This window comes from Elgaria multicarinata, chromosome 2 (genome assembly GCF_023053635.1).
Source record: "Elgaria multicarinata webbii isolate HBS135686 ecotype San Diego chromosome 2, rElgMul1.1.pri, whole genome shotgun sequence".
NCBI lineage: Eukaryota > Metazoa > Chordata > Lepidosauria > Squamata > Anguidae > Elgaria > Elgaria multicarinata.
In genome coordinates, this window is record NC_086172.1 from 6,495,636 (window position 1) to 6,639,814 (window position 144,179).

The following is a 144,179-nucleotide window of genomic DNA, read 5'->3' on the forward strand; positions in this document are numbered from 1 at the left end:
AGACTTCAAAATGAAGGGTACAAGAAGATCAATGACTCTGGAGCTGGACTAAGGATGGGGTAGAACAAAGGGATTAATAGTTGGCCTTTGTGGAATGAAAGGAGTTTCCTCAAGGAGTTTCCTGGCTACTTGACTGGGTTAAAACTACCAGAGCATTGCCAAAGCCATGCAATTGGGAGACAGGAAAAAGTATAAAGAACAAAAGGGATCATGAGGGATGCCCAGGTAGTGCATTAACTACCTGATGTATCTTCGAGTGGGGATGCTTCACAATTGGTCCTTGGTTCCCAAGGCGCTGAGTTGGGCAATTTAGAGCTACCCTTGTGGGTAGACTGGCTGGGGTAGTGATACGGTAATAAAGGAGGCATTTGCATGTATCTGGAGTTAAGGCACCTCCTTATAGTTTAATCAGACCAATGACAAATATTGGTCATTGGGTGCTCTCTCCCCTGCTACCATCCTTTCTCTCATTCCTGGTAGACTTCAAAGTTCTTGGTCTTGCTGCTTTTCTCAGAGCAAAAACAATTCTTTAGCCAAGGTGCCAGGGTGCTGCCTACCAAAACTACAGAGCACAACTACATGTATGCATAAAGCCATTCAGGCTCAGCTTCTTTGTAACACGTATCTATGACAGGGTTCTTATGGTGTCTCAGTGGCACCACACCTTCATATATCAGTGGGGTACCATGAGACTATGTAGGAGGAGACTGTGTTGTGTCTCTTCCCCATGCCAGCATTAACCAATTCTTTCAAGGGTTATTGCTGGCATGAGAAGGAATTACAGCATAGGCTTTCCCCACACGGTCTGAGGCTCTCACCTTACTTGGGGAATCAGGGCGGAACAGTGCTGCTTGTGGGTCCCATGGTAGCCATCAAAGGTCCCATTCAAAAGTAAGGTCTATAGCTAAAACAAGAATGGACATGTCATCAAAACAAAGTGAAGTAGAATCACCTCTGGAACATTACCAGCAGGCTACTCAGGCTTATTGGTAGACTTAGGCCGTTGCTAGATGGGGCTGTAATGCGCGTTACATACCGTCGTTGTCTTTACAGATACACATGACGTTCACTGGGATCCGTGTTCATCCTGTGGTAAAACCTCTGTTGTGGCGTGTTTTATGAAACGTCTTTAAGCGCGGCTTTTTCTGTTGGCGCGTGCTAATTTGGATATGGGAGGCGGAGGTGTGGGACGAAATGAGGTCAGCGCAGTTTCCGGCGAGGTCAGCACTGGTCAGGAAAAGGCGTGCTAAGGGGAGTGGTCAGCGGCTTTGGCCAAACCTCCTCCTCCATTTGCGCCCCGTCTGCAGCTGTGGCCGCAGCGCGCGGCTGCTGCTTTTTTTTTTTTAACCAAACGGGTCCACTTTGCGCACGAACGGAGGACCGGAAAAGTGGCTGGCGAGCTGTTGGGTGTGTGTGTGGTGGATGTGTGGGATATGTGCAGCTCGGTACCTCTGTGTGGGTCACTTTTCGGGAAGGCGGGCATCCAGCTGTAATGGGAAGTTGGTGACCTGGCGCAGGGGGCAGCCACAGGTACCGTCCTCATGCCGGTGGTTTAGGCTGCGCGGATGATGTAAAGGCGAGTGGGGAATGATGGGCACGGTAGAGGCACGCAGGGCTGTGTGCCTATTGCTGTGGGTACGCGGCAGCTGGCTGTAAGGGGGCAACAAGCGAGGGTGGGCGGCCATTTTCCAGCGGCCATGTGGCGGCAGGTGGAAGGCCAGGGAAGCATCAGCTCAGGGGTGGGCACATGCCCTGGGGCCCCTTTGCACTGTGTCAGTACACTCCCCTATCCTACCGACTGCATTTGCTTGGGCGGGGGGAGTGACGGCGGCAGGCTGCTGACACCGGTTTCGCACCTCCGCTAGTGCGGAAACTGACGAACCCCCCCCCTTCTTTCTGCTAACGATGCCAATGAGCAGGGTTTGCCCTTCGGGGTAGACTCAGGAAGACTAGACGTCGTGCAGTTTGAATGCATTTTATTGAACACATTTGGTGCAAAGGACGTTGGGATGGCGGGGGAAGGGCACAGGGCCGGTCATCGCCGGCAAAATTCAGAGGTGTGATGGGAGATGTAGGCGCAGAGTGCCCATGCAGACGGCTGTCCTCGGATCACAGTACGCCTGTCATCATCTCCGAAAGGAAATGGCAGCATCCCAGCCTTGTTAGTGTTGCTGCTCAACAATGCCACTCGTTCCCATCCTCCTGCCACCGCTGGCCACACCCCCTGTGGGTCATCCCCCAATCCCAACTGGCTCCCCTGTGCCCAGCCTGAGGGGGGGGGCGGCATGGAACAACAGCAGCAGCGCCACTTCAGCCGCTGCCGCCAATCTACACGAATTGCGCTCTTTCGCACTTGCACAAATCATGCAGCGGGTGAAAAACACACACCTGGAAATCAGGCCGGTGTGGCTGCGCAACTCGTGCTCGACCCGACAGCACCACAACCGGAGCAAACTCCCGCAACCACCCCCCTCCAACACCGGGATAATCCTCACAAGGTGTGGACCATGAGGCGTCACACCTAAACAGGAAAATCCGGTTTCACCCCTCCTCAAGCACGGAACACCCGGTAGGTCTAGCAAGGCCCTAAGGCTGGTTTCAGCAAATACAGAATCCATACTGGGAAAGCCATGACATCCACGCCACATCCAGAGGAGCAAATATATAAATGTGGATGAAGCTATGAGTGTGGTTGAGTGGGGTTTTCCAAGAATAAGCCATAAAGGGCATCATAAGACAAGTGTTTTATTGCATGCTTGTTGCTAGCTACTCACGGATATTTGCGGGTCCCTCACACAATGATGTCTGCGTCCCACACACCTCCTGACAACGCCACCCCCCACCCCCCGGTAAGTCTGACTTATTTTTAAAGACGGAACTTGTCGCTGTCTCCTGCTGTGTGCAGGAGAAGCAGCGCAATCAAAATGGCCCACTAAATGGCCCACATGCACGTTGTCTACTTCCTCTTTCAAAAGAGGAAGTAATGAGGAACACAAGCGCGGGTGGAGAAGCGACATTAAGGAAACACAATTCCCCCCCCCCCCATGTGATGATGCTCTAAGCAAGACTGGGTGAACCATGTTAGCTGCCCTTCTGAATATTCCTGATTGTAAGATGTAAAACTTTAATTATTGCTCAGGACATATTTCTGATTTCAGGGTGGAACAAAGTCATCCCAGATTATCTCAGCCACACTTTCCTTATAATTCTCCATAGAGAAGATTCCACAATCTCCCTAGGAACCTTGATGAAAAATTGGATGTTCGGTTAATGCATTTTAATGCATTTGTGAAAATGCATCAGTTATGGTCCAATTACTCTGCTTTAACTGGGTTTGGGTTGCAGTTTTATTTGGGAAGGAACTATAGCTCAGGGACAAAACACATGCCTTGCATACTTAAGTTCCCATGTTTAAACTAAGATAGTGAAGGCTTAGAAACCCCCTTCCAGAGAGTATTGTCGACACTGACAATACTGGGCAGGATGGACCATGGTCTAACTCAGCAGAAGGAAGCTTCATATTGTTCATATTAGTCTTCATTTTTGAAGTTTGTGTGTGTGTGTCTGTGTGTCTGTGTCTGTGATCTCTGCATATATATAATGCATCAAACATGTTTCTGATAGAATACATTTCTCCTTGTAGAAAGACTTTGTCAAACTTCCGAAGTCTGTATGTTCCTCTGACTGAATTTTAAGCAAAATATGCTGCTTTTTAAAAAATGTGCATTAACCATTGACCCCAGGCATCTACTGACGCTTTTAAGTCTACCAAATTATTCTTATTTTAGAGACAAGCCCTCATGGGCACTGGTGCTGACTTGTCCTGGGATGCTAGAATCACATTTTCCCTTTAGTGTGCCCTGTTTCTCTTCCAAAGAAGGTGCCAAAAGTTCACAATTCAAATTAACCTTGGGGGTACTTGCTGATTCAAAATGTCCTCCTTTAGTTGGCGGGCTCCACCATCTAAGTCAATGTACTGTAAAGCATGTGCATGGAACAAACAGTTTTCCTTAGCATTTAGAACCAACTGTAGGGAAAGGGGGAGAAGATAAACTCCCCCAAATGCATGGCCATAATAATTTAAGAAGCAATTATTCACAAGAAATATATTACCAGGAGAGAAAAGAAACTTGCTTGGCAGTCCAGTGGATTAGCCCTCTCCTGCCATTTAAAGAAAGGAAACTACTTTGTAATAGGAAAATTATTTTTTATATCTCTGATCTCACTTGCTGCTTCATCCCCTTCTGTTCTGCTGATAATTTCAGCATCTTTTTTATGAAGAGCAATTCCAGACTCTATTATTGTTCCATGCTCAGACATTCTCATTGGAAATGAAAAGCTGCACTAACCTTCCTTCCTGCTCAAACAATCCTATGAGAAGTTGATAAGACCAGAGAGTCTTCTAACTTAGGGTATCTTTTCTTTTCTTTTCTTTTCTTTTCCCACCACATTTCAAATCCAGATTCAGATATTTCTCTTGGAACATTTTGCCTGGTAAATACAGAGATTCCACCAATCAATGAATTGTTATGTAGAATAATGGACTATTATCAGACATGACAGTCATGAAAATGGCTAGGATTGCAGGGGTTGTAAACATTTAAATATGCCCCAAATACTAGAATGTGTCCTCTAGGCAGAGTCGGCACTACCATAGAGGCGACTCAGGCAGCCACCGGTAAGGGGGGAGCCAAACGCCGCACCCAGAAGCCGCTCTCCCACAGTGGCTCTGAGAGGGTGGCTTCCAGGTGCGCCGTTCCAAAGCCACCCACCTGCCCCAGCATCCTGGCTTCATTTCGGCTGGGCAGGCGAGATGGCGCCCCGTGCCCAGATACGCTGGGGTGGGTGTGGGTGGGTGAAAGCAGCTCACCTGCCTAGGGTGCAAAATAGTCTGGCTCTAGAGCAGTCCCATCAGAAATGACCATTGCTTATTTAAGTCTGTGGTTTTCAAACAGTGTTCTGGTAAAGCCTGAAGTACCATTGAACCTTATCTGGAGTTCCTCAATGAGGACATCAGTAATATTGGATAAACTTGCTGAAAGTTTGTCTGTTCAGACAATCGAACAGCCCACCATGGCTTATTTTAGCCTCATGCTATTTTAGCCACATGTGGCACATGCTATTTTGACTATTTAATAGGGGTGTGCACGGACCCCCCGCTCCGCTTCACTTCCAGATCCGCGATTTGTGGATCGGGCCGCTTCGCCCCGCCCCCACTCCGCCTATGTCCGCTCCGCTCCGCTCGGAGCTCCGGATCCGGATTGGAGCTCCGTTTTTCCCCCCATAGGGTTGCATTGAAAGCTAAAAAGGTAAACAACTTTTTTTCTGTGAAAGTTAGAAACCTCACGTTTGGCACCATGACACCTCATGGATGTATACACATGCATGCCAAGTTTCAAGGCAATCCCATCATCCCCTGATTTTTGGGGAATTTATGAAAATCGGGCACCCCATTCACACCCCTTTCCATAGCTCCGTCAATTTGCATATTAGAAACCTCAAACTCGGCACCATGAAAGCTAATCCATATGTCCACATGGACGCCCAGACTCAAGGCAATCCCATCATCCCCTGATTTTTGGCGCGGCTCTAACCTCTAACGCACCACCCATAACCCTAATTCACACCCCTTTCGATAACTCTGTCAATTTGCACGTTAGAAACCTCAAGTTTGGCACCATGATAGCTTATCCACGTGTCCACATGGACGCCAAGTTTCAAGGCAATCCCATCATCCCCTGATTTTTGGGGAATTATTGAAAATCGGGCACCCCATTCAGACCCCTTGGGATAGCTCCGTCAATTTGCACGTTAGAAACCTCAAACTCACCACCATGACAGCTTATACATGTGTCCACATGGACACCCAGACTCAAGGCAGTCCCATCATCCCCTGATTTTTGGCGTGGGTTAACTCACCCCAAATTGTCCCATTCTACAACTACGTCAATTTGCATGTTAGAAACCTCAAACTTGGCACCATGATAGCTTATCCACGTGTCCACATGGATGCCAAGTTTCAAGGCAATCCCATCATCCCCTGATTTTTGGGGAATTTTTGAAAATCGGGCACCCCATTCAGACCCCTTGGGATAGCTCCGTCAATTTGCACGTTAGAAACCTCAAACTCACCACCATGACAGCTTATCCATGTGTCCACATGGACGCCCAGACTCAAGGCAGTCCCATCATCCCCTGATTTTTGGCGCGGCTTAACTCACCTCAAATTGTCCCATTCTACAACTACGTCAATTTGCACGTCAGAAACCTATCCTTTGGTCCCATGACAGCTTACCCATGTGTCCCCATGGACACCAAGTTTCAAGCCAATCCCATCATCCTCTGATGTTAGGGGAAGTTTTGAAAATCGGACACTCCAGTATGTCAGGGATTTTAAAATTGCAATGCAGACAGCTCAATGGGGCCAGTTGAAAGGAAATCCCAACATGCCATGAGATAACCCTAAATCTTCTGGCACACTTGAAAAATGGATTTTTGAACTTGATAAAGTCTAAGTGAGCACAGGAAGGACTTCTCCCCTGAGTCAAAGCAAGACACATACACCATCCCTGCGAGGCGGGAAGGGGAGAAGGGAGGGAAGGCAGGCAGGCAGCATGCATTGTAGTGCCGCAAGGATGGCTTGAGCACTAACGCATAGCAAACCAACCCGTAAGCGGGCACAAGGTGCAAGTGAGGCAAAGATGGCTGGTTGTTTCTTTCTAAGCCAGCAGTTATGCATTGAGGGGCACAGAGGGGGACGACTGGGAGCAAGCGTGCCGGAGGGTGCTGGGCACGAACCGCAAAGCCCATCTCCCAGGCACCAGGCGGGCAGAGAGGCAGGCAGAGCAGGCAAGGAGTCAGTCCTGGCAGATGCCCCACCACAGCAGCACCCCGGGGGAGGCGGGCAGACAGGCAGGCAGGCAGGCAGGCAGGCAGGCTGCGGGCATTTCTGGGGGCAAAAGGAAGTGAGGCAAGGATGGCTAGTTTCTAAGCCAGCACTGCAGTTAGTCACACATTGCAAACGCAAACCATCCCAGCGAGTCGGTCACCGAGGAGGACAGGCTAGCAGAGGGGCGGGCAGAGTGACATGTCATAGATCTAGTATTGGGGAGGAGTCAGTCCCGGCAGATGCCCCACCACAGTAGCACCCTGGGTGGGCGTTGGAAAACGCCATCTTGTGGGTCCATACTTCCCCCACCCCATGTTAGCAGAACCACCTCCATTTTTAACAGGAAACTGTAAAATCTCCATTGCACTCCAAGCAAAATGTCAAAATGCCCTGTATGAGAATGTCTCCTTGTGTGCGTCCTTGCATCCTTGATTACTAATATAAACAAGAGTCCTGGCTCCAGCTGTCTGTGTTGAAGTTAACTCTCTGTAACTTACTGTCAGGCCAAAGGTATTGTTTACAGGACTGTTTAGCATAATTAACTATGCCTCAGTGTTATGTTCTGATTGGTTAATGCTGCTACTGGGCCCTGCCCCTTGAAAGCTTTAATACTGTACCATATTCCCTATGTCTTTTGTCTGATTGCTCCCTTTGAAGAGACCAGGCCTTGATTACTAATCAATAAAGCGCTTTTGAACCCTCTGTCGCTGGAATGGTGGAGTCGTGCTTAAGGGCTGTTTGGATCTCGTCCTTGGGTGAAAAGAACATTGATCTAACAAATGGCGCCTGACTCGGATCTACCCCAAGACGGATTCATGCCTGCCAGTGGAGCCTAGATTGAGAAGCGATCGCCAAGAGAGATTTCTCTTGCCTCAAGTAGGTTAACATGCACTGTGCAGACATGGAGACCGAATTGACGGGACCATTCGAGCCAAGGTTACAAAATCGACTCCACCCGACAGATGGAAGGGAACAGGCAACAACAATTTGCAATCAGACGTGATTAGAAAGGGCGAAGACGGGAGACGGCTATTTGGTGAGTGAAACCTTTAATCCCATGGACCCTGACGGGAAATGGAGGGAGTGGGTGTTCACAATTGACCTCAGAAATGGGAAGCTTATAGTCAGTATTGGAAAAGAGTCCCCGAGCCCATTGGGGTTGTTGTCTTTGGGAAAGCTTTCATTGAAATTGAGATTTTGAAACTGTAACAGTGTAACAATGAGTTAAAAATGTTTGTGACTGTGAATGAATGTCTTTTTTATGTTAGATTGTGGATTTTTTTGAACTTGATCCAAAGTTAATTTCAGCTGTGTCATTGGAATCAATTTGCAAACATAGAAATGTAATTGAGTAAATGTACCTCTCAAAGGATCGCCCTTTAGTGTTGGAATGTGAATTACATAAAAGTTGGTGTTGTGTTAAAGTGAAAGAAAAAATTGTCAGTTTGTGTTTTCCACCCGGCCCAAGTGAAAGAAATTTGAAGTTTTTGTTTTCCTTCTGTGGCTAGATTGGTGTTACATCCCTCCTATGCTTAGCAGCTAGAGATAAGCAGTTTTGTTCAGTGAAAGTTTTTGTTTTAGATTTTGAAGACTTTGTGTATTTTCTCTTTCACAAACCTCAGATAATTAGAACCCCATTTTCACGGAAGAAATGTCTTCCATAGCTTTGAAGATTCACTGCCTGAGTTGAAAAGCTCAAGTCCTTGTTGCCAACCGTTTTGCCAAGATGAGAGAAAGAAAAAGTATGTTGTTAAAAGTGGATAAGAGAAATGTCTGAAAAAGAGAGAGAGAGAGAGAGAGAGAGAGAAGGCTGTGCAGAAGAGATAGTTTGAAAGACTTTTAAAAAGGTTGTTTTGGTTGTTTTGCAAAGATGTTGATTTGAAGTGAAGTTGATTTGAAGAAGAGTAAAGTATGTGAATAGCAGAGGTGAAGAAGATGAGAAGTTGAAACGTAGTGAAAAAGGAAAGTGTTTGAAGGTTAGTGTACGTGGCATGGTTTTTGACCAGAAAGAAAAGGGGGGTGAAGAAGCCCTGCCTTGAAAAAGTTAGTGAATGGACAATCTTGCATCCTCTGCTGATGAAGATTGGAAATACTGAATTGCTATATTTTTGTGTGTGTTTTGAACGTTGTGTTCTGAAAATTGCCCAGTGGTTCTTTTTTTGGGGGGCAGAGATATTCTAACTTTGGCCTAATAGAACTTTTGAAATGCTTTGAGCCCTAAGCCTGAGCCCTAAATGCAACTACAATTGAAGCCTAAAAGCACCCCTGTGTTCTTGCATCAGTATCCTTTGAAATTAGAAGCCAGAAGAAAAATACAACTATTGCTTTTTAAAAATGGACTTGTGAAATGATTAAAGCAATTAAAAACTCCAGCTTGCATCACTGTGTTTGCCCTACCAGCCTCAAGTGTGCTGTGCCAAAAACGTGGCACAGACCAGTGGAGTACAGTGGCAGAAGCTAACACCTGAACCCTGCCTGCCAGTCCAGATATGAGATCAACCTCCTCGTGGACCCAAGGCTTGCCTCATTGAATCCTGCCACGTTGATACCTGAACTACAAAGAAAAGAAGTTCCAGAGCATGAATGCCTTGAAGTCTTGCAACTTGGCACCAAACTTCGCCCAGACCTATATGATGACCTCGAGTTGTTTACTGATGGATCCAGCTACAATTGTACAACAAGCAGCTGAACTCGTAGTATGCACAGAAGCCCTGATGCTTGTTTCAGGCAAAGGACTATATTTACTGATTCAAAATATCACATGGACAGATTTGGAAAGAAAGAAGATTTGTGACTGCCCATGGAGCAGTGACCCATGGAGAATTAACAGTTGATCTGTTAAAAGCCCTGATGTTGCCAAAAGAATTGGCTAATTTGTCTACAAGCGAGCTGCCATAATTGGAGCTAGCCCATTTCTCAGTATTTGAATCCACCTTATGAAAAAGAAGACTTGGAATTAGCACAATAACTCTAAGTTTTCGAGAACCCAGAAAGATGGGATTTGTTACCCCTGATGTGCCAAGAATCATCATGACCTCCCTGTCATGACCTCCCTGAATCAGCCAAAGAATATAAATGCACAGTGAATTGTTTTTACTGGCTTCATTTGTAAATGCATCAAAAGAGAGGCCTCTGCAGACATGGACTTGTTATCTTTTTTTTAAGAATCCAATTGACTTTGTTGAAATGTAAAAGTTTTTTGAACACCTACTTGTTTTTGTTCAGGTTTTTTTCTGAACACCTACTGTTTTGTTCAGGCCTGAAACCATAGAATCAGATCTAGAAAGCTATTTTACTTCTTAGGTAGTGTAGAACATGGCACTTTTGTCCTAAAAATAGGCTGGCATCTCATGAAGATTCCAGTCTGGTAGGCAGATAGAGTTAATAGGACCCTGAAAAGAGACCCTAGCAAAAATTAAATTAGAAATTTCCTTGAAATGGGTGGATGTATTTCCAATTGAATTGTTAAAGTCAGAAAAAGTCTTAAATTGTTTCATTTTGAGCTAATGTTTGGCTTTTCCTCTCAGTTTTTAGTGGGGGAACAAGAAAGAATTAAATAGGAATTGGGAAATGTTTTATTCCAAGAATATGTAATTGCCCTGCAGTTTTCTCTTTTCCAGCTCCATCGTTACCTGCACCTTTCCAGAGATTGTCGTTAGAAGAACCCTGGCTATTCCAGCCTACCTGCTTAAAGTAGGACCCCAGGATTGAGAAAGCCCTTGCTGCTTTGTACTTGTAAGTTGTAAGTGAAATTATTATAGACAGATAAATGGACACATTGTTCTAAAATAAAGCCTCCCCTGTGCCAGAAGGACACAGGCAAAGCAAAGTTCATCTGCCTTCTGGTGCACCGGAAGCCACCAGCAACATAGGCGAAGAAACCAGCACGGAGCAACCTAGGTACTCAACCCAACATTTAAAAGACACTAAAGTTATCTTACATGTGTGTGAAGATTGTGTAGTTGTAATTTTGATAATTCTTACTTTAGTAGGTTCCAAGTGTTTCTTTAATTGTCATAGCAAATGTTTTTAAGAAAGGATTTGTGCCTTTTACCACTCATAAGTGACTTGGCTTCGTTCCACAACTGCCAAATGTTCTTTGCAAAAGCTTATCTTCCTGCCCTGCAAAAGCTTGTGATCACCACACAAGCCAAAATATCAGAATTGTGTACACATATTATGATTCTACCCAAGGACTTTTAGAGCCCTACGGTAGTTGTAAATGAAAGTTAACAAAGAATAGCAGAGTTGGAAGGGGCCTACAAGACCATCGAGTCCAACCCCCTGCTCAATGCGGGAATCCACCCTAAAGCATCCCCGACAGATGCTTGTCCAGCTGCCTCTTGAAGGCCTCTAGTGTGGGAGAGCCCACAACCTCCCTAGGTAACTGATTCCACTGTTGCACTGCTCTAACAGTTAGGAAGTTTTTCCTGATGTCCAGCCGGAATCTGGCTTCTTTTAACTTGAGCCCGTTATTCCGTGTCTTGCATTCTGAGAAGAGATCCTGGCCCTCCTCTGTGTGACAACCTTTTAAGTATTTGAAGAGTGCTATCATGTCTCCCCTCAATCTTCTGTTCTCCAGGCTAAACATGCCCAGTTCTTTCAGTCTCTTTTTATAAGGCTTTGTTTCTAGACCTCTGATCATCCTGGTTGCCCTTTTCTGAACACGCTCCAGCTTGTTTGTGTCCTTCTTGAATTGTGGAGCCCAGAACTGGACGCAGTACTCTAGGTGAGGCCTAACCAGGACTGAATAGAGAAGAACCAGTACCTCACGTGATTTGGAAGCTATACTTCTCTTAATGCAGCCCAAAATAGCATTTGCCTTTCTTGCAGCCATATTGTGCTATTGGCTCATATTCAGCTTGTGATCTACAACAATTCTCGTTTGTAGTATTGCTGAGCCAAGTGTCCCCCATCTTGTAACTGTGCATTTAGTTTCTATTCCCTAAATGTAGAACTTGGCATTTATTCCTATTAAGTTTCATTCTGTTGTTTTCAGCCCAGCACTCCAGTCTATCAAGATCACTTTGAAGTTTGTTTCTGTCTTCCAGAGTATTAGCTATCCTACCCAATTTTGTGTCATCTGCAAATTTGATCAGCGTTCCCTACACCTCCTGACAAATCCATTTCGGCTTCTAGTAATCACTGCATTGATTTCAAGGTGTTTACAGATTGACTTCTTTACAATCTGTTCCAGAATTTTCTCAGAGATGACTGGTCTGTAGTTCCCAGGTTCCCAGGTTCCTTTTTGTTTTTTTGAAGATAAGGACAACGTTAGCCCTCCTCCAGTCGTCCGGCACCTCACCCATCTTCCATGATTTTACAAAGATAATAGACAAGAGTTCTGAGAGTTCTTCTGCTAGCTCCTTCATTACTCTTAGATACAGTTCATCGGGCCCTGGAGATTTAAACTCATTCAGGGAAATTAGGTGTTCTTTGACCATTTCTTTATCAATCTCAAACTGCAATCCTGCCTCCTCAAACTTCTGCTTCACTTTTTCCAGGGGAGTCATAGACCCGCTTTTAGGAGAAGACCGAGGCAAAATAGGAATTAAGCACTTCAGCCTTTTCTTTGTTGTCTGTTATCAATTTGCCTTCCTCATTAAGCAGTTGAACCACCCACTGATGATCTATTTAGATGGCTCACTAGTTATCCAATATGGAGTAGTTAAAAGAGGGATTTCTTGCATTGTATTTTGTTCCATTGTAATGATTTTTGTTTATCCTTGCTTTTTGCCTTCCCTGTATTTTGTCTTTTGTGAAAAGTCTTGCAAAGTCTGTAATCCACCAGCAAATGTATTTGTATTGTGAAGCCTTAGCCACAGATGATCTAAAAGAAGCTAGCAAGCTTAAGTTTTGAATTGCTTTAAAAGGGGGGAAATTGTTAGCAGAACCACCTCCATTTTTAACAGGAAACTGTAAAATCTCCATTGCACTCCAAGCAAAATGTCAAAATGCCCTGTATGAGAATGTCTCCTTGTGTGCGTCCTTGCATCCTTGATTACTAATATAAACAAGAGTCCTGGCTCCAGCTGTCTGTGTTGAAGTTAACTCTCTGTAACTTACTGTCAGGCCAAAGGTATTGTTTACAGGACTGTTTAGCATAATTAACTATGCCTCAGTGTTATGTTCTGATTGGTTAATGCTGCTACTGGGCCCTGCCCCTTGAAAGCTTTAATACTGTACCATATTCCCTATGTCTTTTGTCTGATTGCTCCCTTTGAAGAGACCAGGCCTTGATTACTAATCAATAAAGCGCTTTTGAACCCTCTGTCGCTGGAATGGTGGAGTCGTGCTTAAGGGCTGTTTGGATCTCGTCCTTGGGTGAAAAGAACATTGATCTAACACCCATGTCCTGCAGGGTTGCCTGCCTAACCCTTGTGGGGATGGGAGATGGAGAGCTTAGAGTGACAGTGCCAGCAGCAGCAGCAGCAGCAGCAGCCTTCGGCTTTCCCCTGGAACCAGTCGCCTTGCCCGCCTCTTTCCCCAGCAAGATCGCCTGGTGCTGCCTCTGAAGATGCATCTTCATGCTGCTGGTTCCATAATGCCCTGTAGATGAACCCCTGCTTAGGGTGAGTTTGCAGTGGCGACAGACAGCAAAGCGGGGATCCGCTCCCAACTCAAAGTGGTCCCACACTATACTTGTCTTTCGCTTCCGTGGTGACACCACCAATTGCCCGCCTGAGCTCTCTGGTGTTGCCACAGAAACAGGGGTTGCAGCGGAAGAGGTGTGGGATGAGACTGGGGAGAGAGCCTCGGCCTGCTGCTGCTCCTCCTCAGCCCCCACATCCTGGAGGACCACCGCCTCTTCCTGCTCGTCTAGGAGGTCTGGAGACAGGTCCAGCAGCGGGCTCATGGGCTCAAACATTAATGAAGGAGTTGGGGATACTCCTCCTCCGCCGCCTACTGTAATGGCACTGCAGCCACGTGCCTCTTGCAAAGGGGCACTTTTCCCATTCCCACCCTCAAAAAGAGAACGCCAGGCACAAGTAGCAGAAGAGACTGCCTCTGCCTGCTGCTTGTCCTGCTTCTGTTGCAGAGCAGCCAGCCAAGGACTTGCCCGTTTGATTTTCACAGCAGGAGAGGCAGCCTGCTTACTGGTGCCAGCCTGAGCCTTGCCTTGAACACTGCTTTCACCACGCCCCTTCACAGACATGCGCCTGCTCCCTCTTCTCATTTTGATTATACTAATACTAATAATAATATGTATAAGAATATACTAATAGTAATAATAATATGTATAAGAATATAATATTAATATTAATAATAATATGTATAAGAATATACTATATGTAGGGAAATGGGACAAGAAGTGTGTGTATGCTTTGCCCAAACAGGATTTGATTAAATGCTCTATCTGTGGCTGTTGCACAGCAGACTCACAGTCCAAGTAACACAGAGCAATAGAGAAAAAAAATTTTTTGGTATTTTTTGGGTTTTTTTGTATATAGATAGAAGGAACAAGGAAGATCAAACATAATCAGGCTTTAAGAGAGGGGAGGGGGGGAGAACCAACCAAACAAACAAACACACACTCCAAAATTTAAAAATAAAGTTTATATTAAATCAAAGTAAGGGAAAAACACAGAGCAAACTAAGCAAAAAGTCAGAAAGAAGCAAACACACGCCAAGCTAAATCCTATCTCCAAAGTCCAAACACAGCAGCAGCTAAAACTACCTCCTATCCCCACGAACGCCAAAACCCACAAGATGCTGAGAGCTCTGACTGTGAGGGTGACTCTGGCTTAGTCCCCCCCTCAAACGCTGGGATTGGAGGATGCTTCATGAGGTGATCAGTTCTCATCAGGATTGGGAGTTGAATGTGCCTGTCATCGCTTCAAATAAACCCCGCCGTGCTGCAGCCGGTTTACCCTACCGTTTGTATTGTAAATGTACCCGATTTTTTTTAAAAATATTGCACATGAACCACAGGATGCAGAAAGTTGAGAGTAGGCTCAAAATGACCCCCATCCACGACTCTCTGAGCACAAGAATTTTCAGAACGATAGCTTCAAAAACAACCCAGTTATCCGCGATTCTTTTCCGCAATGCAATCCTATGGGCGAAATGTTTTCAAGATGGCGATCAGAGCGGTCCACCTGAAAGAGGAGCTCTGAAAAATGGGCGCTTCTCTTCGCTTTGCTTCTAGGGGTCCGCGGTCCGCTTCTACTACGCCTCTGGACAAGGCGAAGCAGGCCAATCCGCTCCTGCTTCTGCGCTTCTAATCAGAGCGGAGCACATGCCTACTATTTAAGCCTCAACTATTGCTTGTTGTGTCATCCAAGCCCAGAGGGGGTGGGTTATGTGAGAGTTAGACAGCCCTCACATAACCCAAAAACAGGCCATAGGTTCTGGGAGGCTCGTTTAACCTTCACACAACCCATTCAGATGACACAACAAGCTGTGGTTGCAGCTTGAATTTTCATGAGGAGCCTATGGTCACCACAGCTTATCATGGTCATTGGCATGTGCGCACGTTTCATTAGGGTGTGCACTCAGGGAATTTTATTATTACTTTTTAAAAGGGAACATTTATTGAATACTCAGTCATAAAGGACATTATTTTCATTCTTTCATTTATTTATTAAACACTGTAGACATTGATGCCTACTCCCTATTCAGCTCACCTGACCGTGGGAGGGCCATGGCAGGTGGGGGCGGGGAATGAGGTGTTGCTCCTCAAGCCCCCACATGGGTGGGGCTTCATGGTGACACTGGCTGGAGGAGGGGCTTAAGAGGTGATATTAGCCTTCAGGGCCCTCCTCCTGGCCTCTTTATTTATTTTATTTACAATATTTATATACCGCTCCCCATTCAGAATTTCAGAGCGGTGGACAAAATAGAATAAAAACAGATTAAAAACATAGGAGATTAACTTCCATAGGAGGGGGGCCACCACACTGAAAGCCCTTCCCCTGGTGGACTCCAATCAGACAATAGGTCTATATGGAACCACCAGGAGCAGACCCTCGGATGACCTCAGTAGGGAGAAGGTGCTCTCTCAGGTATCCTGGTCCCAAGTTGTTTAGGGCTTTGTAAACTAGTAAAAGAACCTTAAACCTTGCCCAGTAGAGGATAGGCAGCCAGTGCAGTTCCAGTGCATATTAAAATGATAAACTGGATATGCTACTTGTGGTCAATTGTTCTAGTTTTGGAGTCCTGTGTCATTGTGCATCACCTGCATATCAGTCCTTTACTAACCTTCTGCACTAAAATCAAGACAGACACAATTCTTCTAGCTTCTCATCTGCAGTTGAAGAGGACAGGAAATGGATTCTCCTGAGAGCTCAAAAAAGTGGGAAATTCAAATTGTGATTAAGGCAAACTTCCAGGGAAGCCTAAAACAGCCTAATTTTGCTTGAAAGCAAGTGAGATTTGAATACTCAAGGCTTCCTTAGTGGATGTTTTTGTTGCTACTGTGAGTTTCAGCAGCTTGGAGGAGGCAGTGTGGGGTGGGGGAGGTGGTAGGGGCTGCGTGTGGCCCTCTCCTGGGAAAGAGTTCAAGAGTTTATTGTTCTCATTTTATCTAGCCCAACACCAGGTCCAGGCACTTGATTCAGATGCTAAGGAGAAATAGAGCTGGAACATCAGTACATCTCATCCAGTCCCTGTGTGTCCTCCCTTCATAACTTCATCAAAACATAAAAGGCATCGATAGCAAGAGAGAACCTTGAGGGACCCTATAGCACAAGTGCCAAATCGTTGAGCAGAAATCACCCAACATTGTGCCATGAAAAGCTCCAGGGAGTCCCAAGCACCCATCCACACAAGCTGCTACCTGCCATATCTCTGCACGATTCATGTCCTTGGGTTGCCTCACTGCTCTGCTCTTTCCACCTTGCCATCAGCCTCTGCTAGAGGTGGGTAATCCTGTTGCATTGAGGATGGTTGAATGAATCAATCACCCCCAACAGAGATATGTGATGAAGTTACCCATTGGGCCTGGGTAACAACACGCTAAGCCATGGTTTGGCAGCTAACCCCTTTTGCAGCAAATGGTTAGTGAGCATGTTTAAACCATGGTTATGTAGCCAACATGGTTAGAAATGGTTCACATGGCAAGCTAAGCCATAATATTTAGTTCAAAGTGCTTAACCACTATGGCTTAGTGTGTCGTCTGAACTGGGCCATTGTGTCTATGCAATGCATTTGCCTCCATCCATTCAGGAGGCACTCTCAGAACAGTGAATGGCATGGGGTGAATGGCATCCTCTGACTGCATGCAAATTTGTATGCTTACGCAGCAGAAGTAAACACATAAGAAACGCCATGTTGGATCAGACCAAGGACCCATCAATTCCGGCAACCTGTTTCCAACATTGTCTAGCCAGGTGCCTATGGAAGGACCAGAAGCAGGGTAAGATGTTGGTTGGCCACTGTGTGAACAGAGTGCTGGACTAGATGGACCCTTGGTCTGATCCAGCATCAGGGCTCTTCTAATGTTCTTACGCCTTTCCGAGTGTAGACGCGAAGGGCACCTTCTGTTTTAATTCAGAAAAAAGTGTGTCTCAGTAGTCTGTGTCTCAGAAGTCTGTGAAACATTGTACAACCAAAACAGTAACGGGAATTTGTTGCATGACTGTTCTGCAGGCTAGCAGGAAGCAAGTCACTCTTTGATGGGGCATGGCACTAAATGAATTTACAGACTAATCTTATTCCCACTGAAATAATGTAAGTTTCCCTATAGATAATAACAGCAGTAGGATCAGATGCTGTAACAGCTTGGATTATTTTAACAGCTAACACTGTGCTTCTGGTAACAAGGGTATTTAAAGGTTTATTATTTTAACAACATCCTTTCTCTTTCATTTATGTTTCAAATAAACAGATGCAGTCAGGTTGACACTTCAAGAAGAAAGAAACTAATGTCAGCGTGGCAGTTATTAGTGTACAGCCAGAATTAGGATTCACTTCTGGCACAATATTTGCTAAGGGTGAAATTGGCTTCAGCCATTTTTGTTTCAAATTATTTTCACCATAAAACAGACCACACATGCTTTGGTCTTCAGGAATTCTTAATCAGCATTTTTTAATGTGTATGTGGTTTCTACTGCTTAAAATGCCCTGGGATGAACAAGGGATATCCAATAAGTTGTGTGAGGCTCAGAAGGGGGAATTATAAGGTCATTCTGCTCTAGAAAAGGATGTGGACAGCAAGTCAAGGGGCAGACTACAGCAGTTGGCTGGTTGATCCCTCTGGTGTGCTGTGTGAGGTGTGTGACAGATAGTTGTCACAGCTGAGGAGCCCTGGTTCATATTAGAAATGGGGAGCAACAGGCAGTTTTGATTACTCAAGTTCATCTCAATTTGTAGCATGTTCAGAGGCAGATGGAGCTCCCTGAGACCACTGCTGTTGGATGGCCGTACACCATGGCTCCGTTCTGACAGTTCACACTGCAGTCATGATATCTACCCTGATATCTTTGGATGAAGGGTGGTTTAAAAAACCATACTACTATTACTGCTACTATGTCTGTATTAGTATTACTTCTGTAACGGAACTCAAGGTCCACCTGACATCCCTGCAAGGTAGGCTCCTGGACCAAACATCCTAAACTCCCAGGCAACCCGCCTCCCTAGCCCTGTCCACAACCTGGATGGGTCAGATGTTCCCAGAATAAAGCACAAACACACATTAGGGACCAAAGCAAGTTTATTAACACCACTAAGACTAACGTGTAAGGCCTTGGTCAGTAAAAGCTAAGCAAAAGGGAAGAGGGAAGGTTGGGGAAAGGAGTGGGGGGGAAAGGAGTAAGAAACGAAGCTGAGGGAAGGAAGCTAGCAATTACCCCAATAAAACCATCAGTCGTTCCACCACCCAGCCACAGCGGCGGATGACCTTGTCCACAATACCCCAACACTTAAAACATAAGAAAAGCCTAACTAACTCCAAGCAGTCCCCCCTGACTGCCCGGACCTGATCTTCCCTTGACATGCCTGTCATCCAGCAAAGAAGATGGAGACTCTTCCACACTACGCCCTTTATCCCTTTTTGGCCACCTGGCCCCATAATCCATCCCAACCAACTACTGCCCTTCCTGGGCCTCTGGCAACCCCTCCCAACAGCAGTGAGACCCACATTCTTTCCCACAGCTGAAAGGAGTTGACTTCTAAGGACTTCTGATAATCCCCAGGTGCTCCAGGAGGAGTTGGAAATGCCAGGCAAAGATGACTTTGGCAGGCGCGCCCAGCTCCTTCCCTCCCACGCGAGCCTGGGACAGCAAAGTTCAAACCACATTAATGTACACATTTTGGCAGACACAAAAAGCAACATTGAATTAAAGCAAAACCCAGGTCAGACCCCTTGTCCTTCACAACTTCTACTATTACTACTACTACTACTACTACTACTACTACTACTACTACTACTAAAAGGTTTCCATAGGAAGAATCACCAGGTGGGACTTGCTCGTTCTCTCCTTGACCACCATATTTTGGATAAATAACTTATTCTCCTTCCCTTAAGGCATACTAGTGAAACTGCTATTATTACTATTATTACTACTACTACAATTATGATTAATGTTGTTGTTAAGATGTATCTTATTTTCTACCACCACCTGTTAGGATTGCACCCGAGGAAGCCTCCTCAGATGAAGAGGAGGCAAACTTACAAGTAGTAGAGGGTGTCTCCTCCCCCACAGCCAGACCAGAGACCGGTGCACAGTTGGAAGGGAGTCGTACAATGGAGGAGGATGCAGGCCCCGTGGAGGAGCCACGGGTCAGTCAGTCACTCCCTCTGCCTGCCTCTCCTGAGGCTGAGTCAGAGACGGAGGGGGTTCGACCACCCAGCCCCCGCGAAAGGAGACGTAGGAAAAGGGCAGAACAAAGGCAGGGGATCAGGCGAAGTACGCGCCTGCAGAACAGGCACGGAGAAAACGCTGAGCTGTAGTAAGGGGAATGAGGCACAGCTGGGAGCTGGGTGGGGTCATGCTGGCAGGGCTTGAAAAGGGGAAATCTGACCGCTGGTCCACTGTAGCAAACACCTTTCGTTCCTCCGGTTGCTACTGTGCCCCACGCCTTACCGTTTGTCTGTGACTTTGGTTTCCTGACCTGGACTGGCTTGATTGACTCTGCTTGAACGTTTATCCCTGGCATTTTGGACGACTGACTTGGCTCTTGATATCGGACTGGACTTGACCTTCGCTTGCTCTTGGCTCCTTGACCCCAGCACCCTCTGTTTGGTTCTTCGACCCGGATCGGTAGGCTTGCACTTCAGAACTTGTCTCTGGCTAGAACTATTGGACTTTACTTAAAGGACTGTGTTTTTCTTAAACTGCAGCAGTTCCCTCCTGCATTCTTGGCCAGAGATTTATGGCTGGGTAATTGGCAATAAAACACTAAAGCAATAAAGCATTCAGCAGAACGCCTTGACTCGTGGCTGGTCACTGAAAGAGTGTTTGCTACACAGAAAAAAAATGGAGGAGGCAGTTGCAGATGAAAACCAAGTCTTAAGGCAGCAAATTAACCAGCTGGCTGCAGTGGTGACGGCTTTGCAAACACAGCTATCGCAGATACAGCAACAACCCCCTGCACCTCCTCCAGCTTTGGCACCTTCCCGTAAGTGTCCTATCGCCCCACCGGAGAAGTTTGACGGCTCACCAGACAAATTTGCAGCCTTTCTGGCACAATGTGAGTTGTACATGCAGCTGCGGCCCCAGGACTTTCCTACAGCTCAAGTTCAGGTGGGGTTCGTGATAAGCCTGCTGACGGACGCTGCAGCTAAATGGGCAACTCCTCTGCTATTGCAAAAGAGCCCACTACTCCAAGACTATAGGGAGTTTGTTAAAGAATTTCGGGCTGCATATGAGGACCCGCAAAAGGCAGAAACTGCCAATAGGAGAATCCGGCGCCTCCACCAGGGCCAGGATACTGTTGCCACCTATGCCAGTGCATTCAGGTTACTAGCCCAGGATCTCACCTGGAACGAAGCAGCCTTGATGGACCAGTTTCAGGAAGGGTTGCACGAGGAAGTCCTGGATGAACTGGCAAGAGTGGATCGGCCTGGGACTTTGAAGGCACTTATCCAGTTGTGTCTGCGCATTGATGGGCGCCTAGAAAGCCGTAGGGTGGCAAAACGATCCCACCCACCCCGAGCAGCCACCCCTGCAGGTTATAGGCAACCAGCAGTCACCCCTGCACCTAGTTCCCAGTTTGGGGAAGAGGAGCCTATGCAGCTGGGTGGAGCCCGACCCCGCCTCACGATGCAAGAAAAGGAGAGGCGGCGACGGGGAGGCCTGTGCCTCTACTGTGGCCAAGAGGGGCATTTTGCACGAACCTGCCCTGCCAAAGGGCCACGCCCCATGGTGTCGGGAAACCGGCAACCCCAGCCCTAAAGGGAGTCCTAGGACTGGGGCAGGGATGCGGCCCATCATCGGAGACTCCACCTCGCCACTCCTGTCAGCCACTGGCTCTGCCAGTGACTGTGTGTCAGCTAGACCAATGCCCAGTTCAGACCATGGCCATGGTGGATTCAGGGGCCTCCAGCACATTCATGGACATGGGGTTTGTGCAGCAGCAGGGGTTTCAAGTGTACCCACTTGCCATGCCCCTCAATATTGAGACAATTGATGGGAGGCCTTTGGCGTCAGGTTTGGTGACGCATGAGACCGAGCCCTTGTGGGTGGAGATCCAGGGACACCAGGAGCAGATTCGGTTTCTGGTGGCAGCCATAGCTCATTTTCCGGTGGTCCTTGGAATGACATGGTTGACGTTACATGACCCCCGCATTTCTTGGCCCCGGGGGGAAGTCGTCTTTGCATCAGACTACTGCAGTTGTCATTGTTGGCCGGGGACAGTGAGTGCCATTCTCGAAGGACCTCGGGGGGACCCGCTTGAGGGGCTGCCGGCCAAGTACCGGGACTTTGCAGACGTGTTCGATAAAAAGGAGGCAGATCACCTGCCACCCCATCGGCCATACGATTGCACCATTGACTTGCTTCCTGGGACCCGGATACCGGCGGGCCGGATTTACGCCCTGTCTGAACCGGAGTTGGCCGCCCTTCGAGACTTCTTGGAGAAGAACCTGAAACGGGGGTTCATTCGGCCGTCTACCGCCCCAGCAGCTGCACCTGTCCTCTTCGTGAAGAAGAAGTGTGGTGAACTGAGGCTCTGCAATGACTTTAGAGCTCTTAACCAGATTACCTGCCGGAACCGCTACCCGCTGCCGCTCATCCCAGAACTCCTGGAACGGCTGCGTCACGCCACCATCTACACCAAACTAGATCTACGGGGAGCTTATAATTTGGTGCGTGTACGAGCGGGGGATGAGTGGAAGACCTCGTTTCAGACCAGGTACGGCCAATTTGAATATACTGTCATGCCCTTCGGGTTGTGTAATGCGCCCGCAATATTTCAGCACTTTATGAACGATATATTCCGAGATTATCTAGACCGTTTTGTCATTGTCTACCTTGATGACATTTTGATCTATTCAGTTAGTCCCCAGGCTCACGAATCTCATGTGCGAGCAGTGCTGCAACGATTGCGGGAACACCATCTATACGCCAAATTGGAAAAATGTGCTTTTGATTTGGATACGGTGGACTTTCTGGGGCACCGGATATCGCCGAAAGGTGTAGAGATGGACTCTGCAAAGGTGTTGGCCATCGAGTCCTGGCAACCTCCTCGGAATGTAAAGGAGGTCCAGCGTTTTTTGGGGTTTGCCAACTATTACCGCCGTTTCATTCCTGAGTTTGCCCAGGTGGCGGCCCCAATCACGGACTTGCTACGCGGAAAAAGAAAGTTCCAGTGGGGTCCAGAAGCTCAGCAAGCATTTCAATGCCTGAAGGGCCGGTTCACCGCGAAACCCATCTTACAGCACCCGAATCAGCAGACCCCATTTGTGGTAGAGGCAGATGCATCGGATGTGGCTGTTGGGGCAGTTCTGTTGCAGACGGTGGGGAAGGGGGAGACCCTTTTACCTTGTGCGTTTCATTCCCGCAAACTGACCCCGGCGGAGCAGAAATACACGATTTGGGAAAAGGAATTGCTTGCCATCAAGGACGCGTTTGAAACCTGGCGTCATCTACTGGAGGGGGCCCGGTACCCTGTAGAAGTGCGGACAGACCACCGGAATCTGGAGCATTTACAAACATCACGGAAACTGAATCAGCGTCAGATCCGGTGGGCTCTTTTTTTCTCACGGTTCCACTTCAAGGTGACATATATCCCCAGCACTCAGAATAGGCAGGCGGATGCCCTCTCTAGGAAACCGGAGCATGCCGGTTCCCGGCAGGAGGATCCCGCTTCAACTGTGTTACGACCTGAAAACTTCCTGGCGGCCCTATTGCCACCTACACTGCTTCCTCAACTGCAACAACAACAGGGACAAGATCAGTTTGCTCAAGCGCGGCTACGGGAAGTGGTCGGTGCAGGGGCAAAGCACTCATTGCCTTTTTCAGTGCGGGATGGCATCCTGATACACCGGAACCAGATGTATATACCCCCAGGACCGCTGCGGGCACAGATCCTGCACCAATGCCATGATAGTAAGCCAGCGGGGCACTTTGGGCTGTACAAAACCCTTCACCTCCTAACCCGGGAGTTTTGGTGGCCGAGGGTGTATGCAGATGTGGAGCGGTATGTACAGTCCTGTGCAACGTGCCGCAGGGCAAAGCATCAGACAGGGAGGCCCGCGGGACTGTTGCACCCCTTACCCACACCATCGGGACCCTGGAAGGTCGTGTCCCTTGATTTTATTACAGACTTGCCCTCGTCAGAGGGGCATACCACCATTCTGGTGGTGGTGGACCTGTTCTCCAAAATGGCCCATTTTATCCCATGCACGGGCACCCCGACAGCCAAGGCCGCGGCAGAATTGTTCATTCGGCGCATATTCTGTTTGCATGGTTTGCCGGAAGGAATAGTGTCGGATAGAGGGTCTCAATTCACGTCCCGTTTCTGGCAGAGCCTGTTTTGTCTACTGGAGGTGAAGTTACACCTCTCCTCGGCTTTCCACCCACAGTCAGATGGGCAAACGGAGCGCACTAATGCCACCTTGGAGCAATATCTGCGCTGTTATGTGAATTTTCAGCAGGACGATTGGGCGGGGCTTCTACCACTTGCGGAGTTTGCATACAATAATTCCCCCCACGCATCCACACTGCAGACGCCATTTTTTGCAAATTATGGGTTTCACCCCTCATTCTTTCCCTCATCAGTGGCCGCCTCCACAGTACCAGCAGCTGATAACTTCATACAGGAGCTGCAAGCTGTCCATGCCGTGTTGCGGGAACAGTTGGATCGGGCGAAGCAGGCTTATAAGCAAGGGGCGGACAGTAGGCGGCAGGAAGGGCCGGTATTGAAAGTAGGGGATCAAGCATGGCTCTCCACCCGGCACCTCCCAGTATCGCAACCCAGCCGGAAGTTGGCACCCCGGTTTATTGGTCCATACCGGATCATTGCCCAGATCAATCCAGTGGCATTTCGCCTGCAACTTCCACCCTCAATGCACATCCATCCTGTGTTTCATCGTGCATTGTTGGCACCGGTGGTACCAGGACACCCACTTCGAATCCAAAAGAGGCCACCACCTCCAGTGATGGTGGAAGGGGAAGAGGAATATGAGGTGGCAGGGATCCTGGATTCTAGACGTCACAGGGGACATCTGCAGTACCTGGTGGACTGGAAAGGGTATGGGCCAGAGGAGCGGTCTTGGGAAAATGCTACTCAGGTTCATGCCCCAGACTTAGTCTGCCAGTTTCACCGCCGGTACCCAAGGAAACCACAGCCCCATGGGTTTTTGGGGGGGGACCTTGAGGGGGGGAATAGTGTTAGGATTGCACCCGAGGAAGCCTCCTCAGATGAAGAGGAGGCAAACTTACAAGTAGTAGAGGGTGTCTCCTCCCCCACAGCCAGACCAGAGACCGGTGCACAGTTGGAAGGGAGTCGTACAATGGAGGAGGATGCAGGCCCCGTGGAGGAGCCACGGGTCAGTCAGTCACTCCCTCTGCCTGCCTCTCCTGAGGCTGAGTCAGAGACGGAGGGGGTTCGACCACCCAGCCCCCGCGAAAGGAGACGTAGGAAAAGGGCAGAACAAAGGCAGGGGATCAGGCGAAGTACGCGCCTGCAGAACAGGCACGGAGAAAACGCTGAGCTGTAGTAAGGGGAATGAGGCACAGCTGGGAGCTGGGTGGGGTCATGCTGGCAGGGCTTGAAAAGGGGAAATCTGACCGCTGGTCCACTGTAGCAAACACCTTTCGTTCCTCCGGTTGCTACTGTGCCCCACGCCTTACCGTTTGTCTGTGACTTTGGTTTCCTGACCTGGACTGGCTTGATTGACTCTGCTTGAACGTTTATCCCTGGCATTTTGGACGACTGACTTGGCTCTTGATATCGGACTGGACTTGACCTTCGCTTGCTCTTGGCTCCTTGACCCCAGCACCCTCTGTTTGGTTCTTCGACCCGGATCGGTAGGCTTGCACTTCAGAACTTGTCTCTGGCTAGAACTATTGGACTTTACTTAAAGGACTGTGTTTTTCTTAAACTGCAGCAGTTCCCTCCTGCATTCTTGGCCAGAGATTTATGGCTGGGTAATTGGCAATAAAACACTAAAGCAATAAAGCATTCAGCAGAACGCCTTGACTCGTGGCTGGTCACTGAAACCACCCCACTTTGGACTTTTCATTGTAGTGTAGACATTGGCTTGTTTCCTTGAGGCCTGACCTATACAAACAGCTCATCACATGGTGAAAACATTTCTGCAGCAGCATTTCAGACTCCAGATGGAAGTAGCATTTCAGACTTCAGACTCTAGACTCATGTTTCACTGCTCATGATCATACACAGGGACACACATGCACACACACACGACTTAGAAAGCTAGAATGTCAGAGAGAGAATGAGAGAGGGGGGGGAGTTTTGTGTGTCTGAGACATGCAAAATTCCCCACTGCATCTGAAGTGGTATGGTCCAGGAAAGTGCAATCTGTTTAGACCAAGCTTCAGGTTGGCACAGGATGAAATCAATGGAACATACCTCTGAGTAAATGCATTTAGCACCAAGGCAGTAGGCTTCCATCAAATAGCTGCTTACAAAGGGTGCTGGGCCTGCTGCACCAGCAGAATGTCACAAACTATGATGTTAGCCCATCGTAGCAAAGATAGTCTGAGGGCACTGCAAGCAAATGTCAGCATAAATATCTAAGATTGTGGTGCCAGATGGCATCCCGAAATTGCATACACTGAAGAATAATCCAGTTAGTAAGCGGACATCACAATTGTACTTGTAGGTGCCTGTTAGAACAAATCGAGTGGGTGGGTAGTGTCACATAGGTATGCGTGTCACCTCTGACATCTGGACATAGCCAGTATTCTTAAAAGTTGTGCAGTTAAGTTGTGTCAAGGCCTACAGTAAGTCCATGGTGTAGAACTTACACAGTTTGGGGCCAGGTTACTTGAAGGAACGCCTCCTCCCATATGTACCTGCCCAGACCTTAAGATCATCTACAGGGACCCTTCTCCGTGAGCCCCTGCCAAAGGAAGTGAGGCAGGTGGCTACTAGGAGGAGGGTTTTCTCCTCTGTGGCACCCCGGTTGTGGAATGAGCTCCCCAGAGAGGTCCGCCTGGCGCCTACACTGTACTGCTTTCATCGCCAGCTGAAGACCTTTTTATTCTCTCAGTATTTTAACACTTAATTTTAACTTAAATTTAAATTTCACTGTTTTAACTCTGCATTTTAATCTTATATCAATTTTGCTGCGTGGTTTTATCCTGGTTGTGCTTTTTATACTGTATTTTGTATTTGTGCTTTTAACCTGTTGGTTGTTTTATTATGGTTTTAATTTTTGTGAACTGCCCAGAGAGCTTCAGCTATTGGGCGGTATAAAAACGTAATAAATAAATAAATAAATAAATAAATAAATAAAATAAACTTTAGATCAAGCTTCACATCATGCAGACATCTACTATAGCAGAAAGTCCCAGATAATATGTGTGTCCTTGCCATAAACAAGACTATAGATGCACTCTGTCACTTCCTCATTTAGCGAGGTTCATTCAGCTGGGTCACAACAAGCAACCTCATGTGTAGAGAGACAGTTCTAACCTCCCTAGATGAAAAAACTTCAGATATGTTGCTGCACGTGAACCAGCTGAGTGCAGCTGGATGGAGAACGGACTTTTCAGTAATAGCCCTGAAGCTTTGAAATTAATTTCCTGAAATCAAGAGGTCTGGCAAAATTCTTCACTGCTATGTTTGAGAAATAACCATAAGGCCTATCCATTCTTGCAAGTGCTTGGGAGTTTAAATTGTTGGATTCTGTTATTGTTGTCAACGAACTGTGATTATTTACATTTATTTTTAATTGGTTGGGTGTCTATTGTTATACAGTTTTTAGCTATTGATGTTTTAAAGTTGTTTTGCAAGTTGCCTCAAGCATTAGGAAGGGGGTATAAATATTTAAAACAAATAATTTGGTTCCCAAAAATGCACCATCTCTATCACACACGCACACATACGAAAATGATTTTTTAAAAATCCAGCTCTTTCTCCTGAAGTAAAAGAGAATTAAAATAAGAGAAAATTTGTATCTTTTTTAACTTTACCACTAAGAAAGAATGAAAAGGCACCTGGGGCTTTTTTAAAAGCCTTTAAATAAACATTTGGAACCAACCAGCTGGCAAAACTGAGGGATATCCTTTTCACTTTATGGAAAGCCCTTCATGGTCAGGAAATATAAACCTCTCATCACATCGGCCACAACTAGGATTACGGCTTCATATGGCAATATTTTTTTTTTCCAAATGTACTTTGTGCAGACCTCAAGCAAACACACACTCAAGCCTGCCACAAACCTAAACCACAGTTTACTAGACTGACGGCCTGATCCTGTGCATATACTTACTTGGATGTAAGTCCACTGAGCTGAATGTTATTCACTCCCAAGTAAAGTATCCCTAGCATTGGAGTCTAATTCAGTTAATGATGCTGATCTGGAACCAAAGGCTGAAATGCTTGGTCAACTTGTTTCTCTTATATTTTCCAGATACAAGCCGATCTCCTTTCTGCATACTCTCGAAACGTCTAGGGTCTGAAAGGATGCCTGTAGCCTCCTGCCCCCATTTGGGTAACAGGCAATCCGTGCCCCCTGAAAAGCCACCCACAAAGGCTTTCCAGAGGAGGAGTCTGGGAGACACAAAGGGCAGTGGCATAGGATCAAACAACATGTTCTGCCATGGTCCTATTACTGATTCGGAACAGGAACACGGAACTCTGGAAGAGATATTATACCATCCCCCAACCAACCAACCACCTATTTCCCCTGAAATTCCATTCATACAGCCACCCCCCTGCCCAGAGGGGTGGGAGGGGAGGATAAAAAATATAGAGAGAGAAGTCTCTGTTAGAGCCAATGAAGGCTTCAACAAATAATAATAATAATAATAATAATAATAATAATAATAATAATAATAATAATAATAATAATAATAATACTCCCCTGGTATGTGTGGGGGGGATTTCAGGGGGGGAATGGGTAGGGGGGAGGTTCAGCTCTAGGGTGACCATATGGAAAAGAGGACAGGGCTCCTGCAGCTTTAACTGATGTGATAAAGAGGGAATTTCACCAGGTGCTGCATGCATACAAATGCCACCTGCTGAAATTCACTTTTCTGTACAACTGTTAAAGATACAGGAGCCCTGTCCTCCTTTTCATATGGTCACGCTGTGTAACAGTAGCTACTCTTGGGTTAATTAATGTGTGTGTGAACACATGCTATGGCCATTTTCAATATTCAGCCTCTAATGGGCCAGTTGGGGGTTACTACGTAATATCGAAACCCAGACACTATTGGTTAATCTTGGGTTAAACGACCCATAGTTAACCTATAATTAGTAGCTAGGTGAACTGTGAGTTGTTAACCCACAATTATTATATTGTGTTCATGTTCGTATGTCATGTAGCAACCCCTGATTGGCCCAGTTGGGGACTGAATATTCAGAAAGGCTGTGAAAAGCACCCTGCATGCACCGTAGCAAATCATTGGTTAATTAATCCACAACTTGCCATTGTTAGATACAAACAGCTCAAATATTGTGGAAAACTCAGATAGAGAAAGCCAGTGTGGTGTAGTGGCTAAAGTGTCAGACTGCTGGTCAGGAGATTCAGGTTCTAGTCCCCATTCAGCCATGGAAACCCACTGGGTGACTTTGGGACTCTCAGCCCAACCCACATGACAGGGTTGTTGTGAGAATAAATTGGCGAGAAGGAGGATTATGTATGCTGCCTTGGGTTCCTCGGAGGAAAAATGGTGGGATATGAATGCAATAATAAATAAAATAAATATAAACGACAGTAATTTCAAGTGAGCACTGTTGGCTTTGTTTGCATGTGGTTCTTATTGTTAGAAGGAAGGCTTTGGTAACACTCCCTTCTATGCCTTTAACACACAAACACACACATGAAGTTTAGACTGTAAATCTATGGCCATGGACTTGTCCTTTTTTCACCTCTGTGCAGAGCCTGGTAATTTTAGGTGTTTCACAAAGAAAATGTGATGAAAGATTCTAATGATGAATGGTAATGATGATAATAATCTGCCAGCTTCAATTTAACCTGGAAATAAAACTGGTTAAAACTGGGTGAGGCAGGGCTTCCCTCCAAATTTGGTAGAAAAAGGAGGGAAGTATAGAACTGTGTAGCCTTAGCATGGAATTTCTATTCTGCTTTTCAGAAAGGAGGAGGAGGAGGAGGAGGAGGAGGAGGAGAAGGAGAAGGAGAAGGAGAAGGAGAAGAAGAAGAAGAAGAAGAAGAAGAAGAAGAAGAAGAAGATTCCATGGTTGTTTATGTAAAATAGGGTGAAATAGAGTTTGATCTGCAATAAAAGCTTGAGCTGGTTAAATCACACTAACTGATTGGTTTAGTGGAGGCATGGATGGACCATTCTTCATTCTCAGTAAACTACACTAATATTTTTATCATGTTACAGAAGTGCAGGTATTGCACACAGGATCAGCTACAGAAAGAGTAATTTCCAGATGCTCTGTCACAACTATACATTATCATTATTCCATCACAACCCCATTGGGAGGCGTACATAAGTCAGCCACATTCCCAATATTGCATTCACATTCAGTTACCATCACCCCCTCCCTCTTGCCACCACTAACATATAATCACTTGGACAATTTCACATTCAGTTATATACACTTTCCCACAGCACTCACATCTGGTTATACTCACAGTGCTACACCCACCTTTAATTACAATTGCTCTGTCACACTCCTGTTGGTGCTGCACTAGCCATGCTACACCCACACGCCATTACAATCACTCTCCCATATTCACATTCAATTGAAAACAGTAGTGCTACACCTACAGAACTGCCTGTCCCTCATCTTCCGCATCCACACAAAAGCAGCATGTATTGGGGTGCTTGTCAGATTCACAGACAGACAGACAGTAAAGTTTTGACTGCTGATGTTATTTTCATGGTGACAACTGGAAATCATCCCATGTTTTCTTCATACAATATGGCAAAAAAGAAATCATGGTCACCAGGAAAAATCAAAAGATACAGATTGCACATGTTTATCCTTTCCATGTAAGTTGCTAATAGTGTTGGGCAAACCCCATCAGTTGAATGTTAGCCTTATGATGATCCTTATGATTTCAATGCTTGCTTGTTGGTCCAGTTTGTTATTCCAGAGCAGATCGCCTTGACCCCAGCTGTGATCATCACAATTCCACAGCCATGGGCTTGGGTTTCTTGGGTGCTCTTGTCCAGTAATCGTTCTGCATTGTAGCTGGTTGTTTGTGTCTTGCACGTGCCCATCTCAGTATGGCATTGTGTTATTTTGAGATCATTGTGTGATCTCAACCCTACTCTCTCAACAGTCCTAGTCCAACAGCCTAACCACTACACCATATTCATCCTCAAGCCTCCCTTTTTGTGAAACTGAAAATGCAATAGTGGCATACTTCGCAAAGGTATTGTAAAAATTACTGAGATGATGCATACAAAGCAGTTAAGGAAAAATGATGTAGTGATATTTTTTACTAATATAATTCCTCTGGGTAGGGAGGGCCGGTGTCCCTTTATGTAAGCTTTCCCCAACACGGTGCCCTCCAGATATTTTGGACCAGAATTCCCATCTGAAGTATTACAGCACAGGCCTGTGGAGTTACGTTGACAGAAGACTGCCCGGGCAAAGCAGGGCTTTGCTGTTATCTTCCTCCCTGTTAATTGACCATTGTTCAAATGCTAGACATGTCCTGCTGCCTTCCAGTAACTAACATAGAATCAACAACCAAGGCAGACTAGCTCAGCAAACAGAAGGGATTAAAGATGTGGATTCAGGATACAAGCAATGTGATCCAAGGGGTTTCGGCGGAAAGGGAGGGGGGAAGAAGGAGGAGATTTTTTCCCTACTTAAACTCTGTGTATGCTCAATAAAGGGACTTGAGTGGCCTCGGTCGCTTCAAGTCACTTCAACCATCAACCCTCAGATGTGTGCGTGAGTATTTACTACACCCATCAGCCCCAACAAGCATTTCCAAATGTTCTGGATGATGGGAGTTGTGGTGTGAACCATTTGGAGGGCATCACATTGGGGAGAGCTGCTCTACGTTACATACAACACTTTTACTGTTGATGCGAAATAATGGTAGCAGAGTGGTGGGTCATTGCTGCAGCGTAGCTGGATCCACAACTAGGATGTTGTAGTAATAATAGCAGGATGATCGTTCTTCCAGTCATCTAGAGACTCATTATATAGTAGAAATCAGGGGAAGCGCATGTGATATTAGCTGTTGCGTGAAGTTGGTGCCAGTGTAATAGGAGGAAATAGTCGTTGTTGGGATGATCCAATTAGATGATTTCTGAAGATGGGCATTAAGGTGACTGTCATCCATATTAAAATCCGTGTTGCTCTTTTGGGTGTTTTGACTCTGGCCCTTGTGGCGGCCCTCAGCACCCTGCACGCGCCCACAGCCGGATCACAAGATGGGAAGCCTGGGCCACCTCGCCTTTAATTTCCTAAGTGCTGTTTTGTAAGGCTGTGTCATGCTTCTCAGTTCAAACACGCTTTGGCTCTTTATTATTCATGGGCCTTTTTCTCAGTCGGTGGTGTTGAATAATAAAACAGCCCAGGATCAAATGGGCCAATTCTCCACGCCTGACACCAACTGCTACTGTTCGCTGGGCTCTGCCAAGCGTTGCCTCTGATAATGAGTGGGATTTGGTTAAACAGTAAATTAATGAATAATGAAATATCCAGGTTGATCAGTTAGAGAGCACGCTTGCTTTGCCCCGGGCGGAACGCTGGGGGCAAAAATTACTCTCAAACGGCGCTTGCCTGTCTGCTGGGCTGGATAACTATTTTACAGCCTATTGCCTGGCAGAATGGACCGGAGGGGGGAGGGGGGAGGCTGAGCAACCCAAAGAAAGCTGACGCGGAAGGGGCAGCCGGCAGGACGAGCTAGTTAGTTATCGCCTTGTGGAAGGCTAAATCCAAAGAGGGAAGTTGAAAACCCCAAACCCTTGGAGGGTTGGGAAAAACACAGATGAAAGCTGCCGGGTGGGGGAAGGATCGGTGAAAAAAGCCAGCTGGGAAGTCTCATTCATTTCAATGGATCTCCTCTAAGTAGGATAAACACTGAATGTAACCCGAAGCTCTTGATGAATGCCCCCCCCTCCAAGCCCCTAATTTTGGAAGTCTAAATTTGTTTCAAAAACAGAGGGGGGGGCAATCCAGTTAAAAGAAACGTTTCAAACATTTATTCCCACGGAATAAAAAGCACGTGTTTGACTTTCGTTTTAAAAAGTCCCTGAGATGGGCTGGATCGCGTCTAAAGTTAATACCAAACTTGCAGCAGGCAATGTATTTCGCTGCGCTTTGGACTCGAGAGCCGTTTTTTGTTTTGTTTTTTACTTGTAATCCGGCTTGGGTTCCGTGGCTGTTGGATGCATGAGTAAGTAGACTCAGAGTGGAGCTGGTCTTTGGGGTTTGATCCTGGCTCCCTTGAAGGTAAAGGGGAAAGAATCGATCACGCACGACTCTTGGGCGTGGGGTGTTATTGATCTGCACACACACTTCTGGGCCCCACTCTGTAGATTAGGAAAAACGAAGAGACCACAGAGCGCCATCTCTGAAGAGGCGCGCACAAAATGTGTTTCCTCCCCACTCCCCACTTCTCTCTCTCTCTCTCTCTCTCTCTCTCTCTCTCTCTCTCTCTCACACACACACACACACACACACACACACACACACACACGATTGGTTTAATGAAAACCCCTGAGCACGGCTACTTGTCGGGGATGGACTTTCAAGCCCGCATTGCCATCCGGGTTGCCATCGCTAGATGTCTATGAGCGGGCAGGCAGTGGCCACTCCTGCACAGCGCCTGCGGTCAGAGGGAGATGCGCCGGATGTACACTACTACTTTAAAGCGCTTTATAACAGTTTTGACAACTGTATCTGGAGCGTGTCCTGGGCCCCAACAGTTGTCAAAACTAATGAAGTGCTTTAAAGCAGTAGTGTAGATCCTGAAGGCTGGGCCTGGGACCCTGCTCAGGTCTTTGGTGCCTTGTGGAGTCAGACAGCGCCTGGCCGAGCCAGGAAGGAGGCTGAAGCGCCAAGTTCTCACGTTTGGGCTAGACCTAAGGTTTATCCCTGGATCATCCAGGGGTCAAACCTGTTCATCTAGGTGACACACAGGGGATCCAGTGCTCAGGCCGGGGTGAACCCTGGATGATCCCGGGATAAACCTTCGGTCTAGCTGTGGCCTTAGAGGAGGAAAAAAGAAAACGCGAAAGTCCCGAGGACGCCATGAAAAGGAATGGGCTGGGAATACAAAAGCCCTGCCCGCAAAGAGAGGCCCCTCTGGGGTTCGTTGGGTTGTTTGGCACTCAGCCGCTTCCCCACGGGTGAGTCAGGGCGACCTGCGGCTACGGCAAAAGCCGTCCTTGGCACCCTCGCGCAAACCGAGGGAGGCCGGAGGCCCGGGGACAAAGGCTCCCTCCAAATTCAGGAAGGCACGAAGAATGGAGGCGATCTGCCCAGCGCCTTGACGCATAGCGAGTCTTAGGGCAAATTACAAACGGAGGTGGGCGGAATAGCGCCCGTCCTGTGGCCACCTGGTGCGATTCGACCCGGGGATTGCCGCTCTCGCCTCCTAGGCCACAGCTAGACCTAAGGTTCATCCTGGGATCATCTAGGGTTCGCCCCTGCCTGAGCACTGGATCCCCTGTGTGTCGCCTAATCTCAGCCCACTACACTGCCCGGAGTATACTTTTCTTGTTGCATCATTTCACCAGAGGCAAGATCTAAAGCTGATTATCCTATTACCACCATCTACTAATTATTATTATTATTATTATTATTATTATTATTATTATTATTATTATTATTATTGGTGGTGGTGGTGGTGGTAGTAATAAAATCCTCCCTTGTACTTTCAGCGCTATTTCAGATGGAGATATGATAACCAAATTCCTTTTAGAATATCAGTCATCCTATAGAGATTTCCTAGTTATGTTGCCATTGTTATACATCAGGTTCATCGTCATATTCTGCTGTATATTTTCCACTGTGTGGGAAACCACAGTTCTACCTCATGCTCGAAGAAATGAACTCTATGGGAGTTTAGGGTGGGTGTTGGCCTGGCCATATCCCATGTTCAGAGTCAAGAGGACAGCAGGACTCCCTTCTATCTGAGCTGCCTTTTGGTTGACTGGGATAAAATGTGTGAATGCCGCTGTCAGCCGCTGCTGTTGACACTTAAAAGTTTAGCTCCGAAGCTCAGTTCATTCGAAATTATTGGTGCTTAATTCCACACTTAATGCCATTCGGGCCAGCCCAGGATGTCGGTTCCATCTGTAAACTGCCCAGAGAGCTTCAGCTGTGGGGCGGAATCTGAATGCAATAAAATAAATAAATAAATAAATCTACAATTTATTTGAAATCTCCCTTGATCCTCCCCCTATGCTCAAACTCCTGCACCGTGACTACAACCAATATACACTTCATCGTCCTCCATGGCCCTCTAGTTGAAAGAAACAAATCCCACGGAGACAACTCCCACATTCTCAGGTGTTTAGGATGGAGAGTTTTAGAGACTGGATTTCCGTTCCTGGAGTTTTAGTCCTGGATCCTAAACGTGAAAGTAAAGCCGGCTGCTGTTGATCGTGAACCCTGGTGCTTCCAGTGCCATCGAATGAGATCTGGGTTTTAAAATCCAAGGAGTGGCTTAAATTGTCTTGTGGGTCCTGTTGTTGTTGTTAGTGCCTGTATCTAAATTTTATTTATTTGTTACATTTATATCCCGCCTTTCTTCCAAGGAGCCCAAGGTGCATACATAACCCTACTCCTCTCCATTTTATTCTCACATCAACCCTGTGAGATAGGTTAGACTCGGCCTCAGTGCCTGGCTGGAGGCATCCCATGAGCTTCATGGCCCAGCCGGGGCTAGAACCCGGGTCCCGACCAGTACTCTAACCACTACACCACACTGTAGCCTGGGTTTTGAAAGGAGAAACTACCAAGCAGTCGAGCCACAATCCCAGTAAGGCTTTCTTATAAATGTAAGAAATAAATCGTTTCCAAACGATTGAAAGAGAGTGCGCGAGGCGCGCGCGCCTAACCTAATGCAAAAGACAAGGCACCCGACGCGCGTTTTAGGCAACGCACCAAGGCGTTAAACGCCGGTATCATTTAATTGGTTCCAGTTAGAAGCTTGTTCCGTGGTGGTTAACCAATCGTACGGGAGGCCTAGATAAAGACCTAGGCTGATAGAGCTAGAGCAGCCTTCCCCGATTTGGCAGCCTCCTGATGTGGCTGGTTGGGGGATGCTGGGAATTGTAGTCCAACACATGGAGGGCACCAGGTTGGGGAAGGCTGCTCCAGAAAGTAGCAGGTGATCCTTTCCATGGCAATCAATCACGAGCGTTTCCAAACGACTAGGGTGAGGCATGCCTACCCAAGAACTATTCAGAGGCAGCGCCGAGGCACTTTCCAGACTCGCCTTCCAGGCCCGAAAAGGATGGGGGGGGGGATGTCCCAGGGGTTCAGGAGGGCGGAAACCGGGACGGGGGTTTCTTTCTGGTGGCATCGCCGCGTTGAAGACGAGCGCCCGTGCCAGTCACGCCAAGGTGTTTGGCCCCGGTCAGTTCTAGCCATTCTCCACGCGGGAGATCTCAGCGGGTTTCCATTAGGGATGTGCTCCGCTCCGATTAGGAGCGTAGAAGCAGTAGCGGATTGGCCTGCTCCGCCTTACCCAGAGGCGGAGTAGGAGCGGACCGCGGACCCCCTAGAAGCAAGGCGAAGAGAAGCGACCATTTTTCGGAGCTCCGAGTTCAGTCGGAGCGCTCCGGTCGCCATCTTGAAAACATTTCGCCATAGGATTGCATTGCGGCAAATAATCGCGCATAACTACGTTGTTTTTGAAGCTATCGTTCTGGAAATTCTTGTGCACAGAGAGTCGTGGATGGGGGTCATTTTGAGACCACTCTCACCTCTCTGCGTGCTGTGGTTCACGTGCAATATTTTTTTAAAAATCGGGTCAACCGCGGGGCTCAAACTGCGTTTCGGCTTTTCGCCCATAGGATTGCATTGAGGGAAAGAATCGGGGATAACTGGGGGGGGGTTTAAGCTATCGTTCTGAAAATTCTTGTGCACAGAGAGTCGTGGATGGGGGTCATTTTGAGACCACTCTCAACTTTCTGCGTGCTGTGGTTCACGTGCAATATTTTTTTAAAAATCGGGTCAACCGCAGGGCTCAAACGGCGTTTCGGCTTTTCGCCCATAGGATTGCATTGAGGGAAAGAATCGGGGATAACTGGGGGGGGGTTTAAGCTATCGTTCTGAAAATTCTTGTGCACAGAGAGTCGTGGATGGGGGTCATTTTGAGACCACTCTCAACTTTCTGCGTGCTGTGGTTCACGTGCAATATTTTTTTAAAAATCGGGGTTTGGGTTTTTTTTTTTTATTATTATTATTATTTTGGAAGCGATGACAGGCACATTCAACTCCCAATCCTGATGAGAATTCATCTCCTCAGAAAGCATCCTCCTCCAATCCCAGCGTTGGAGGGGGGACTAAGGCAGACCCACCCTGAGAACTTTCTGTTTTGTGTCTCTTTGTGGGTTGGCGTTCGTGGAGGGAACACTTACTTAGCTAGTGCTCCTGCTTTGGAGATAGATTAATTTAATATAGGTTTAGTTTGGCGCGTGTGTGTGTTTGTTTGCTTCTTTCTGACTTGTAGCTTAGTTTGCCCTGTGTTTTCCCCTTACTTTGATTTAATATAAACTTTATTTTTGAATTTTGGAGTGTGTGGTTGGGTTGGTTGCCCCCCCCTTCCCTGTATTAAAGCCTGACTGTTCTGCTTTTGTGAAAGCTTTCTTTTGAAAGCATACACACACTTTTTGTCCCATTTCCCTACATTTATATTCTTAAACATATTTTATTATATTCTTTCACATAGTCCATTAGTATATATTCTCATACATATTATATTAGTATTCATATTTTGTTCTTCTTATAGTAGTGGTTGGTTCTTTTTCCCCCTCCCCTCTCTTAAATCCTGATTGTGTTTCCTTCTATCTTCTATATACCAAATATACCAAAAAAATTGGATTCTCTTTTTCTTCTCTGTGTAACTTCGACGGAGTGGGCTGCTTTTGTCAAGTTCAACAGGCAGCCACAGATTGAGCATTTTGGGGAAAGCATACGCACACCATTTCCCTATTCTTAAACATATTATTATTATATTCTTTGACATAGTCTTAGTAGTCTATTAGTATACATTCTCATACATATTAGTAGTAGTATTCATATTTTGTTCTTCTTATAGTAGTGGTTGTCCCATTTCTTGTCCCATTTCCCTACATTTATTAGTAATATTCTAAAACATATTATTATATTCTTGTAGATATTCTTAGTAGTATATTCTCATACATATTAGTAGTAGTATATTTTATTGTTCTTGTCCCATTTCCCTACATTTAAACATATTATATTCTTCTTATACATATTCTTAGTAGTACCTTATACATAGTATTAGTAGTATTAATATTTTGTTAGTCATCATGAAAAGAGAAAGCAGGCGTGCTGAAAGCAGCAAGGCTCAGTCTGCCAGCAGGGCTTCCTCTCCTCCTGTGAAACTCAAACGGGCAACTCCTTGGCTGACTGCTCCAAAACAGAAGCAGGACAAGCAGCAGGCAGAGCCACTCTCTTCTGCAACTTGTGCCCGGCGTTCTCTTTTTGAGGGTGGGAATGGGAAAAGTGCCCGTTTGCAAGAGGCACGTGGCAGCAGTGCCATTAGAGGAGGAGGAGTATCCCCAACTCCTTCATTCTCCTTTCAGCCCACGAGCCCGCTGATGGACCTAGACGAGGTCCTCAGCACAGTGGAGGGGGGGGAGGAGGAGGAGGCGGTGGGCCTCCAGGATGTGGGGGCTGAGGAGGAGCAGCAGCAGGCCGAGGCTCTCTCCCCAGTCTCATCCCACACCCCTGTTTCTGTGGCAACACCAGAGAGCTCAGGCGGGCAATTGGTGGTGTCACCACAGAAACGAAAGACAAGCATCGTGTGGGACCACTTTGAGTTGGGAGCGGATCCCCGCTTTGCTGTCTGTCGCCACTGCAAACTCAGCCTAAGCAGGGGTTCATCGACAGGGCATTATGGAACCAGCAGCATGAAGATGCATCTTCATAGGCAGCACCAGGCGATCTTGCTGGGGAAAGAGGCGGGCAAGGCGACTGGTTCCAGGGGAAAGCCGAAGGCTGCTGCTGGCACTGCCACTCTAAGCTCTCCATCTCCCATCCCCACAAGGGTTAGGCAGGCAACCCTGCAGGACATGGGGTGGGGGAAGTATTGACCCACAAGATGGCGTTTTCCAATGCCCACCCAGGGTGCTACTGTGTTGGGGCATCTGCCGGGACTGACTCCTCCCCAATACTAGATCTATGACATGTCACTCTGCCTGCCCCTCTGCTAGCCTGTCCTCCTCGGTGACCGACTCGCTGGGATGGTTTGCGTTTGCAATGCGTGACTAACTGCAATGCTGGCTTAGAAACCAGCCATCACTTCCTTGTGCCCCCAGAAATGCCCGCAGCCTGCCTGCCTGCCTGCCCGCCTCCCCCGGGGTGCTGCTGTGGTGGGGCATCTGCCAGGACTGACTCCTCGCCTACTCTGCCTGCCTCTCTGCCCGCCTGGTGCCTGGTTTGCTCCCAATCGTCCTCCTCTGTGCCCCTCAAGGCGTAACTGCTGGCTTAGAAAGAAACAACCAGCCATCTTTGCCTCACTTTGCGCCCACTTATGGGTTGGTTTGCTATGCGTTAGTGCTCAAGCCATCCTTGCGGCACTACAATGCATGCTGCCTGCCTGCTTTCCATTGATGGTGCTATATAAATAAATAATAATAATAATAATAATTCTCCCCTTCCCGCCTTGCAGCGATGGTGTATGTGTCTTGCTTTGACTCAGGGGAGAAGTCCTTCCTGCGCTCACTTAGACTTTATCAAATTCAATAATCCCTTTTTCAAATGTGCCAGAAGATTTAGGGTTATCTCGTGGCATGTTGGGATTGCCTTGGAACTGGCCCCATTGAGCTGTCTGCAATTGCAACTTTAAATCCCTGACATACTGGAGTGTTCAAATTTCAAAAGTTCCCCTAACATCAGGGGATGATGGGATTGCCTTGAAACTTGGTGTCCATGGGGACACATGGGTAAGCTGTCATGGGACCAAAGGATAGGTTTCTAACGTGCAAATTGACGTAGTTGTAGAATGGGACTTGATTTGGGGTGAGTTAAAAAGTTTAAGCCGCGCCAAAAATCAGGGGATGATGGGATTTGCTTGCAACTTGGCGTGCATGTGGACACATGGATAAGCTCTCCTGGTGCCGAGTTTGAGGTTTCTAACATGCAAATTGACGGAGCTATCCCAAGGGGTGTGAATGGGGTGCCCGATTTTCATAAATTCCCCAAAAATCAGGGGATGATGGGATTGCCTTGAAACTTGGCGTGCATGTGGACACGTGGATAAGCTATCATGGTGCTGAGTTTGAGGTTTCTAACGTGCAAATTGACGTAGTTGTAGAATGGGACAATTTGGGGTGAGTTAAGCCATGCCAAAAATCAGGGGATGATGGGATTTGCTTGCAACTTGGCGTGCATGTGGACACATGGATAAGCTCTCCTGGTGCCGAGTTTGAGGTTTCTAACATGCAAATTGACGGAGCTATCCCAAGGGGTGTGAATGGGGTGCCCGATTTTCATAAATTCCCCAAAAATCAGGGGATGATGGGATTGCCTTGAAACTTGGCGTGCATGTGGACACGTGGATAAGCTATCATGGTGCTGAGTTTGAGGTTTCTAACGTGCAAATTGACGGAGCTATCTAAAGGGGTGTGAATTAGGGTTATGGGAGGTGCGTTAGAGGGTAGAGCCGTGCCAAAAATCAGGGGATGATGGGATTTGCTTGCAACTTGGCGTGCATGTGGACACATGGATAAGCTGCCCTGGTGCCGAGTTTGAGGTTTGTAACATGCAAATTGACGGAGCTATCCCAAGGGGTGTGAATGGGGTGCCCGATTTTCAAAAATTCGCCAAAAATCAGGGGATGATGGGATTGCCTTGAAACTTGGCGTGTGTGTGTATACGCCCATGAGGTGTCATGGTGCCAAACGTGAGGTTTCTAACTTCAACGGAAAAAAAGTTGTTTACTTTTTTAGCTTTCAATGCAAGCCTATGGGGGGGCAAAAACGGAGCTCCGGATCCGATCCGGAGCTCCGAGCGGAGCGGAGCGGAAGTGGGCGGAGCGGGGGCGGGGCGGAGCGACCCGCTCCGAAAAATGGCGGATCTGCAAGTGAAGCGGAGCGGGGGGTCCGTGCACACCCCTAGTTTCCATCCACCCCTGGCGGCATCCGAAAGACGGCCCGGGCAGTCCTGTACTTGCCTGCAGCGGTGCCATTACGTCATTTTAGGCAGGGGACTTCAAGGTCGCGGGGGTGGGTGGGGTGCGCTCTTCTCGACTTCAAAACGTGGCGAGCCTCCTGAGTGGCCCCTTGGACCTCTGCCCCAAATCTTGTCCTGACAGCACCACTGAGGTCTACTCAGAAGCCGCGTTGCGTTCAATGGGGCATACTCCCAGGTAAGGGGGTACAGGACTGCAGCCACCTGCTTACCTGAAAGTAAGTCTTCTTGAACACACACATTTTTATTTTGGGTTGGGTTTTTTAATTGCCTAAATAGACACGCCTGCAATCCTATACAGGGGCAGTAAGCTTATATACACCAGTTGCAGGGGAACATGGGTGGGAGGGTGCTGTTGCACCTGTGTCCTGCTTGCGGGTCCCTCCTGGTCGACAGCTAGTTGGTCGCTGGGTGAACAGAGCGCTTGACTAGATGAACCCTTGGTCTGATCCAGCTCGGCTCATATGTCCTTACCTGGCAGTAACTCCTATTGAACTCAATGGAACTTCCTTCTGCGGAGAGGTGCAGCGCTGCTGTTGGGGCAGAAGTCCAGGATCCCACACAAGAGAATGGGTGCTGGATCACATGGTTTGTGACTGGTGCTTTCGTGGCCCAGGGTCCAATACGTCGGACGCAGAGGTGGGAGGGGGTGGTTCTCACAGCTTAGAGAAGTGATCTCTGGCTCGTTTACACTGGTGCGATTGTTAGATCAGCGACAGGTGAGCGCAGGTGTTGTGTCCCGTTTACTTTTGAACCGTCAGCCCTGTCGCGCCCCCCCCCCCATATTCCACTCCCCCCCCCCCGCGTACCTCAACATAAAAAGAAATCCCCATTGAGCTTAAAGGAGTGATTCCTATGCATGTTTAGACAGCAAAAAATGTCCTACAACCCCCAGCATTCCCCAGCCACAGTAGCTGGCTGAGGAATGCTGGGAGTTGTAGGACTTTTTTTCTGTCTAAACATGGAGAGGATTTTGTCTGAGAAAACTTTCTTCCCAGACACTTTGCTTCGGATCCTCTAAAGATCTGAAGAATCTCATTTATTTCTTTTAAACCGGTCCCCTATTTCAGCAAAGAAACCGCAGTGGAGGCGGATCAGGTGCGGATGCGCGCCCAGAGAGGCTGTGGGGGCATCTCAGGGATCCCCTCAGCAGGGCGTGTCTGAGGATGCGTCTTTTCATCCGCCTTGCAACGTGGGTGGGAGAAAGCCATCTCCCTCGGACACTCAGTCTCACCAGCGCCTTCTTGTGCCCACCTGAATGAAGCCAGTGTGTTCAAGATGGCGGAGGCAGTTGTCTTCTTTATATTCCTTTATGTAGTGTAGTAATGGACCCGAATCTGTAGAGTCCCACGTGTGGTATACAACGGATTTGTAGAAAACGATTTTTTAAAAATTTATTGCATTTCTATACCTAAAAAACCTAAAGTTTTGTGTTATTTTCTTCTAAGATTAAAGGGTTTGATTCTACTATTGGTAATCAATTAATATGTTAGCAGATTAATCAGAGGAGGCCCATTTTAATTGGTGAAGGCGAATTTTAAAGAGTGGACTGAGAGTTAAAAGCACACCTCTTTTATGCTATTTTGGTGCTAGTGTGTTACTGTGCTAGGTAATTTAGAAAGTTTGAGATTGTCTTTTCTTCTAGTGGTAGCTTGTAGCCTGATAAGTAGACAGGTTTAGTAGAAGGACTGTATCCTTGGTTTATAATGCAAGTTATTTTATATTTTCTTCACTATCTCAAAGAACCTGCCACTTTATGTTTTTGTAATATGCAGATTTATTTCAACTGAATTGATTACAATCCTGCACATGCCTACTCAGAAGTAAGTCCCATTGAGTTCAATGGAACTGACTCCCAGATAAGTGAGACTTGGGCCATAGCTAGACCTAAGGTTTATCCCTGGATCATCCAGGGGTCAAACCTGTTCATCTAGGTGACACACAGGAGATCCAGTGCTCAGGCAGGGGCGAACCCTGGACGATCCCTGGATAAACCTTAGGTCTAGCTGTGGCCTTGGTTTTAAAAGTCGGTGATTAATCAATACGAATTCTTTAATAAGATGATTGGCCTAATACAGATAACGCAAATGGAGGGCACAATCCTGTTTATTACATACTTTTAAGACCTACTACGATAGTACCCCAGAGTAAATTGTTTGTGTATTGTATGCTGAACCATTGTGTTTTCCTTGTATTGTATCCTCTTTAACAGGCGTGGAGAGGAGCGAGCTCTGGAGCGAAGTCAATGCTAAAATAAATTAAACAAACAATATGAATGCAGGAGGTGTTTAATCTTTGCTTCCTTTCCAAACACATCGACGTGGCTGTAAATTCCATTGATTTCGATGGAACTTACTTCTTAATAAATGAGGTTCGCTTGCTCAGTCAAAGCGCAAGCTATTAAATAGATTGTTAGAGACAAAGATCGAGAGATAAAAAATAGAACTCCGGATTATTTCAAACCGGCGACCGGTTTTATCACAGGGCGATGTTACTTATGACGAACTCCTATAAACCTGGGCACAAGCTAGGACAGAAGAACAGAGTTCCCCCTAAAGGTATTAAAGATACAAAATGTTGTTTATAGCTGTATAAATCAAGATGAAGGTTTGTCACAGGGAAATGACCGAGATGCCAGTTCGGAATAGAAAAAAGAAGCGAGGCCCTTTATGGACACAGCATCGAGAATAGCTCAGAAAATTGTCCCGAAAACCATTCTGAATAAAGATGGGGTTCTGCTGATCTTATAAGATAAAATGAGCGAGATAATTCACTGGAAGGGAGAGAGAAAATAGGAAGAGGGTTAGATCAAAATGTTATTCCAATTCTGATCACACATCCCGATCCTAAACACCTAGTTCCAGTCCAACTAATATCATTCCTGACTAATCAGTCCCACTGAAACGAGGGAGACAAAACAGTCGACTAATTGGTTCTGTCCCATTGATTTCAATGAGACTTGAAGTACAATTAATGTTGGCTGGATCAGGGCCTTTCGTTTCATTTCAGTGGAACATACTTCCTGGCAAGATACAAACAGCTTAATGGTTTACTAAGAGGAGGAGGAGGAGGAGGAGAAGAAGAAGAAGAAGAAGAAGAAGAAGAAGAAGAAGAAGAAGAAGAAGAAGAAGAAGAAGAAGAAGAAGAAGAAGAAGAAGAAGAAGAAGAAGAAGAAGAAGAAGAAGAAGAAGTTTAAAACAGCAGACTTCTTAGGTTCTAAACTCTGTTGGCCCAAATCTATGAAAATTGTTCATTACTTTATTTTATTTACAGCACAATCCTATGCATGTTCAGATAGGGAAAAAAGTCCTACAACTCCCAGCATTCCACAGCCTGGGAATTATAGGACATCTTCTGTCTAAATATGTACAGCGGTGCGCCTTTACTTACTTAATACTTTTTCACACTTCTAATCCGCCCAGGGCAGGTTACTATAATCGCACCCAAAATAGTGGCTCTTACTTCTGAGAGTGTACCGTGGTTTCTGATGCTAGTGCCAAGGATCAAATTCCCACAGACCTTTAGTAAGCGGTGGATGCCCCAAGACTATTTACTGCTGACTACAATAAATAGTCAGCAATAGTACTGCGCAGTCGACGTCTAACCCTTACATGCGGTGGAAAGAACCGCAGAGGAAAAGATTCGGTTCTCCGTGCCAATGCTATTCAGATATTATTGCGAATCTAAAGGGCATGGGTGTGTCAATCCACAATGAACTATTGTTCTAAAGGAGGTACCGTTTTAATTATTTCTGCTGGGAACCAAAAGCCTGGCCTTTGGTATCTCCATGGAACATCTTCCTCCTTTCCTTTTATTCCCTCCTTCCCCCACAGAAATGACCGGGTGGAAGAAAACCCTTCCTATAAAACCTTAACCTATAAAGCCCTACATGGCTTGGGACCGCAATACCTGATGGAACGCCTCTCCCGACATCTAAGGAAGCTCGGAGGATGGCAACAAGGGAGAAGGCCTTCTCGGTGGTCCCCCCCCCCCCACTGTGGAATGATCTCCCCAATGAGGCTCGCCTGGCGCTAACATTGTTATCTTTTCATCGCCAGGTCAAGACTTTTCTCTTCTCCCAGGCATTTTAACAGCATTTAACAACGTTAAGTTTGTTTTTAATGGACCCCAGAATTGTTTTTAAATGGTTACTGTTGTTTTTATACTGTTGTTTTTATGTTTTTGATGGTTTTTAAATGTTGTATCCTTTTTAATGTTTACCATTTTTAACTGTTGTAAACCGCCCAGAGAGCTTTGGCTGTGGGGCGGTATATAAATGTAATAAATAAATAAATATAAATAAATAAAAAAGAGGAATGGGCAACTTATCCCTTTTTAAGATGCGAGAACCTTGGGGTGGATCCCTTGTTAGTTCTACTTAGAGTAGACCAACTGAACTGAATGGAACGTAAGTTCGGCTAACAACGGATACAACCCATTGGAAAGAACCCCTTACATTTTGCTCGATCTCATTCTTCGCTGACAAAGAAATCCTTGGAAAGGAGACCACAAATCAGGAAGGTTTCGTCTGGGTTTCTCGGAAGCTGCCCTGGTCCTGCTCAGAATGTTCCGTTCAGAATCATTCCTGGTAAGGTGGTGGGCGAGGAAGGAGGAGGAAAGATCACACACACACACACACACACACACACACACACACACACCCACACACACACCCACACCCACACCCACACACCCACCCGGCGCCTTTGGAAAGAAACGCCCGCGGCTCTTCGTGGTCTGGTGGACGCTCATTGTCCTGGCCAGAGGCTGTGGGACATCATTCTCTCCGCTGTTTTCCCTTACGCCTCTAAAGTAACCTTTCCCAAGCTGGTGCCGCGCAGGTGAGCTGAGCTCCAACCCCGACTCTGCTCCACCCAATCCAACACATCTGGAGGGCGAAAGGCTGGTTGGCCATGGGGCTGTCCCCTGCCCCAGCGGATCCAGCTGTTTCCCCCAGCCCAACCTGGTACCGGGCTGACTGGGAATGCTTGCAGTTGTGGTCCAATAAATCAGGAGACCACCAGGTTGGCGGGGTGGGGGTGGGGGAGGGAAGGGCGCTTGTGCAAGCTCCATTGTAACCGATAGCATGTGAGCCCAGGGAAGTAGGATTAGGGTCGCAGCCTTCACACTCGCCAGCCAAGGAATGAACGGGGAAATCAGTGGCGGGGAAACTTATTTGGAAGTACGGTCGACTGAAAACCAGTGGGATATTATTTCCAGATTTTAAGGCTGTAATTTTATGCATGTTTAGTCTAGGGGAAAAAGTCGTACAACCCTTGCTGGGGAATGCTGGGAGTTGTAGAACTTTTTTCCCCTGTCTAAACATGTATAGGATTGCACCCTAAAAATGTTTAGGATCCGGTATTAATATTGCTTAGAAATGTCAGTATTGAAATCAATGGTATTTCCACGCAAATGTGTTTAGAACTGGGTGGGCATCTCAGTCCAGGTATTTGGGCTTCACCTGGTTGTTACCCCCTCCTCCTCTCCACCCTTTCCGCTGTCCAGGATTCCTCCAGATAAAGAGCCCCCCTTTATGGCAGTTGTAGGCTATAAGCGTAGGAGGCACCCAGGCAGGTCCCGGCATGACTCAGCCCCGGGCTCTTTGGCTGGGAGAAGGCCGCCACCTCCCTCTCTAGGATACTTTGACTACTGAGTAATGAAGGTTACACTTACCCATTGAACTCAATGGGAGTTACTTCTGAGTACATATGTGTAGGATAGCATTGGAAGGCACCCTATCGTTTCTTTTGTGGAACGAATGTGAAAAATGCCAAAGCTTTCACTCAGTTCCCCAACCTGCCCTTAACTGACTCTCACCATAATACTTAAGGGGACTGAATTGGCGGATAACCTCATCTACTTCAGTTTCACTGAGATTGGGCTGTTCTAGTGGGCCCTGTGCAGAAGTTGACTTTGCCGCACCACTTACATTGAACTGGTTTTCTTCCCATGAATCGGCTACTTAAAAACAAAACAGACAACTGTCTGGCCAAAGCGAAACATTTTAGGCCTCATTTATTTCTGTGGCAGAGTAAAAGACATGATGCCCATACTGTACACATCATTTTATATTCGAATGGGGTGTGTACTTATGTGTACAGTTGGTTTCATAGAGTTTGTTCGGTGATGTCCTGGGACTTGGGCTATTCGAAAACTAGCATTATCCCTTACCTGGCATAAGTTCCATTGAGTACTACTTCCATTGAGTACTGCTACTACTCCATCTGAGTAGATATGTGTAGTGCAATCCTAGGAATGCTTACTCAGAAGTCAGCCCTGTCGAGTTCAATGGGACTCATGCCCAGGTATTTGGCTATGGGATCAGCCTTAGCAAATACGAAAGTGGTTGACGAAAAGGGCTTACTTTGAGTCCAGGCCAAATTGCACGGAAGGTAAATTGTGACTGCATTACACCAAGCAGGATATGACACTTTGAAAATGGTTTGAAAACTGTATATGGCATGTGTCCTGGGCCCCAACAGCTGTCACTACCGTTTGAAAGCTGTAGTGAATACTCAATCTGTGGCTCTGGATGGGAGGGGCAGGACAATGTGGACTGACAGGGATATTGCCCTATTAGGATTCGGTCTATATTCATCTAGGCTGCAGCGATGTTGTTCCTTACAGCCCAATGGACATACCTGCTGATCCCAAGCCAGGGAGGGGTTAGGTTACTTTCGTGAACAGAGTGGACTGATCTGAGTTCAAATACTGCCCAGCCCTGAAGGTCACTAGACATCTCTCTGCCTGTCCGGGAGTTGTTGTGAAGATTAAACCAATTCCGAGTTCCTTGGACGGAGGGATACACATGAGACCTATTAAACTGGCCATCCTCATGGAGTTTCCTGGACACACTAAGGTGCTTTAAATAAAGCACCTTAGTACTTTATTTATAAAGCAGGAGCCACACTACTGCTTTATAGCGGTATTGAAGTGCACTGACAACTGTTGGGGCCTATTGATACATACCATCATACTGCTTTCAGAGTGCTATATCCTGCTTGGTGTAGATATGTCATGGTCCCCAGCAGTTGTCAGTGCACTTCAGTACTGCTATAAAGCAGTCGTGTGGCTCCTGCCTTTTATATACAGCTTCCATAGTGGAATATCCTGCTTGGTGTAGATGAGCCTGGGATTACGGCCTTACTTCCCTGCACTCCTAAGCACATCCATTCAGTGGGTCTTACTACTGAGTGAATGTGGGCAGGACTGGGCATTCGTATCTTTGAAAGGTTGCCTTCCTAATCGCTTCAGCCTCAAGTTACTTCTCTCAGCCTGAACGAGAGAGTGTCTTATGCATGATCTACACTACTACTTTATAGTGGTACTGAAGTGCACTGACAACTGTTGGGGCCTGTGACACATCTACACCAAGCAGGATATTCCACTATGAAAGCGGTATGAAAGCAGTATATGGTCTGTGTCAATGGGCCCCAACAGTTGCCAGCGCACTTCAATACCGCTATAAAGCAGTCGTGTGGCTCCTGCCTTTTATATACAGCTTTCTTACTGCTTTCATAGGCCATAGCTAGACCTAAGGTTTATCCCTGGATCGTCCAGGGGTCAAACCTGTTCATCTAGGTGTCAGTCAGTCAGTTTATTGTGTTACAAGCAGTTAGCCATTATACAAAAGATATAAAAAAGAACAGTTTACAATAAAAATAATTGAGCATCATAAAAGGGGTCACTACCCAAACCCTTCATGCATTGTGTAGAACGTATCTCCATAGACTTAGCTAAAAATTTCGACACTCTAAAAGAAACAATTTTTTTTGCATCTGATAACAAATGACAAAGTTTAGCATGTGATGAGGAGCCCTTCAGCGATTTTAGCATGGGAGAAATGTATATATTTCTAAGATCGTTATACATAGGACATTCAAGCAAAACATAAATTAGGTCTTCGATAGAGACTGCATTACATCCACATACTCTGTCTTTAGTTGGTAATCTCTTATATCGTCCTAATTCATCTAGGTGACACACAGGGGATCCAGTGCTCAGGCAGGGGCGAACCCTGGATGATCCCAGGATAAACCTTAGGTCTAGCTCTGGCCATAGTGGAATATCCTGCTTGGTGTAGATGAGCCGATACACGAAACCCAGCAACTTGGAACCAACAGTGCTTTGGGCGAGAGATGCGGGTCTCCTCCGAGCGCTCCTTTGGCGGGGGGGGGGGGGCGCCGCACCACCCCACCCCACCCCGCTTCTGCCGGCTTAGCTAGCGCCCGTCGTGTGAGACAAGGGGAGCGACCGAAACACAATAGCGGCTGGGAGCCGGGGGCCCAAGCATGCTGTGCTGGCAGGCAGGCTTGCTTGCTTGCTTCGCTGGGGCCGTTGAATCCCTGCGAGGCCCGGAGGCGGGCGCACCTGATCAGGCCGCGCTTCGAAGGCAAAATGAAACAAAGGGTCTGGTTAGCAGGACGTGAGGTTTATTGTAAGGGAGGCTGGGAGGGGGGGGGAACAGGGGGGCGCCGAAGGCTGTAAACAACATCGGAGAGTCAGTCACACGAAACCAAGCGGCCCCACACTTCGGAGAAGCCGCGTTTATTTCTTTCCACTGTCGAACCAGGTCCTGAATTTCCCAAAGCCCAGAATGGGAAAGAAAAGACTTATTCCACCCCACCCCACCCCCATTGGTTGCAGAAGTAAATCCGTCTTCAGAAATGAAGCAGCACCAACATATTTTTTAAAAGAAAAAAGAAAAAAAGAAATCTGAAGAGGAAAATACAACGAAAACACAACAATCTTTTTTTTTATTCTTATTATTATTTATGTAAATCAGGTCATCACTGGACAAGAAACCAATTTCTACCCATTACCATAACAGCTTGTCTATAAAGAACGGAAAAAAAATCAGATTGGGTACTATCTAGAGTCAAGCGTCTGAAATATTTTTTTTTGTCTTTTTGATCTTTTCCGCCCCCCCCTTGGTTTAAATTTCCCACCCATTCACAGAGGTATAGTCACAGATAAATAACCCCAAAACTACTTGCTCGCCATATTTACACAATCCCGTTAAATTAAGCATAAATAAATATATACAAACTCATCATTGAATGCCTCTCCGCGTGTCTCCCCCACCCCACGCCACCCACGCCCGCCCTGGTTCCTTTTCTGGAAGAGTCGCTAAAAGGGATGATGATACTTTCTCAGTGTTACGGAAAGACTATTCAAGAAGAGTAGGTTTTGCTTTGTTTTAAATAAGGACACGGTTTTGGCATAGAAAGAAGATTTCTATGGATTTCACACTCCTATTTCCGGTAGACTTTTTTGCTTTGCTCTTTTAGCTTGACGCCTCGCTCTTTAAAACCCTTTCCTGGAACATAGGTCCCATTGAATGCAACGGAATTGACTGGCACACAAGGGGTTACACTGTGAAGGCCACCCGCGTCTCTCTCCCTGGGTCACGTGATTGTTCGTTTTAAACATTCTTCTTAACATTAGTATGATATAATATTGGCATCCCTCGCTGGAATAAACAAATGCCAACCTCTCATGTAGCCGTGGAAAAAAGTTAATAAACAGGGCCAAGAGCATTCATCATCAGTGCAATTAAAGCATTAATTTATTAATTGCAGATACTGAAATGTTAAGAGGGGTAGATGATTTTTAATCAGAGCTGTCCCTCAGAAAAGGGCGTTCAGTGCTGATGGCGTTATTTTTATTATTATTTTAAAAAAGCTATGTACATCTATTAATTCAACAATATAGTTTAAGGAAACGTCGCCCGCCCCCAAAGAAGGAATTGTAATTATTTTCGTGATGACTCAACAGAGAAAAATAGTCCTTAATTACACATAGAGGTGCCTTTGAGATTACTTTTCCGGGGTGGGGGGGGGAATGGATAAAAAATCAAGTAATCGACTAGGCAGTGGTTCTCAACCTGGGGCGCTCCAGATGTGTTGGACTACAACTCCCAGAATGCCCCAGCCAGCTCTGGCTGGGGCATTCTGGGAGATGCAGTCCAACACATCTGGAGCGCCCCAGGTTGAGAACCACTGGACTAGAGCAAGAGAGTTAATCGACTAGAAGCCGAATCCTATCCAGGTTTACTCAGGTGTTAGTCTGCAATCTTAGACATGCCTCACTTCTGAATAATTGTGGACAGGATTGATTCGGTACCTGTGGTTTTTATTAAATCACATCACTGGGCAAAAGGTAATAAGGGAGGGGGGCGTCCACGGAATGGGTGTTTGCCTGGCTGTGGTTTTCTGTTCCTAAAGAGTTAAATGGCACAGTCAAAAGCTTCCCCCAGTATATCAATTGTTCTTTGTTTTCTCTAACGATTATTTTTAAGGCTATTCCTGCTACAGGGATATATTGTTAATGGAGGCCAACGCGTGAATAACTGGAGAAAAGGTCTGAGATGGAAAATGGAAAGTTGAGGGACATAGGACCAACCCTGGACTTCGCCTGGAGTCAGTGCCCGGCCTTGGGGCAAGTCGCTGTAAATGACTTCCCCATCTGAGAAAGGAAGGCTTGCCTATCAACGCACCATGATCCTAGATGCATAACCCTGAGAGGAAGTTTCATTGAAACAAAACCAATGGGATTCCCTCCCAAATATGAGTGCCTCCAGATCAGGTGTAAAATATAACCGTGCTACTCGTTCTTTTAACAAAGCCTACATTGTTTGGGTTTTGACAAGGCAGAACTAAAGTATTTGCTTCCAATACGAGAACAGGGCAGAACCCAGACCTAGCCACAAGGGTTTGGACAGAATCTCCGGAGCCATTAGCAGCTCAGTAACAAGGAAAAACAGGCAGAGGTGGCTTTCCCCAGCTGACAGTGACCGGAAAAGCTCCACCTGTTGGGTTGTGACTGCTACGAAGCTGCTCAAGGCCATAACAAAGAGCAGGAGCCCTCATTCTATTGCCTATTGCATCTATTCTTCTGCAGCTAATGGTGTAAGAATTAGAAATGGTGGCTCTATCGGGAATAAAAGTTACTGAATGACTGCCTAGGCTCTGTTGTTTAAGAAGAGATCTAAGGCTATGTTTGAACTTATTCAATGGGCAAAGTAAGATGTATAGAAAATACACCGATTTGGTTTGAACACAAACTTGGATAGCTTCTCCCTTAAACATTTTCTTTGGATTTAAAGGTAAGACTATTCTAACCCTCCTGTGTGTTTATCCAGAGGTAACAATATTTCAATAAAGTAGGACAAGTGCCAAGCCAGCGATATTTGTGGGGAAGGGGCATGGAGGAGTGTAAAGAGCCTGGGAAAAATGCTTGGCTATTTATACGTCAACACTTTTAAGTTTGGGCCCTAAGGGCCATTTCACTTGCTTGCTACACCACAAGAAAGCCAGGTTCGCAACTGAATGTCAACAGAAAATTGCAGCCCATTCTGGCTCTCTGATGATAGGTGTAACTGTATGACATATGTTCTCAACCTCCTGTTTCTTGAATTCAGAATTTACATTGTTAGGTATATACTTAGACATTTTAGATTTACACCTGATTATGTAATAGGAATAGGTCCCAAATATGACATTTGAGAGGGATTACAAAACGATTGGCACCTCCTCTTTCTTGCTTTTCTAGCAGGGCTCCTGGGCCTTTAAGAGGTCCGTAAGAAGTCTGGCAAGCAGAATTACAGCAGGTGAAATATCAGGCTGCATGTCACTGCAGCAAAGGCAAAACCTGCACATTCTGGATTTCCATCAAACTGACATAGGAGCTCTGTCACAAAACACTGGCAAGAATGATACAAGTTCAGTAAGGTTGGCACAGTGGATACCTGCTTCCAGCTACCAAAAAGGTATGTGTGGTGTGCATACATACACACCTCATGGCTTTTAAATAGAAATCTCTATCTAAGGCTAGGGTTACTAGCTTTTGGACCAATCCTTGTGACTGTGCCGTCATCAGCAACTTGGTGATATGTTTCATCTCTACCCAGTTCTTTCTCCTAACTCTTGTATATCAAGCTGCTTTAAAGGCACACCAGTCAACCAGTCCTCCTTGCCCCTTGCACAACTGGAAGCCCACTCCAGGACTCCAGATTCTCCCAGCTATTCATTTTGAATTATTATTATGACAACACTAGGTCCTCCATTCTAAAAGACTTTCAATGACCACAGGGCAACTTATAATGCACTATTACCTACCACCAGATTCCATAATTGTAGTCTACGGGATGCCCAGTTGTTTCTCCCAGTGGCATAACCCTTGTGGCATGGGAAGCAGTACCCAAGAAATACCATATTAAGACAAGTTGCAGCATTCTCTCATGTGTTGACCTTAGAGGCAGCCTTACAAATTAATATTGGGACAACAGAGGCTCTGTTTACTTGCTATATCGTTTGCCTGAGGTGCTTAAATGACTTCATGGGGCATTTAAGTATAATACCAAACTATCACTTACCCATAAATAAATCTCACTTAGGTAATAGAATTTATTCATGAATGAGTTTAAGAAGGGAGCCACTATTCCTAAAGATATGTTGGTGACCATCATTCTCATATCCTGCACCAGGAAGAGGCTGGGTTCTGCTGCCCAGTGTATTCCTGGTGTACACTTTCCACATGGTCACAAGGAACCTATGAAATGGGGTGGAACTCATTTCTTTTGAAGAGAAACAGCCAATTAGAAGGAGAGTCGGGTTACCAACTTCTAGGTAGAGAGACCTTACATGTATCACTGAGAAGATAAAGAATAAAATGACTGGGAAATTCATACAAGCCATGAAGTTGGGGAAAGGATCGTAGTTCAGTGGTAGAGCACATGCTTTGTGCATTCAAAAGGTTCTAGGAACGTTCTTTGCATCTCCAGTAGGGCGAGAAAGACTCCTGGAGTTGCCGGTCAGAGGCTGGCACCCTCCAGATATTTTGGACTACAGCTCCCATAATCCCTGGCCATTGGCCATACTGTCTGGGACTGATGGAAATTGTAGCCCAAAACATCTGGAGGATGCCAGGTTGATCACCCCTGATGTAGCCAGTACTGAGCTAAACAGACCAATAATCACACGGTCTGACTTGATGTAACACAACTTCTTATAGTCCTATGGTCTTCAGTCAGCTTGTCAACACTGCTGCAGGGGCTTTGAATTCTAACTACATATTTTGTGGCAATGCCAAAGAAGTATCTGTAAAAGCAGACTCCACTAGAGAAGTTGACAAATGAAAGGAGAGGCAAGACACCTGTTCAAGATTATTGTTGGAATGCCTTTCCATTTGCTTCTGTCTTACAACATTACAAGGATTGGAGTGGGGAATCTAGTTTTGGGCTCAATGAACTAAAATTAGGACAGGTATCTATTTTAATGAAGTACTTCAGGGGCTATCTACACTAAACATCTTTTAAAGCCAGTTTAATCATAATTGGCAACTACCTTGCCTTGCCCCAGAACAACAACAAAAGAAATCTTGCAGCAGTAGTTTTGAAAGAAGCTAAGACTGCTGTGAGATGTCTCTTACAGGTTGCCTTGGGTTGTTGTCCAGAAAAGTAAGCAAATTTAAATTAGAAGAGTAGGCATGCCTGCAGTTTAATAAGCTAGACATTTGGGTCCCCCAGATGTTGAGATCACAAGTTGTATTTGCAATAAGGACAGAAATCTCCCCATTAATTGAAGCAGATTGTGGCTCAATGTTTTACTTAGTTCCATTCTAATATTCATCATAGGCATAAATGTTTTAATTTTAAACAGTGGAATATTTCTTCAGAGGGCTTGTTGTTTGCTTGTTTGGTTAAATTTAGCCCAGTCTGGGTTCTTTATTGAGCACTGAATGCCTGGATCAATGGGTTGAAAAGTAGTAAATTATTCTTGTGATGCCTAAAAATGATCTTGCTACGTTTTTTAAAAAAAAATCCAAGAAAGTGTCTAGATTCAGAACAAATATGGGTGGGAAAAAGAACTAATCAATATTGTAGCTATCTTCAAAGACCCCCAAAGGGCTCTTTAAGGTAGTAAAGAAAATAAAGGCAAATTTCCTTCCTTCCCCCTTCTTTTTGGATGCCAGAGTGAACAAGAGACACAAATAGGATACAGATTTCAAAAGGGTCAAATACAGAAAGTAAAAGCATTTTTAAGTACCATTGATTTTCATATGAGTGAGTTAAGCACGTGCTTGATTCTCCAGAAAAAGAAACTGTATTGACTTTGGTTGGACGTGCTGATAGTCATGAAGTTATTGTGTTAACTAGTAAAGTGGTTCTTCCCAGGAATTGTTCCAATAAGGTCTGCAATAACTAATCATTTTAATTTTTAATTGCCCTGATATATTGGGCAGTTAAAAATATATAATCGCTTAGATAAAACTGCAGATGGTGAGCATCATCTTAAAAAGCATTCTTCCTTTTCTCTCAAATATGAGGGAATGCCTTGACTAAGATAATATCCCTCACCTAAAAACAAAGGAAGTATGCTTCTTGCTTCATACCTATTTTTACCCATATGCAAATATAATCAATGAACTATAACTCATACGATGAGTCAACTTCTTGAAATGGGTGGCAGCCCTTTTCCTAATATTGCCGTACAGTGTGGTGCTCAGTGTCTCTCGTGCACACTTTGCTTCAGTGAAATTCTAAAATTAGTGGCTCGAGGACCGCCATAGCTAGGCAGTAGAATTTACATACCCAAATGTGTGCATTTCGGAGCAGAGCTTAGTTAAAAGCTTCACCCACAGTTGGACTGAAATAATTGGATTTAAACCAAGTCTCATTAAAGTAAACAGAACCGGAACTCTAATCCTTAAACACCGCACTTGAAGTTCCACTATAATTTGATCACATCCAATATACTCCAGGTTAACCAGCTTGTGAATATGTCTTGTTAAAAATTAAAAACACAACTCAGTTCATGATACTGGCTTAATTGTAAGTACATCTCAGCTGGTTTATGTGTTGGCAATTAAGAATCTTAGGGACTAGTTTTAAACTCGCAATACTTAACTTAGCACTTACATTACATTGCGTATTGTATGGAACACAGTAGTGATAATTAGGCTATAAATTAAGAACATTCACCTTCATATTTGAAGCATCTACACATATACATTTTAGTGAATGTATATGCAATAGGGAACCACAGCTGACTATAGCTCTCTGGCATATGTTTAATATTTGTACACATGGTAAAATAAAGGTATGCAGCCACTTCAAATGTGACACTGACCACTGCACAAACTCTGTCTATATTAAGCAAAATGACGTAAGTTTTGATTGAAAACTGCAAGGATCCCAATTGCATTTGAAAACTGAATTCCAAATGTAAAGCTTACCCCAGTAAAATGGATGGACAGCTAGCCATGGATTCCAACCATCAGAGTACCCTTAAGTGGAAGTATGTTCCACCAAAATTAATGGAACTTACAGCCATGTAATGTGTTTAGGTGGAGGCATAATACATCTTTATCTTATTCTCATCTTCTAGTATGTAAGGCCCAAATGATGCATAGACATAAGCTGTTGTGACAAAAGGGAAATGATTTTTCAAAATGCATGAAACTATCGCCATTAACAAGTCAACAAAAAATCTTTCCAAGCTGATAACATGCAGGCTGAAATTCATCTGCTTGCACTTAAGCATGATTTTTACTCAGTATTCCAAACAAGGAGATAAAACATTTTAAAACGTCATTTATAAAACATACTGTAATGCACTTAATTTCTGCAAATGACTGGAAGTTGTTTGATTCCCACCCAAGACATGCTGTTTGTCTTCTAAGCCAAAAATGGTAAAACTCCTTTAATTACCTGGGGAAAACAGATTTCTTTAAATTAAGATACTAACTTGAAAATGTACAAGGATCCTCTTTTCAGTCCCACCCATCTCCTCTAAAGAGGAAATACACTTAGCAAACCTGATTTACCCTGTGCATCAAATGCTATTGCCCCTCCCCCAAATTTTTCTATATATTGGAGAAAATAACATTTGCCTCTCAATATGATATCACCTGTTCAGTTACTGTTGCCATGCTTAATCTATTCCCTTTGAGCTTCTTTAAAGAAGTACACCTGCAGAATTCCAAAACAACTGGCTTTGATTTGAAAAGGAAAAGTCTCAGAATTGTGGATTTTCATCTCTGTACCTGATGAAATGTGTAGGGAGTTCTAGTCCTCTTTGAAGAAGCTCATAAGCCAAGCGGGCAAAGCTTTGGGAAACAGAAGAAAATAAAAAGGGTGCATACTCCTGAGAAGGAAATTACATACTCATCAAGACATTCTTGTTACTAACACTTTTAAAAAAAAAAAGTAAGAAGTGTGAGTGAGATCTCAGACATTTTAAAAAGAGAGACTGTCATTACTGAGAATTAGGCAACATCCATTTAGAGTCAGAATTAGCAGTCCAGCACCTCAGTCCTAAGCATATTGTTCCCAGCTTTGGAGGTCCACACACACGCCAATGTACACATGAAGCTCCCACACATGTGGGTTTTCCTGTTCACTTCAGTGGTACACCTCTATGTGCATCTGCCTTGGGCACTGTGAGCTGCCCTCTCTAGTGAGACATATGGTTTCATTGCACTGTAGAGTAAATTCTTGCAAGTGGGAGAGCTCCGCGTGTACATTGGAAGACCTGCAACTAGAAGGAGTTATCATACTACCACAATTGACTTGTAAATAGATCATACTGATTTCAAACATCCATTTTTTATGTATTAATTGTCCTCTAGGGAGAACAAATACACATGAAAAAGTTACATCTGAATGCAAAGTGCATACAGATAGATATATATATAGATATATATATATATAGATATATATATATCAATCCACAAATGGGAGAAAATTCTCTTCCCTTTTCTTATTCACAGCTTTTGCATACGTGTGCAGTGTTTTTCACAAGTATACCTCTATAAAAGATAGACGTTATGCAGAAAGTTAAGAGCTGATTCTAAGTTAAATCACAGCCTTATTGTCTATGGTTGGGATCATGACTTGGTTAAATCAAAATCAATGGGACTTAAGTTAGTCATGACAGATTCCATTGACTTCAGTGGGTGTACCCGAAGCATGACTAAGTCTGGATTCAACCCAATATTTCACTAGATCGTGTGTACAAACTCTACACCTCCTTACAGCCAGTCAGAATTGTAAATTGAAGTCTCAGAAGTTTAGGATTAAATATACCAAACATCTAGTCTTTAGTAAACACTGGAAATTTTGACAAATTGTCTGTATTGATTAGGGACACCCGATAACTACTTAGCTAATATTTACTCTTCCATATAGGTATAGTTTAAGTCCTTCACAGCCTGAGCCTGTTTGGTGTACATACAGTGGCTTTTGTTTCTCCAAAACGGCTCCTAGTCTAGGCAGACCCAGAGAGTAAGCCTGTTTTGTTTTTTCCCATTGCCCCCTCCCGTACTGTTAAGAAACCTAGAGGCCAGAAACTATTGGTAAAGTTTAGGCCCAGCTATTCTGATGACGAAGAGAGGCCATGGCAAGATGACACATAAATGAAGGGGCTACAGTTAGAAAGAGTTGAAAGCAGGAAACTTTGCCCTGATCAGAACAGTCCAATATAAAATAAATCCATCCCTTAGAAGGTTTTCGCTTTTTCTACTTTAGATAGACATTTTTTTAAAAATAACAATAATACAGAAACAGACTATATGTATCTCGGCCAACGTATTAACATTAGCAAAATGATCCTTCCAATAAGTTATTGATTGCTTTTACCAATTATTATTATGGTCATTTTTCATCCTCCCCCCCCCCCCGCCATCCCCCAAATAATAATAATTAAAAAAAAAAGATTGTGGGAGGACACAAGTGGAAATTCCTGGAAGTTGTCTTCAAAAGTTCCTTTGTAAAAGCCATTGAGCCACTGTTCCTGTTCCATTGTGCGCCTCTGACCTTATTTCCTCTTTAAGAAATTATTTGTGGGTGTGACCTACTTAGTATAATTCTTCCAAAGCCCAATCCAATATTTTAAAGCTAAAATTAAAATGTTTTTAAAGATTTCTCTCTCTCTCTCTCTCTGCTTTTTCTTTTATTTATTTTTCCTAAATTCATTAGCTTCCTTTTTTTTTTTTTCATTTTCTGTGCTTCTCTTCCTTGTCTCCAGTTTTACTACCTGGTCCTTCCCCAGAGGTGTGCCTGTTAGCAGAGTTGTTGTTCAAGAACATCTTGTCCATGCCTTTGAGAGCTTCAGTCAGGTAGTTCTGGAGAGCAGTCAGGGCAGCGCATATGGCTGGGGACCCAAAGCCGTGGGTGATGAGGCTGAAGTGAGTCAAGCAGCTCTGAATCCCTGGTTCCAAGATGGGGCTGGGCCTGCTATTGCCAATGGGTGTCCTGTCCTGGGCCAAGAGATCTGTAAATTCTTTACAAAGTTGCCTGTGGAGGAGGAAGACACAGAACAGATGAGAAGAGCCAAGGCTGGACACAATCAGACAACTGCATTACTAACATTCCGTAAAAACATACTGAGCAGGATCTAACAATTGGAGCAATAACTCCCAGGACGTATGGGTGAGTTGCTTTGCTCTTTGCATTTGATTGCTTGTAAAAAAAACCCTGTATTTGTATTGTGCTCTTCCTCCAAGGTGCTCAGCGTATGGAGATTATTTTTTCCTCACAGAATCCACGGTGAGCGCTTGTGAGAAGGACTGCCAATGAGCTTCCAGGGATTTGAAGCCAGGTCTCTCCACTCCAACATATTATCCACTATCTCACATTAACCCTTAAGGGGTTATTCTCATGGAGGAAAGCTCTTGTCCTTTGGCCTTTCTATTTGCCAGAGCAATGGGACAACTTTAGTCTGTGCGTTGGATGGTGTTCTGTTTGACACCGCCTGAAATATTTTTATTGTTATAGGCATAACGAAACATTTTTAATTGTATGTGATCACATCATGCATGTCACTGCAAATTTTGCATTTAGACGTGTGGATTTTGAGTATTTCTAGTATTAGAGTCATAGCATTTAAGCCAGAACTGCGTGTGAGCACTCCAATGCATCCATAGAACTTCTGTGTGAATGAATTCCAACATCCACTTCCACACAGGGGGCATGTCCATGGGCACACCGCTTGTGTGAAGGGACACTCACACAGTTTGAAGGTACCAAAATGTTCCCAACCAAAAAGCAGGGGCGGGGAGATAGATTAAATAAAATCAATGAAGCTTAAGTTCCATGCACACTTACTTAGGAGTAAGTGCCACTGGACTGGATGGGACTTACTTCTGAGTAGACATGCCTAGGATTGCCCTGCTTGTCAATTAGTTTTCCCAAGGCAACACCACCCACATGTCAGCCCTTTCCTCCTCCATCCGCCTGGTCAATCTGCGCTATTGTGGGCCACTAGCAGAAAAGCAGTGCAATGTAGAAAAGGTATCTGACCATAACCCAAACAAGAAACTCTGAAATCAAGATGTCCCTTATACATATCCAGTTAAACTGTGCAAAAATATGTGCATGGTCCTAAGCTTACTGAGAAAACAAGCCAAACACACACACAAAAGAAAAACAGAGAAGGAATAAAGGAGGAGTGTTTAGAGGTATATCTGTTCTATTGCCAGCTATGGTTCTGGCACTAAGCTACAACGGGTTTAACAAGATCTGTTCAAGCAGGTTATTTATTTATTTAAAGCATTTTTATAGCGCCGCCTCACCATTTCTGGCATCGAGGCGCTTTACAATAACATATAAAACAATTCCATTAAAACCCTCAACCCACTTTAAGACAATTCCATTAAAACCTTCACCCTCAAACCGTTAAAAGCCCTCGACCCCCAATTTAAACCACCCCCTCCCCAAACTCTTGTGAAAATAAAAACGCCTTACAAAGGCGTTTGAAGCAATTGAGAGTGGGAGCCTGTCGAATCTCCAGGGGCACATTGTTCCATAACCGGGGGCCAGCCACTGAAAAAGCCCTGGCCCCCGCACATTCCAATTTGTAGCGGGGGACCATCAGGGCACCCTGCTCCTGAGAGCGAGTCTGCCAATGGTGAGACACAGGAGAAAGGCGAGTGCTCAGGTATCCAGGACCCAAGCAATGCAGGGCTTTATATATGGTCAACAAGACCTTGTAGCACACCCTAGCAGCCACCGGCAGCCAATGGAGCTCTTGAAGCACCAAAGTGATGGAAGACCACTTCGGGAGCCCCTTGTACATTTTGTACAGCTTGTAGGCGTTGGATTTGCTTCAAGGGAAGCCCTGTATACAACAGATTGCAATAGTCCAGTCTGGAAAGAACCAGGGCCTGGACTGCGGTGGTAAGATCAGCCTCTGACAGAAAGGGGCAAACTTGGCAGAGCGCATGTAGTTGATAAAAGCAACTCCGAACCACGGCCCCCACCTGTGATGACATAGTTAGGGACTGGTCAAGAATAACACCCAGGTCCCACGCCTCAGTCACAATCCTTGGTCGGATTCCTGAAATAGACAGATCTACGAGCTCCTGCCTCAAATCTGCCAGCTGTTGACCTCGGCCAATCACCATCAGCTTAGTCTTCTCCGGGTTTAGCTTTAGTTTACTCCTAGACATCCAGTTACAGATCTCAGCCAGGCACCAAGACAGAGTAGCAACTGCCTCGCTGAGGTCAGACCCCCACTGAAATGTAAAGCTGGGTATCATCAGCATACATATGGTACCTCAGCCCATGGGTTCCCAAAATGAAGCTTTTCAGAGTGATTGATCCAAACGATGACATGCTCTTAGGGTGGGAGGCCACTAGTATTTGCATTTTATGGATCAGGAACATAGACTTTTCCAATGTTAGCCAAAATGTCCATGACTGATTAGCAGTTCAGCTATGTAGAGAAGGGATTTCAAGGTCTGTCACCACGAACCTTGTCAATTCAAGAAAAAATAAGAAGAATCATGCTGGTCTATCTAGTCCAGCATTACACTTGACCATTCCCACAGTGGGTTAGAATTCCTAAACTGCAGCTAAGTCAGATGTGAATGGTGGCTCTCAGATTGGAGAGTATTCAGAGAAAATAGGAATCAGCCTATAACACGACTGTGATATATCTATACAGAGCGGCACACAGACATTGCAGGGTGTTTTGCTCCTAGAAAGGGTTAGTGAGGAACTCAGCACTAGGGCATTTTTCAGAACAGGAGCGATGACATCATCTGCTGGAGTACCAGGTTAATTGATAGATCTTCCATGGTCCAGCAAGTGAAGATGGTGATAATAAGGCTTTCAAGTGTTGAAATGGTACCACTCCTTTGTAAGATGGTTTGAATTTGTAATTGAAATCTAAAGGTTGAATTTCAGCTAGCTGGGGTTCTTTTGTTTAATCTCAAATGTGATTTACAAGTTGAACATAAGCACAATTTAGTCAAGTGGAGCTTACTCCCACGTAAGTATTGCATAGGATTGCAGTCATGTCCCATAAAGTTAATTGTGAGATGTTGCTAGTGGCTTGTTTGTTTTGTTTGTCTGGGTTTTATGATGAATTTCTGAACCAGACCCTTGGCTGAACCAGACCCTTGAGGCCTTCAAGGGCAGCTGGACAACCACCTGTCAGGTATGCTTTAAGGTGGAGTCCTGCATTGAGCAGGGGGTTGGACTCGATGGCCTTGTAGGCCCCTTCCAACTCTGCTATTCTATGATTCTATGAGTATAAATAATCAAAAATAATCCCTCTTGGGGGCTTGGCCACAGATTCTCCTTGTAGGTGTGGCTAGGAAGGTTTTCATGAGGATCCCCTGTATGTCAAGCTTTTCCACTGGACCCCTGGAAACGGCTAGACAAGGATTCTGTCTCCTGGGCAAATTAAAACGTATGTGTGTGTGTGTGTGTGTGTGTGTGTGTGTTGCATATACTTCTTTGAAGGAGACCTACATAACTTTTAGGTAGCAGGGCACCAGCCCCCAAGACTTCTTTCCCTTCCCATGGCATAACATATTTGATAACAGGCCCAATCCATCAGTTCAGGTGGGGTTGGCATACCAGCAGTGGAAGCAAGTCCAAAGCAAGTCAAATTGTTTTAATTGCTGACCACCATACTCCCCACCCCTCCAAAAAAGCTCAACTTGCATGGACCATTTTCAGTTTGCTGTGAGTAGAGATGTACTGGTTTTGTTAAATACTTTCCACCTGTGTTTTGTGAGTTGTCAGGCATCTTTCATTCCGTTGCCCTCTCACTGATTGAATCAGATTTATTTTAGGGATGTATGAGAATTTCATTCCACTTGCACAAGGGCAGTTGCTCATTTGCACAAAATCTCTTCGCTTCCCCCATCAAAACACTCTGCAGGTCCACAAGGAAAAAGCCAAACTGCTGAGGAATCTACAGGTCAGATTCAAAAATCCAAACTCATTTGAATTTGATGTGGATTTCTTCAATATCCATCCATTCTATGCTTTAATAAGAGTCAGGGCTCATCTGCACCAAGCAGGATATTCCACTATGAAAGCGGTATATAAAAGGCAGGAGCCACACAATTGCTTTATAGAGGTACAAAAGTGCACTGACAACTGTTGGGGCCCATGACACATCTACACCAAACAGGATATAGCACCACGAAAGTGGTATGTGGTATGTGCCAATGGGCCCCAACGGCTGTCAGTGCACTTCAACACTGCTATAAAGCAGTAGTGAGGCTCCTGCCTTTTATATACTACTTCATACCACTTTCATAGTGGAATATCGTGCTGGCATTGTGTGTGGTATACTCAAATTTAAATACTTGCTCAGCCATGAATTATTCAGGCTAACCTTGAGCAAGTCACTACCCTCAGTCTAATAACCTACCTCAAAGGGTTGTCGCAAGAACAAAGTGAGATAGTCAATGTACACTGTCCTGGGTTCCCTGCACTCCCCTTGAGCTGCAATTGCAACAGAAGACATACTTTAAAATGTGTTGCTTACAGTATATATCTGTCCTTCCTCTCTTCTCCCCTCCCCCACTATTTTTCTCCATTCTCTGAGAAACTAAACATACACAAATGACTAAAATGGTGGCGTGAACTTTGTTGTGGTGCACTGCCCGCCTCAGTCAAAGACCAATGCTATAAATGGTCACTGCTACAACACTGAAGACCAATGCTATAAAGCAGTTTGCCCTAACCTGGTGCCCTCCAGATGTTTTGGACTTCAAGTTCCATCAGACTCAGACAGAATGGTCAATGGTCAGGAATCCTAGGACCTGGACAACCATCTGTCAGGTCTGCTTTAGGGTGGATTCCTGCATTGAGCAGGGGGTTGGACTCGATGGCCTTATAGGCCCCTTCCAACTCTACTGTTCTTTGATTCTAGTCCAAACTATCTGGAGGGTACCAGGTTAAGTAAAGCTGAGAGCAAAGAATGAGAGCAGAAAGCAGACTAATATGAAACTAGGAAGACTGCCTTAATATGCAATAAAACACCGGTTTCAAAGCCATGGGGATATTTCATTAATCTTTGAGCTATTGGCAAGACCGTGTGAAAACAATTAAACACGACTGATTTAAAATGTTCATTATTGAGCGGTAAATGCAGGCTTCTAGAACATAACAGGGAGCAGCCTTATCAAGAGAAAGCAACTGGGGGATGGTGGTGGGGTGGGGGGTAGGATAGGATGAGGCCCTGGTTAAATCAAACTGGCTGCTCCATTTGCCATGGCAGGAATGTTATCATCAGTCTGTTTTTGCGAAGCTAAGAGCACAAGCAAAGACATGATTCATAGTTCTACATCCCCACACTTTGACAAACATGTGCATTATTTGTATTATTCTTTTCATTATCCTTCACCTTCATGATTGTTCTTTTTCAACTTTGGTGCCATATAGAAAGACAAATCTGTGACCTGACCTCTGCAGCAACTGAAGTACTTGTCATCGGGCCCAATATTTTAAATTCTAGCGGCTAATAGGTGCACAGAGGGTTCCACCCCACCCACCCCGCCTTTAGTTTACAAACAACACTATTTGGTCACATCAGGAAATCAGAATTGAATGCTAATTAACATTCTGCTGGCACAGCTCCACTCACTTCCTTACTGCTCAGGACTTCAGCTGAATGGGTATAGTGGCAATATGGACAAGTAAGATAAATTCTCCCCATTTTTTAAAATTGCAATACAGCTCACCAATATATGCTCACTACAATTGATTCAAGTAGATCCAATGGATGCAATCCATAAAATGGAATGAAAGACTACTGACTTTTTCAAGGAGATGACCCTCTAAAGCTCATGGATCCTAATAGAACAACTTCCCCAACCTGAATGTTGTCCAGATGTGTTGGACTACAATTCCTATAATCCTCAGCTAGCGTGGCCCATATCTGACCATCTTCAAACCACACAGCCATTTGTCATGATGGCTGGGTGATTCTGGGAATTGTAGTCCAACACATCTGGAGGGCACTGGGTTGGGGAAGGATGCAGTTGAACCTATCTCTTGTATGAATGCTTCAAAATATGGTGCAAGGCTGTTGATTACACCACCCATCTTCTACACAGGACGAGGTGAGTTCACAAGAAGGCAATAAATATAAACAGTAGTGTGAACTAGTCATGAAATTATGTTAGATACAAAGCCATACTATGATATAAGCTGTGATGTCTCGAAATTGGAGTCAGTTGAAGTGTTTCAGATGACGGAGAAAGTTTAAGGTCTGATGTGCATGCCTTATCCATTGGAAACACAAAAAAGAAAAGAAAAAGTGGAAACTTTGAATTTGCAGGCCAAATGATAACGAATCAAATGTTTTCCATCTTCACAGAGCAAAGGCGGGGTCTGTTAGCAATTAAAGTTCTGGGACATTAATATCTTTTGACCCTGCAGAAAAGGGCAATCAAATTCCAATCACGTCTAAAAAACATCTGGACAAATTTGAGCAAATGATTTTTCAGCCATCCATATATTTCTTTAAATTACGCTGTCAACGGAGCAAGCCACATCCTAGGGCACGAAATAAATGAGATCTGTTTGGGGTTTGCCTGCAAGACAGAACGTGTGGGAAAACAGGCAGCCTATACTACCAAAGGCCTAAGCCCACCATAAAACACCAAACAATATGGCACAGGAGCCAAAGGGAGGCATAAATCAAACAAATAGAAAAGCTATTGTAAAACTTTCAATGAGCTAGAGAGAGGCATCTAAATATAGCAGCAGATTTAATATCCCCCCCCACCTCGCTGCCCCCCAGCTGCTGCTGTAAAAGCGTCAGATCTATGGATGATTAACAGTAAACATGGGAAGGCATAGGGTGAAATTTATTTTTTCTCAAGTTGGATGGATAGCCAAGAATCCGACTGAAATCAACTCAGGCTTTTCCACGACAGGGAATTCAGCCCAAGGTCACCCTTCCTATGGAAAGATGGACCAAGAGAGATGGGAGTCATATTTTGCCAGTTCACACAACCAATTTGGCATGATGTTAATGTTACTGAGGGCATCTCAGCTGTTGTGTGAGAGACTGGTAAAGTGGCTTTATGATTGATTTATCAGAACGCACAACTTACATCTTAACCCCCATTTGTCATACGTGGCAGCTGAGTTGTGGTATGACTCAAGTTCCACACTGTGCTCAGGATTACATGACTGTACAACTCAATGCCATCTTGTTCATGAGGGTCCCCCACCTCAAACTGCATTTTTGTCCGAAATATAGTAGACTCTTACCTCACTGGCTCAACCTCTTGCAGTGTTAGGAAATGATTCTATGGTGGCAACAGGCAAGCACAAGGAGTTTTCTAGAGTACTTGCGATGGATGGCCATAGTACCCCAGGAGTAACTACTGTAAGAAGCCTACACACTAAGCATATGCCTTGAATGCACTTTCTTTTTTCACATGGATCTGGCAATGTCTGGATGCAGGAACTGTGGGTGGGGCCAACAATTGTGTGCTTCCTTCCAACCCAAATATCAGCCAGACGGGAGAAAAACATTCAGGTATCACTGGCCCTTCTCACAAATGTCACTAGAATAGCAAGAGAAGAAGCAACTAAGAAGTGGCTGGCTAACACATTGTTCCAGAAAACATTTGTCACAACTTTGTGTTTTTGCTTTAGGTGGTACAAATGCTAAGGTCAGCCCTGACACAATTGTTTTACCATGACCACACAAGTCCACCTAATTCACAGTTTCACAATTTTCAGCATGTTTGTGTTAACGGAGAAATGCAAGAACCAAGTGGGCCACTATACACGAATAAGTGCACAGCAACAACCCAAATTGAATGGATCTGCACAGCCAAACTGAAAGGGACAAGACAGCAAGGATGTGCAATACCATGACAAATTAACAATATTTGGACACAGAGGCAACAAAAATTTGTACACATGCAGAAATAGTTAGATACCACATCAGAGTTACACCTAAACTTGAGAAACACTCTTTCTCATCTCATCTCATGAAGTTATTTTCAAAATATTCATTAATTGTAATCGTTCTGCTCTGTATCAGGAGGGAGTCTTGAAAAAGAAGTTGCTATACAACCACTAGAGTGATCTAACTTTTCACAGAAATGTTGATTCAAATTATTAGAGGATGAGAAAGAATGAATATAGAAGAACAGGTAGATTTTTATGGAAACCCCAAAATAAAGACAGAGGTATTAACTCTTAAGGAGGATTCTTAGCATGCACTTTTAAAGTAAATCGTATAACTTTTGGAAGTGATCCCCTGAGTGTTTGTGCAAAAAGCCTGTTGGAATTGATAATCTATGTAATGTGGGGGGTGTGTGGAAAATGCACCCATCTGCAGAAAGGTTGTGATTTGAGAAACCTAGAGTGTTAAAGATGGAAGACCAATAGTGTCAATTTACAAAGTCAAGACCTACGGACATCCTTTGGAAAACTTTGTACACTCGTAAGTACTTCACATATGTGATCCTTTCAGCCTACTACTTGTTGTCCCACTGCCATATTGTTCTCCTTGAAATCAATGGGACTTGCTTCCAAGTAAAAATGCATTCAAGATCAGGATGTAATTCCCCACCACCCCACACACAAGTGTCCTGGCTTTAATCTCAATTCTAAGAGGATGCTACAAACATTATTGAAACCCAGTATGGCCGCCATACGCAATCCCATTTTGAAAACATTGTATGTGCCTTCCCAAAAGAATCACTTGTATGAAGTGGCAAACTACACATACATTTTCTTCATGCTGCCCCAATAAAACCTCACAACCCCCTCCCCCCACAAAAAAAAACCACCATAGAAAAAGTTACCTGATCACGAACATGGGGTCAACTATTTTGAATGTGGTTAGCATGAATAATGCAAATCTACTGTAAATCTGAAGCCAAATATTTTGCGTTTTTTTGAAATCAACATAGGAGTCCAGGGGCCACTCTACACCAAGCGGGATATAACACTTATGTAATGTGTCCTGGGCCTGAACAGTTGTCATAACCATTATAAGCCGTTATAAGCAATAGTGTAGATCCTGCCCTGGTCATAGCCAGTCTTCCATTCAAGCCTTTTGTTGGCCAAGTTTTACTTCTTCCCGCTCACCTTTAACTAATTCCTCTGGACCGCTTCCACTCTCTCTTCTTCCAACCCCTCTGCTTTTCTTCACCTGTGACCTCCTCATGCTCCCTCCACCCCTTTTAAGCCCGTGTTTCTTCTACCACTTTTTAAATACGCTGTTCTGCTTACCCAGCTTTTGTCTAGGACCTGTGTTATTCAGCCAATTTCTTCTAGAGACTTTCTAGTAGTTTGACTCCGACCCTCCCCAGCTGACATTAGAACTCTTCAAAAGGTTTGGGTTTCTTACAACAGAAGCAGAATGTCTAAAGAACTACCACCCCATCGCTAACATCCTCTTTATGGGCAAGATGCTTGAGCATGAGGTGGCTGGGCAGCTTCAGACATTCTTAGAGGAAACAGATTATCTGGACCCATTTCAGTCTGGTTTCAGGCCAGGGCATGGCACTGAAACAGCCTTGGTTGCTCTGACTGACAACCTACTCTGGGTGAAAGACAGGGGGAGTGCTACCCTGTTGAACTTCCTGGATCTCTCAGCGGCTTTTGATACCATTGATCATGGTATCTTACTGGATCGACTCTGCGAGGTGGGAGTAGTGTTCGTAATGACATTTAAAGCTCTAAAGGGCTTGAGACCTTGATACTTGAGGGAGCGCCTCTCCAAGACTTGACATCTATTGGAGGAGCCCTCCTCTGTGTTCCACCAACATAAGACATACACTGCAATGGGACATGGGAAAGGGCTTTCTCTGGCTGTGGAGGCCCGACTGGCACCAGCACTAGCCTCCTTTTGGCACCAAATTAAAACATGGCTTTTTAAAAGCCTCTGATGGCTAAATTCACCAGGGTTGCACATGGTTTTATTTCTTTACTGCTTTTAAATTCTATACTGGTTTTAGCTTGATTAATGGTTTAATTTGTTTTTAGCTATGTATATTTTATTGCTTTACACTGTTTGTATGATTTTATCTGTATGCCACCCTGAGATCCCAGTGATATAGGGAGAGATACAAATGTTTTAATAAATAAATAAAATAAGTTAAAAAGAAAGGCAAGACAAGGCCAGGGGCTGTCTATACGTCTTTTAAGCCCTGCAGTGGCTGCGCAGTGTTGTTGGGTCAGTGATACAACACAGAATCAGAGCGGCAGTCACCATGGGACTTTTCATCAAAGCTTGGGAACTTACCCCAACTTTTTTCTTCCAAGCGAGGTCACCATGGCCTTTCTGGCATGTGACCTTGCTCCGAGTTCCAGCTGGGGCGAGGGGGTATGGCAACCCCTGATTGGTTGCTGGAAGCTGGGCAGAGATGTGTTAGTTAACTTCTCTGATGCTGTGTTAATTCACCCCAATTTATATCCGAAACCGCACATTTCTGTAGGGAGTTTTTACCCTTTACTTTGCTGATGCTCCACTGTGTATCTTCAGGTTATAATTTATTTATTACATTTATATACCGCCCCACAGCCGAAGCTCTCTGGGCAGTTTACAACAGTTAAAAATGGTAAACATTAAAAAAGTATACAAAAATTTTAAAAAAATCAGAAACATAAAAACAACAGTATAAAAACAACAGAATAAAAACAGTATAAAACAACAGAATAAAAACAACAAATAGAGACCTGCTGTGGTCCCTGACAGTTTGCTCTTATGGGGTGAAATTGGGGTGGAGGTGGTCTCCTAGGGAGAGCCCCCCCCCCATTTCACACCATTCCAGAGAACTGTCAGCAAATGCAGCAGATCTCTGTTTTTATAAACTGGAGATGCACAGCGGTGCATCAGCAAAGTGAAGGATAAAAGTTCCCTTCACAAATGCGCAGATCCTCCTTTCAGATCCTGCTCTGGATTACTTGGGATTTTTGCTTCTTCTCAGAACAGTGGACATAATGAGGGGAGGGGGTGGGAGCTATTACTCTCTCTCTCTCTCTCTCTCACACACACACACACACACACACACACAGAAGTATGTTTTTCGCGGCATTGAAAATCTGGGTTTTAGGGACAGCTAGCTCTGCCTATAACACTGATAAAGCAGAACCAATTTCATCATACTGCAGAGAATAAGAGCAATAAGCTTCCCCCCACCCGCCATGCTCATCAAGATGAAGCCTGGAAATACTGAACTACATATATGAACCCACAAAATACTGTACTTACTCACACACACACACACACACATTAACTCACAGGGTTTCTGGGCCTAACACCGTAGAGCCCTTTTCAAATACTAGATCTGCTTTCACATGGACCCTTTGCTACTAATTTACTGCTAGAATTAATTATTCTGCTCACACTGCACCCTACACTTCACCAGGATAGTTTTGGTCTCCAGCTACCACACTGAGATCCAGAATACTTGAAGAATTACTCCAAAAATGTCATCACTTTTAAATGCTGCATGTTCCAAACTCCCTTATCACATTACAAGAAAATGATAGGAGAGCCACAACCATTTCTTCCAGCTTCAAGGGTGCATTGTGTGTATGTCAAGAGCATGGCTGAACACTCATGATATAGTCCTACTTCTGGAGGTAATCAAGTCTGGCCTGTAAATTTATTTTGTACCATGTGTAAGCCACTTTGGTGGGAAAGCAATACAGAAGTGTAAAAAAATAAGCAAACCTGTCAAATCAAGCAGTAGTCAAATCTCAATTCAGCTTGCCATGCAAACACTACAAAAATGAAACTGTTAACTAAAGTTATACCAAGGGGAATAAATCTACAAGGAGGAAACAGTTGTGGCAAATTTTGAATGCAATTTAAACTGCTCCCACAGAAAGAAGCCTGCTACACTGTCAAAGGGCGAGGGGGAGGGAAATAAATTCAGGCCCAAAACCCAGGCAATACTTTAAATCTGTATCTAGCAAATACCTCTTTATTTATTTATTTATTTATTACATTTTTATACCGCCCAATAGCCAAAGCTCTTTGGGCGGTTCACAAAAATTAAAACCATAATAAAACAACCAAGGGTTAAAAGCACAAATACAAAACACAGTATAAAAAGCACAACCAGGATAAAAACCACGGAGCAAAATTGATATAAAATTAAAATACAGAGTTAAAACAGTAAAATTTAAATTTAAGTTAAAATTAAGTGTTAAAATACTGAGAGAATAAAAAGGTCTTCAGGTGGCGACGAACGGAGTACAGTGTAGGCGCCAGGTGGACCTCTCTGGGGAGGTCATTCCACAACCGGGGTGCTACAGCGGAGAAAGCCCTCCTCCTAGTAGCCACCTGCCTCATTTTCATTTTTACTCTTGTTCATTTTTATTCTATAGTAGGCCCAGACGAGTAGAGTAGGGGCTGGTCTGGGTCTTAAAATCCTCCTATCCTCCATCCCAATTAAAATTAGGGGCCCTGCACCTATTCTGAAGTTTAAAAAGGCCGTAGCTACTAGATCTGGCTTTAAAATGACATCTGTTTTGGTCCCTCAAGACCTGGATCTTGAAAACAAAGCATGTTCTAGGATGATTTCTACTCACTTTGTGGCAAGCAGCATATTCTTCCTGGAGTGGAGATCAGTGGGGTCTGTATGTTGTCTGTTCAGGTACTCAGAAACAGCTTTGGCTGGGAACTCAGTTTCACAGATGTATCCAAAATCCCGAGCTAAATGTACAGCTTCTCCTGGGGAAAGACGAGCAGCTTTGATCACCATAGGTCAACTAGGTTAATGCAATCTACAATCCATCTAAGCCAAAGCTACTACTTATTGAGACAAATTTATCATCCAACCCTTAAATTTGTCAGGCCAACAACTAACTTCCCAGGATGTGGGATACCAACTGCTGTGCCAAGGGAACATCTCATTAACCGTTACGTTATTCTGTCATTTGCAGTTATCCCGCACGCACATCCTGGATACTGTATGAGACTGCTGGTCATACAGAAGGCAGCAGAGTTCTTGAAAATGAAATCTATTTTGATCCTTGGAGAAATGGCAGTCAAGGTAACTACATCAGCTCAACTGAAAGGTTGATCAGGTTGAGCCAGTTTAAATGCCATAACACCAATATAACTTTACAGTGTAAGACATGCACTGAACCAGATGTGTAGCAGTTCTGTTCCACATGGATGTATTGGTAATACTATGGAAAGAGTTGCTCAGTTAAGTCCTTTGAAGCCCCATTGATTTCAAGGAGAGATATCCAATACTTCCATCCAATTCAGTAGGCATGTGCTCTGCTCCGATTAGAACCGGAGAATCAGAAGCGAATTGGCCTGCTCCGCCTTGCCCAGAGGTGGAGTAGAAGTGGACCGCGGACCCCTAAAAGCAAGGCAAAGAGAAGCGCCCATTTTCGGAGCGATCCTCTTTCCGCGGACCGCTCCGATCGCCATTTTGAAACATTTCGCCCATAGGATTGCATTGTGGAAAAGAAAAGGGGATAACTGTGTTGTTTTTGAAGCTATATTTCTGAAACTTCTTGTGCTTAGAGAGTCATGGCTAGGGGTCATTTTGAGCCTACTCTCAGCTCTCTGCGTGGTGCGGTTTGCTTGCTAGAATTTTTTAAAAAGTAGGGTAAAGGCGGGAAAAAGATTACCTTTTCGATTGCTATGGGGCAGAGTCAACTCCCGGTCATGATCACATGATCCCAAAGTTGGAGGAGGGGATAGGCAAAACGGGTAACTTGGGATTCTGGGAAACTTCTCTTTCTACTCTGAACGGAGTTTTCCCAGTGTTTTTTAAAACAGTAGCTCCACCAGATGCACAAACACATACTAACAGATAGGAAACACACAGCAGTGCTACCCACCCTAACTTTGGGGAACAACTGAATACATGTGGTGCAAGGGGATGAGCTCCCCTAGGGCATGTGGACGTGCCCTCACTCTCCTGTACTTGGAGGGCCATCAGAGCCCTCCTAAAGAGTAACTCAGTGGAGCAATGCCTATCATGAGTTGAAGTGAGCGTCAAATGGCTGATGCTTCCCCCTTTGGGCACGTCCACCACCACCCTCTTACTGGTAAAAGACAGATATAGCCTTTTTAAAAAAGTTTTTCTTGTTGTTTATTCAGCAACACTGCTGCTTTAAATTCCACCCCTCCTTTGTTTGTTTGTTTATTTATTTATTCCATTTTATATGCATTACTGGCTTATCCTTGGCTCACTTCCTTATGCCCCCAGAAATGTCTGCTGCCTGCCTGCCTTCCCTCCCACCTCCCCTGCCCGCCTCGCAGGGATGGTTTGTGTCTGGCTTTGACTCAAGGGAGAAGTCCTTCCTGTGCTCAATTAGACTTTTGGAAGTTCCAAATCCATTTTTCAAGTGTGGAAGAAGATTCATATTTAGGTTGATCTCTCTACTCCCCAATTCATGGCATGTTGGGATTTCCTTTGAAATGGCCCCATTGAGTGTCTGCAGGTTTAAGCTCTGCCAAAAATCAGGGGATGATGGGATTGCCTTGTACCTTGGCATGATTGTGGGTCTAGATGGCATCTGTGAGTGTGCCCACTTCCCTTTTTTTATCTGTCCAAATGTCAGAGAACAGTCCATGTCTACAAATGGGGTGCCCGATTTTCATAAATTCCCCAAAATTCAGGGGATGATGGGACTGCCTTGAGTCTTGCCGTGCATGTGTATCCCTGGATAAGCTATCATTGTGGTGAGTTTGAGGTTTTTAACGTGCAAATTGACGGAGCTATCGAAAGGGGTGTGAATGGGGTGCCTGATTTTTATAAATTCCCCAAAAATCAGGGGATGATGGGATTGCCTTGAGTCTTGGCGTGCGTGTGTATACATCCATGAGGTGTCATGGTGCCAAACTTGAGGTTTCTAACTTTAACAGAAAAAAAGTTGTATACTTTTTTAGCTTAATGCAAGCCTATGGGGGGGAAACGGAGCTCCGATCCGGATCCGGAGCTCCGCAGCGGAGCGGACATAGGCGGAGCGGGGGCGGAGCAAAGCGGGCCGATCCGCAAATCACAGATCTGGAAGAGAAGCGGAGCAGGGGGTCCGTGCACACCCCTACTATTCAGCAGGAGTTGAAGGCTCCCCTTTACCTGGTTTGTATCTTTGGAATGCAATTCTGATAAATCAGATAATTTATCACAAAGACGGGGTGGCCTGTGGCCCTCCAGCTGTTGTTGGACTCCAACCCCCATCAGCCCCAGGCAGCATGGCCAAAGGCCAGGGATGATGGAGTTGAAATCCAACAACATCTGGACGAACCCAGGTTTCCCTTTCCTGTGATAAATTGCAGTTGGGACTTCATACTGTGGACTGTCTCCATCTTCCACCATGACCCTCTCCTTCCCCATAAACATTGGCAAGCATTACAAATAAAACAAGATTGCACAGATGTTGCAACATATTCTTACAACTAGCTATTGAGATTTTGAGACTATGAAATGAGAGATGATGATCTCTACACTCTCATAGCAATGCAAGTCCTCCAATGAAATGAAGAGGAGGAAGAGACATTCAACCAAGGAAAGGAACCTGTTCTTTCCTTGCAGTAGAGCAGCCCAGAAGGGCACTTATTCAGCACAGCCTCACTTAATGTGAACAACTTGAAGGATATTCAAGACATCTGGTTTGTCAGAAATACAAAGCAACCTCTTATAGGGAGTTGCACCTACACGTGCAGAGAGGGAGAACATAAAGCACTGGGCAAACCAGAAGTTTCTGATGGCTGGATTTTAGCAGCACAGTAACTCGGCAGTCCTTCCATTCGAGCTGGAGCTTGACCTCCAACTGTCAATTTTGTTCATTTTTCACACAGCCCTGAACTGTGTGAAAAATGAATAAAAGAGTGCCTCTGTGCATGCACAGTATGTATCTTCCTCCCTCATTGCAAGTGGCTTTGGACGTTTGCACAACACGAGTCCAAAGGCACCCTGAGTTATCATGAGTCTGACACACCATTGAGGAATTGGATTGGGGGGGGGGATAAGCTGTGCTTTGCAAGCAGGCTTGAGCCCCCAGCAGCTCAAGCACCTGAAAAATTTCCAAATGAAAATGCAACAGCAGAAGGTCACATATGCAAGCATTGTGACATACACATTAAGAAGCCAGATTGTGGCATTTTGATCTTCGCAATTAAGCAAGGAGGCAGTGGTGATGCCCACATAGAGATCTGGGCTGCAGTCAGGGACTCAGGCTACTTAAATAGGGTGACCCTATGAAAAGGAGGACAGAGTTCCTTTATCTTTAACAGTTGTATTGAAAAGGGAATTTCAGCAGGTGTCATTTGTATATATGGGGAACCTGGTGAAATTTCTTCTTCATCACTACAGTTAAAGCTGCAGGTGTTCTGCCCTCTTTTAAATCTGGTCACTCTAGTATAGCTCCTGCACCGTTAACTGTGGTGATGAAGAGGGAATTTCCCCAGGTTCTCCATACATACCAATGACACCTGCTGAAATTCCCTTTGCTATGCAACTGTTAAAGATTCAGGAGCCCTGTCCTCCTTTTCATAGGGTCACCCTAACTTAAATAAAAATGAAGCTTAAGTACAAGTGCCTGCATGTGCTTGCGTTCACCTCTCGTGACCTGTGCCTTGTCTGCTCCATCCCTACCCTCTCTGTGTTGCCTGTTATGCTTGACTCTTTCCTTCCCTCCTCAATTCCCTCCTAGAACATGGTAATGTTTTAGATTGTGATCTGAACCAAAATTGTATTTTTGCTCATGTTGTACTAACAACATAAGAGCAGTCCTGCTGGATCAGAACACAGGTCCATCTGTTCCCACAGTGGCCAGCCAGGGGCCTTTGAGAAGCCTACAAGCAGAACATGAAGGCAATAGCTCCTCCTGCTCCTCAGTGACTGGCATGCTGCCTCTGACACTGGTGGTAATATATAGCCATCAGGACTAATAGTCATTAATAGACATCGTTCCTGAATTAAAACACCATATACTTAATGGTAGTGTACAAATAAGAAATAAATCCAGCTGATCATTTAAAGCAGGGGTGGGCAACTTGTGGTCCTCTGGATGTTTTGGTCTACAATTCCTGTCCCTAGCCAGATAGCCAATGGTGATGGAAGTTGGAGATTGTAAGCCAAAACATCTGGAGGGCCACAAGTTGCCTACCTCTGCTTCAAAGCCCTAAATGGTTTGGGCCCAAATTACTTTAAGGATCACTTTGTCCCATTCCAGCCTGCTCATACTATGAGGTCATCGGCAGAGGCCCTTCTCACTTGCCCAGTGCCAAGGGTGATGAGTATAAGGGAGAGAGGCTTTTTAGTGGTGACCCCACACCTCTGAAATCAGCTTCCACCAGCGATTCATAAAGTTCCTTTTTTGCAGGTCTCCAGGAAAGTGCTGAAGACCCACATATGTTCACTGGCCCTTCGGTAGTTCCTGGGCTGCTGATATTATTGCTAATTGATTTTAATTGATTTTAATTGAATATGTTTTTATTGATATTTTTAATTGTATTTATTTTGTAGTGTTTTTTTATATTGTTGCTGCCCTGAGAGGGTTCTGTCTTTAAATAAAATAAATAAGCCAATCCCATTAGGCAGTTTTTGTCACTGGAAAATAAATCTTACCCTAGTGCACATCTCCCTCAAATATAGCATGAAAGCTATAACCCTATGCACACTTAATCAGGGAGAGTAAGCCCTGCTGCCATCAGTGGAGACTGCTTTGGAGTAAACAGCTATGGGATTGAGTGGTTTCAATAAAAAGAAAGTTATTCTAAGTTTAAATGCCTGCCTCTTCTCAGATTTTTTTCCCACCGCTGTCAAACTACTGATGCCACATGGCAGTTTAAACCCAAAGGAGGAAGAGTGGATGCAAATGGGCACCTGAAGAACTTTTAATTTATAAAAGCAAATATGTCTAATAATTCTAATCTCATTATTTTAAAAGGGAAGCAGAAATGGCCTTCACCATGGCTATTTAATTCTCCTTATGAAACTTGCAAGAGTGACACTAGACTACCCAACTTTTGTGAAATCTGGACAGTGACAAATGGGTGGAGTTTTTTTGCTACAAGCAATTAAGGAGAAAGAGGAGGTAGGGGCAGGGACTGGGGGTGGGGACTGGCTATTGTAAGAGTGTGAGATACTGGGGCACCGGAGGCTAATTCCTAGAAGACAGGCTAAAATTTAGCTCTTTAAAAGCCAAGTGGTTGGTTTCTGTTGACTAATATGTGTGTGTGTGCGCGCGTGTGCGCGCATGTATTAGCACTCACTAATCCAATTATGTTTCCCAGTTAACTTTGAAATCCCCTCAAGATTACAGTCCACAAATGAAATACTTCACCTGATTTGAGTCATTTGGGATTACACTCTTGCATCTTGATGATCTAATATACATTGTTGAAAACAAATCCCATTGATTTGGATTGACATGATGTGCTAGCAATGAATTTAGGACTGTACTCTTAGACCTCAACAAAGGACCACCATCCGCAGACAACTGCTGTTCATCTCAATCAAAAGAAAGACGTCTGACTTCCTCAACCAACGCCTCATCTGTTCTGGACCTGGCCTCCCCTGTTTCTTAATGGTTAATTTGCAGCAGCCATTTTCCTTTTCTTTACATGCTACAGAATACCATAATTTCCCCATTAAATGGCTGCCCGTTAATCAGCCCCATCATAAAAGATAAAAAAATAGGAACCAGGAAATTGTGTGAGATCCAATAGATCCAGCCATGTTTGTTTTTTCAAATAGCTTCTTGAGGGTTGTTTGCACTGCATTTTACCTGCCTTCACCAGAGCATTCTTTGGGCCCCTGCAACCTGTGGGTTTCTTCAGTCAGTAAGTGTTGCCAATTTAGCTGCTATTGATTCAATAGGTAATGCATTTTCTAAAACTGATCTGAAATGTAAGGATTCTTGCATTTTTCTTTAGTTCTGCTCTCTTACTTAAGAAGTGTCCGCAAAATCTATATTAATATCAGAGATTCATGTTATCTACTGATTTGGATATTTCTAGAAGGAAAGCCTCCATTGCTTCTTCGTTAGAGCATGCCTCTGTATAACTGAAACATTTTCTGCAAGGCACAATTCTTCTATGCATATTTATTGGAAAGTAAATCCCACCACTAAGCACCATGGTACTTACTTCCAAGTAAATCTGCATAGAATGGGGGAGTTACTCTGCAAAGCACTTTGGTCTACCTTAAGGCGAATGGCATTTTGCATTCACACCATTTGCAGAAAAAAGAAATCTCCCTCAGCTTTTAACTTCCTTTAAACAGACAAGCACACAAAACCTCTTCCTCTAACCCGAATGGCAATTTACTCAAAGATCCACTCACCACATCATGGTAGATCCTAACAAATGTACCGTTTGACTATTATTTTGTGTTCCATGATTTCAAAAGAACCTGTTAGAATGAATGAAACTCACCTGGTCACTTCAATTGTACAATATGCTGACTGGATCGGATGCATGTTTACTCAGAAGTAAAGGCCACTGTGTTCAGTGGGAATCACTCCAAAGTATACCTAGGAATGTGACCTTAACAAGTTATTTTGATTGCAGGATCTAAACACGCCACAGGTTGAGATATGGATTGGGCCTTGTGTTTAAGGTCTTTAGTCCTCCCCACCACCCAAGGTTTATTATTATTATTATTATTATTATTATTATTGTTATTATTATTATTATTATTATTATTATTTTGCATGACAGATCTTTAATGCCACCACAGCAACAATTTCCACTCAATCCAGGAAACTTTGCGAAATGTCAAAACTCTTCCCAGCCTTAGGAGTAGCCAGGGGGTGGCGGAGGTAAGGAAATCGAAACGGACAGAGGTTCTGCTTACCTTCCACCAGGGAGGTGAGTAAAGTGACATTTGCCGCTTTGCGCCTGCCGGCTGGTAAATTCAAGCCGATTTTTTCTAACCTCTCTCGCAACGATCTGCCCCCATTTTTCGATTTGGCTCTGAAACGGCAAAGAAATGAATGCACTGATTCAAACCTCACAGAATGCCCCCAGGAAAGAAGGGAGGGGGTACTTTTAGGCAGACTCAAGACCACTGGAGCTTGAAGGGACTTTAGCACATGTGCCTGTGCCTAAATAATGCTGAGTGAGGACGTTTTGCCATTCGAAGATGAGGGTGGGCGGGTGGGGGGGAGAGAAAACAAAGAATGAAAAGAATTGGGAAAGTTTCAACCCAATCTGATCCTATGTTTATCTGGGCACGAGTGAAACTTCCAATGTAATCATTGGAAGTGTGCCATAAGACACATGTGTATGTGTTTATTAAGAACTTAACAATAGACAAAGTCAGGGATGGCATGTAACACAGATTATATAAGGATGAAGGTGAAAGAGCCCTTGATGGTGTGACTGATGCTGTTGGGTCCTGTGACAGTGTTGCCTGAACAGATGTGGGGGCAGAGCTGGCACTAGGGTCTATTGCATGGTCTGGTCCCTCTGTCTGTGTCTCTGTCCTGTGTACTATTGCTGGTTAGCATCAATTTCACAGTCTTCCAGAATTTAAGAAAGCCATAAAGACTGATCTCTTCTGGCAGGCCTACCCAGTTGAATTTTAACATGCCTTTTTAATAATGTGCTGCTTTTGCTAATGTATTAGTTTTAAATGTTTTAATTAGTTATATGCATGTTATGGTGTTTGCATTTGTGTTGTACCCCACCTCGATCCAGAGGGAGAGGAGGGTAACAAATAAATAATTAATCATCATCATCATGACATAACCATTGACACCCTTATCCTCCGTAAATTTGACTCATCTCCTTTTAAAATCATCTACATTGGTGGTCATCACCAGATCCTGTAGCAGAGAGTTTCCTAGCTTAACTATGTGCTGCATAGCAGAAATACTTCATTTTGCCTGTCCTCAATCTTTCACCATTCACCTTCGTTGGATGACCACATATTCTGGTATTAGAGAGGAATAAAGACTTCTCGCAATCCACTTTCTCCACACTATGCATGATTTTATACATCCATTATCATGTCCCCTGCCCCCTTAATCAACTTTTTCCTAAACTAAAAAGCCCTAAACACTGTAACTGTCTCCATTCTCCTGTTTAATTTTGGTTGCCTTTTTATGCACTTTTCTAGCTCTACAACATCCTTTTTGACATAGGACAATCAGACCTGCACACAGTGTTCCAAATCTGATTGCACCATAGGTTTATGTAAGGCCATTATGATATTGGCAGTTTTTGCTGCCTTTCCCAGTGATCCATAATACCATGGAATTAGTTTAGGCCTACAACTAATTCTACAGTATTATAAGGGTTGATGTTTTCATTGAGCTATTCAATGCATCCTCAAGATTCCTTTCCTGATCAGTCCCTGCCAGCCAGCTCAGACTCCATCAGTGCATAGGTGAAGTTAGTATGTATGTCCCAATGGGCATCACTTTACCCTTACATTGAACCACATTGCCTGTTTGGAGACATGCTTTTGAAGCTCTTCCTAATCCCATTTTATTTTTAACACCCTGAATAAACCTCACTGTTCCCATTTATGAATCAGTTAAAATGTAGTGGTTCCAATACAGATCCCTGGAGGACCCCACATCCCCTTATTGTGGAACTGTCCATTTATTCATACTCTCTGTTACCCTGTTACTGATCCATAAGAGGGTTCATCCTCTTATATGCCATGACTGAGTTTTCTCAGGAGCCTTTTTGGAAGTCCAAATATACAGTGTCTACCAAATCACTAATGTCCACGTGCTTGTTGACACCCTCAGAGAATCATAGAATCATAGAATAGCAGAGTTGGAACGGGCCTACAAGGCCGTTGAGTCCAACCCCCTGCTCAATGCAGGAATCCACCCTAAAGCATCCCTGACAGATGGTTGTCCAGCTGCCTCTTGAAGGCGTCTAGTGTGGGAGAGCCCACAACCTCCCTAGGTAACTGGTTCCATTGTCACACTGCTCTAACAGTATTTACCAAATAAAGCCCTTGTTTATGGAGAATCCACATTAACAGGGCATGATCTAAAATGAAGGGGAATAAAATAAAATAAAATAAAAATAAAATACCTGACTTCCTCATAACTTACATACTCATAACTTACAACAACCAGCCTATAGTCACCCTTTTTAGCCCTTCAGATATATGATCCTGTTTATTCTTATAGCAACTCCCTAGAGTCTAAAATAAGGCAGCATTGTTAGCTTAAGGGACTTGAGGGGTTGAGGTTCAGAGAGAATGTTTGCTTAAGGTCACCTAGTCTGTTTTGAACCCTGGACAACCTGGCTCACAGATCACATGCCTCACTATTATAATATACTGGCTTGAGTGGTAAATAAGAACTCATAACAGAAGCAGAGCGGACCCGATCCAAAAGGTGCAGATTGAGATCCGGAGCAGATCGGGGGGTCCGTGCACAGCCCTACTTTAAAAGACCCACTCCAAAACTTTGAATTATGCTTTCAAACAGACTGCTAGCCAGTGCAGTGTAAGAACTGAAGAGAGATGTTCCAGGTTGCTAGTCCCAGATCAAGAGCCGTGCCGCCACATTCCGGACCAATTCAATGACAGCTCTATGTACAATGCATTACAGTACTCCAGCCTTTCCCAACCTGGTGCTTCCAGAGGTTTTCTAATCCAATGGCTACTAGTCCTGATGGCTATATGTTACCTTCAGTATCTGAAGCTTGATGCCTATGTATTCCAGTTGCTGGGGATCATGGGCGGGAGGTTGCTGCTGCACTCAAGTCCTGCGTGTGGGTTTCCCCATGGGGAGCTGATTGTTCACTATGTGAACAGGATGTTGGACTAGCTGAAACCTTGGATTGATCCAGGATGGCTCTTCTTATGTTCTTAACTCCTTTCAGTTCTAACCAGCATGCCCAATGGTCAGAAATCCTGGGAGTTGTAAGGCAAAACATCTAGAGGGCACCAAGTTGGAGAAGGTTGCAGTATACTAATCAGTATGGTACCAGTGCATAGTTAACGGAATCCAGGATGTTGTGTGTATTTCCTGTGTTCTCCCACATGCATCAACAGTTACTTACAAAGCTCTTCGCATAGACCTTTACATGACCCCTGTAAATCCCACCCATAAGCACAAATCCACCTGTCCCAAGGCCTTACCTTCTAAGTACTCCTCCAAGGAGTGAGGCATTCAAACATTCTGGAGGTGAGAGACGCCTTTGAACTTCTCCAACAGTTACTTTGTACTTAGAAGTTGAACTGAGTAAGGACAGCCGCCCAGGTACCGAACAAAACACTTCACCTGTGTTCACGGACATGCCACCAAGGAAGCCATCTTTGTTCATCATCAGGGAAGTAACAGATTTTGGAGGAACTGGAACTGGGGTGAGAGAAGAGTACTGTGAGCAAGTTCACACTTCAGAGACCCGAGTCACTCAGTCATAACCACATTTGCTCAGAAGTCAAGCCCATTGATAACTTCAGCCCTGCCTGTTCTTAGATGGCTTGCTGCTACCATGGGTCAAATAGGGCATGGAATGATAAGGTGCTCCCTTCACAGGGCTGATTCTTACATAACTGCCAGTTCACTACCTGAGTGTACAACAGAGAGCTGCTGGGCCACTCCAGTACGGGGGAAAGCCACAGGTGAGGATCCATGATGATGTAATTCTTTTCCAACATGACTATTAGCAGAATGGGAGCAGCTGTTTGGAGTATGACTCCATCCTGCACTGTCCGGTAATATTTGAAAGCCTACGTCATATACATCATATGGACAGTTGGCTACACCAACACTCCCTTCTATGCTGGTGTTATTCTAGTTCCAGGAAGAGGGACCTCTGTCATGAGAAAGAGCCCTCCCAGATGTTTCCAACCATTCACAGCTTTTCTCATCTCTGCAATGTGATAGGCCAATCCTGCTGAGATTTTTTCTTTTGCACAATGATTAGGTCTAGGAACACTGTTCTCTGTTGTATCTGGTCATCCAATTGTCTCTATAGTTCTCAAACCAAGAGAATCTTATATATTTCCCTGAACCAGGGGCTGGTTTGAGCTTATTTATTGATTACAAGTTTATAGCATCAACCAATGAATCCATTAGATAGGGTGACCATATGAAAAGGAGGACAGGGCTCCTGTATCTTTAACAGTTGTATTGAAAAGGAAACTTCAGTAGGTGTCATTTGTATATATGGGGAACCTGGTGAAATTTCCTCGACATCACAACAGTTAACGCTGTAGGTGCCCTGCCCTCTTTTAAATCTGGGCACTCTAGTATAGCTCCTGCACCTTTAACTGTTGTTAGAACTGTACATTAGAATTATCCCAGCATAGTTGACATGCAAGTTTCCATTAATGCTAGGAATGAGCTACAATTAACCCTTGGTTGATTCCTCCTTAACTCTACCGAAGTTGCCCCATTGTTTCCAAGCATACTAGTAATTAAGTAGCAGCTTAATGCAGCAGTTGGGTTTTAGTACACCACTAAATGGTAAAACAGAATGTGTAACCAAGACTTGTCCCTCTTCGACTGCCCCTGCTGCACCCTAGCAATGAGAGATTCACAGCATGACCTACTAACCTACTGAGCCAGAGATCTTGGACTGAAACTTGCTTTGGATTAAGTTACATTCAAAAAGCATTTTAGTTTAACTTGTTTCTGGGGCACATCCATAAATGTAGTTAAGACAGACAAAGATGAACTTCTAGGTTGTTCACTACACAGCTTTAGATTGTGTATAATGCCAAGGAGGGGGGAATGGTTATACTCAGAGTATAATAATAATAATAATAATAATAATAATAATAATAATAATAATAATAATAATAATACCTCTTCTAGGCTCTTATCTATTTATAGAAACTGTAAAATACCATGTGCACTGAAGACACTGTATATTAAAACATACTTAATGTTTTCTAGTATAATTTCACCAATAGGGAAAGAAAAAATAAAAATAATCCAAGGAGTCTCTAAATTTGAGTGGCTTTCTCTTTTTATAAGTTTAGCAGCTGGATCACTTTTGCATTGGACTGGTTTGATATTCAACAAAAGTTTTATTTTAAAAAAAATCCAAACAATTTTACTCTAACCTGGAATTTATGAAAATGTTATTTGTTCTTTGACTTAGCTTATTAGGGGAGACGAGCAACAGAGAGGAAGAATCTTTCCAATTCTGAATGAAGCAGAACTGATTGCCCCAGTTTCAACATATCTAGAATTGTAAAATACTACTACTACTAATGAAATGCTGTTATTTCCGAAAATCCTCTTGGATAGTTAAAATTATTTCTTTCAGGAAGGATAGTTATTATAAGAGAACAAAAACAAATTTTCTTCCTATATATAGACATGGGTATAAAGTTATTCTATAGCTCACGAGTCAAGAAATAAATGGAAGCAATTTCCTCATGACATGAGTTTTGTTTACTACTGAACTTAAATAGATCCTTCATAATTGTGTGCCCATGTGTAACTTATGATTTACAGCAGGTGCTCTGATCAATCAACCAATCACTTTAATTTATACAAAGCCCCCACTGCATTTTCCTCCACTTGTTTCATTTGCTGCCAGTAATTGATAACAAACCATACTTAAGGTATGTTTTATACAAGAGTTAATAAGAGCTGGCAGCGGCTGCTGCTGCTACTATTGCTGCTTCCTTGAGATCACTGCAGCTTGATATTACCTATACAAAGTGGATTTTCAAGTTTTAGGACTTCTGGCTTCCAAAAAGGAGGGGCAGTGGTCCTACTCCTACACACAGGTGCAACGGGACACTAAACACATTGCAGGTCCAAATTCTGTATTATTATTTATTAACATGTATCTACCACCTTATCTACTAAAAAAACCCAACCCTTAACATTGTGAGAACTAGTACATTTTACACTGGTTCTCATAAACAGCAGGGGAACATGGTGACTGGACTGTACCACTTCAAACTGTAAGTGGGGACTCAAATGTCTGAATGCTTTCCCATAAAAGGGGAAAAAACACATATAGAAAACTAGCTATCAGGGGGAAAGTTTACTATAATGTAACCATCCCCCTGACATGCTAGATTTCTATGACTAAGGCCTTAGCTAGACCTAAGGTTTAACCCGGGGTCGTTCCTGCCTGCTTCCTGGATCCCCTGTGTGTCATTTACGTGAACAGAGATGACCCCAGGACAATCCCGGGATAAACCTTAGATCTAGCTAAGGCCTAAGAGTGCAGTTCAAGGAAGAGCATTCCATCAAGTAATGGAACCTGCAGGATGAAGTGGGACAGCCCTGTCAGAGGTTTGCCGCCTCTTCCACTATTTTTGAAAACTAAGTCACAGACTGCAAGACCCCCTTGTGCCTTTTAAACAAAATCCCAGCTTGCATCAGCTCTATACGCAGGACTGTCCTAATATAGTCCACCATCACTATGCTAAACAGATCACAGCCTGAACCTTGTCATGTGTATACTGAAAAGTACGCATGGTTTTAGCGGGACAATTTCCAGTTACCCATGCCTAGTATAAAAGAATTGTTGCTCCATTTAGAAAGCCCCCCCCCTCTCCCTTTTTTCTTCTTTTTTTTTAACAGCAACAGAATCAAAGCACTGGAGCGGGGGAGTAAGAGCAGGCGTGTGTGTATGAATTACACCATCTCCTGGGCTTCCCTTATATAAGATCGGTTGTCTTACGGGCTACCAAGTGCTAACTATTGGGAAAACGCCAACTCTGTAACCTCAAGGCAGAGGATAGACAAAATAAGCTTTCCCTCAGGTTTTATTACAAAATATTTCCTACTACCACACCGGAATCCCACAATAAAGCGCTGTAACAACTACAGAAATCCCAAACCCGGGTTAGATTTCACCGATTCGTGCTGCCGGGTGCGGATTGGACAGAGATTTCAATGTAAACAAACCGCTGTGAGCGGTTTTCCCTTCTGAGAGACGAAAATTGGCTCTGTTTCCGATTGCGGGGTTTAATCTCGTTTATATTTATGCAGTTTGATCTATGACTCTACTAGGGTGAAGTTTTTAAGACTTAAGCCAACTCATTTCCCATCCTAAACATATTTACTTGGACGCGAATCCCACTGGTTTCTGTCAAACACTTACTTCCATTTAAGTGTGTTGGACGGAGGCAGCGAAATATTTAAAGGGACAGCCTGCTCTCACGCCTGGTCTCACGCTCGCCGGGAAATTTCATTGTCTGAACTGGGATTAATGTTCTAGTCGAAGGGTTAGCCGCATCCTTCACTGAGAGGAAGAACTCTACACATGTTCAGAGGCACCTTCTTCCTATTAAACTGAATTTCCCAGAACTTATTCCTTTCATTGTAAACAAATTCCAGGGGGCACTTCAGATTCACCGTTTATGTCTGTTTAAGATCTCACTAGTATAGTTTCATGTAATGTGTATCGCATCAGAGTTACTTCCTTTTATGATTAAAAAAAAACCTGATGGGGATATAAAATTTTAATAATAATAATAATAATAATAATAATAATAATTAATAATAATAATAATAATATACCACTGTCCTGCATTTTTAAAGCAATTTATATACCTCCATCAGGGCTTTCATGATCAAAGAAGAAAATTAACATAAGTCCATAGTGAAATATATTAGAGATAAACGTTAAGACAAAACGAAAGGCCGCGAAATCCGGCCGAACATACAGAAGACAGCGAAGTCTACGGAATCTCGGCTGGATCGAAATAAGGCGAGTCTCATAAGTGAAATCCAGCACAATGGGGTCGCCCAAACTGATCACCTAAGAACAGGAAGCAATGGGGTATACAAAAAAAAAAGTATTTTATTCCAATGAGATTTGTTATTCCAACGCGACGGGGCAGAACCCTAAGATACACTGTTATGGAGATTGTCTTGAAGAAGGACCTATATGAGATACGAAATGCGTTGGAACAGTAAACCTCTTTGCAATAAAATACCTTTGGGGTCTCCTCCATTGCTTTTTGACGTCTCAGACCTGACCTGGTTGTTTTATAACCTCCCTGTGTACGGACTTGCAAGGGGGCCCTCGTCATCCTACTCTCCTGAAGACAGGTGACCCTAAGCCCACCGTCTGCCCCTCCGACCCTGAACTGGGAGAGTGTGGGCTCATCACTCACCATGTTGTCGGCTAGTCAAACAGAAAGAAAGGTCCCGATTTTAGAAAAGAAAAGAAAAGAAAATGGACCCAACTGGACCCTTTCTGCCTCTTTAGCTGCATCCATGACGACAACTGCACTGTTATAGCGCAACCTATACATATCGACTCAGAAGTAAGTCTCACTATTTTCAATGGGGCTTCCTCCATAGTATGTTCGAGATTGCAGCTTTATCCTGAAAGTGGCTCAGAGTGTAATCCTAGGCATATTTAGACGGGGGGGGGGGGGGGAGTCCTACATTTCCCATCGTTCCCCAGCCAGGATGCTGGCAATTGTAGTAGGACTTCCTTTCCTGTCTCCACATGCTTGCGCCTTGAAGTCCAGCGTTCCTTGTCCCTTCCACTAGCCATGAGGGGCGTGTGGGCGAACAGCGCTGACAGATACGTATAGCTTGGAATGGCAGCCGTATTAAATCCAAGTTCGCAAACGTCGTTCTGCCTCCCTGGCCTTCTCCAATAGCGCTTCCGCGGAAGTCCAGGGAGAGGACTTGGGCCTCCCAAACTGCCCCTGCTACTACGGCTGGAACGAAGTACGCCTATGCAGCCCGATCTTATACACGTTTACTCGGGAGCAAGTCCCACTGTGTTCGAGGAGACTTCCTGCCAGAGAAGCGTGCACAGGATTGCAGCCTGACACCTGGAAGTCAGCCCAGTACAAAACAATGGAACTCACTTCCCACGCTTTTAGGCTAGAAGGCGGGTCTGCATGAAGTTAAAAGACGGTAACCAGGAGAAGAGCCCTCAGACCAAAGATCCACCCACTCCTGCTGCTTTCTCTCTACAGTGGCCAACCAGAAGCCCCCGGGGAAGTCCACAAGCGGGACACGGATGTAACTTCTCCCTCGTCCACGCCCCGGTAGTGGCTTAACTTAGTTTCAGATCAGCTGACTGGCAAACATCTCAGGCAGTGGGGGTCTGGTGGCTCGTATTTCGGTGGGGCTGTGATTCCATTCTGTGTTTCGGTCAGAACCAACCAAAATTCTAAAGGAGCCATCCAAGGTGCTGAACCCATTCTGGCTGGTTCTGACCGAAACCCAGAATGGATTCAGAGCCCCACCAAAATCCGAGCCACCAAGCCTCCACCAGTTCTAAGCATTCTTTCATAGTTGGGCAAATACTTTCATATCCCTCAGTCGATTGGCTGGTAGATCTGGATATCAGAATCTCATCAAACCCATTCTCTGAAATAGTAGTAAACCATTCAGGCTGCAACCCTATGCATACTTACCTGGGAGTAAGCGCCGTTGAACACACTGGGACTTACTTCCGAGTAAACATACATAGGATCGGGCTGGACATGAGAGGAAACAAACAAACAAAAAGTCTCTGCTTTATGTAAAATCTTCATCTAAGTCACACAAGTTGCGATCCTAAACCACCATCGGAATGAACAGAACTTGCCTCTAAGTGATGAAATCCTAAGCATGTTTAGACAGGAAAAAAAGTTCTACAACTTCCAGCATTGCTGGGAACCCCCCCCCCCCCACACACACACACCGTCTAAACATGCATAGGATTGCTCCCTAAGTAGATGTGTTTAGGATCCGAGTGTATTTTACACTGCAAAGGGACATTTACCTAGACGTTGTTTGCCTTGTTTTGCCCACTTAAATGTTTTTGGGGTGTTTTTTTTTTTTTTTTTTTTTTTTTTTTTTTTAGCAAAGAACATCTACACCCACGCACATATCTCCGGTGTCTTTTCCCTCCATCTATCTCCTGTCCCAGGTGTGGTTGCGCCTGCCTCCTCCTGCCCATAGGAAAGAAGCAGCCCTTCTGTAAACAGCGAGATAACTTGTACAAATACTTCCAAGCGCACCAGGGGCTCCTGCGAGCTTCTACAACCATATCCATTGCAATTTCATAGCTCCGGAGATGTGAGCTCTAATCTCCATTCCATCTTTTGTAAATTACCTAATTCTCCCTTTAAAAAAAGAAAAAGAAAAAACGGGGCGGGGGGGTGAGGGGGGGAAGCGAGCCTCTCAAGGAGGAAACGATGGGGATCGAGTTATCTAGATCTGTATAATTACTTTAATATTCAAGCTATTGCCAGAGGTGATGCAATTTGGAGATTTCAGTTACACAAGATACACACATTAGGTGTGTACACAAGAGCGGGGGAGGGTGATGGTGGCGTAGGTATAATAATGTACCCTAACGCAAACCTCGTCCTGTAGCTCACAATGCGTTTTAATTTTAAATCTCTCTTTCCCAAATCTTTTGCGATCAAGGGGCGTTTATTTGGTTGCTGATTTCAGTGTGGCAACGACTTTACTCTTCCAGAGCTTCGTTCAAACTACTGAACCGGTTTCAAATGCAGCTAAGGTTCAGCCCCTGTGAAGTAGTCACTGAGCTTGGGCAGAGTACACTTCCTCCCTAAATTTGCAGTCCCATGCACACTTACTTGCTTTTTATTTATTTGTTACATATCTAATCCGCCCAGTAACCAATGTTCTCTGGGCGGGCAGTAACTCCCGTTAAATCGCTATAGGACCTCCCAAGAATAATTCTCCCTCGGTTTTTTTCGGAACGAGGAGGCCAGATCACTTCAAAGGGCAGGTGGGGGCATTTTTGAACGCTTCCTCAAGCAACCCCACCCTCTGCATTTAGGACACTAACACATCCGGAAGAGAAATTCTGTATAGCCGACCCGCTCCCCGCCCGGTCATCCATCCACCCTGAAATGCTTGTTTTATTACAGTTGGAGGGGGGCTTCTCAGAACCTTAAGAAGACATTCAAAAGTATGACCCTCGCCTGAAATCTCAAATGGTACAGTCCAGCAGTCGACCACCTCGTTCTGCGGCTGCAGGATGGCTCCAAGGTCTCAAACCCATGCATTCTTAATTCGAAGTAATCCCCATAGAACTCAACGCGATTTACTTCGGAATAAATATAGGATTGAACGTCATGACTAGTCTGCTCGCCCCTTACTTGGAAACAAGCCCTATTATACGTCCGCGGGGCTTTACTCCCAAATGAATGTGGATTGTGGGGGGGGGGGAGTTCACACTATACAAACAAACCCCTTTTTCTTCTGAGAAAGCAACTTTCGCAATTTGTACCCGTTTAGCAATGCCCACGTGTTCCGATTTCCTGTTAATGTTCTATTTACTTTGATTCGAAAACCAGACATCCCCCCACCCTCCTCCAATGTTTTTTTCGGAGTGCTTCCTACCCCCCACAATTTCAAGTATGCAAACAGGGTGGTGGGTGCTTTTATTCAATCCCTAACGTGGTTAAGAGCCACCCACCCCACCCCACCCCACCCCCACTTCCCCTTCCATTCCTCTTGAGCTTATCAATAAAAACGAGAGAGCAACAGTAGCCGCTTGATTTGTTAGTAATTATGAACAATGCTGTTCCTGAAAACGGGAGCTCTTAGCCGAGCGAGATCGCTTTAAAACGACAGCAGGAAACAGCAAGGAAATGGAGCATGGAGCAACGCAGCGTGAAACTTTCGGTTCTTTACATGTTTACCATTTTCTGCGCATATATTAAGGCTGAGTTTGGGGGAGGTGAGAGAGAAAAGAAAAACGTCTCTCTATTGGGATGCTTTCCCATAACCGATAGGGGGAAACAATTGGACATCAATGGGACCCTCAAGGATCAAGGTATCTCTGAATGGCGGTAATGTTGAGTTGCGTGTATTATTCGACAGGAACATTTTAAAATATATACCAAATTAGGATGGTAATCCTGAAATTTATATATATTATATATATGATTATATATATCTATATCTATATCTATATTATGGATTATGGAAATAATCCATTATATATATATATATATATGGATAAGTTTTCTGGAACAATGGAAGTATTCCGACCTTACTAGTAAAAGTAGTACTTGACTCTAGAAGAATCCTGTTAAAATCAATTGGCCTGCACTGGAGGGAGTGGATTGTGCTTATTTACCCGGAAGTAAAAAAAATTACTTCACCCAATATTTTTTTTTACTTCACCCAATATTTTCTACTGGGTGAAGAGGGCATTTTAATAAACAACCATTTGAAATGTGTCCCCTTGAATATTATTAGACGAGTATGGCTTGCAACCAGAGCCTAGGCGGGCTTACTCAGAAGTAAGTCCTACTGCTTTTCCAGTGAAGGATTCTAAGGTTGTGACATTTTTCTCCTACAATCCGATGTCGAGTACACATTTCTTCGAAGGAAATATTTAATCGAGATCCGGAGCCCCACTACAGTTCTGAACGGATCTCTTCGGAGTAAGTTATATTTAAATCCCTCACTTCCAAGACAACCTGCAAAAGCATACGTTTACTGCACAAATCACTAAAGAGGCAGATTCCCCTGTTCGACGTGATTGTGCCTCCTCTGTGCTAGGTAGGAGTCGTATCTCAGGTTCCAACGGAATTTAACTCGGCGTAAAGGCTTTGCTGAAGGTGACAGGCTTCGATTACACCGCTCCTCCACTGGAAAAGAAAGCTACACACACACACACACACACCCAAGAGCCTCCTCGATTCAAATGGGCTGCGTGGGTTTACTCTTCAGCTCGTCAATCCAGGGCCGCCACCGATTTTAGCAAATATTTGCCCCACATTATTATTGTGCGCTGCCCATTGTTTTTCAATCTCCCTGTAAGGTAAAATGAGTTCGTCCCCGTCCAGGACAGGAAGCTTTTCTGCCCACGTTCAGCTGTCTGGAACGCTGTTTAGTGGTTTTAGGCAGTCTTCCGAAACCCGGAGAGAGGAGGGGCTCTGAGGTTACTAAAAATCTGGCAGATATATGAGAGAAAATCAACGGGGGAAAGGCTGAAATCCAATGCACACTTACCTGGGAGTAAGTCCTATTGAACTGAATGGAACGTACCCCAGTAAACACGCATAGGATTACTCTGGCCACAGCTAGACCTATGGTTTATCCTGGGATCATCCAGGGTTCGCCCCTGCCTGAGCACTGGATCCCCTGTGTGTCACCTAGATGAACAGGTTTGACCCCTGGACGATCCGGGGATAAACCTTAGGTCTAACTATGGCCTCTGTAGCTAGTCCCTCGGCTCTACAGTTGGCGCGTTAGAATCCTGTCTGCCCTGCCCTTTCCACAGGGAGTTAATTTGTAATGAAATTGTTGGGGGTGCTGAATTCAGACGGACTCCACAAAAGGCCGGCCTGGGTATCTCCCTGGCAAAAGGCTTTTGAACTCGGGTCAAATGTGCTTTTCTCGGAGGAAAAGTCGCCCTTCCTTATGGCTCAGGAAGGGGCTGTGGCCTCTGGCTACTGCTCGCCCCTCCGAATGGTAGCAGGCAGCTGCTGCCCTTTGACTGGCTTTCGCGGTCGCCGTAACCATTGTTGAATCGCCCACGTCTCCGCCTCCTACACCCAAGTTCCTGGGATAGTTTTGAAAGGAAATCAAAAGGAACCCAGTGACAGATCGCCCTTCTCGCCCATGTGCTGCAGTCACACAAAACAGAAATTTGGGCGCCGCGGGCCACGTGCTGTGCCTCTGTGTGTGCTTTTCAGAGCCTATTTATGCTCATCCTATGGATGAACACCCGGAAAAGAGGAGGAGGGGGCGGCGGTTGGTAAGCCCATACGCCTGCCTCCTCCTAGGAACCCCCTCCTCCAGGATTTCTAAGCAGGGCCGGGCAAAGCGCATAACAGGCCCAGGCCAGATAGGAAATGTAGGCCGCATTTCAAACTGCTCATTAAGTATTTTTAATCAGTTCTAAATACATATAAACTAGAACGAGTTATATATATAAAAAAAGGCAATGGCAAGCACTTTTATTCAAGATATATTCAAGACATCACCTCTTCACATTTAGAAATGCTTTACGTGCTTTTCTTTGGGCAAATTAATCAACAACAACAGAAAAGTCAAGCAACTTTGCCATGGGGGACTTAGAGTAGGCCCATGCCAACTGCCCCACTGCCCCCACCCCACCCCTCTGCCCAGCCCTGTAAGTGGTTTGCCTGTGAGATCACGATCCCCGGACGCCTGAAGCTTGGGACTACTTTAACTTTGGTGCAGCTTGGGACTACTTTAACTTTGGATGCCCGGTCTTCTCCCAACGACACCTGGCCGAGCATTGCGCACTAGCCACATTCGAAGTATACCGAGCACCAACTTCTCAAGCCCCTTTGTTTAAGAGCGGTGAATGCGGGACAGCCGCTAGACTCCGGAGCGACCTTCGCCACGCGGTAAATATATGCATTGAAAGCCACCTCTGGCTTCAGGAACGCCTCCACCAGCCCCCCAACCACTGAGACCAGGACTCCCGCGGACTCCACCCAGGCAAGAAAGGAAAGACGAGACACCCCCTTTCCCCACGTGGTGGTCCGTAATCAAAGTAGTTCAAGCGAGCCTTTTGCAGCGCAATCCTATGGGTGCCTTCTCAGAAGTATTCCCCACTGAGTTCAGTGGCGCTTACTCCCAGGAAGGACCACGCTGGAAGATCCAAGCGTGGCAGATGTCTGGGTGGGTGGGTGGGTGGGGTTCTGTTCTACATTCCCCCTGGCTTGGGGGCGGGGCAGGGCGCACAGATTAATTAGTTGTTTTAATTAATTATTTTAATATTGTATTGGTTTTATATGCTCTTTTAACTAATTTTATGTATTACATTGTGTTTGGTATTGTCCCCTGCCTCGACCCAGAGGGAGAGGCGATTATTATTATTATTATTATGAGAAAGCCCAGGGTCTGGCTCGATTTATTGCCACTAAGGCCATAACTACACCAAGCAGGATATAACACTTTGAAAGTGGTTTGAAAACAGTATATGGATCGTGTCATGGGCCGCAAGAGTTATTAATACAACCTAGTATTTGGCAAAAGGCGGAATGCAAATAAATATAATAATACTGTTATAAACTGTTATAAAGCAGTAGTGTAGATCCTGCCCAAATGCTTGAATGGTCAACCAATTGCGTGGTCTGGGTATCCCTCCGTCAACCCAGGTGAGTTGCTCTGTCAACACACGCAAGGGCGCACTGCTCACGGGATCTACGCTACTGCTTTAAAGCGCTTCATAACAGAGTTTTTCTGACAACTGTTGGGGCCCAGGACACACACGCCATACCCGGTTGTCAAACGGTAACAAAGCGCTTTAAAGCAGTAGTGTAGCTCAAAAGCTCATGTCAGGCGTCTGAAGGTGCGCACTCAGCTGCCCCAGGGGCTCAGCGCTGGTAAAGGCAGATGACGGCGGCGCTGCTCCGCATTTATAACTCCGAGGAGAACGCGTTGCGCTCCAACCCTCTTCCCCCCCCTCCCCGGTCCAGCCGCACTGGTTTCGCTGAAGACGGAGCAGATCCGCCGCGCGCGAGGCTGCAGGCCCAGGCGGACTCCTGGGACGCAGCCCCCGCCCCCAGCACCGCCGTCCTCCTCCTCCTCCTCCTCCTCTCCGGAGGCCGTGGGGGGCGCGGGGGGGGGCGGAGGCCCCGCTCGCAAGATGGCGGCGCTGGCCGAGGCCTGGCCCGAGCGCGCGCGCGCCCCTGCAGCCCCGCCGGGGCGCCTCCCTGCCTGCCTGCCTCTCTGCCTCCGCCTGCCTTAATGGAAGTCGGAGTTCGGAGCGATTTTTTAATGTCTCGTTGGACTTGGAGCCCGCTGAGGCGGCGCATCCCTCCCCAGCCCTCCCCGGACCGCTCCTTGACCGGCCCCCGCGGAACGGCGTCCCCCCTCCGCCCCTCGAGCGCCTCCTCCGGCTCCCCCCCCCCCGGCGGCGCGGAGCTCCGGCTCGGCCGCCTCTAATGGGGCAGCTCCGAGCCCCGTCGGGCCCCCGGCCCCTGCCTGGCGCATTAATAGCTCAAAGGGGGCTAATACAGAAAATTAGCCTTAAACGAGCTCTGGAGATCTCCAAATGAAAGAGCCATTTATCACGCTGGCTACCTCCTCGCCACTCGTTTGCTCTCTCTACTGGGAACAACTCATTTCCTCTTAACTAAATTACCTCAGAAATGTCAAGGAAGCCCAGATCGCAAACATAACGAGAGAGAGAGAGAGGGAGAGAGAGAGAGAGAGAGAGAGAGAGAGAGAGAGGGGAGGGGAGGGAGGGGGTGCAGCTCGCAACATCTTGCGTTTCGGCGCTGGAGTCTGCGAGCGCCTCCGCCAGGGAGGGGGCGAACTGTAGGCAACCCATCTGTTCCCCCACCACCACCTTTAGAGAGATAAGTCGAGGGAGGGAGGCCGAAAGAGATAAATATTTAAACGACTGTGCTGGAGGAGGCCTTAATAAATACGGGGAGATTCGATTAACAGTTTGAGCCAATGCATGTTTACTGCGAAGCAAGCCACACCGAGCTTAATGGGATTTGCCCTCCGAGAAGCGGGCCACGGCTGCAGTCCCCCCTCCCCGGGGGAGTAAGCCCATGGAATGGCGTCCCCGAGGGCCTGCAGCCCCGGCGCCCAAGGAACTGGCGGGCAGAAGCAAGGGGGCGACGCCTAGCAGCAGCCGGGCCTGGTTTGGGCAGCAGCTGCTGAAGAAAGCAGAGGACTGAAGCCCCGGCCGGAGCCTCTGACGATGGCGTTTTCAGGGCAGGCATGGCTGGCAGACACGTGCATCTCTTGATTACTCCTGCCACACGTGAAGAGTCGTGACAGCACAAGCGAACTGGCCCCATTGCAAATGAGCGGTGTTTGGGGCAAGGTGTTTGATTTGTGGTGGATCGTTGTCACTTGCGTGTAAGCATTTCATGGTGCCACCATCCCAGTGTCGAACAGGCACGTGTGAACCTGCTCTGACTTGGACTCCAAGGGAACTTGCCACGTCAACGGAAGCAGGATTAAGGCGTTGAGAGACATTCGCTTCGGTTTGTATCAGAGTCTTAGGCCACAGCTAGACCTAAGGTTTATCTCTGGATCATCCAGGGGTCAAACCTGTTCATCTAGGTGACACACAGGGGATCCAGTGCTCAGGCAGGGGCGAACCCTGGGTGATCCCAGGATAAACCTTAGGTCTAGCTGTGGCCTTACCAGTGGTTCTCAACCTGGGGCACTCCAGATGTGTTGGACTGCATCTCCCAGAATGCCCCAGCCAGCAGAGCTGGCTGGGGCATTCTTGGAGTTGTAGTCCAACACATCTGGAGCGCCCCAGGTTGAGAAAGGCTGCCTTAGACAGTCAAGAAGGGAAGAAGCAGATCACGTTAGAACGAAAGAAAGGAGGGGCATGCTATGTAAAGAAAAGGGGCGGTGGGGCGCTGGCAGGCTGTGTCACAGGCTGGGGCCAAGGTGGCAATAAAAGAAGACAGATTTCGCCATTACTTTCATAGGCCTCGGAGATCATAAGAAGGAGGCTCTAAGGGATGAGCTATTTGTGTTAATAATTTATCTCTATAACGCATCTTTGTCACTAGGATATTTTTTGCGCTAGAAAAATGGGGACAGATCTCCACTCCAGTTCCTCAGCGCTTTGTCTGTGGGAGAGACTAGGGAGCTTCTCCATGGATCCCTCCTGGGTAAGGCTTCAGTCCGGAGACTTGCCCACGGTCCCCACTCAGTAGCCAATTCTAGCATCGTGACCCCTGAAGGGTTTCTCTCGCCCCCCCCCCCCCCCGCTCCCTTTCTTCTTCCCAAATATACCGAGGCCTTTCGCCCTCCTTTTGCTAGTGGGACACTCGGCCAGCGAGATTAGGGTCCCCGCAGACCTCCGGCTTTAAAAAGGTCGAGGAGGAATGTCGTTAAGGGTGCAATTCTATGCTGTTTTTAATAGGGGAAAAGTGCTACAACTCCCAGCATCCCCCACCCAGCATGGCTGGTTAGGTGATGCTGGGAGTTGTAGAACTTCCCCCCTTCATAACATCCTTAGGGTTTTGCTCCCATTCAACTTTAAAGGGGCTGCAGGCAGGAATCGTCAATGGCATTTTGGGCAATGGTCATAATAAACCTATTTGCCCTGAAACCTAGGCCACAGCTAGACCTAAGGTTTATCCTGGGATCATCCAGGGTTCGCCCTTGCCTGAGCACTGGATCCCCTGTGTGTCACCTAGATGAACAGGTTTGACCCCTGGACGATCCAGGGATAAACCTTAGGTCTAGCTATGGCCCAAGTCCTATGGATTTCAGTGGAGCAGATATCCGATAAACATTCCACTCCCAGCCTGTTTATTCAGAAGGAAACCCCACGGAGTGCCGTGGGGCTGGCTTGCCACCGAGGCTGCAATCCTACGCCGTGCCTATTGTGGAGTGATGTCTAGGAGGAACCGCTTAGGATCGCGCTGTTTGGCAATCGCAGGGTTGCCTAGACGCAGTGGGCGAGGACAGCTGTGACCTCAGGACTCACGTCAGCAGCGCCAGCAAACAGCCGGGTGGGTGGGTTACCTCACCGCTATTTCCCCCACCCCCCACCCTCCCCGAACTACACTAAATCTTCCAGGTAGTTCCATTTATGCTGTAGCTAGACCTAACGTTTATCCCAGGATTGTCCTGGGGTCAAACCTGTTCATCTAAGTGCCACTCAGGGCATCCAGTGCTCAGGCAGGGGCGAACCACGGCCTTGCTGTCCGCTCCTTAGTTGTCGCGAGTTTAGGGTGAAATCCCTTGGCTAGCTAGGGAATACTGGGAACCGCAGGGCTTTCTTTTTTCCTGTGCATAGAATTAAGCCCTTAATTGACTTTTCACTAACATTTATACCCCTCTTTTTCAGACAATACCCCGTTACTTCCGAGTAGTGCTGCCCTCCCGTGCACGCTTGCAAAATAAATAGTCCCATCGAGAGCTGACTTCGGAATGAATTTATATGGGGTGGGGGGGATCGAGCTGCGCGAAGCGGGTGTAGACTGGGACCAGGAGGAGGCGGCGGGCCACGACCTCTCCGTGGCAGAGCGGTCGCCCTCTACAGGCCGAGGGGATCGTGCAGGAGCAGGGCCCGGGGTGGGAGCAGCGACAGGAACACCCGCGCCTTCCTCGAGCCAGTGTCTGTAGACCGCAATGAAGTCAGTCGCCAATGGGCGAAGGTGACCCGAGAGAAAGCAAGGCCTGGATGCGCTTCAGGGACCCATCCCTGCAAGACCTCCTCTGCCAATTCAGGCCAGCGGAAGGGGTGGGGGCGCGACTCTCACGAACGCCACCTGAAGATGGGGAGAACGCATCTCCTTCCTTCTTATTCAAATCCAGCTTAAGATCCAGCTCTCTCACACTAGAGGCCTTCAAGAGGCAGCTGGACAGCCCTCTGTCAGGGATGCTTTACGGTGGATTCCTGCATTGAGCAGGGGGTTGGACTCGATGGCCTTGTAGGCCCCTTCCAACTCTGCGATTCTGTGATTCTATGATCTCAAGTCAAGGCAGTGATTTTATGGAAGTTTACTTGGGAGCATAAATGACAACGCCAGAGGCTTTCAAGCTAAAATACTTGGGGATCGAGAATATACACGCGCGCACTTTCCCCACCTCATACAATATATTTGAAATGCTTCATCCCGAACCCAGTTCCTTAGTTAACGACCCTCCCCAGCTCTTGATGATAAAAGGAGATCTGTGGAAGCCAGCGTATTTTTAATTTCAGTGGAACTTGTTCCAGGGTCAGTGTCTAGGACCTCACACTGATTCGCCTTCCCCCCCGACCGTGTGTGTGTGTGTGTGTGTGTGTAAATCCTTAGCGAAACCTTTGGGGCGTTTCCTACGAGTAAGGCAAGCCTCGACAGTAAAGGCTGCCGTTTAGTAAGCAGAAGGGCCGGCACCACCAAGCATAATCTTGCACAGTTCAAAATTGGATCTAGAAATAGCAACTCCTTAGATCATTAAAGATCTCGATCTCTCTCTCTCTCTTTCCTGTATTTGTTGAGTAGGGTCTGTTTAATGCCTCTTGCCCCCGCGCAATAATCATCCCCATGTCTTCACGAGTCTGTCAGAGAAATTCAAACAGGGAGGGGGGAGGGGAGCAGCTGCAATACGCCCAAAATGAGTTATTGTAATTACATTTAATTAGTTTAATTAGTTAATTATTTTGCTTACAGCTGTACAAGAGATTGCAAACATTTGTTAATATAACATTCCCTCTAACAGTATGGGGCGATGCCGCACTTTCACTAAATCATGTATGCATGTGTAGACAAATGAAGCATGTGCGATCTTCAAGGCCTCCCCCCCCCCAACGCGCGCGCATTTTTCCTAATCATAGGCTGTGTATCCCCCCTCTCTCTCTCTCTCTCTCTCTCTCTCCCCCCCCCCACGACGGCAGCCTCAAAGCGCAGGCTGGTAGGGAGGACGCGTAAGCACAGGGGAGGAATCCCCCACCGCCAAACATCGTGAGGGGTTTCTTTTTCACAAGAGCCGCTGCTGCGTAAAAGAACATTGACCAAGAGATGGCGAGAAAACGGTGGATGGAAGCGTCACCCCTGGACTGCGTTTCTTTGGACGGAGGGGTTGGCCCTCGGGACAAGGGCCCTTTCCGTCCCATACCGAGAACCTTTCTTAGAAGCAAGTTCAGCTCATTTCACTCAACATCCCCAACCCTAAGAGTTTACTTGGAAACAAGTTCCCCAGAGTTCAAAGGCACAGCCGATCAACAGACACGTCCTCACAGATCTGGACGTCTCATCGACTGCAATGGGACTGACCCCCAAATTAAAGTGTAGAGGGTGACCACCCAAGGCTACACGTATACTTGGGGCTGGTTAGAGGCCCCCATTGCACACGGTGAGACTTACTCCCCAGCAAGTATTCCAGGGCTGGGGTTCATGAAAGAACCGTGTCCTCAGGATCGCAGCTGTAGTTCCACTGGAAGAAAAATTTATTTATTGCAAATTTAGAACCGAATCAGGACCCTCCTTTTTAGAGTTGCATTTACCCCTCCCTCTATTTTTCCTAACACGTGCATTTGTCCTCCAGGTGGAATTCACAACCCAGGATTACATGGCAGCAAGCCCCACTGGAACGAGTGGGACTTACTTCCAAGGAAGCCTTCCTCTCCTTTGTAACCCCACCCCGCAACTTCGAAAACACAGACGCGTACAGGATTGAAATGTTTGCCATACCTTTTTTGATGACAGACTGGTCCAGCAAGTTCATGCCGCTGTTATTGCCATCTTCTACGGACTAGGAATACAAAAAAGGAGGAGGAAAATCACTATTCAGATTTACCTTATGGGGAAGAATCTATCCATCTATGCACGCGCGCACACACACACACCAGATCAGCCCAGAAACTGAAATACCTGATATTGTCATTTATATTAGTTTGCTGGGGGAAAGAAAGTTATTTGTATTAAATCGGCATGGAAATTAAGCTCCTCCATATTAGAGGATCTAGAATAGAAAGAGGAGCAAAAACATCCGGGCGTTTTTCTTTTGTTGTTAAAGGTGCCAAAGAAGCCATCGATAATACACAGACTTTGATGCCCTCAAGCCTTGTCTTCCTTTATTTGGTGTCCTAGTAAGGCAGTAACATCTGTAAGATCATCTAGGAACTTGCAACAAATTATCTGTATTAATCACGCTGACTTGGAAGTGAGAACCTCCTTCTCTTCCTTTTTAGTAAGAAATAAGCTCAGCTGGGCATACTCCCAGGAAGGAGTATATGGGCATATATACTTCGGTTTTTCTTTTGCTTTGTTAAAAAGGATGTCTATACCCACATAGGCAGCGCGATTTTAAATGCCTACTTAGAAGTAAGTTCTACTGAGTTCTTACTTCCAACTAAATTCGTTTAGGATTGCACCCTTTAGCAAATGCTGCCCAGGAGTAGACACTCTCACATCATATATATACACACACACACACACGCAGGAATCGAGGCTGAGCTGTCACGAGGTTCACTCCTAGTGGTACTGTGTGGGTGCGGGACTCACACTTATTCCCATAGGTTCAGGGTTGTGGGGGGGGGGGGAGAAGCAGCCTGTGGTGGAGAAAGGGCGGCAATGACACATTGGCACCCTCGTAGGCAATGGTCTGACACAGCCAACCTCATCTATCTCCCTACTACAACAGTTGTTACTTTCCCCTTTGATCTAGGAGACACACCTGCTATTACGGCGTCCATTGGGGCTGCGTGCAATCCTATGACCAAGCATCGTGGAATAACTGGGGTGTATTTCCGCTTAATCGTCCCACTGCACAATCAGGTCAAAGGAGGGGGCGGAGGGTTCGTGGGTGTGCTTGCGCAGCGCGATCTTATGAATTTTGATCGGAAATCGGTCTGACACAGGCCTAGTTCCCAAAGCAGAGGGTGGGGGGGGGGGAGATAGAGACAATCTTGTGTCTGGGCCATGCCAAATAAGACTACCGGCTTGGAGGAGGGGGGGGGAATGTCACCTGATTAATGTCCGTCCATTAAAATAGTAATTTAAAATAAATCTCTGCCATAGAAAAGTCCATAAAATGCAAACTCTGCAAGGAAAAGGCGAGGTGAGAATCCTTCTTGATTTCTGCGCGAATTTCTTTGCCTGTGAGCCCCTATGCACAGTTTGAATGGTATGGTCCCAAACGTTTATCACCTCGCCTGCTGTATCTGAGATGGAGGCCTTCTCCATGGGATTGACTCGCGGATTAGTGCGTATGGCATTGTATCCGTAGGCTGCAAACATATTCATCACCGGGGAGTAAGTCCCATTGAGCTCATTGGGACTTACTTCTGAGTAAACACATATAGGTTTGCACTGTCAGTTCCTCCCTGAAAGCTAAAAAGAGATCCTAGCAAGAGAAAGTAATCAGAAACACCATCACCATCTTCAACGGAGTGGGGGAGGCCCTCCTCAGAACAGTTAATTCCTCCCCCCCCCCACACACACAACTGAACCAATTGAATTCTCTGTTGCTTTATCATTATCTGTAAAATATTATGGCAAATTCCTTATCCCAGAACTGGATCTCTCTCTCTCTCTCTCTCTCTCACACACACACACATTTACTTGATTCACGTTTTTATTTAAAAATAGCTATGATAGTTCTGTGATAAGAAATAAATGTCCACAACATATAAGAGAATAACCCCCCTTTTCCCTTTTGTGGGAAGTGCTCTGCTCCCCCACTGATTCTGAGCTCATCTACTAAATCCGAGTACTTTAGTTTAAGTTTTAAGTCAATTTAAGTAGGTGTCCTATTGAACCCATTATTTAACACCAGAGCCAAAGAAAGGCAGAAAACTCCCATCCTAAAGGTCGGAGCAAAAGGAACACGCTCAATTCCGAATCTCTGCTTAGGATGGCACCCAGTAAGGGATTTTTCTGCCCAACTGGATCAAACTGCCTCTGCCAATCTAGATCTTGGAGACAGGCCCTATTGATTTAACGAAACAGACGTCCAAATAAGTGTAGGCGGGACCTCTCAGCCACGGAATAAGCAAAGGGCAGTGCAATCAACAAAGGGAAATTCGGATTAAACCATGTTCGCCGGGACAGCCTTCTTTCTTTAGAAGTCTCGCTGCTGTCCGAGAGGGTGCAGACCTACCGCCCGTTTTATTACGTGGGATTTACTCAGAGTAACCAACGTACCCAGGGTGATTGATGTAAAAGACAAGGGACTGTTGCCTGTATTGTTAGGAAGACAGACAAACAGCTACATCTTTCCCTTATTGGGGCGGGCCAATAAAGATTACTTGTCCCAGAACGTCCCAATTCCGGGGCGGGGGAGGGGGGTAACAACATAAGAGCCCATATGTATCCTCAGACCAGCATTCTGTTCCCAACGGCCATCATTCCGGTGCTTTCCCGAAGTATTCCAAAATACACAGCCTCTGAGCAAGGTCCCACGTTGTCCGTGAAGGTGCCTTGCCTCCCCTCTTTTTTCAAGCAGCTATTAATTAACTCCTTCCGAGGCAGACTGAAATTTTAATCGCTTTAGCCCAGGCAATGATGCGGACTTGTAGTTAATCCGGATTAACTCCCACAGAAGGCTATGATCCTGCTCCTGCGGGCGTCTACAGGGTGCCGTTGTGAGTAGGCACGGTGTGTGGTGCTACTCTTGCAGACAAGTTTCTCACACCCTCCGCACCCCACCCACCCCCCGGCCCCGCATCAGCAACGTGGCTGAGCTGTTGTAGTTAATGAGAAGAGTCTTGTCTGATTTTCGATCTAATTACGGCCGCCTGCTGGGTTTTTGTACAGGATATTCGCACAGCATGCTGGCAGTTAATAGTCACAGAGAGGATCGTAAAGATTTAATTAGGACTGCATGCGGAAACGTGGAGAGAAACACACACATCCACACACACAACTCAGACTTTTAATTACTAGACTTCTTTAGTTAAAAGTGATACCAGGGGTTGCTTTAGAAGATACTTGGGTGCTTTGGTGTAACCGCACTTGGTATCTTCAGCGCCTGGCAGAAGAGGCGGTGATTGGGGAGAGGAAGAGGAGGAGGAGGAGGCGGAGGCGGAGAATGAGGGAAAGGCTGGCGCGTGGGAAATTGGCCTCGGCCTTTCTCAGCAATAAGTCACACAAATCTGGAGATGGGATTTTTTAAAAAACAATCTAACACTTCCCAATCGTCACCTGACTTCCCGGGAGCGATAAACGGAGCGACGAAGAGCGTCACACCTCAATTCTAAATTGATTTACTCGGAAGGAATTCCCCTTGATTTCTATGAGACTGACAGACAAGTATCAGTGCGATCTATCTGAAAATATAGGGCCACAGAAATCAGCCCCATTGATTTCGATCGGAACTTGTCTCTAAGCAAGTCTGCAAAGCTGAGGGCAGCAATCCTACTCACACTTACCTTGGAGTAAGCCCCCATTAAACACAATTTGACATGCGTAGGATTGATTGCACAGTAAGCCTGCAACCCTATGCACACTTACTTGGAAGTAAGTCCTAAGGAATTCAGTAAGACTTACTTCAGAGTTAAACATGCACAGGATTGTATGTCTAACTCTGGAAAGTAGTTACTGGAATGTACATCCCGTTGAACTCAATGGGCTTACTTCCGAGTACAGATGTTGATGAACGCTTTGCTGCAAATGTGTCATCTATCGAGATGTAACTGTCTTCGGAATCGTTGCTTCAAAACCTGATTGAATCTATCCTCAAATCAAGTCTGATCCACAAGCCAGTTAATTCGAGGCAATCTATTACAAAGGTTGCAAAACCATCAATTTCGAGCAAAGGCTCCAATTCTGAGCCACACTGCTTCGAAGTAAGTCTCCCCATTTCAGTTTGATTTATTTCCAGGTAATATATTTAGAATGCCATATTAACCTGGGCATCCAATACTACTGAGTGGTGGATCTGCTTGTTTGTGATAATCTGAAAGAATGTGCTTAATGAGAGAACCAGACAATATTTCAAGAAAATGTCACATCAGCATTAACACCTCATATGTCACTAAAAATATTAAACACTTTGATAGATCGTATTTGCTATCATGAATATGCCAACATTCATTTTTTAATTAAAATTAGGGCACAACTAGAGACACGTTAATGGCATAAACACTTGCCCATATCCATCATAACTATTCTCTACATCGATTTCTATGTCTGACCTTAAGTTATTAAGAACATTAAACAGAAAGAAGTTTCCTATCTTCCACCTGATACCTTAGTTTCATAGGGATACACATTAATTACACATATGCACTTAACCTTTATAATAAAAGCTAATGATTATTGATAATAATTTATAAAACTCTCATGAGAAAATACTTTTGCAATTATGCTATTTATCAAGGAGATTCATCATCAAGGAAACTAAGAACCAACATTTCATAGTCATAGCTGTCTTGATCTAGCGTATTTCATTAATTCCACATAGGCATGTGCTAAACATAGGCATGTGTTCACATGATATGAGTTAGCTTCTTCTAAAGTACCGTTAAGAACATACATCACAGTAAGAAGCTCTACTTATTCTAGTACGGTGGCATACAATAAAGCTACTTCAGAGTAAATGGATTGATTGCACAATTTTGACCTCTCTTCTTACAATATTTACACCAACGATCCAACCACAGTTAACCACAAGTTCCATTGATTTCCGTCGAAGAGATTCAAGAACGTGCTTTCCTCTCTGACACTTAATTCAATGAGACTTAAAGCTGCTTCATTTTGCCTTGAATGTTGGGAAGCGTGTCCTCTCATTTCGAAAGAACAGACAGCCCGAAACCAGCCGGATCCACAAAGCCGGCAGCAGCATTGACTGCAATTGATCCCAAATACTTCTCTCAGGAGGTCTCAAGCCCAACCTATTTCAGCAGAAGTTAACTTTCAAGAAAACATAGCCAGGACGAGCGTTGAAGGGCAGTTTGGAAACCTTCCCAAAAAGTTACTCATTTGTTATAGAGCCGGCCCCCCTCTCCCTGACTCAAGGTTCAATGGCAGGAGTGGCGGATTGCTCTCCCACGCGCATTTTGCTTGGAAGTTACCTCCCTTGAACTGTGTAGTTTTTGCTTCAGAGTCAACAACATGCATTGGATCGGGCTGCACGTGGCCAAGTGCCGAAGGTAACGCGCCCCAGGACAGCAACATATTGGCCATGATAGAAACCTCTCGAGTTACAACCACGTCGTTCTATCCCTGAGCAATGGCTTCCACATGGCTTCAATTTGTATTCCTATAATTATATATTTCTCCCTAATTTATTTCCGTCTCTACTTGTCTTATTTCTTTCTGTCACAGTCAAACACACTCCGGTTCAGCAAACAAAAGCAAAAGGGGACAAGACGCTTTAAAAAACCAACAGCCAAAAACCAAAAACACACCCATCCCTTTCACTGAGAAACTAAATAAACCTCTGGATTTGGTATACAAAACCAATCGGATTGCCTAGCCTATAATACATTCAAACTAATCACACACATAAGAACATTTATTAAAATAGTTTATTCCATCTTTCAAGGAGAAGGAGAAATGAAAAGGATTACACAAGTTAATCTAGTAAACACTCTTGGAAACAACCACCCCGTCTCCGCTTCTGCTACCTGGGTTTTCTTGTCTTCCCCAAATGGTATATTACTCAGAAGGCTGCGTGCATAATTTAAAACAATGTTTTTTTGGTGCCTTCAATAAGGCAAGAAAAAAGGGATTTTTTAAAGACACTTTTCTTTAAAAAGTAACATTGCCCTTACTAGGGAATTCACACAGCTAAGGTATTTTGGTCCCGTTGAAGTGAATGGGACAGGCAGCAACTGAAGACCCAACTCGGATTAGGGTGGATTGGTCTAAACCCCCTCAGCCCTCTAGCCTAGGGTTTTTTCCCCACTTGTTTCCCAATTGTTGTGTAACGTGGACGTTGCCTTGCAATAGGCGAGAGCCCTTTTCAAAGACCGGCGTGGCATTCTACATCTGAATATGGGCCCCCCTCATGCCTTCAGCCCAGACCCTCTTCTGCGCTCTCCCTTACTCCTCAGAAGAGTTCTGAGAGAAGAGAAGAGTTCTGAGAGAAGAGATCAGTTATCTCTGGTCCACGACCGTACTTGGAAGGTCGTTTAAGAAGCCGCCCAGGATCGGGCCGGCCGCCTCTCGGCACGGGCCGCCTGCGTCACCCGCGCAGTCAGGCGCCACTTTTGGGAATCTGACGCCCCCGTTGCGCAGAGTTCACGAAGGCGAGGAAGCCCGTCCCGCCCCGCAGCGAGAGGCGCTTTAACCCCTGCCGCTCCCACGGACTTCCGTGGCTCGAACGCAACACACCATCCCTCAGGCCCTGCTCCTTCCACTTCATCCACACCCATCCACCGCTTCTTCTTTTCTCTTTTTTTGTTTTGTTTTGTTTCGGGGTATATATATTGTAACGAAAACAAAACCAAAACCGACCCCTCGCCACGCCGCAGCTCTCTTTTACAGAGCCAAAGCCTTCCCCAGGCCCTGGGATCTCGAAGGAATTCAGGCCTCGGGCAGGCGCGGCAGGAAGGGCCCTGCTTCCAGCCGGACCCCTCGCACCCTGCAAAAAGGCATCAGAGCCCCACAGTGGGGAAAGACACCGTTGCAGCAGACAGGCCGAAAAGCAACCCCCCCCCGCCTCCCAGGCACGGGGGCGCGGAGTCTCTATCACCCAGATGGGCCCCCCTTCCCGCATGGCCCCTCTTTTCATGAAAAGCGTTACAAGGCTATTGTCTGAAACCAAACAACACGTGATCGGTGCACTCCCGATCCAGACGCGGGGTGCGGGCGGCGCTGGAAACGAACAGTGCCCCCCCCCCCATCTGGGTAAAGAATTCCTATCCAGCTATATTTAATCCTCGACCGGATTATTCCTGGGTTCCTGCCTAATGCCTTTCTCAGAAATGCTTCTGCTCTGACTTTGGGGGGTGACGGTGGCTGGGGGCGGGGGGGACGAGTACTCGCCCAATTCCAGAGCTGGGCGGGAGCGCCAGACTCGGGGGCCGCGTCGCCTCCCTCCCACTCTTGGATCCCGGCCCTTCTCGGCGTGTGTCGTGGTGGCGCTTCCGCCAAAGTTCCGGCGCCCCGTTCCCAAAGTCGCAGCCCGGCCTCAGGGCCTGTGTTAGGAAGGAAGCCCCGTTGCATTCAATGGGGGCGTCTTCGGAAGCCGAAGCGAACGCAGCCTCCCGGCTCTGGGGCGAGAGGCCTTCTGACGCCCCGCGCTGCTCTGGTCCGGCTGCAACCCCCCACCGAGTGAGTGGCTCTCCAGAACTGCCCCGTGGCCGGAGCCGGGGAGGGCTCTTTCGGGCTGCGCTTCCAAGCCGAAGGCGGCGAGGCTCGCAGCCCCAGCCAGCGGCTGGCACCGGGCGGGGGGACCTGTCTGCCCGGGCGGAGCTGGCCTTCGCGTCGGCCCTGTTCCCGGCGCCGGGGCGGAGGAGGGGGAGCCGCCGGCCCCTGGAGCCCGCCAGCGCGCGCGCTCTGCCCGGAGGCTTACCTGCACGTCCTCCATCCCGGGGTGGCCGATGCCGTGCAGGGACAGGGCGTCGCCCATGCCGGAGTCCAGGCCGTGGTGAGCCGAGTGGAGCAGCACGTCCGGCCGCCGGACCGAGTGGTAGTCCCGCCGGGGGTCCAGGCCCGAGAGCTGGGGCAGGGACGCGCGGGGCTGGGGCAGCAGCGAGCCGGCCTCCGAGCCCACCTCCTGCCGCTGCCTTTGCCCCCACGGGTGCTGCTGGGGCTGGTGCAGCGGGTTCAGGGAGTAGGGGTCATTGACATGGGAGTACGGGTCCTGGCTTTGATGGTAAGGAAGCGGCTGGTACGGGGGCGGGAAGTAGGGCGGCTGGAAGTCCGAGGACGGGGTGTGAGACAGCGGAGGGGCGCTCGAGTACGGCCCCTGGGAGACCGAGCCCAGCTGGGACAGCCGGGAGCTGTGGCTGGGGACGCCATCGTGCCGGTCCTGGAGCGAACACACACGGAGAGAGGGAGAGGGGGGGGGGGGGGGGAGAGAGAGAGAACAAAAATCAGCGCCACGCACACAAACAGCAAAGGGTTGATATTAATCGCCTGCTCATAATCATAATCGCCAATGCCACAGCTCCTTGTCAGCACAAATATTGCTTTACATTGCTTAAGCCGTGTTCCATTCCTCATCTTGATCGTGTACATTAAACTGGAATTAAATTAGGAGGAGAAGGATGAACTCCTGTTTCCGTGCTAATGTTGAACCTCCGTTGAAGTCTGTAACCAAGTCTGTGCTGTTGTTTTTCATCCTCGATTTATAAGAGTGAAGTTTTTTAAAAAAATGAGGTGCACTGTTAAGGAGTGAGTTTCTCCACATATTTGGAGGCTTTTGCCTGAATAACCTCACAAGAGTAGAGACAAAATTAAACTTATTGAACCATGAACCGCTTTAGAAAGAACTCCTCGGTTAATAAACCAACCAACCACTCTTTTTTCAGTGGCAGAACACCAGAACTTGAAAGCTGCAATTCTAAGGTCTTAGGGAAAGTTGTGAAGAAAAGAGCATGAGCAAGAACTCCCGGATTAAAACCAAAAGAAAAAGTATGCCACTACTAAAACGAGTAAAACTATTTCTGCTCCAAATTTGTTAGCATTTTTCCAAAGTTTTATTCCTCTTCGATAGAGGGAAATGTGAATTTTTTTAAAAAAAAAAACCAGAAGTATTCAGAAGGTCATATTAAATGGGAGGGTTTTTTAATTGTTTTTTTTAAAAAAAAAATCTGTTACAATTTGAAAAAATAATTAAAATGTCAGTAAATGTTCTTCCAAACCACATGTTTTGTATCCGAAGGGAAGCTGTGATCGTAGAACAAAAAAGAAATAAACAAATAAACAAAACACAGGCAGGGGGAAAAAGCTATTCCAGAAAATTGTAGTTCAATCTCCAACAGCAATAGTTTAAAAAAAAAAAAAGTTTGGTCTCTCTCCCCACCTCACCCCCTCGTCCCCCTACCTCAAACTGAGAACAAACAATGCAAAATGGAGAAGCAGCTGCAAGCTTCCTCAGTTATTGTGCTAAATTACCAAGCCAAAGGCGTTCAAAGAGAAACAGAGAGAGAGAGAGAAGAGATACTCAGTGTGACAGAAAGAGAGAGAGAGAGAGAGGGAGAAGAGATACTCAGTGTGAAAGAAAGAAAGAAAGAAAGAAAGAGAGAGAGAGAGAGAGGGAGAAGAGATACTCAGTGTGAAAGAAAGAAAGAAAGAAAGAAAGAGAGAGAGAGAGAGAGAGAGAGAGAGAGAAAACATGGCAATTTTAAATCGCAGTACAGACCCAACTCACCATGGCGGAATAAGTGTGGACTAACATCTGGAAATAAAAAAGTCTTGAAACACTAAAAATAAAAAAGCGATATAATAATAATAAATAATAATAATGATAATAATAATAATGAGAGAACAGTATCAAGGCGATCTGCAAAGGAACGTGGCGCACCCCGGAGAACAGCTGGAGGTATTTCCGAGTCTATCCATCAAAACAAAAATTTGAAGAAGAAAAAAAAAAAAGAAGAACAAGAACAAGAAGATGAAGCCGTTGCCCCCAAAACGGGATGGAGGAGCTATCTGTGTATCTATATTTAAACAGCCTCCTCTCCGCGGCGCCCCCTCCCCGCCCTTTGAGCCTCCAAATGCAACCCTCTTCCACCCAAGGCGAGGTTCAGACTGCTCCGGTGCCCCTTTCTCCTTTTCCTTCCCTACGCCGCCGCTGCCTCATAATAATTGATATTCATGACTATTAATATTACACGACTACTTTAAAGGGAGAATGCAGGACCAAATGGAGCGTGAAGGCTTTGCAGGCAGCTCGAGAGCTCCCCTAGTATTGTAAATGACGTTCATTCAGTGGAGAATTACTAGATGTAATCAGACGAGGGGGCTGGCAGAGGCAGAGCTGGGGGAGAGGGAGAGGGAAGGGACCAAAAAAAAAAAAAAAAAAAAAAGGAAAAAAAAGAAAAGAAAAGTTGAGCAAGGAAGAGGCATAACTTCAATTAATTCGAGCAGAGGAAGACGTGTAAACGAGGCACTGCTGATTTGGAGCAAGGAAGTGATCTGGAGCAGTGCTAGAGGCGAGAGAGGGGAGGGGGAGAAATCATATTCCCCCCCCCTTTTTAACATTTAATTATACATTCCAAATACGAAAGAAAATCGATTGCCCTTGGTGCTTTTGTTATAATTTTTAAAGCAAATAATAAAAGGGCTTTTCTAATCCTGCCATTTTTTATATAAAGGCAGCCAATGCGATTTGTTTGTTTACAAAAGTAATTAAGCACTTTAAAAAAAGAAAGGAAGGAAGGAAGGAAGGAAGGAAGGAAGCCTAGCAGAATTGCAGACTGTCCTCGTTTTGCAAGGCAAGACACAAAGGCTGCAGAGCGGTTCGCTCCTCTTCAGCCCGCGATGGGGTGCGTGCGTGTGTTTTCCTCTGGCGGTGCCAACATTTACGCGATTTTCCTCTGACGGTGCCAAAAAAGCGCCCGATTTTCACCTCGACGTAAAATGTATGCAACGAATTTGAAAGGACACCTAATTTATCGTTCCTGGGCAAAGCCAGGGGCCATAGAAAGCCTTTTTGATGTTCCCAGAACCCGTCCGACTGGCCTGGCTGCTTTTGCAGTTAAAGTTCAACCCGGCAGTTCCACTCTGCGTTCCTCCCGAAACCCCTTCTCACTGGGCCGGGCAGCGCGGAGCACCGCTCACCCGCAAACCCCCCCCCCTTTGCTAAAAAAAAACCCCGTCGCTTTTTAAGAGTTTTTACGATTCTCGAGGGTGCCCCCCCCGCCCCGCATCTGACGGAGGTGGGCGCCTGTGTGCAGGCACGGGGCTATTTCCTTCGGAGCAAATTCCCAGGGTGGCCAAAAAACCCTGCCCTCTGGAAGCGGGATCGCTACCGCTGCCTTGGGAGCGCAGGAGATCTGGCCCATTCTTCCAAATATGCCCCAAGAAAAGAGTCTTTGGTGGGGGGGGGGGGGTTCTGCCCGATATTTTCGAGTCTCCTTCTAGGGTTTGCAAGGGCAACTGGCCCCGGTCCGCGCAGCGATCCTGAGGAAGACTGCGCAGAAACAGAAGCTCGGCTCTCCTGGCCGGCCAAGACCCGGGCGCCGAGGGAGGCGTCCACACCGCGGCTCATTCGAACGTTAAAGGGGTCTTGGGAGGTTGGGGGGCGGGAGGCAGGGATTCCAGGGCGCGCTCTCGCTCGGGCTCTCTGCCCGCCTCCCGTGCCTCGCAGCCCTCCTCGCCTAAGCTGCCTTGAAGGGAGTCACGAAAACACGCGTCGGGAAAGGGAAGGCCGGCTGAGCGCGGAGGAGCGGGCAGAAGGGCCCCGGCGCGCCCGGCTGCTCCCGGCCCGGGCTCCTCCGGGTGTGGGGGGAGCAGCATTCCCAGCGGGGCTTCGGAGAGACCGGCGACCTCCCTGGGGGCTGGAAGGCGGCGGCCCAGGCGGGCCCGAGCGCGCGGGCAGCGGGTGGCCAGCCAGACGCGGGGCTCGCCTGCCCAGTAGCCCACCCCGGTTCCCCGAGCGCCCGGCCGCGGCTTCCTCGGGGAAGCCGGCCGCCGCGGGGCTTCGAGCCTGGAACGAGCCGCGCGTCCCCGGCGAGGCGGCCCTTGGCTTTGGGAACTCTCCGAAGGGTACGGGCAGCCCGGCTGCCCGCGCTGCCCCTGCCCGCTTGAAGCGCCAGCCCACGGGCCCCCAGCCCGGCTCGGACGCCCGGCCGAGCCGGCTGGCTGCCCGGTCCTTGCGAGGGAAGGAGCTCAGACAAACCGTCCTAGCCCGCCTGGGCGACCCGCGAGGGACCAGGTGGCCTTTCCTTCCTTCCTTCCTTCCTTCCTTCCTTCCTTCCTTCCTTCCTTCCTTCCTTCCTTCCTTCCTTCCGAGGGAGTGCAATCCGCCTCCCATTGAAATCAATGATACAAAACTTGTCATCGATTTTCAGAGAGCCGCACGAACCCCCCCACCCCCCATGTTGTAGGCGAGGTAGTTCACCGTACAGAGAGGGAGATCCTTTCGCATCTGTTACTTTCAAGATGCCTAAAAAACCAGAGGGGAAGGAACACACCCCACAATCCCCGTTATTCTCATTCTCTCTCTCTCTCTCTCTCTCTCTCTCTCTCTTTCTCTGTACATTTGGGCTTGTGCAAACCACTCGTCTTATATTCGCACCTATATGCGGCGCCTCTCGAAAAAGGCACCCGTTTAGGTGGTCTCGGACAGGAGAGCTTAAACGGGATGAAAATGAAAGAAGAAAATTAAAGCCTATCCTATTCCATACGATCTTTCCTTTTAAAGCAAAGCAAAGCAAAGGAACCCCCGCATTAGGTATATAATCGAATTACACTGACTTCCAGATCTAAATAAACTGCTCCGTTTAAGTTGCTTCCTGCCATCCCTCGGATCATTCCGTCCTTTGATGTTTAAGTCTGGTCAGGTTCTCCCTCTTTCTTTCTTTCTTTCTTTCTTTCTTTCTTTCTTTCTTTCTTTCTTTTTGAGTTCCACTTTTGACATGCACGGTGTAAAATGAAGCTCCTAAAGTTCCCTTTTCTGGGGGGCAATCTCTCTTTCCCCTTCCCTGCCTATCTGCATGCAAAGCAAACGCGCCCGGGCGCTGGGTTGTGTGTCTGTGTCTATCTCGGAATCTCTCTCTGCCTTAGAAATAAATCCACGCGTATATGCGGGCACTCGCCTAGTTCTGTAAATCTAAGGGTCTTCTTTTCCTCCCCCTAAACATGCATCTTATCTTTATACTTACCTCATAGATATCTTCATACTTGACATTTTCAACCAGTTTCCAGAGCATGATGGCGGGCTGTTCTCTAGGAGGTGAGTGCATTCATGTGAAGAGCAGATGTCTGGATTCTCAGTACTTCTCTGTCTGTAATGATCCATCTATAATTGGAAATGGGGGACAGACACCAAATCCGACGTTCCTCTCCCATCGCAACTTATATCTGTTGTCTGAAACAATAGGCTGGAGAAGTAAACCTCAGCCGGATAGGAAAATCATTCCCATCTACGGAGTTTATATAGAACACATAGACAGATTGAACACACATATATTATGCATATAATTACTCACATACCCTTGTTACACACGCACACACACACACACACACACACACACCTACACCCCTTATATATATTTATATACACATACACAAATATGTATACACACACCTTTGATAGATATATTTGTACACGCTTATATATGTATACATTCACATTTGGGGTGTGTGAGAGACACACGTACATGTGAGTATCTGTGCATACACTAAAATGAGTAAACATTGGTTTTGACTTTTTGATCGCAATGATCACCTATGGCAACTTATTTATATATACAAATCGATTTGTTGATGTTATATCTGCTGCATGTTTGCAAACAGATAAACCCTAGTATAGTACTATATATGTATATAAACTCAAGTATGGCATATATATATATATATATATATATATATATATATATAGTTTGTTTTTTTACATCTAAGTACAATTAAAAGAAACGGATTAATCCACCTACCCGCAAAACTATTAATTATTTGTAATGACGGAGGATACTTCCCCACTAATGTGTGTGAGATGTGCATATCCTGATTCCTTGATAACATGGACAGAGGATGTCAGTGACTTCAGATGCCAAGGTTAAACCTGGAATTCCACATTTCAAGTATAAGTTTTAATTTCGGACATTTTAGACAATCTCCTTCTTAGCTTCCCCACCCTGATCTTAAACCAAAGCATCCCAAATATTAACAATATCCTGATCTGGGCATATTTAACAGAGAAAATGTAATTTAAAAGATCCTGTCGTGAACCGTTTTTGTTTGTTTGGGTTTTGGATGATGATTATTTTTACACTTCTCTGTTCTTCTGAGCTACAGCTTCCCTCCTAAACAACTAATATTCTGCGTTGCGAATTTAAAACAAGTTTGATCTCAACGAGGTAAGGCGACGAACAGACCTCAATCCCACCCCACCCCGAAGAAAATGGCTGCACTTCGCACCAGTGGCAAAGGCTTCGGAGGAGGAGGAGGAGGAGGAGGAGGAGGAGGAGGAGGAGGCCCTTTTCCATCAGAATTTCAAGTTCTCACTCAAAGATCCCTGCGCGTCTGTTAGGCTGTCCGTGTGACCTTGGAAGACAATGGACATCTCAATATCTATCGTTCTTCCTAGATTTCTTTACACTGTCGGGCAAGAAATCGATCGTTCGGAATCATTCTAGCAGGGCGCGGGTGTGCAAGAGAGAACTGCTAGCGAACTCTGGCTTTCCTTTGGCAGCGAGTGAAAGTGAAAAGTCAACTTTCCCTCCCCCTCATCCCCCCCTCCATCCTCTCCCCCCCCCCCCGTGATGGTCTCCGAGTGCCCCGTTCCGGCAAGGGAGCGAGGGGCGCTCAGTCCTGGGGGAGACGCAAGACAGCAGGTCGCTCTCCTAAGAGGAGCGCGGCGAGTTTGCGTCTCCTTGGAAGTGATTGAAGCTGGTGCGAGAGATTCGCAGCAAAGGTTGCCTTATATGCGTTGCAGAGGGGGAGGGGGAGGAGGAGGAGGAGGAGGAGGAGGAGGAGGAGGCTGGGGCGGCTGCCTGCTTCGCGCATCAGAGCGGTGCAGTCGTGAACGCAGGATCAGCCGTGGAAAGGGGAATCAAAGCAGAAATACACGCACTCTTGGAATCCGTGCACCTTCGTCGTCGGTGGGGAGGGGGGTAGGTGCGCGCGCTCTTGCCTCTCTCTCCCTCACTCCTTCCAACTGGGACTAGAGCTACAAGGCGTCAGTACTTGCACCCAAGCCCTGCACGGATTTTCAGCCCGATCCAAAGTGAGGCCAAGGACCACTGTGGGGCCTGCGCCGCCTCAGCAAGGGTGCAGGAGATGCCGCCTGACTTGGAAGCAAGGCCCAGCCCGTGGCTTCGGAAGGGGGACCGGCTTCCACGTCCCCACGCTTAGGATCACGCGGCCTTTCAATGCGCTGAGCCGCCGGCTTGCAGCTAGGCGTCGCTGGCGCCCCCACGCCCCCCCTCCCGTAGCTGTTTCCCCTTCGCTTTCGGTTCTTGCGCGTCGCCCCTCTGGGCAATGAGGCGATGGGAACGGCTTTGCGCTTATCCTTTTCCTGGGTGAAAGAGGTGGCAGCTGAGAGAAGCGCGCAAAAGGCGATCTGCCGCCTCATCATCACTTCGCCGACAAAAGAGAAGTCGGCTGTCGATTCTGTGGCAGGATCTACACTACTGCTTTATAACGGTTTATAGTGGTTTTGGCAACTGTTCAGGCCCAGGACACATGTCAGATACTGTTTTCAAAGGGTTTTATCCTGCTTGGTGTCAAATAACTCCTAGAAAGCATCCAGACACACACACACACACACACACACACACACACACACACACACAAAACACTCACCGATAATTTAATGGAAACGTCCTGCCTTTTCAACCAATAATACATCATCATCATCATCATCATCATCAACAATAACAACAACAATAACACGCACTCCAGAGGGCAGGGAAGACTCCCACTTTGCACCTAAAATCGGTTGTTCGGGCGAGCTTAGGGATTTTTAAAATAAAAAAAGATGCCCAGCACATATCAAACAGTATTTAACTACAATTCACCAGCTGAACTTGGGAGCATTGCTGAAAGACTGAGTAAGAAAAGAAGCGTAAATTGTTTTGTTTTGTTTTAATTTTTTTAAAATTCGCAACAGCTGTATAAGCAAATAGGAGAAATAGTAGTAATAGCTAGTAACACACAATTATTAACTCATTTCCCCCTCATAGCTATTATTCACATTCTTTAATAGTGCTACACATATCTATTTAGAAGAAAGTTCTATTGAGTTCAATGGGGTTTACTCCCCGATAAGTGTGTGTAACATTGCCGCATAACATTGGATCCCAGTGCCTATAGTCTGGCTTAAATCCAGGCACGCCGCCTTAATTGGCTTGTGGAGGGTTTTGAAAATGTTGCACGAAGAGGCAGTAACCTATACAGCTGGGCGTGTTCATTTTCGAAACGGTCGGATTTCTTTCCATTTATGAAATATTGCTTCTGAAATGGTTCGGATTCGACCCCCCGGAGTAACACACGGTGATCTGTAAACAGGCCTAAGAGCTCCGGCCTGCAACGCATGACTTGGAAGGAGGTCTTCACTCCAACTTCTGCTTCCGAAGGTACCTCGTGGAAGATTTGAGTGTAAGAGAGCTTTTAGAACTTGGGAACGGGAACACGTAGTTTTAAGTGATCTGCCCAAGTCGGTTTAATATGTCAAGAATGCTCAGCACTTTAGAAGAATTACTATTAAAGGAGCTGCCTTCTTATCGACTGGATCCCAAAGCCCTTGTTAAGTGGAGACTTGAAAGTGAAACGGCGGAAAAAGCAGCGTTCAGCAGAGTCACAGCGCCCTCTGTAGGGCACTGTCGCCTTGCAACCGTCGCGGCGCACCGGGAGCCCTTCCGTGGATGCGATGTGTCTACTACAAGGGCAATTAACAACGAACGTTCCGTGTATTACCAAAAACTGAGATGCATGAATAAACAGTATGGCAGAAGAAAGAAGTGTCTTCTGCATCATTTAAAGGGCACTTCAAAGCAGACATAAAGTGAAATAAACTGCAAAAATCGGTACGATGTGATAAACATTATAAAAAAAGATTCGGGGGTTTGTTTGTTTTCTATAATCTACTGCTTAACTGTTGTTATATTTATGCGTATATGTTCTGTGTTTTAGAATTTTAAATTTTGTATACTCGTTTTTATCTTTTAGAATTTCTGTAAACCGCCCAGAGAGCCCTTGGCTATGGGGGCGGTATATGAGTGCAATAAATAAAATAAATAAAATAAATAAATCTTGATATACAAAACAAGCCATCGCACCTGTCGACAGTGCCGCCTGCAGACCCCACCCTCGCCTCGCGCCGCCCTCCGCTCCTTCTGGCTTTTTGATAAGAAGATCTTTCTGCCTTGTTTCCAGTACAGCAGAGCATTTTGTTCTAGCAAACGCCTGATTGCGACGGGGCCGCCCTACTCGGTTGAACTGAATGACGAAGTAAGTTGATCGCTCGCTCGCTCGCTCTGTCCGCCCGAGAGAAAGGGCGTCTGTAGGACTAGCCTGTTTTGGGCTACAGACAGAGATGCCTCCTTCGGTTAAGTCAACCATTTACTTTAGCGCCCTCTGCTGGTAGTTACGTTAAATTTTATCATCACAATTTAAAATCCTGCGTGTCCCAACTTTAATCGCTCTCCTGTGTGTGTGTGTGTGTGTGTGTGTGTGTGTGTGTGGTGATTTCCCCCTTTCTTTCCTTTTTATTTCTTACAAAAATCAATGGACGTTTTTCAAAATCTGCACGTCTTTTATCAATACGTTTCATGCCATATATATATATTCAGTGTTGCAATCATGATCCTCTCTATTTCACACTGATCGAAGCAGACAATAATAGTGGCAGTGGCTAACCTCCAATTAGCAAGTTTTTAATTCCTAACATGAAAGATTTCTCTGCTGTGGCACCCCGGCTGTGGCACGAGCTCCCCAGAGAGGTCCGCCTGGGGCCTACACTGTACTCCTTTCATCGCCAGCTGAAGACCTTTTTAATTCTATCAGTATTTAACACTAAATTTTAACTTAAATTTAAATTTCACAGTTCTAATTCTGTATTTTAATCTTATATCAATTTCTGCTGCGTGGTTTTATCGTGGTTGTGCTTTTTATACTGTATTTTGTATTTGTGTTTTTAGACTGTTGGTTGTTATATTATGGTTTTACATTTTTGTGAACTGCCCAGAGAGCTTTGGATATTGGGTGGTATAAAAATGTAATAAATAAATAAATAAAATTTTAGGGGTTATCATAAAACTAATTTTTATCCTAAAAATAATGCTTCTGACCCAGACACCCTCACTTCTACCCAATCCTAGATGGAGGCATTTAAATGCACTCCCAGCATGTTCAGAAGCATTCTCATTTTACTATTGTATCCTAAACCCTGACATTCAAATAAATAAATAAATAAATAATTTTCTGACCCTAAGGCCTGATTAAAATTTAGCCCTGCTTCAAAGAAAGGATGTTTACAACCCAGTCCTACAAATGTTTGCTCAAACATCTCATAAGTAAAGCTCAGTGGGGCTTTACTTATAAGATCTGGATAAGATTAGGCTGTTAGTGTCTCTCACACAAACTATGTGATGCTATCTGGTTGATGGTTTAACAGGCAACTTTGTTTGTATTAAATTTGTCCAAGGTACATTTTATGTCTTGCATTCTTGAACAACAATAATAGACCACATCTTTTTTCACCTGGAAATCGAGTTCAGCTCCAGATCTGATGTTCAAGCTCAAACTGTCAAATGTCCTTATCAACAGAAGACATTAAGTTATCTCATTCAGAAAAACAACAACACAGAGACCCAATCTTAAAAAGTATGACATTTTAAACGAAGCAAGCAAAAAACCCTAAGTGCTGACATACTTCAATTATGGATATTTATGACACATTTATTTTAAGAACATTTATTTTCCCCTCCAAAATAGAAGTGGTTCCAAGCAGCTAATATATATTTAAAACACAAAGAACAACAATAACCAGTCATTAACACACATTGACAACAAGCTAAAAGTAGCAGCAAAGAGAAAACACACAATGAGCCAAAACTAACAATGAATAAATGAAATTAAGTTCCAAGTGAATCAAATACTCATTTAAAGAGGAATATCGTGAATTGCAGGTGGAACACAGATAAAGAGGAACTTCTTGGGGCAGGGAGTTCCACATGTGGGGCACTGGCACCAAGAAAGCTCTCTTGTGCATTGTTGCCAACCATGGCCATAGCTAGACGTAAGGTTTATCCCTGGATCGTCCAGGGGTCAAACCTGTTTATCTAGGTGACACACAGGGGATCCAGTGCTCAGGCAGGGGCGAACCCTGGATGATCCCAGGATAAACCTGAGGTCTAGCTGTGGCCATACAGGGGATCCAGTGCTCAGGCAGGGGCGAACCCTGGATGGTCCCAGGATAAACCTGAGGTCTAGCTGTGGCCATACAGGGGATCCAGTGCTCAGGCAGGGGCGAACCCTGGATGATCCCAGGATAAACCTGAGGTCTAGCTGTGGCCATACAGGGGATCCAGTGCTCAGGCAGGGGCGAACCCTGGATGATCCCAGGATAAACCTGAGGTCTAGCTGTGGCCATACAGGGGATCCAGTGCTCAGGCAGGGGCGAACCCTGGATGATCCCAGGATAAACCTGAGGTCTAGTTGTGGCCCATGTCTCTGAAAAATGGCTCACAAGAGAGGTGCAGCAGATGAACTTAAAGGATGGGTGGCATGAAAGTCCTTCATGTTGCTTGGTCCCACATCATTTAGTGCAGAGCTAGGGCCATGGGATACCCACAGGTGCCACTGCACCCTCAGGCACCTTTATTGGTGTCTGCTGAGGTGCACTCCCCCTCCCCCTATTCCTTTTTTCAATTTTTTTTTTTTAGTAACAGCATTAATATTGGGAGCTGGGATTGTTTCAAAGCAAAGTGAGAGCCCCCAGCTGCTCCCACCTTTTCTTACCACACAGGGGCCTCAGAGACTTCCTTAGGACATGACAATGGCAGGCAGCTGCAGGCTGATGCTTTCATCTGCAGGGGACTCATTTTCTCATAGCGCCCAGGACAGTTTCTCAAATTGCCAGAGGTTTCCATGAGCCCAAAAAGTTTTCCTACCCAGAGTTTAGGGCTTCCAAGTGCAACTTGAATTGCACTCAGAAAAGGGACTTGGCAACCAATGCAGCAGATCCAATAAAGGGGGTCACATAGTCCCAGCACTTTTCCCTATCATCAACAGTCTAGCAGCAACATTCTGCACAAGATGATGTTTCCAAGTGATTTTCAGGGGCAGCCTCATATACAGCAGGTTACAGTACCGCAATTGAGATGTACAGGAAGTAATGTATGGGCAGGACCATGGCCAGGTCTGATCGTACCAGGAACAGATGCAACTGAAGCTGGGCAAAAGCACTCCTGGCCGTAGTCGATGCCTGAGCATTTAATATCAACGGTCCGAGAATATCCCAAAGAATATTTCTATATCTAGTGCAAGTGGAGGACAATAATACTTTTGGCCAGAAAAATCTCCTCCATGTTTTAGTAAGGGACACTGGGAAATGAAGGGGTGGTAGTGAAAGAGAAGTTCTACATAAGTGTAAATATCAACAGTAAAGTAATAGGCCTATGATAAAAAAAAAGGAAATATGACATACCCTTTTAAAAATGAGGATAGCCATGCCTCCTTTCCACCCGCCATTTTGTAGAAAACAAGAAACTCCAAATTAATATTGGCTCAGCTGTTGGCTTGATATAAGAGGGTCAACAACGCAATCTTCAGAATTGTTGACATGTTCTATGATTTTTATTTGAATGGGACAATATTTGAAACCAATCAGGTCAAGGAAGAATGAGCAGGGGTACTCCTGTTGGCCCTTTCCTGCTCCTCCTCCATCCTCCCAAAGCCCATGTGTTCAATTCTCCAGTGCCAGGGAGGGGCTTGTCCTAGACAACCTGTAACAAAAGGGCCAGTAGTTGTGGATTGTGGAGCCTCTTCCCAGGGTTGGAGTAAGGAGCTAAGGGTTGTCATCTCTTAAGCAATCTCTAGAGATGGCTGCTATCACAATCCCATGATTTATCCCAACTGATCCCCAAGGCTTGCACTTTAAAAAGCACAGATACAAAAATAGGAATCTTGGACCTTGTACTTTGTTCTACTGTCCTCCCACCCCATCACACGATTGTTCCTGCAATTTTTATTATTTATTTATTACATTTCTATACCACTCAATAGCTGAAACTCTCTAGAGCTGAGGTGGGCAGAAAGTAGATCTCCAGAGGTTTTAGAACAACTCCCAGCATTCCTGGCCATAGGCCATGCTGGCAGGGCCTCCTGGAGGTTGGTCTAAAGCATCTGAAGATCAACTTTCATACAATCATAGAATCATAGAATAGCAGAGTTGGAAGGGGCCTACAAGGCCATCGAGTCCAACCCCCTGCTCAATGCAGGAATCCACCCTAAAGCATCCCTGACAGATGCTTGTCCAGCTGCCTCTTGAAGGCCTCTAGTGTGGGAGAGCCCACAACCTCCCTAGGTAACTGATTCCATTGTCGTACTGCTCTAACAGTCAGGAAGTTTTTCCTGATGTCCAGCTGGAATCTGGCTTCCTTTAACTTGAGCCCATTATTCCGTGTCCTGCACTCTGGGATGATCCGAGATGAGATCCTGGCCCTCCTCTGTGTAACAACCTTTCAAGTATTTGAAGAGTGCTATCATGTCTCCCCTCAATCTTCTCTTCTCCAGGCTAAACATGCCCAGTTCTTTCAGTCTCTCTTCATAGGGCTTTGCTTCCAGACCGCTGATCATCCTGGTTGCCCTCCTCTGAACACACTCCAGCTTGTCTGCGTCCTTCTTGAATTGTGGAGCCCAGAACTGGACACAATACTCTAGATGAGGCCTAACCAAGGCTGAATAGAGAGGAACCAGTACCTCATGTGATTTGGAAGCTATACTTCTATTAATGCAGCCCAAAATAGCATTTTCTGCCCAGCTCTGCTCTAGAGCAGAAGTTCTCAAACTGTGGCCCAGGAAATCTATTCCAGTGGTCTGCACAAAGGGTGCAGAACAATTGTGAACATCTGTACTTGGCCTTGAAGTTGATTTATTTTTTCTGATGAAAGATATTAACTTCACAGAACTTTGCTCCCCAAAGCGAATTAATTTTGATTGCATTAGAAGGCAAGATTATGTTTTTTGAAATATGAGTTATATATGTGCTTTCATTTGGAGAACAGAAACAAGTTTATTAAGTGTCCACTAAGACTCCCAGCAATTTTCAAGTGATCCATGAGAAAGAAACGTCAGATGCGTATGTGCAATATATATATATATATATATATATATATATATTGCATACTTGCTAAATATGTAGAAGACGTGAGTCCATTCTTTGCCATATTTATTTATTTATTTATTTTATTACATTTTTATACCGCCCAATAGCTGAAGCTCTCTGGGCGGTTCACAAAAATTAAAATCATGAAGAGCATAAAAGCAACCAACACTCTAAAAACACAAATACAAAATACAACATAAAAAGCACAACCAGGATAAAATTAGGGGTGTGCACGGACCCCCCACTCCGCTTCACTTCCAGATCTGCGATTTTCGGATCGGGACGCTTCGCCCCGCTCCCGCTCCGCCCATGTCTGCTCCGCTCCGCTCGGAGCTCCGGATCCGGATCGGAGCTCCATTTTTTCCCCCCATAGGCTTGCATTGAAAGCTAAAAAAGTAAACAACTTTTTTTCTGTTCAAGTTAGAAACCTCACGTTTGGCACCATGACACCTCATGGGGGTATACACATGCATGCCAAGTTTCAAGGGAATCCCATCATCCCCTGATTTTTTGGGAATTTTTGAAAATCGGGCACCCCATTCACACCCCTTTCCATAGCTCCGTCAATTTGCACGCTAAAAATCTCAAACTCGCCACCATGAGAGCTTATTCAGGGGGACACACACACGCCCAGACTCAAGGCAGTCCCATCATCCCCTGTTTTTTGGCGGGGCTTAAACCTCTAACGCACCACCCATAACCCTAATTCACACCCCTTTCGATAGCTCCATCAATTTGCATGTTAGAAACCTCAAACTTGGCACCATGATAGCTTATCCACGTGTCCACATGGACGCCAAGTTTCAAGGCAATCCCATCATCCCCTGATTTTTGGGAAAACAGTGGCTGTTGCACTTCACAAACAGTGCACTGCACACACAGCATGCTCACACAATCACACAGTCACACACAAGAGTCCAAGTAACAGAGAGAAGAAATAGAGAATATTTTTTTTTGGTATTTTTTTGTATTTTTTGGTATATAGAAGGAAGGAAGATGAAACACAGTCAGGCTTTAAGAGGGGGGGGACAACCAACCAACCAACCAAACAAACAAACACACACTCCAAAGTTTAAAAATAAAGTTTATATTAAATCAAAGTAAGGGAAAAACACAGAGCAAACTAAGCTAAAAGTCAGAAAGAAGCAAACAAACACGCGCTAAGCTAAATCCTAATCTATCTCCAAAGTCCAAACACAGCAGCAGCACCTATAACTAACTCCTCTCTCCACGAACGCCAACCCACAAAGAGACACAAAGCAGAAAGCTCTGAGGGTGCCTCTGCCTTAGTCCCTCCCTCCAACGCTGGGATTGGAGGATGCTTCATGAGGTGATCACTTCTCATCAGGATTGGGAGTTGAATGTGCCTGTCATCGCTTCAAAACAAAACAAAACAAAAAAACACACCAAACCGCCGGTTTACCGCGCTGTCCCTGTTTGTTGACCCGATTTTTTAAAAATTCTAGCACGCGAACCAAAGGACACAGAAAGTTGAGATTAGTCTCAAAATGACCCCCATCCACGACTGTCTAAGCACAAGAATTTTCAGAACGATAGCTTCAAAAACAACCCAGTTATCTATGGGCGAAATGTTTCAAGATGGCGATTGGAGCGCTCCGCGGAAAGAGAAACGCTCCGCCAATGGACGCTTCTCTTCGCCTTGCTTCTAGGGGTCCGCGGTCCGCTTCTACTCCGCCTCTGGGCAAGGCGGAGCAGGCCAATTCGCTCCTGCTTCTGCGCTTCTAATAGGAGCGGAGTACATGCCTAGATAAAATGACACAGCAAAAATTGATATAAGTTAAAATATAGAATTAAAACAGCAAAGTTTAAAATTTAAGTTAATAGGTTAATAGTTAATACTGAGAAAATAAAAAAGGTCTTCAGCTGGCGACGGAAGGAATACAGTGTAGGTGCCAGCCGAACCTCTCTGGGGAGCTCGTTCCACAGCCGGGGTGCCACAGCAGAGAAAGCCCTACTCCTAGTAGCCAAATGGCAAATAATTTAAAGAGAAATGTGGCAAAACGAAAGAAAGAAAGAGGCCTGTATTTAGGCATCCTTCATCTTAGACAGAGCATGCCTCCTTCCGGCATGTGCACCCATTTTTTTTTAAAGTCACATGAGCTTCAGCCCATGGAACCTGGTCCATAATCTCCTCTGCACATTCATGAAGTTTGAGCTAAGACAAACAACCAGGGTTTGTGTTTTAAGCACCTGCTATCCATATTGTGTTATTTATTTCTGTTTCCCACTCCAGTCTGTCACAAAACAGTTATCATTGAGCTTCCTTGAGCACCTTTATTTATTTGTTTCGTGGAAAGGCAATAGATCACATCACATCAAATCAATCAATCAAATAAATGTTGTTGTTGTTTTTAAAAAAGCATCTCTCTACAACGCCATGGGACAAGTTGGATAGGTAGGGTGGATTTGGACCCATCAATGGTGGAGGCACACAATCACGGCCAATTGCACAAGGGGGAGATATGATGTGGAGCTTGCCTTCACGGCTTCGCTTTACAGCTGCTTTGCTGCTAAACTCCACGGTTTCGCCGCTGCAGGGTGGCAGTTGGTAATCACCCTTGAAGAGGCAGCACAGGCTTTGCAGCGGCCATTTGGCTTGTAGGACCTACCCCTGCCTACTGCAGATGGTCTCCATCTGCCCTGATTGGTCGCCATCTGGCCTGGAATATCCCCGGCTCAAAACTTGAGCAAGATCACATGGCACAAGGGCTGTGGTGACCTCACTTCGATGGAAAAAGTTGGGATAAGTTCTCAAATTTTTTAACACACAGCTTCAGGGAAAAATCCACAGTTGCTGTTAGCGGCATTATATAAACAACACAGCATCACCATGCAGCCACCACAGGGCAGAGAGGATGTACAGACAGCCCTTTGGATGGACTGAAAAGCCTGAAGCTACTTCCCAATCTCAGTTCTGTTCAGGTTGGCAGTGGAAAACACTGATAAGGATCTGAGAAGAAGAAGATAGCATCAGTCTAGCAGAATCCAGGCAGAGGAAAGTCCAAGAGTCATAGATCAAATCCGGTCTGCCAGAAGACTGAGCTGACAACAAACAAAGACACACAATCCACATCAAATGAGAGTTCAAGTCTATGAAAAGTCTCACAATTCTTTTCATGGCAAGTCCTTAGTAATGCAAAGTTCAGTTAGGAGCGTCCATGTGCAGAGTGACAGACAAGGGCGTTTGGCCTTTCAGCAAGGCCTCTGTCCAAACATGGCAGCACTGCTCAGCCCCCCTGGATGGTGCTTCAGTCTTGGTGATCCTTCTGTGCAAACCCCCACACTATCTCCATCAGATTCTCACAAAGAGATTCTTCTGTCCAAGGTCGAAACCAGCAGGTGGATGGGAAGTAGGCTCTGAGAACACTGACAGAGATAAGCACACACAGATTCTGACATCTCACAAGCTGACTAGGCTCAAACTCTTTTGGACCACTTCAAATTAAATCTTAGCTAAAAACGACAAAGCTCCAGTGCAGTGATGAAACTATTCCCTGACTCTGCGGTGCCATGCTAAGAGACTGAACTGTGGACTGGGAAGAATCTGGGCTAATGCACCTTTCACCTCTTCCATAAACTCATAAGTGACCCAAAGCAAGGCTCTTTCTCACACACAGCTAAACCACCAATAAATAACAAATTGCACAACAGAGATAATACTGACAGGGCTGCTATAAGGGTTATTAAGATAATGTAAGTGAAGCCCTTTAATTGCTGTGAAGTGTTATATAAATACGTTATGCTGTGAAACAATGTACCTGTGAAAAGGAAGTACAAAAAGAAGAATTTGGGAATGCATGGCAAGTGTGTGCACACCGCCACAGTAATTAGTTTTTACTTTAACTCGGGAATGGGGATGTATGTCTTCAACATTTGAACTGTTGACAGTCACACTGTCCAAGGGAGCTGTATTTGCAACCCAACAGGCAGGGTTTGAACCCTTTGTTCAACCACACTGGGCTAATAGGAGCCACTTTGGAAGTGGGCAAATAGGTGCCCATGTCTTCACAGTCTCTCCAAGCGGGCCTAGTAGGGTTATGCAATGTTTGGGCTTCTGCTGATCTTGTGCGAGCCCAGGGGTGAGTGCAGCGCGCATCCCGAAAGTCTCATTGTAGGATGGCCACGCCAGAGCTGTAAATGAGTCATGGATTATTTCCAAGTATTTCACCAAGAATGTATGAAATCTATCCTCATATCAAAGTTATAGACACTTCAAGTTTTAGGATGTGACTAAGGCCACAGCTAGACCTAAAGTTTATCCTGGGATCATCCAGGGTTCGCCCCTGCCTGAGCACTGGATCCCCTGTGTGTCACCTAGATGAACAGGTTTGATCTCTGGATGATCCAGGGATAAACCTTGGGACTAGCTATGGCCTAAGATCATTATAATATAGCATTGGAAAGACAAAGCACTCCTGAATTACAGCAGTGGTTAGCTGCTACATGTTCTTTGTCAGCATTTGAATTGACTCATTTTTGACAAACGCCACAGCTGGACCTAAGGTTTATCCTGGGATCATCCAGGGTTTGCCCCTGCCTGAGCACTGGATCCCCTATGTGTCACCTAGATGAACAGGTTTGACCCCTGGACAATCCAGGGATAAACCTTAGGTCTAGCTATGGCCCATGAGGCAAAAAAGATGACTTCCATGCAATATGGGCCATAGCTAGACCTAAGGTTTATCCCTGGATCATCCAGGGGTCAAACCTGTTCATCTAGGTGACACACAGGGGATCGAGTGCTCAGGCAGGGGCGAACCCTGGATGATCCCAGGATAAATCTTAGGTCTAGCTGTGGCCATGGTCTAATTTCATTGAGTAGTTTGCTCTGTAATTATTTCTCCATTCTTTTTTCCTCTTTCTCTTTCATAGTTATTATTCATACATTAAGCTTTGGCCATGAGATTTCCTGCAATAAAGAAGTCTCACTGATTTGGGTGTCCTGTGTCAGTTTGCCAGAAAGTGTGCTTATTTGAGGGACCGGGAAACTTGACACACAGTAGCAATGAGTAGTAGTGCAGGTCAGTCATGAAATTAGTAGGGGTGTGCACGGACCCCCCGCTCCGCTTCACTTGCAGATCCGCCATTTTCCGGATCGGGCCACTCCGCCCCGCCCCCGCTCCGCCCACTTCCGCTCCGCTCCGCCCGGAGCTCCGGATCCGGATCCGGAGCTCCGTTTCCCCCCCATAGGCTTGCATTGAAAGCTAAAAAATTATACAACTTTTTTTCTGTTCAAGTTAGAAACCTCATGTTTGGCACCATGACACCTCATGGGGATATACACACGCACGCCAAGTTTCAAAGCAATCCCATCATCCCCTGATTTTTGGGGAATTTCTGAAAATCGGGCACCCCACACACAACATCCCTGCGAGGTGGGCAGGGGAGGAGGGAGGGAAGGCAGGCAGGCATGCAGCTGGCATTTCTGGGGGCATAAGGAAGTGAGCCAAGGATAAGCCAGTAATGCATATAAAATGGAATAAATTAGGGGTGTGCTCCGCTCCGATTAGGAGCGTAGAAGCAGTAGCGGATTGGCCTGCTCCGCCTTACCCAGAGGCGGAGTAGGAGCGGACCGCGGACCCCCTAGAAGCAAGGCGAAGAGAAGCGGCCATTTTTCGGAGCTCCGAGTTCAGGCGGAGCGCTCCGGTCGCCATCTTGAAAACATTTTGCCATAGGATTGCATTGCGGCAAATAATCGCGCATAACTAGGTTGTTTTTGAAGCTATCGTTCTAGAAATTCTTGTGCTCAGAGAGTCGTGGATGGGGGTCATTTTGAGACCACTCTCACCTCTCTGCGTTGTCTGGGTCGCGTGCTATATTTTTGTGAAAATCGGGTCAACCGCGCGGCTCAAACGGCGTTTTCGGCTTTTCGCCCATAGGATTGCATTGAGGGAAAGAATCGGGGATAACTGGGGGGGGGGTTAAGCTATCGTTCTGAAAATTCTTGTGCACAGAGAGTCGTGGATGGGGGTCATTTTGAGACCACTCTCACCTCTCTGCGTTGTCTGGGTCGCGTGCTATATTTTTGTGAAAATCGGGTCAACCGCGCGGCTCAAACGGCGTTTTCGGCTTTTCGCCCATAGGATTGCATTGAGGGAAAGAATCGGGGATAACTGGGGGGGGGGGGTTAAGCTATCGTTCTGAAAATTCTTGTGCACAGAGAGTCGTGGATGGGGGTCATTTTGAGACTACTCTCAACTTTCTGCGTCGTACGGGTTGCGCGCTAGAAGTTTTTAAAAAATCGGCGGGAAAAAATACCTTTTTCAAAGGGCTGAGGGGCAGAGTCAGCTCCCGGTCATGATGATCCCAAAGTTGGAGGAGGGCATAGGCAAAACAGGTAACTTGGGATTCTGGGAACTTCTCTTTCTTAGTCTGAACGGACTTTTCCCCGTGTTTTTTAACACAGTAGCCCCACCAAATGCACAAACACAACCTGAAATCATATACTAAGCCAAGAATAAGAGATAGAAACACAGCACTGCTCCCCACCCTAACCTTGGTGAACAACTGAATCGATGTGGTGCAAGGGGATGAGCTCCCCTAGGGCATCTCATCGTGGACGTGCCCCCACTCTCTCCTGCATTGGAAGGCCATTAGAGCCTTCCAAAGAGAGTAAAACGGTGGAGCAATGCCTATCATGAGTTGTAGTGAATGCTCGCTTTTCAGTGGTGGAGCAATGCCTGTTATGAGTTGAAGTGAGCGTTTTACTTCTTCTCAGAGCTGTTGGTGGCTGTCTTGAACTGGCAGCTACTTCCCCCTCCCCCGGGCACGTCCCCCTATTGCTGGTAAAAGACAGATATAGCCTTTTAAAAAAAATTCTTCTTGCTGTTTATTGAGCAACACTGCTGCTTTTAATTCCACCCCTCCTTTGTTTATTTATTGATTTATTCCATTTTATATGCATTACTGGCTTATCCTTGGCTCACTTCCTTATGCCCCCAGAAATGCCAGCTGCATGCCTGCCTGCCTTCCCTCCCTCCTCCCCTGCCCACCTCGCAGGGATGTTGTGTGTGGGGTGCCCGATTTTCAAAAATTCCCCAAAAATCAGGGGATGATGGGATTGCTTTGAAACTTAGCGTGCGTGTATATCCCCATGAGGTGTCATGGTGCCAAACATGAGGTTTCTAACTTGAACAGAAAAAAAGTTGTATAATTTTTTAGCTTTCAATGCAAGCCTATGGGGGGGGGAAACGGAGCTCCGGATCCGGATCCGGAGCTCCGGGCGGAGCGGAGCGGAAGTGGGCGGAGCAGGGGCGGGGCGGCCCGATCCGGAAAATGGCGGACCTGCAAGTGAAGCGGAGCGGGGGGTCCGTGCACACCCCTAGAATAAATCAATCAATAAACAAAGGAGGGGTGGAATTAAAAGCAGCAGTGTTGCTCAATAAACAGCAAGAAGAATTTTTTTTAAAAAGGCTATATCTGTCTTTTACCAGCAATAGGGGGACGTGCCCGGGGGAGGGGGAAGTAGCTGCCAGTTCAAGACACTGACAGCCACCAACAGCTCTGAGAAGAAGTAAAACGCTCACTTCGACTCATAACAGGCATTGCTCCACCACTGAAAAGTGACCATTCACTTCAACTCATGATAGGCATTGCTCACCGTTTTACTCTCTTTGGAAGGCTCTAATGGCCTTCCAGTGCAGGAGAGAGTGGGGGCACGTCCACGATGAGATGCCCTAGGGGAGCTCATCCCCTTGCACCACATCGATTCAGTTGTTCACCAAGGTTAGGGTGGGGAGCAGTGCTGTGTTTCTATCTCTTATTCTTGGCTTAGTATATGATTTCAGGTTGTGTTTGTGCATTTGGTGGGGCTACTGTGTTAAAAAACACGGGGAAAAGCCCGTTCAGATGAAGAAAGAGAAGTTTCCCAGAATCCCAAGTTACCTGTTTTGCCTATGCCCTCCTCCAACTTTGGGATCATCATGACCGGGAGCTGACTCTGCCCCTCAGCCCTTTGAAAAAGGTATTTTTCCCGCCGATTTTTTAAAAACTTCTAGCCCGCGACCCGTACGATGCAGAAAGTTGAGAGTGGTCTCAAAATGACCCCCATCCACGACTCTCTGTGCACAAGAATTTTCAGAATGATAGCTTAACCCCCCCCCCCCCAGTTATCCCCGATTCTTTCCATCAATGCAATCCTATGGGCGAAAAGCCGAAAACGCCGTTTGAGCCGCGCGGTTGACCCGATTTTCACAAAAAACATAGCACGCGACCCAGACAACGCAGAGAGGTGAGAGTGGTCTCAAAATGACCCCCATCCACGACTCTCTGTGCACAAGAATTTTCAGAATGATAGCTTCAAAAACAACGTAGTTATGCGCGATTATTTGCCGCAATGCAATCCTATGGCGAAATGTTTTCAAGATGGCGACCGGAGCGCTCTGCCTGAACTCGGAGCTCCGAAAAATGGGCGCTTCTCTTCGCCTTGCTTCTAGGGGGTCCGCGGTCCGCTCCTACTCCGCCTCTGGGTAAGGCGGAGCAGGCCAATCCGCTACTGCTTCTACGCTCCTAATCGGAGCGGAGCACATCCCTAGAAATTAGATAAAGTACATGTGGACTGAAGAGTCAGGGAAAGTGCTAATGGTTTGAACTGCAATGGAACCCGTAACAGTTTATGGTATACTGGAGGGAGGAATTAATTCTTATTTATTTATTTATTTATTTATTTATTTATTTATTTATTTATTTATTTTTAATTACATTTATATACCACCCCACAGCCGAAGCTCTCTTGGGACCAAATTACCTTCTCCCATAAAAATGTCCCTGGGTTTTAAGACCTTCTGGAGAGGCGCTTCTCGGAAAAGGCCACTTCGAGTGCCCCCCCCTGCTGCTCCCTTGCCTCTTAACACTCCCATATACAATCCCACTGCCCCCAAGGGGGCGGTACCGCCCACTTTGGGAACCACTGGGCTAGAAGACGCTTGTCTGGCCTCAGAGGGAAGCAAACGCATCCTTGTTGTGCTACTGGGGGGATTTTCCCAATCCTGTATTCCCACCAGTGTCCACTCTCCTTCTTTCTTCTAATCCCAAACTTGGTGAACCTATCAGCTGGGCAGCAAAATGAGTCTTTTCACAGGCAAGCTAGTGGACAGGAGACTTCCCACATATACAGGAGAATATTTGTTCATAATAATAAAAGAAAATAATTTAGAAAAGTATAATGAGGACTGAGCATGCTCATTGTCCTGCAGGAAGCATGAGCTGTTGAGAGAGTATCAACAGGGGAGGTAGGACCTAAAGGAGAGGGGAATTGACCTGAACAGGCCCCTAAACATTTATGGCAGCTTTCCTCAACCTGGTACCCTCCAGATGTGTTGGGCTACTGCTGGCGATGGTGGGAATTTAGTCCAACACGTATGGTGGGCAGCAGGTTGGGGGAGGCTGTTTTATGGCATCCTTCAGGCAAGGTTAAGGCTCAGATGTTTGCCATGAGGTGTATCTTCCCCCTCCTACAACCTCATCTTCTCTGGCTGATGGCTCTGATCATTTTAAAACTCCAAGTACCAGGGGGAGGGGTGGAATTAGTGAGGGCTGGAGGGGAAACATCCACTCACTTCCAGCTCATGTCGCTCAGTACGCAGCCAGGCAAGTCAACAGCCAGCAAAAGAGCAGCATTTTGCAACCCTTCCTCAAGATTTGTGATGCCACACTTCAGGTGGAAGATGGGCCTGGAGCCTTGTAGCATATGGGCGGGGAACCTGTGGCCCACCAGATGTTGTTTGACTACAAATCCCATCCTCCATGGCCGGGTTTGATGGGACTTGTAGTACAACAACATCTGGATATTCCCCATCTTTGTTTTAGAGTAATCATCTAAGAACTAGGCATGTGCTCCGCTCCGATTAGAAGCGCAGAAGCAGGAGCGAATTGGCCTGCTCCGCCTTGCCCAGCGGACCGCAGACCCCTAGAAGCAAGGCGAAGAGAAGCGCCCATTTTCAGAGTGCTTCGGTTTCCGCGGTCCGATCCGATCGCCATCTTGAAACATTTCGCCCATAGGATTGCATTGCGGAAAAGAAAAGGGGATAACTGTGTTGTTTGTGAAGCTATCTTTCTGAAAATTCTTGTGCTTGGAGAGTCGTGGATGGGGGTCATTTTGAGACCCCCATCCTCTGCGTGCTGCACCTCTGCGTGCTGCGGTTTGTGTTCTAGAATTTTTTTTAAAACCGGTGGGAAAATACCTTTTCCGAAGGGCTGAGGGGCAGAGTCAACTCCCAGTCATGATCACATGATCCCAAAGTTGGAGGAGGGGATAGGCAAAACGGGTAACTTGGGATTCTGGGAAACTTCTCTTTCTTAGTCTGAACGGACTTTTCCCAGTGTTTTTTAAAACAGTAGCCCCACCAAATGCACAAACACAACCTGAAATCATATACTAAGCCAATAATAAGAGATAGAAACACAGCATTGCTATCCACCCTAACTTTGGGGAACAACTGAAAAGATGTGGTGCAAGGGGATGAGCTCCCCTAGGGCATCCCATGTGGACGTGCCCCCACTCTCTCCTGTACTTGGAGGGCCATTAGAGCCCTCCAAAGAGAGTAACCCGGTGGAGCAATGCCTATCATGAGTTGAAGTGAGAGTTCTACTCCTCAGCTCTCGTGGTGAAGCAATGGCTTTCATGAGTTGAACTGGCAGCTGCTTCCCCCTCCCCTGGGCACGTCGCCCTGTTGCTGGTAAAAGACAGATATAGCCTTTTTAAAAAAGTTCTTCTTGTTGTTTATTCAGCAACACTGCTGCTTTTAATTCCACCCCTCCTTCGTTTATTTATTTATTTGTTTATTCCATTTTATATGCATTACTGGCTTATCCTTGGCTCACTTCCTTATGCCCCCAGAAATGTCTGCTGCATGCCTGCCTGCCTTCCCTCTCTCCTCCCCTGCCTGCCTCACAGGGATGTTGTGTGTGTCTGGCTTTGACTCAGGGGAGAAGTCCTTCCTGCGCTCACTTGGAGTTTTGGAAGTTCCAAATCCATTTTTCAAGTGTGGAAGAAGATTCATATAGGTTTATCTCTACTCCCCAATTCATGGCATCTTGGGATTTCCTTTGAAATGGCCCCATTGAGATGTCTGCAGGTTTAAGCCCTGCCAAAAAACAGGGGATGATGGGACTGCCTTGAGTCTGGGTGTGCGTGTGTATCCCTGGATAAGCTATCATGGTGATGAGTTTGAGGTTTTTAATGTGCAAATTGACGGAGCTATCGAAAGGGGTGTGAATGGGGTGCCCGATTTTCATAAATTCCCCAAAAATCAGGGGATGATGGGACTGCCTTGAGTCTGGGTGTGCGTGTGTGTCCCTGGATAAGCTATCATGGTGGTGAGTTAGAGGTTTAACATGCAAATTGACGGAGCTATCGAAAGGGGTGTGAATGGGATGCCCGATTTTCATAAATTCCCCAAAATTCAGGGGATGATGGGATTGCCTTGAGTCTTGGCGTGCATGTGTATACCTCCATGAGGTGTCATGGTGCCAAACGTGAGGTTTCTAACTTTCACAGAAAAAAAGTTGTATACTTTTTAAGCTTAATGCAAGCCTATGGGGGGGGGGAACAGAGCTCCGATCCGGATCCGGAGCTCCGCAGCGGAGCGGAGCGGGCATGGGCGGAGTGGGGGTGGAGCGAAGTGGCCCGATCCGCAAATCATGGATCTGGAAGTGAAGCGGAGCGGGGGGTCCATGCACACCCCTACTAAGAACCTCCCTTCTACTCACTTCCACTCCTGAGTGCCCTGGAATAGAAGAAGGAACTTTGGGGAACTTTTAAGATATTTTGGGCTTAAATCACAGCGGTTTTGCATCCTTAGGCTATTCCTATGGCAAAGCGGATGATTAAAAAAGTCCTGCGACCCCTTAGTCCTGCAGAAAACAAAGGAAACGTGGTTTCTTTTAGGTTACATTAGAACGAAACAGGGTGGAATGGGAGCTCGTTGCTTCTGTTTGAACTGGCGTTTAAAAGAGATAAAAGAAGAAATGCTTTTTTTCATTTTGTCTTATTATCTTTGAATGTTATACTGTGAAACACACACACACACACACACACACACACACACACACATATATATATATATATATATATATATATATATATATATACCTCTAATAAGCTTGAACTGTGATGAATATAAAAAGGAAACGCTAAGAGGGAACTATTAGCAAGCATGGCCTCTTTTGCTGGTAGACCTGAAATGAATTCTTCACACTCTATTTCACTCTAAATAACAGGCAGTTATAACGCCCATGGATTTTTCTAGGGGTGTGCACGGGCCCCCCAATCCGCTTCATGGCCTGATCCAGAAAATCCGGATCAGGCCCAATCCTCTTCACTCCGCTCTATGGACTTCACTATATGGACGGCGGCGGCAGCCGCCACATGGATGGCAGCACCGGCGGCACCAGGTAGGCCAGGCCCCCGCCCCCTTACCTTCCTCCATCGCGGGCTTCAATTGAGGCCCCGGTTGAAGCTGGAAGAGGCCTCAGCCTTCACTTCCGGCTTCAACCGGGGCCTCAATTGAAGCCCATGACGGAGGAAGGTAAGTGTCCCTCCTCCCTGCTCCCTTACCTGGTGCTGCCGCCGCCGCAGCATGGATGGCGGTGCCGGCAGTGCTAGATTAGTCCCCCTCCCCCCCCACTTACCTGCAGGCGAAGCTCCGGATTGAAGCGATCCTCTTCGCCTCGATCCGCAGCCCCCCTGACTCGCTTCGCCTCTGCCTTTTCCGGAGGCGAATTAGGCCGCCTCGCTCCTGCTTCTCTGAACCGAAGAGAAGCGGAGCACATCCCTAGATTTTTCCATCCCACTGGCAAATGGCCAACTTTCCAAGTGACTTCTGTAGCTGTGTTTTAAACAACCATCTACTCAGCAGACATTACCAGGTGATCACTTTCCCCCGAGAAGTCTGGTTGCCCTGCTGTTTTTGAGATATGCCTCATACACAATGACTCTAATATCTCCATTTTGTCCTGACTTCTGATTAAGCAAGGTCAAAAGAACTAAAATTTACCCTCTAACTTAATTAAAGTTAGGAAGCTGCAGCTCATGCAAAATGCAGCAGACAGATTGATTTCAGGAACCAGAAGGTTCGACCACATAACACCTGCTCTGGTCCGCTTGCACTGGCTGCCTGTATGTTTCTGAGACCAATTCAAGATGCTGATTTTGACCTATAAAGCCTTACATGGCTTGGGACCACACTACCTCATGGAACGCCTCTCCCAACGTGAATATACACTACGTTCAACATCTAAGGTCCTCCTCTAGGTGCCTACTCCGAGAGAGGCTCGGAGTGTGGCAATGAGGGACAGGGCCTTTTCAGTAGTGGCCCCCAGACTATGGAACGATCTCCCTGATGAGGCTCGCCTGGCACCAACGCTGCTATCTTTCCAGCGCCAGGTTAAGACTTTCCTCTTTGCCCAAGCATATGGCAGCAGATCTTAATCACCCACATGTTTAGTTTTGTAATGGTTTTTAATGCTTTATGTGTGTATGTTCTGTGTTTTAAAATTTAAAATTTTGTATACTTGTTTTTATCTCAATTTTAGAATTTCTGTAAACTGTGCAGAGAGCTCTGGCTATGGGGGCAGTATATAAGTGTAATAAAATAAATAAATAAATAAATAATCAGGAGCGACCCCCGTCCCATGGAATGGAGGCCCTAGAAGTTGCAAATGTCTTCTTTTTTGCTGAGTCACTATCCCATTCAAGCTACACTAGGTAATTTCAGAATTGGCCAATCCATAGCCCTGGTGGGGAAAATGCACTCAATTTGTAAATTGAGTGCATTTCGCTGGATCCAGGGCCGGCCCTACCATTAAGCAAAGCAAGGCGGTCACCTCAGGCAGCAGATGCTGGGCAGGGGCAGCAACATGTTGGAGGAGAGAGCTGTGTCTGCCACATGGCTTGCTCTGCACCCCACCCACCCCAAACTAGCCTGCTGCTTTGCAGTGTGGAGGAAGCGGCTGCCCCATTGCCGATACTGAAGAGAGATTCAACTGCCATCCCGGTTGGCTTTTGTAGATGAAATGGAATGGCAGGGGGCCATCTTCTCCTTCCCCTTAGGCAGTAAAGTGTCTTGGGCCAGCCCTGGCTGGGTCCAGTGCACTAATGGAAGTGGACTTCCCCTCCTTCTATAGGAGCCCCTGCATCCCCCTGAAAGGAGACCCTGCTGAATAGGGTAAACTGTGATGTGGAGGAGGGGACCCCTCAAAATCAGGTGAAAGGACCTTCTGCAAGCACAGCTCTTCCTCTTGTGTAATGCTCCTTCCTCATGGAAGGCAGAACCTAGATCCAACCCACAGGAATACCTCAGGCGAACCTTGCCATGCCAGGGAAAACTTAATCTGTTTAATTTGGCTTCTGTATGTGGCACAGATGGAGAAAGTGGTAACCCTAGCCTTGTTCCATCTGAAACTACCCCCTTACCAAGAAGAAGGGAGCTGTTTATCTCCTTCACTCAATGTTTGCTTAAGCCTGTATCAGATGTGCATGCTGTTCTCTACAGTCTTAGGCCTTAGCTAGACCTACCGTTTAGCCTAGGGTGACTATATGGAAAGGAGGACAGGGCTCCTGTATCTTTAACAGTTGCATAGAAAAGGGAATTTCAGCAGGTATTGTTTTGTTTTTATGGAGAATCTGGTGAAATTCCCCCTTCATCACCACAGTTAAAGCTGCGGGTGCCCTGCCCTCTTTTAAATCTGGTTACTTTAAGTATAGCTCCTGCACTTTAACTGTGGTGATGAAGAGGAAATTTCACCAGGTGCTGCATGCATACAAATTACACCTGCTGAAATTCCCTTTTCTATGCAACTGTTAAAGATACTGGAGCCCTGTCCTCCTTTCCATATAGTCACCCTAGTTTAGCCCACAACAGAGGAGGGAAGATCCCACGATGTATTTATCGTGAGATCCCTCCTCTGTTTAAAGGGGCAGCAGCGCACGAATGTTTGTGCGCTAAAAGTAAGTGGGCTTTTTTAAATTTAAAGTACTTTCCCCACTCCCCCCACCCTACCCCCAATGGGCACAGCACTCCTGAGGTGTGCGCCCCATGCGTGGCTCTTGGCTTCTCGCAAGGAAACACGTGGAGCCAGGCCAACCCTCTGAGAGCCCTGACTTCCTCCCTCCCTGAGCGCCCTGACTCTACTCCACCACTGGGTACCAAATAAAGGTGGGGCCCACAGAAAATGGTCTGAGAGCACAAGGCGCTGTGTTTCATTTCTAAAGCTATGCAGACCTCAGCCTAGACAGTGCATGGAAATGAGGAGCCAAGCAAGAGATTCAAGCAAGATGCTATGAGATTCCCAAAGGAAGAACAGGCCCTGGGATTAACAAAAATAACAATTAAAGAAAATACATGTTGTAAATTGCCTCCTGTTTTTTTTTAACAGACCTTGGTGGGTGGGCATCCTCAGCCCTTCTATCCATCTTTTCCTCCAGCACTCGAACTAAAAACCTGATCTATCATAGGAACATAAGAGCCATGCTGGATCAGACCAAGGGCCCATCTAGTCCAGCACTCTGTATCAAAACGGCATTGATATGCTAAGAATGGATCCTGGATTGTATCTGGGGTCCTGTTTGCCCTGCAACAGGTGGTCTTATTGTTAGATCAATGTTCTTTTCACCCAAGGACGAAATCCAAACAGCCCTTAAGCACGACTCCACCATTCCAGCGACAGAGGGTTCAAAAGTGCTTTATTGATTAGTAATCAAGGCCTGGTCTCTTCAAAGGGAGCAATCAGACAAAAGACATAGGGAATACGGTACAGTATTTGAGCTTTCAAGGGGCAGGGCCCAGTAGCAGCATTAACCAATCAGAACATAACACTGGGGCATAGCTAATTATGCTAAACAGTTCTGTAAACAATACCTTTGGCCTGACAGTAAGTAACAGAAGTTAACTTTGACACAACAGCACTTGGAATAAAACTGGAGCCAGGGTTCTTGTTTATTTTAGATAAGAAGGATACAAGGATGCACACAAGGAGACATTCTCATACAGGGCATCATGACATTTTGCTTGGTGTGCAATGGAAACTTTACAGTTTCCTGTTAAAAATGGAGGTGGTTATGCTAACATTATCCCACTCCAACGTCATCTTTAGAAAGTTTAGATAGAACCGGAGGGGGAACCCCAGCCCCAATTGCCCTGCCCAATAAAAGTCTTCATAAGTCTGCTTCTAAGTTGCAGTGCCCAACTCTGCCCTCTGGGGGCAGCATTGTCACAGCACTGATGGAACAGGCTTGAGAGCAACTCTTCCAGTGATAATATAAGTGAAATGCTTTCAACACATTAAAGCACTGTTTAGGGTGACCATATGAAAAGGAGGACAGGGCTCCTGTATCTTTAACAGTTGCATGGAAAAGGGAATTTCAGCAGGTGTCATTTGTATATATGGAGAACCTGGTGAAATTCCCTCTTCATCACAACAGTTAAAGCTGCAGGTGCCGTGCCCTCTTTTAAATCTGGTCACTCTAGTATAGCTCCTGCACTTTAACTGTTGTGATGAAGAGGGAATTTTGCCAGGTTCTTCATATATACAAATGACACCTGCTGAAATTCCCTTTTCTATGCAAGTTAAAGACACAGGGGCCCTGTCCTCCTTTCCATATGGTCACCCTATATCCTATTAAATAAAATTTAATTAATTAATTCATTACATTGGCATGGGAGTAAAAGCCGCAGTTCTGAAGCAAAAAGGACAGGAAACACACTCGTGCCAAGTTAAGATGATTAGGCAATTAATCTAGCTCACTATGGTCCAAGCCAGCATGGCCAGGCTGACTTGAAATGACAGGATGGCATTAGGTTGGGGGTAAGGCTGGTCTAGGCATACATACCTAGTTAAACCCTAAACAATTTTCACGTGCAAAGCTTTCAGAATACTGTGACAATTGCTTTCTAAATAACTTCATAGAATCATAGAATAGCAGAGTTGGAAGGGGTCTACAAGGCCATCGAGTCCAACCCCTTGCTCAATGCAGGAATCCACCCTAAAACATCCCTGACAGATGGTTGTCCAGCTGCCTCTTGAAGGCCTCTAGTGTGGGAGAGCCCACAACCTCCCTAGGTCACTGGTCCCATTGTTGTACTGCTCTAACAGTCAGGAAGTTTTTCCTGATATCCAGCTGGAGTCTGGCTTCCCGTAACTTGAGCCCGTTATTCCATGTCCTGCACTCTGGGAGGATCGAGAAGAGATCCTGGCCCTCCTCTGTGTGACAACCTTTTAAGCATTTAAACGTTTGGAAGGCTTGGAAGCCTTTGCACAGTCATACCTAGGGAGGCTGTGGGCTGTCCCACACTAGAGGCCTTCAAGAGGTAGCTGGACAACCATCTGTCAGGGACGCTTTAGGGTGGATTCCTGCATTGAGCAGGGGGTTGGACTCAATGGCCTTGTAGGCCCCTTCCAACTCTGCTATTAATCATGCAAGGTACAGGCAACATGTAAAATGGCTGGGTAAACTCTTATGCCCTACAAGTCATCCACGTCCCCTGAGTAGCAGATGGAAGCCCTCCCTCTGTTGATGCTTGTAAGCCTATGCGGCAGGGTCTTGCTATTTACTGTTTTACTCTGTACAGCACCATGTACATTGATGGTGCTATATATATAAATAATAATAATAATAATAATAATAATAATAATAATAATAATAATAATAATGCTTGCCACTGGGCAGCTGGGAACCCTTAGGACGACAGCACCAGGGCAGAGCTCACCTAGATGCAGGTGTGAGGAGGTGAATGAGGAAATAACGTCCACACCTTAAGAGAGTTACCTGCACTATGAGAAATATAGTTAACGTTCATGTGCTTTATTTGGTTGGGGATCATTTAATGCAGTTTCTGAAAGTTGCAGACATTATATTGCCTTTTCTTATTTCTGCATGAAATTGTTCTTGCAGACAATACTGTATAGGTGAATTGCTATGACGTATATATTCCAGTAGAGGGCACTAGTACACACACTGTTCTCCTTAAAGACTTCCCTAGTAGCATCCAAGTAAAGAAACACATAAAACAGTGAGCAAATAGTGATAGCTGTAGTAGAACGATTTAAATGAGGTGTTGGAAAATGAGGAAAACAATGATTTTTGTTTTGTTTTGTTTGTAGTGCTATGTGAAAGCTCAGGTGTGGTCAATGTATGTTAGAATTCAGTTTCATTTGTGGGCTACTTCAGCTATGGTTAAATGGTATGTGGCAAATTCAACAAATCCTGCTATGAGGAAATTGAAGAGACTGTGGCATTTGCCAGAAAAGAGTCTAGTTCCAACCAGTCTACAAATGAAAAGATGGACTGTCCCATTAATGTTGTTGTGCAGATAATTTCTTGTCAGCTCACATATAGCCATTAATCTTTTTTGAGAGGTGATAGCAGATAAAAGTAGGAAGCCCTAGCCTGACCATCCAGAATGAGTTTGGGACTGTTAATTTGGATCTGTCAGAACCTTTTAATGGCATTACATGTAATAAGAGCCGTTCACATTGAATATTGGGTGTAGATGGCAAGAATAGGCAGCTGGATAGTCATCTGTCAGATATGCTTTAGGGTGGATTCCTGCATTGAGCAGAGGGTTGGACTTGATGGCCTTATAGGACCCTTCCAACTCTACTATTCTATGAGTCTATATTATTTAGTATCTCTTTATTTTAAGAATGTATATGCTTATCTTCAGTTCTGAGTTTTAGAATTTTAAATTTTGTATACTTGTTTTTATCTCAATTTTAGAATTTCTGTAAACCGCCCAGAGAGCCCTGGCTATGGGAGCAGTATATAAGTGCAATAAATAAATAAAATAAATAATATAAATATTGCATGGCAACCTACAAATAAAACAACAACAACACATTGAATTTCTTAATCACTTTCTTCTTTAAAAAGATGCAAAGTGATTTACAACAGAATGATTAAAACGTACAAAATATAAAATAGCTAAGACTATTTCCATCAAAATACCAAAAGATAATAAAACAACTAAAACATCAGTTCAGACCTTGACCAAATCTACGGATGCATAAAAAGCCCATCATAGGACTTCAAGTAGCTGGGAGTAGAGGAAAGTCTTGACCTGATGCTGAAAAGATGACTATGTTGGTGCCAGGCAAACCTCACTGGGGAGAGTGTTCCAGAGTATGTGTGGGGTGGTTTGGTGGGTGGGTGGGTCCTTAAAGGCTTGGGAAAATTGAAAAGGCCATCTTGTTGCTGAAAAGACATCAGAGTAGACGATGTCTCCATAGTTTTTCAATCAGTGTGTGTGTGTGTGTGTGTGTGTGTGTGTGTGGTGTGTCTAATTGAAAACCTCCCAATAAGGAACATGGGGTGCTGGGGTGGGATAGTTTTGAGAATTGATATTGACATCTGTGGCTAACCAATTAGGAATTGCCACAGCGCTGTCCGTGACTGTGTTCTGTTCTGCTCCAATCACAGTGTTCAGGGGAGGGGATGCCAATAATTTTTCTCTTGGTCCTTCATTCCATGTGCTCATTGCAGTTCTTGGTCTTGCGGCATTCATTTCAATCAGAGAGAGAGAGAGAGAGAGAGAGAGAGAGAGGAAAGTGAGATAGCGTGTTTGTGGTAAAGTGAGATAACATTATTGAATTTATTTAGGAAGAGGGAGAGAGAGATCTATGAGATCTTCTGTTGCTTTGCAGAGAGACGACTGAGAGGGACCTGTTTTTCGTTCATTTCACCTGTTCCCCCCCTCCCAGCAGGTTTGTGTGCTCATCTAAAAATCTTAAGAAATCCTATTTAAAATCCTTTTCTTTGAATTGTGCCTTCAAATATTCTTTTAAGTCCACTCAAGCCAGCTGTGTGTGTGTGTCTGTTCTGTTCTTTCACTGAAAAATGAGTGACAACAGCATCCTGACTGACCTGGGAGCTGCTGCTGAAGTAATGACGATTTGGTAGGCAGGGCAGTCTCAAAAGCCAATATTAGGATACAGAAAAGAATCTTGTGCCAAAGCCTCATCTGTGTACTGCAAGTTTGGACGCAACTCAGCCAGGTGTAAAATCAAGAGAAGACGGGGCAGCGAGAGAAAAGTTTGCTATGCTAGTACTAATATCTATCTCCTGTATTGAAGACAGGACTCAAGTTTATATGCTTTGATGTGTGTGTGTGTGTCTCTCTGTGTGTGTGTGTGTGTGTTCTTCTCTGACCTCTCATAGGGAGAGCACCTCTCTCCCCCGCCCCATTTCACCTCATTACAGCAAACATTCAGGGAAAAGATCTCTGTTTTTTTAACTGAAGATGCACAACTGTACATCAGAAAAGTAAAGGATAAAAGATCCTGCACAGGTGTGTGTGTGTGTGTGTGTGTGTGTGTGTGTGTATGGGGGGTGGGTGTTATGGGGGATTATTTTTGCAAAGGTAGACCTTTTTTTTCCTAGTCAATTGTCAGCCCTACCTATAGTCCACACATCTGACTAGTGCAGATGATGCATTAGGTTGGCACATCCAAACCTTGAGAAAACACATGGGACCTGCAATAGTTACATAGAAAACAGATCTTTCACCAAGTGAAGCTTTACCCCCTAGAGTACCTCAGTGGTCATGAGAAAAAGAAATACCTGGCAGGCATAATTTTCCTTCAATGTATGTTTTAAAGATTCCCAGGATCCCTACTTTTAGACTCCACATAGCTGAGATGTTACTCAGTAGAGTACTGAAGAGTCATAGAATCATAGAATAGCAGAGTTGGAAGGGGCCTACAAGGCCATTGAGTCCAACCCCCTGCTCAATGCAGGAATCCACCCTAAAGTATCCCTGACAGATGGTTGTCCAGCTGCCTCTTGAATGCCTCTAGTGTGGGAGAGCCCACAACCTCCCTAGGTAACTGATTCCATTGTTGTACCGCTCTAACAGTCAGGAAGTTTTTCCTGACGTCCAGCTGGAATCTGGCTTCCTTTAACTTGAGCCCGTTATTCTGTGTCCTGCACTCTGGGAGGATCGAGAAGAGATCCTGGCCCTCCTCTGTGTGACAACCTTTTAAGTATTTGAAGAGTGCTCTCATGTCTCCCCTCAATCTTCTCTTCTCCAGGCTAAACATGCCCAGTTCTTTCAGTCTCTCTTCATAGGGCTTTGTTTCCAGACCCCTGATCATCCTGGTTGCCCTCCTCTGAACACGCTCCAGCTTGTCTGCGTCCTTCTTTAATTGTGGAGCCCAGAACTGGACGCAATACTCTAGATGAGGCCTAACCAGGGCCGAATTGAGAGGAACCAGTACCTCACGTGATTGGAAGCTATACTTCTATTAATGCAACCCAAAATAGCATTTGCCTTTCTTGCAGCCATATCGCACTGTTGGTTCATATTCAGCTTGTGATCTACAACAATTCCAAGATCCTTCTCGTTTGTAGTGTTGCTGAGCCAAGTATCCCCCATCTTGTAACTGTGCATTTGGTTTCTTGCATCCCTATGCACACTTACTTGGGAGTAAGACTCAGTGAACTCAATGCACTACTGAAAAGTGGTGTAGTGGTACATTTTGAAGTGCAGGTTCTCAACATTATAGGCCCCATAGCCGTGCCCTGAAGGAGAGCCCAAAAGTTCAGGCAGCTGTGATGATCCGTATCAATAACTCCAATTCTAGCCGTTTTTCATGTCCACCAGGAACAGATCTTTTATAAAATGCCTGGGTCTCAATTGCCCATTCAAGATCAAGCTGCTGCAACGTACTTTGTATTACAACTGGGAACAATATAAAGTTGTGAAAATTCATTTCCCTCCAGCTACTTTGAGGATTGCATCTAAACTCAGAGGGAACTGCTAGACTCTGAGGGAGGTGGCAGATGACACCACTGTTCCTGCTAATAAAATAGTGCTGCTGCAGCACCCCTGTTAGCACTGGCTCCACTACACCACTGCTACTGAATGAGCTTGCGTAGGGCTGGGCCGTGAACGCCTGGTGCTCCTAGTTGCTAGTTTGTAT

General features: G+C 45.8%; 1 protein-coding gene across 4 annotated transcripts; it reads right to left on the reverse strand.

Moving 5' to 3' along the window:
* Positions 1-55,932: 55,932 nt before the first annotated feature.
* Positions 55,933-113,252, reverse strand: TFAP2B (transcription factor AP-2 beta). 4 transcript variants are annotated; one of them, XM_063115962.1, is made up of 10 exons: positions 113,077-113,252; positions 107,817-108,275; positions 100,046-100,106; positions 88,346-88,408; positions 82,121-82,340; positions 78,863-78,981; positions 71,625-71,766; positions 58,840-59,099; positions 56,849-56,911; positions 55,933-56,222 (listed from the first exon to the last, which is right to left on the reverse strand). In XM_063115962.1, the coding sequence occupies exons 1-9, from the start codon at positions 113,155-113,157 to the stop codon at positions 56,871-56,873; spliced, it is 1,446 nt and encodes a 481-aa protein (XP_062972032.1). In that variant the 5' UTR covers positions 113,158-113,252; the 3' UTR covers positions 55,933-56,222; positions 56,849-56,870. The 4 variants fall into 4 exon arrangements, with proteins under 4 accessions (XP_062972032.1, XP_062972033.1, XP_062972034.1 ...); XM_063115963.1 differs by lacking the exons at positions 55,933-56,222; positions 113,077-113,252 and adding an exon at positions 109,620-110,027 and having other exon boundaries at positions 56,330-56,911; XM_063115964.1 differs by lacking the exons at positions 55,933-56,222; positions 56,849-56,911; positions 88,346-88,408 and having other exon boundaries at positions 58,774-59,099.
* Between the last annotated feature and the right edge of the window lie 30,927 nt (positions 113,253-144,179).

What these genes read in the sequence shown, in the direction of transcription:
- TFAP2B (XM_063115962.1), bottom strand. Translation starts at nt 113,157, where the DNA reads ATGCACTCACCTCCTAGAGAACAGCCCGCCATCATGCTCTGGAAACTG. An exon ending in AGTATGAAGATATCTATGAG is followed by an intron (nt 108,276 to 113,076) that starts GTAAGTATAAAG and finishes TGTTCGCTCCAG; the next exon opens with GACCGGCACGATGGCGTCCC. An exon ending in ACTCACCTCCCTGGTGGAAG is followed by an intron (nt 71,767 to 78,862) that starts GTAAGCAGAACC and finishes GTCTTTCCCCAG; the next exon opens with GAGAAGCTGTACATTTAGCT.